At 41.7% G+C, this 141,935-nt stretch overlaps 9 protein-coding genes and 15 non-coding genes across 29 annotated transcripts in view; 2 read left to right on the forward strand and 22 right to left on the reverse strand.

Annotated features, from left to right (window-relative positions):
- LOC112221725 (interleukin-17 receptor D) overlaps window positions 1-6,237 on the reverse strand; it is a 55,295-nt gene extending 49,058 nt beyond the window's left edge. The window contains exon 1 of the mRNA XM_042330420.1: window positions 5,895-6,237. Within this exon, the coding sequence (XP_042186354.1) occupies window positions 5,895-6,014 (120 nt within the window). The 5' untranslated portion in view covers window positions 6,015-6,237. The remainder of the gene's footprint in view (window positions 1-5,894) is intronic.
- A 10,401-nt stretch (window positions 6,238-16,638) lies between these two features.
- On the reverse strand, window positions 16,639-18,286 carry LOC112221719 (major histocompatibility complex class I-related gene protein). Its single transcript, XM_024383980.1, has 2 exons — window positions 18,165-18,286; window positions 16,639-18,064 (listed from the first exon to the last, which is right to left on the reverse strand). The coding sequence occupies exons 1-2, from the start codon at window positions 18,238-18,240 to the stop codon at window positions 17,046-17,048; spliced, it is 1,095 nt and encodes a 364-aa protein (XP_024239748.1). The 5' UTR covers window positions 18,241-18,286; the 3' UTR covers window positions 16,639-17,045.
- Window positions 18,287-18,437: 151 nt separating this feature from the next.
- On the forward strand, window positions 18,438-35,482 carry si:dkey-261l7.2. Of its 2 annotated transcripts, none has more exons than XM_024383967.2 (7): window positions 18,438-18,651; window positions 20,638-20,775; window positions 21,177-21,266; window positions 22,166-22,257; window positions 22,436-22,596; window positions 34,079-34,192; window positions 34,916-35,482. In XM_024383967.2, exons 2-7 carry the CDS (start codon window positions 20,651-20,653, stop codon window positions 35,009-35,011), a joined length of 678 nt encoding a protein of 225 aa, XP_024239735.1. In that variant the 5' UTR covers window positions 18,438-18,651; window positions 20,638-20,650; the 3' UTR covers window positions 35,012-35,482. The 2 variants fall into 2 exon arrangements, with proteins under 2 accessions (XP_024239735.1, XP_024239727.1); XM_024383959.2 differs by having other exon boundaries at window positions 20,643-20,775.
- Window positions 35,400-43,559, reverse strand: irak1bp1 (interleukin-1 receptor-associated kinase 1 binding protein 1). The gene is made up of 4 exons (XM_024383947.2): window positions 43,153-43,559; window positions 41,819-41,884; window positions 35,899-36,029; window positions 35,400-35,834 (listed from the first exon to the last, which is right to left on the reverse strand). The coding sequence occupies exons 1-4, from the start codon at window positions 43,441-43,443 to the stop codon at window positions 35,585-35,587; spliced, it is 738 nt and encodes a 245-aa protein (XP_024239715.1). The 5' UTR covers window positions 43,444-43,559; the 3' UTR covers window positions 35,400-35,584.
- A 7,801-nt stretch (window positions 43,560-51,360) lies between these two features.
- On the reverse strand, window positions 51,361-53,896 carry LOC112221691 (homeobox expressed in ES cells 1). The gene is made up of 4 exons (XM_024383936.2): window positions 53,326-53,896; window positions 53,045-53,226; window positions 51,969-52,070; window positions 51,361-51,642 (listed from the first exon to the last, which is right to left on the reverse strand). The coding sequence occupies exons 1-4, from the start codon at window positions 53,462-53,464 to the stop codon at window positions 51,544-51,546; spliced, it is 522 nt and encodes a 173-aa protein (XP_024239704.1). The 5' UTR covers window positions 53,465-53,896; the 3' UTR covers window positions 51,361-51,543.
- Window positions 53,897-54,246: 350 nt separating this feature from the next.
- Window positions 54,247-69,668, reverse strand: LOC112221680 (DCC-interacting protein 13-alpha). Of its 4 annotated transcripts, none has more exons than XM_024383916.2 (22): window positions 69,481-69,667; window positions 68,118-68,216; window positions 64,666-64,725; window positions 64,211-64,282; window positions 63,567-63,654; window positions 63,251-63,292; window positions 63,077-63,135; window positions 62,801-62,947; window positions 62,582-62,664; window positions 62,253-62,411; window positions 61,744-61,932; window positions 58,763-58,805; window positions 58,589-58,645; window positions 58,285-58,376; window positions 57,810-57,995; window positions 57,444-57,496; window positions 57,152-57,326; window positions 56,992-57,028; window positions 56,659-56,805; window positions 56,301-56,351; window positions 56,110-56,199; window positions 54,247-55,891 (listed from the first exon to the last, which is right to left on the reverse strand). In XM_024383916.2, the coding sequence occupies exons 1-22, from the start codon at window positions 69,532-69,534 to the stop codon at window positions 55,736-55,738; spliced, it is 2,139 nt and encodes a 712-aa protein (XP_024239684.1). In that variant the 5' UTR covers window positions 69,535-69,667; the 3' UTR covers window positions 54,247-55,735. The 4 variants fall into 4 exon arrangements, with proteins under 4 accessions (XP_024239684.1, XP_024239693.1, XP_042186394.1 ...); XM_024383925.2 differs by having other exon boundaries at window positions 57,444-57,493; window positions 69,481-69,666; XM_042330460.1 differs by having other exon boundaries at window positions 57,152-57,493; window positions 69,481-69,668.
- An 892-nt stretch (window positions 69,669-70,560) lies between these two features.
- LOC112221664 (dynein axonemal heavy chain 12) lies at window positions 70,561-86,436 on the reverse strand. 2 transcript variants are annotated; one of them, XM_042330495.1, is made up of 13 exons: window positions 86,298-86,436; window positions 83,559-83,777; window positions 83,080-83,280; window positions 82,309-82,483; window positions 82,032-82,078; window positions 81,802-81,933; window positions 80,664-80,822; window positions 80,188-80,433; window positions 77,431-77,605; window positions 77,020-77,305; window positions 71,917-72,174; window positions 71,422-71,575; window positions 70,561-71,101 (listed from the first exon to the last, which is right to left on the reverse strand). In XM_042330495.1, exons 4-13 carry the CDS (start codon window positions 82,440-82,442, stop codon window positions 70,929-70,931), a joined length of 1,764 nt encoding a protein of 587 aa, XP_042186429.1. In that variant the 5' UTR covers window positions 82,443-82,483; window positions 83,080-83,280; window positions 83,559-83,777; window positions 86,298-86,436; the 3' UTR covers window positions 70,561-70,928. The 2 variants fall into 2 exon arrangements, with proteins under 2 accessions (XP_042186429.1, XP_024239657.1); XM_024383889.2 differs by having other exon boundaries at window positions 77,431-77,602; window positions 83,080-83,777.
- A 101-nt stretch (window positions 86,437-86,537) lies between these two features.
- On the reverse strand, window positions 86,538-88,451 carry LOC112221674 (40S ribosomal protein S23). The gene is made up of 4 exons (XM_024383904.2): window positions 88,345-88,451; window positions 87,688-87,847; window positions 87,297-87,417; window positions 86,538-86,727 (listed from the first exon to the last, which is right to left on the reverse strand). The coding sequence occupies exons 1-4, from the start codon at window positions 88,346-88,348 to the stop codon at window positions 86,581-86,583; spliced, it is 432 nt and encodes a 143-aa protein (XP_024239672.1). The 5' UTR covers window positions 88,349-88,451; the 3' UTR covers window positions 86,538-86,580.
- Window positions 88,452-91,556: 3,105 nt separating this feature from the next.
- Window positions 91,557-105,895, forward strand: LOC112221657 (V-type proton ATPase subunit S1-like protein). The gene is made up of 7 exons (XM_024383869.1): window positions 91,557-91,712; window positions 95,468-95,508; window positions 97,207-97,295; window positions 97,903-98,144; window positions 98,420-98,470; window positions 98,732-98,975; window positions 104,881-105,895. Exons 1-7 carry the CDS (start codon window positions 91,612-91,614, stop codon window positions 105,157-105,159), a joined length of 1,047 nt encoding a protein of 348 aa, XP_024239637.1. The 5' UTR covers window positions 91,557-91,611; the 3' UTR covers window positions 105,160-105,895.
- Window positions 105,896-129,047: 23,152 nt separating this feature from the next.
- On the reverse strand, window positions 129,048-129,119 carry trnae-uuc. Its single transcript has one exon. It is a non-coding gene; the product is annotated as a tRNA-Glu (tRNA).
- Window positions 129,120-130,650: 1,531 nt separating this feature from the next.
- Window positions 130,651-130,722, reverse strand: trnae-uuc. The gene has a single exon. It is a non-coding gene; the product is annotated as a tRNA-Glu (tRNA).
- A 601-nt stretch (window positions 130,723-131,323) lies between these two features.
- Window positions 131,324-131,395, reverse strand: trnae-uuc. The gene has a single exon. It is a non-coding gene; the product is annotated as a tRNA-Glu (tRNA).
- A 519-nt stretch (window positions 131,396-131,914) lies between these two features.
- On the reverse strand, window positions 131,915-131,986 carry trnae-uuc. The gene has a single exon. It is a non-coding gene; the product is annotated as a tRNA-Glu (tRNA).
- An 887-nt stretch (window positions 131,987-132,873) lies between these two features.
- On the reverse strand, window positions 132,874-132,945 carry trnae-uuc. Its single transcript has one exon. It is a non-coding gene; the product is annotated as a tRNA-Glu (tRNA).
- An 898-nt stretch (window positions 132,946-133,843) lies between these two features.
- On the reverse strand, window positions 133,844-133,915 carry trnae-uuc. The gene has a single exon. It is a non-coding gene; the product is annotated as a tRNA-Glu (tRNA).
- A 211-nt stretch (window positions 133,916-134,126) lies between these two features.
- Window positions 134,127-134,199, reverse strand: trnar-acg. Its single transcript has one exon. It is a non-coding gene; the product is annotated as a tRNA-Arg (tRNA).
- Window positions 134,200-135,533: 1,334 nt separating this feature from the next.
- Window positions 135,534-135,605, reverse strand: trnae-uuc. The gene has a single exon. It is a non-coding gene; the product is annotated as a tRNA-Glu (tRNA).
- A 1,560-nt stretch (window positions 135,606-137,165) lies between these two features.
- trnae-uuc lies at window positions 137,166-137,237 on the reverse strand. Its single transcript has one exon. It is a non-coding gene; the product is annotated as a tRNA-Glu (tRNA).
- A 212-nt stretch (window positions 137,238-137,449) lies between these two features.
- trnar-acg lies at window positions 137,450-137,522 on the reverse strand. Its single transcript has one exon. It is a non-coding gene; the product is annotated as a tRNA-Arg (tRNA).
- A 1,279-nt stretch (window positions 137,523-138,801) lies between these two features.
- Window positions 138,802-138,873, reverse strand: trnae-uuc. The gene has a single exon. It is a non-coding gene; the product is annotated as a tRNA-Glu (tRNA).
- Window positions 138,874-139,083: 210 nt separating this feature from the next.
- On the reverse strand, window positions 139,084-139,156 carry trnar-acg. The gene has a single exon. It is a non-coding gene; the product is annotated as a tRNA-Arg (tRNA).
- Window positions 139,157-139,476: 320 nt separating this feature from the next.
- trnae-uuc lies at window positions 139,477-139,548 on the reverse strand. The gene has a single exon. It is a non-coding gene; the product is annotated as a tRNA-Glu (tRNA).
- An 870-nt stretch (window positions 139,549-140,418) lies between these two features.
- Window positions 140,419-140,491, reverse strand: trnar-acg. The gene has a single exon. It is a non-coding gene; the product is annotated as a tRNA-Arg (tRNA).
- A 318-nt stretch (window positions 140,492-140,809) lies between these two features.
- On the reverse strand, window positions 140,810-140,881 carry trnae-uuc. Its single transcript has one exon. It is a non-coding gene; the product is annotated as a tRNA-Glu (tRNA).
- Window positions 140,882-141,935: the final 1,054 nt, after the last annotated feature.

Consider the following 141,935-nt stretch of genomic DNA (forward strand, 5'->3'; position numbering starts at 1 on the left):
TTGGAATTTCAGGACTATATCGAAGACTATTGGAAGACTCTTGGACTCAATGACTCTTGGAAGACATAGCCTTAAGGTGGGCTAAAATATATCCGATCCTAAGACAATGAACAACAGTAGTAAGAAATCAATCCAAAGGTCTTTTTCTAAAGCCAGGACAACTGAGTCATCCAAATGAGGATAACTCTGACACCTTCAGAGGTGATCCTGATCCACATAATTATGGATATGAATGGCATAGAGCTGAAGGCTTCCAGTCTGTTCTAGTCCTGACCAGCCAGGTTTAGCTGAGAAAGAGCTGATCACATTACAGACGCACCGACAGACAGACAGAGACAGAGCAAGCAAATGTCTGTATGGTGAGGGAGAGTGCTTGTTGGGATATGCAGTGTTGTGCTTCACGCTGTAAGAATGCTCTGTACTACCCTGGGACCTCTATCCAAACCAGGATCCGGCATCCAGGATAATGACTGAGACATCGGCTGCTCCTCTCTTCATGGAAGCCCTAGCATTGATGCCGTAATGACTAAGGCAGGGATGACATTGTAACTAATGTACATGTAAATCCACCCACATCTCTTCCCTACTTAGAATGAACTAACGATATGTAACCCTAAGTGTTTAACTCAACGAAATAAAAATATACATCGAGGCACCAACTCCGTCGAGGCACCAACTCCGTCGAGGCACCAACTCCGTCGAGGCACCAACTCCGTCGAGGCACCAACTCCGTCGAGCCACCAACTCCGTCGAGGCACCAACCCCGTCGAGGCACCAACTCCGTCGAGGCACCAACTCCGTCGAGCCACCAACTCCGTCGAGCCACCAACTCCGTCGAGCCACCAACTCCGTCGAGCCACCAACTCCGTCGAGCCACCAACTCCGTCGAGCCACCAACTCCGTCGAGGCACCAACTCCGTCGAGGCACCAACTCCGTCGAGGCACCAACTCCGTCGAGCCACCAACTCCGTCGAGCCACCAACTCCATCGAGCCACCAACTCCATCGAGCCACCAATTGCTTAGTGAACACAGTGACAATGAGCACAAGAAAGCAGACCACCGTGGTGTAATCTCACTCTGGGCTCTGAGCCTTCGTGTCATAGTAGTCATAATAAAATGACTGGTCAGTCGGGTCACATTGAAACACAGGAAGGGGACTGCCTTGTACCGTAACCATTTATCTGACTCTTGAGCCTTTGAAGAGAACACTGTGTAATCTCACGCTGGGGTCTGAGTCTTTGGCAGGAAGTAGGAACTTTCCCCTGGATATCAGATCACTGATGAGGTAAAGAGAAAAGAGCAGATAATTGATAGTAATCACTTCAGTCTGTCAGTCAGACACAGTCATTAAAATTGTGTGTGTGTGTGTGTGTGTGTGTGTGTGTGGGGAGGAGGGGGGTTCTGTGTGTATTTGTTTGTATATGTGTGCGACGGCGCATGTGTGTCCAAACAATTCCACACGGAAGCGAACTTACAGTATTTCTAAGTCTGACCGTTTAATCATTAATTTATTTATTGAATAAAAATTAATTTATAAATGTGTTGCTTAAGACCAGACCAGGCACAACAACAGCTAGACTCTGACCGGCCGATCAACACTGCAGTGCAGTACCCTGGGGAGGTGAACAGACATACTGGACTTCTAATTCACTTTTAACATACCTCCCGCTTATCAGGGCCAAACAGCCATTCTTCCCTAGCAGCAGGACTCCCTCCCTCCCTGACAATCAAAGGCAGGCAGTCGTGCATCTGAAAGACCCCGGCCTCATTGAGAAAAGCTCCAGGGCGACGGCTCTGTCCCGATTCAGAGCTAGCCAACCAGGGACTTTCCCACAGAACAGAGACAAAACTGCCTACAAGGTTACGAGCTGGTTGGATGGTTTTCAATGCTGCCTCAAAGAGGTGGAGAGGAATAACTCTAAACCTTGTTACCCCGACACACACACACACACACACACACACACGTGAATGGTGCACAGGCGCACACACACGTGAACGGTGCACACACACAGAGAGAGACAAACTCACAGAATGAACACACACTCTCTCTCTCTCTCTTCTTTCTCCCTCTCTTCACAGACTGTCAACACTACGAAACAAGCGCACCATCCCTGATATCATTCATCTGCAGCCAGATGTTACAGCCATAAGAAAAAGGGGGAACAAGAGGGTGCTTCTTTCCTTTGAGTAACCTTCAAGCGAAAGTGGATGAAAGGAAAAGGTGTCCCACACGTGCAGTCAAGCCAGGGCTGGTAAGGGATCCCAGGGCCACCACTATAAAAGACTTGGCCAGGCCACTGCTTGTGTATGTCTAGGGACATTTTAAAACACTGTCCTTTCTTTTTTTCTTTCCATCCATTTGTATATCAAGGCATGACTGGGAATCATTGGGACAATGACAGTTGGTGCAAAACACACTCCTGTAGCGTTCCACCACTGTGGGAGGCCGTTCCTATCTTGCTAGAACAAAAGCGGTACCTGCTGCGTGCCAACCCGGTAGTGACAAACCTACAGATTTTACTTGATTTTGAGCCAATCAGAGAGCACGAACCACCACGTGGGGGAGCCAACCCAAAAAAATAGGGCATTTTCTCCACACATCCAAGGATGAAGCAGTCACACTTCATATGCAATGTAAGCTATGTGATGGTAGCTAGCTAAGTTCACAGACGCAATGCACACAACACTAAATAATTCCCCCTGGCAAACTAACCACTAGTGTTAACATTATAATTAACTCACAATGGGTAAGCTCATTTCCATGAAACAGCTGCCTGTGTTAGCTGCAAAGTTAGGGCAGTATCCTTTGCTAGCTAGTTATGTTGCGCTAGCTAGCAAATATGCTAACGTTAGCTAGCTAGCAAAAAAAGTGGCTATGGGCTGGCACTGGCAGTATGGTATTATGGAGAGGGATTTAAATTGTTTCTTCGTCATCTTGCTAGGTGGCCACCTGGCTAGTATCAACCAGGGCTTTCTACAAAATCGCAACATTAGCGCAGATAGCTACCTAGCTTACATTGGAATCTAGACCATAAACTAATCAACACACACAAACATGCAGTGTCAAACAATGCTACTGCCACCTTCTGGTTTGGAGTATTTTAACAAGGTGGAGTGGCTGACAATTTCCAAGGTCTTTGCTGTGTGAACACAAAAGAGTTTCAGGTGCTAAGTACCGTCAGAAGGGAAACGTTTGACAATCCTACCAGTATGTCTGAGGTTTAAAACAGAGTAGTACTGTGATTAGTGGTGCTGCTATCAATGTTATTGTTTCCTCTGATCGCATGAGTATCCACATATTAGGAAATACGGCAGACCATTGAAACCAACAATAAAAGTCTACCAAATCACAAACAGAACACTATTATTTGTTATTCCAATGAATTAAACATATCAATCATGTGCAGACCGTTTACTCTTCAAATAGACTAACCTATTTTCCTTATTTCATTTAGTTCTGAGAAACGTTCATGTAGAGTGTGTGTTCTATGCTGGATTTTGAAGCGTTTTAACCAGCCCATAGAGGCAAGGCAAACAACTAGGTCATTGTCCCAGGTGGTGGAGTAAAATTTTATGTGGTTGTAAGCACCAGGGGAAACCAATACGGGTGATTTCACCCGAGTGCGTCCCAAATGGAACACTAATCCATTTATAGTGCACCACTTTATCTGGTCAAACGTAGTGCACTGTATAGGGAATAGGGTGCTATTTGGCACACAACACCAGTCTCAGAATTTGTCCAAGAGACCTGTTATAAACTTTATTGATTGCATTGGTCCTCCAGACTTCCTCTGAAACCTAGGATGCAATTCCCAGATAAATCTGTTAAGAAGAAGTTGCAATCTCCAACTGTCTCTTTCAAACTAATATGTTTCGTAGTTTGGCTGATATCACAGTGGCTCCAATTCCACGAACTATAATCATAACTTTACCAGATGTAGGCGAATGGCATTTGATTAAAAGGATTACACAGCTGGTAATATCCATCCAATAAGGAAACCTGGCTTGAGTCGATATTCTCTTTTTCCTCTCTCTTGTTATTACAGAAATATGGAATATGAATGAAGTCTAGTGTGTATTACAAAAACATCCAAGCAAATCTCCTCTAGAGAGAAATGGGATGGATGGAAATTTTGGCTCATTTTGAAAAGTATAAATGAGTAATCTTCATTCTTAGCGAGCCCCTTGGTGAGGCTGTGACAGAATACCGCTGAGAGGCAGGGAGTGAGGGATGGAGGGAGGTAAGGAAGGAGCAGAGTTCCGGAGGATAAGCGCTTTAATCCCGAGCCAACCTCTGTCCCACGGGACCTCCAGCAGCCTTCTGCTGCCCTCTCAATGGGAGAGAAGCTCTACTGAATTAAAACTGTACGCCAACCTCAACATCCACATAACAGTATCCTGCCTGATCCTCATTTAATTTTTTTATTTAACCTAGGCAAGTCAGTTAAGAACAAATTCTTATTTACAATGACGGTCTTCACCGGCCAAACCTGGACGAAGCTGGGCCAATTGTACACCATCCTATGGGACTCCCAATCACAGCCGGTTGTGATACAGCCTGGATCAGTGTTGAAAACTCATGTAGGCTATACACACTCCTATGTCCAATCACTTTGTTGCCAATATTATGTAAAATGTTTGAGCTTTTAAGTAGGCAATCATGTGGAGGTTTATGTTGTATCAATGGAAGAAAAGTTCAAATGCATATTATAATGAAAACTAAAGCCAGTGTGGGGTTCCTCAAAAATAGACTACAAGTGGAGGAGTGTTCTATCATGTTGGTATAAAATATGTAGACTTTTACAGTCCCTTTGAATAAAAAACTACCTGACACCTGTAGGTTTGTGTATTTAAAACTTCAAGTGTTTCTTTTAGCAACTGTTGATTGAGGACTTGCATCCTAAGAGTTGTTTGAAGCAGCTGTTGAGGGGAGATGGCCTGTGCTTGCAAAGAGGAAATGCCAAGAAGTTTTAATCGAGCAAACAGTGGCCTGACTTCCTATAGGAAATCACTTCAAAGGCCACCGGGCCCCTAACACAGACAATGCATTAGGGGTCAGTCTCTCACTCAATAGCACATCAGTCAATCACACAACAAAGAAGCAGCCGCTGCTGAGGAAAAGACAACAAACAAAAGCAAGAGATAATACTCAGTCTATTTGATAAATAATACAATTGGCCATTTTACTCATCCATTTTAAATTCTTATCAGCTTCCTCTACTGAGTCCATGTCTACTCTCACAACATTATAATGACAATTGGCGAGTGAAATGTGACTTGCTCAGGTCAAACACATTGCTAGGTATCTGATAGACCACGGTTTCCCAAACTCGGTTCTGACCCCGTGTACGTTTAGATTTTTGCCCTAGCACTACACAGCTGATTCAAATAATCAACACTTGATGATACTTTGATTATTGTTATTAGCTGTGCAGTGCTAGGGCAAAAACCAAAACGCGCGCCCAGGACCGGACCGAGTTTGGGCAACCCTGTCACACCACTTCTCACTTGCAACAAGTTTTACCTTCTACAGTTTCCGGTTGTGGTACAAACTGTCTAGTATTGGCTACATTTTGTTCTATTCGTTCCATATTAATGTAACATGGTTGTGTGGATCCGTCATGGGCTTTATTATAAAATATCACTAATCTACAATAATACTGCATATTTAAACCAAAAGTTTCTGACTTCTTGAAGTATCTTCTTGTTACGTTTTTTATTCGCCCAAATTATTTAGAAAAAAATATCAAAATAGCTATAATTTCCACAGCTAGGTTTCAAACAACGTCAAAATTGACGTCAGAATAACTCAAGTCTTTTGAACAAGACTTGACACGCACCTACATAACTTCTAAAACACGACGATAGGCTACGTTTGATGATTTTTTTTTACCTTATAGTTGCATTTATCCGAGTTTCCTTTCTTGGTGCCAGTCGCCGGTAATGCAGAGTAGTAGTTAAAAAACAGGAATAAAGTTGTGAGTAGGTAAAATAGTCTCGGTCGCGCAGCCATCCCCTCTAGTCCATGAAGACTATCTGTTCAGACTGGAGGTTGAGCCGTCTGACTCAGAATGTTGTTGTCTGTGAAGTCCAATACGGAGTAGTGTTCCCTGCAAGGTGGGGCTGTGGCCCGTAGCAGCCTACCTACAGCTATTGAGAGACCACTGCTGAAGTTGGTTGGCAAAAAGTTACTAGGCTATTTGGCAGGTCCGGTGTTGTGCCGAAAATGTTCCCCCTGCCAGAATTATCCCCCCTTCTAATTTCCTTAATTTTGTGGCCAGACTCAAATACTTTCTGTGAGACGTATGAGAGTCAAATACTTTCTATAGAACAAACTTCACGTCAAGATAGGCAACCGAAATTAATAATTAATGTATGTGTGTTATTAAACACAGAGGAGGGAGTAAAATGTTGGCAAGTAATAAACATTTCCGATCAACTATGGCTAAATTTTTATCCTTACAAAAATACAAGTCGAATAAGACACGGGAGAGATGACGAGATGATGAATAGATTTATTTATGGACTAATACAAAAATTCAGTAGCGGATTTACAGTTGAAGTTGGAAGTTTACATACACTTTAGCCAAATACATTTAATCTCAGTTTTTCACAATTCCTGACATGTAATCCTAGTAAACATTCTCAGTTTTAGGTCAGTTAGGATCACCACTTTATTCTAAGAATGTGAAATGTCAGAATAATAGTAGAGAGATTGATTTATTTCAGCTTTTATTTCTTTCATCACATTCCTAGTGGGTCAGAAGTTTACATACCAAATATTAATTGAGTGTAGCATTGCCTTTAAATTGTATAACTTGGGTCAAACGTTTCAGGTAGCCTTCCACAAGCTTCCCACAATAAGTTGGGTGAATACTGGCCCATTCCTCCTGACAGAGCAGGTGTAACTGAGTCAGGTTTGTAGGCCTCCTTACTCGCACAGGCTTTTTCAGTTCTGCCCACACATTTTCTATGGGATTGAGGTCAGGGCTTTGTGATGGCCACTCCAATACCTTGACTTTGTTGTCCTTAAATTATTTTGCCCCAACTTTGGAAGTATGCTTGGGGTCATTGTCCATTTAGAAGACCCATTTATGACCAAACTTTAACATCCTGACTGATGTCTTGAGATGTTGCTTCAATATATCCACAGAATTTTCCAGTCCCTCATGATGCCATCTATTTTGTGAAGTGCACCAGTCCCTCATGCAGCAAAGCACCCCCACAACATGATGCTGCAACCCCCGTGCTTCACCCCCGTGCTTCACAGTTGGGATGGTGTTCTTCGGCTTGCAAGCCTCCCCCTTTTTCCTCCAAACATACCGATGGTCATTATGGCCAAACAGTTCTATTTGTTTCATCAGACCAAAAATTATGATCTTTCTCCCCATGTGCAGTTGCAAACCATAGTCTGGCTTTTCTATGGCGGTTTTGGAGCAGTGGCTTCTTCCTTGCTGAGCGGCCTTTCAGGTTATGTCGATATAGGACTCGTTTTATTGTGGATATAGATACTTTCGTACCTGTTTCCTCCAGCATCTTCACAAGGTCCCTTGCTGTTGTTCTGGGATTGGTTTGCACTTTCCCCACCAAAGTATGTTCATCTCTAGGAGAGATGAGCGGTATGGCGGCTGCGTGGTCCCATGGTGTTTATACTTGCATACTATTGTTTGTATTGATGAACGTGGTACCTTCAGGCTTGAACCAGACTTGTGGAGGTCTACAATTTATTTTCTAAATCTTGGCTGATTTCTTCTGATTTTCCCATGATGCCAAGCAAAGAGGCACTGAGTTTAAAGGTAAGCCTTGAAATACATCCACAGGTACACCTCCAATTGACTCAAATTATGTCAATTAGTCTATCAGAATCTTCTAAAGCCATGACACAATTTTCTGGAATTTTCCAAGCTGTTTAAAGGCACAGTCAACTTAGTGTATGTAAACTCCTGACCCACTGGAATTGTGATACAGTGAATTATAAGTGAAATAATCTATCTGTAAACAATTGTTGGAAAAATTACTTTGTTCATGAACAATGTAGATGTCCTAACCGACTTGCCAAAACTATAGTTTGTTAACAAGAAATTTGTGGAGTAGTTGAAAAACGAGTTTTAGTGTCTCCAAACTTCAGACTTCAACTGTAGGTACAGGCGACATGGGCCAGGGGCGGAACCGGGCGCCCCCTGGTGCGGGCTGGGGCGTGCTCCAGCGCTGAAGCACTGAAGGGAGGGTTCGCCCAGGGCGCCATACAAGCTAGAACTGCCACATACACTTGAAATAATTAGCCAAACTGAAAACTGCAGACAAAAATGCTTTCTGCTACTAAGTTCAGTGAAATGTAGGCTAAACTGACAACAGAGTGAAGAGCAGAAATCTCAACTAGCAAGCAAGTCACAGCAATGAAGAACGCGAAGGGGGGGGGGATTCTGGCAGGGGGGACATTTTCGGCACAACACTGGCTCCTTGCATAAGCGACATAAGCAGTTGCTTAGGGCCCCCTGAATTAGTTTTTACGGGGACTCAATTTACTGCCGAGCTCAAATAGTAGAATAAACAAGTTGTACGTTCAAATTTGGTTATGCATCAGCAGTTTTTCTTTTGTTTTGTCAGTCACTTGCAAGGTTTCGATTGGTGACAGATTTTCATGGGGACGTTTAAAAAACGCAGAAAGAAAATATGCGCATTTTCCCACCAGTGGTGTGTTTCCACCTAACTGACTTCTGGATAAAAATCGTAGTGCACACGTTTATTTTTTCTCTTTTAAGTTTTCTTCTACATCGTAAAAATCATCAGAAGTTCAATGTGTTTCCATCCCATTTTCAAGTATACCGATAGTTTTGTCACAAAATCTGTTATGGCCTGCTATGATCTTGGCACGTGTGCTCTAGCCAATAGCTCACAGATACAGTGCAGGTAGGCTAGTCTGCATGATGACATTAATTATGGATAGCCTAAGAGCAAGAATATCTGTATTTGTCAAACGGCAGTCAAGCATTCCGTGGCCCTTGCAGAGCAAGGGGGACAACTACTTAAAGGTCTCAGAGCGAGTGACGTCACCAATTGAAACTCTATTAGCGCGCACCCCGCTAACTACCTAGCCATTTCACACCAGTTACACTTTCACCACCCTGTAAAGTTCATCATAACTCATTTCATCTTTAGCCTAATAAGCTGCATGGTTTCCTGAGTCGTAGTGGGAGGCATTCCAAAAAATCCCTGCTTGGTGGGGGGGGGGCCCTAACCAAATATCGCTTAGGGACACCAAAAGGCTGGAGCGGCCCTGCTATTTGGTCACTTTGTTGCCACCCACCTCAACATGTGATCTTGTTCTTTGACTCTGGAATTGTTTAAAATGAAGTGTGTCCATGTGAATAAGCCCTTTCACACAGGACTCTCAGAAATCTCCAAGAAAGTTTCTGTGAAGTTACCTGCTTATAAGCTCAGGTATGCGCCCCTTTCAATCTGTAATGATATGTATTGGAGGGCCCCTAGGCTCTTAAGCAAGGGCATCAAACACTGGCAAAATGTTGACTCCTATGGTTTAAAAGCTACAATGTTTAAGTATCCATAATTTTAAAGTAGGCTACCGGTGTGTGTATTTTCTTTTCATAATTGAGGTTACATAGAAAACATAGAAACAAGTGGCTCTCCTACTGACCAAATTTGGAGATCAAAGTGGGAATTGACTCAGAACCTTTTGAGAAAGTGATGCATTTGGGACAGTATCTGTGCAGTTACACCCATCTCCCATTTCAGGTGATCTGGTGTCTCCATTGAAGTCATCATGAAAAAAAAAACCTCTTTGTTGCATCATGAAAGCTGAGCATTGCACTCATTTTTTGCACACTTCACACACTAACCGCCCAGTAGCCTGCATGTGGGCTAAATCAATTCACAATCGTTGTGGCAAACAATTATCTAAATTTATCAATGTAGCATACAGATGGTGAGTTAAAGTTGGGTCGTCACTAGTTAATACAGCCACAAAGACATAAACCCCACCTATTTCTACAATTTAGCTTCTTAAAATCTGATTTAAACCTTACCCTAACCCCACTGCTAACCTTATGCCTAACTCTAACCTTAAATTCAAACCAAAAAGCTATTTTTTTGTTTTTTTTAATGATTTTTTTGATTTATGGAACCTTCAAGTTGGGAGGATAAGGACTAGACTGGACCGTGTGTGAAGGGTAGAAGTGAGAGAGAGAGTGTGAAGGGTAGAGGTGAGACAGACAGAGAGAGAGAGAGAGAGAGAGAGAGAGAGAGAGAGAGAGAGAGAGAGTGAAGGGTAGAAATGAGAGCCCCTTTGAATTGAGAGTGAGAGATCTCTCTCTCTCTCTATTTCGTTTTAGAGAGAGAAAGAGAGGGAGAAAGAGAGATGATCGATTTCACTTTATTTAGCATGGTAAACATATGTTGCCCCATGCCAATAAAGGCCTTAAATAGTAATTTAATTGACACAAATTCCAACTAGACACCGTTGCACTAGAGCACACAAAAAATGATACATACCTGGGCCCAAACATCAGCATCACAAGTTACTTTCACAAAGCTGTGAACGATCTGAGAGACAAGGCAAGAAGGGCCTTTATGCCATCAAAAGGAACATAAAATGCGACATACCCATTAGGATCTGGCTAAAAGTAATTGAATCAGTTATATAACCCATTGCCCTTTATGGTTGTGAGGTCTGGGGTCTGCTCATCAACCAAGAATTCACAAAATAGGACAAACACCAAACTGAGACTCTGCATGAAGAATTCTGCATAAATATCCTCAGTGTACAACATAAAACACCAAATAATGCATGCAGAGCAGAATTAGGCTGCTACCCGCTAATGAGCAAAATCCAGAAAAGATCCATTAAATTCTACAACCACCTAAAAGGAAGAGATTCCCAAACCTTCCATAACAAAGCCATCAACTACAGAGAGATGAACCTGGAGGAAAGTCCCCTGAGCAAGCTGGTCCTGGGGCTATGTTCACAAACACAAACAGACCACACAGAGCCCCAGGACAGCAACACAAGTAGACCCAACCAAATCAAGAGAAAAAAAAGATAAGTACTTGACACATTGGAAAGAATTAACAAAAAAACAAAGCAAACTAGACTGCTTTTTGGCCCTAAACAGGGAGTACCCAGTGGCAGAATACCTGACCACTGTGACTGACCCTAAACAGAGAGTACACAGTGGCAGAATACCTGACCACTGTGACTGACCCTAAACAGAGAGTACCCAGTGGCAGAATACCTGACCACTGTGACTGACCCTAAACAGAGAGTACCCAGTGGCAGAATACCTGACCACTGTGACTGACCCTAAACAGAGAGTACCCAGTGGCAGAATACCTGACCACTGTGACTGACCCTAAACAGAGAGTACCCAGTGGCAGAATACCTGACCACTGTGACTGACCCTAAACAGAGAGTACCCAGTGGCAGAATACCTGACCACTGTGACTGACCCTAAACAGAGAGTACCCAGTGGCAGAATACCTGACCACTGTGACTGACCCTAAACAGAGAGTACCCAGTGGCAGAATACCTGACCACTGTGACTGACCCTAAACAGAGAGTACCCAGTGGCAGAATACCTGACCACTGTGACTGACCCTAAACAGAGAGTACACAGTGGCAGAATATCTGACCACTGTGACTGACCCTAAACAGAGAGTACCCAGTGGCAGAATACCTGACCACTGTGACTGACCCTAAACAGAGAGTACCCAGTGGCAGAATACCTGACCACTGTGACTGACCCTAAACAGAGAGTACCCAGTGGCAGAATACCTGACCACTGTGACTGACCCTAAACAGAAAGTACCCAGTGGCAGAATACCTGACCACTGTGACTGACCCTAAACAGAGAGTACCCAGTGGCAGAATACCTGACCACTGTGACTGACCCTAAACAGAGAGTACCCAGTGGCAGAATACCTGACCACTGTGACTGACCCTAAACAGAGAGTACCCAGTGGCAGAATACCTGACCACTGTGACTGACCCTAAACAGAGAGTACCCAGTGGCAGAATACCTGACCACTGTGACTGACCCTAAACAGAAAGTACCCAGTGGCAGAATACCTGACCACTGTGACTGACCCTAAACAGAGAGTACCCAGTGGCAGAATACCTGACCACTGTGACTGACCCTAAACAGAGAGTACCCAGTGGCAGAATACCTGACCACTGTGACTGACCCTAAACAGAGAGTACCCAGTGGCAGAATACCTGACCACTGTGACTGACCCTAAACAGAGAGTACCCAGTGGCAGAATACCTGACCACTGTGACTGACCCTAAACAGAGAGTACCCAGTGGCAGAATACCTGACCACTGTGACTGACCCTAAACAGAGAGTACCCAGTGGCAGAATACCTGACCACTGTGACTGACCCTAAACAGAGAGTACCCAGTGGCAGAATACCTGACCACTGTGACTGACCCTAAACAGAGAGTACCCAGTGGCAGAATACCTGACCACTGTGACTGACCCTAAACAGAGAGTACCCAGTGGCAGAATACCTGACCACTGTGACTGACCCTAAACAGAGAGTACACAGTGGCAGAATACCTGACCACTGTGACTGACCCTAAACAGAGAGTACCCAGTGGCAGAATACCTGACCACTGTGACTGACCCTAAACAGAGAGTACCCAGTGGCAGAATACCTGACCACTGTGACTGACCCTAAACAGAAAGTACCCAGTGGCAGAATACCTGACCACTGTGACTGACCCTAAACAGAGAGTACCCAGTGGCAGAATACCTGACCACTGTGACTGACCCTAAACAGAGAGTACCCAGTGGCAGAATACCTGACCACTGTGACTGACCCTAAACAGAGAGTACCCAGTGGCAGAATACCTGACCACTGTGACTGACCCTAAACAGAGAGTACCCAGTGGCAGAATACCTGACCACTGTGACTGACCCTAAACAGAGAGTACCCAGTGGCAGAATACCTGACCACTGTGACTGACCCTAAACAGAGAGTACCCAGTGGCAGAATACCTGACCACTGTGACTGACCCTAAACAGAAAGTACCCAGTGGCAGAATACCTGACCACTGTGACTGACCCTAAACAGAGAGTACCCAGTGGCAGAATACCTGACTACTGTGACTGACCCTAAACAGAGTGTACCCAGTGGCAGAATACCTGACCACTGTGACTGACCCTAAACAGAGAGTACCCAGTGGCAGAATACCTGACCACTGTGACTGACCCTAAACAGAAAGTACCCAGTGGCAGAATACCTGACCACTGTGACTGACCCTAAACAGAGAGTACCCAGTGGCAGAATACCTGACCACTGTGACTGACCCTAAACAGAGAGTACCCAGTGGCAGAATACCTGACCACTGTGACTGACCCTAAACAGAGAGTACCCAGTGGCAGAATACCTGACCACTGTGACTGACCCTAAACAGAGAGTACCCAGTGGCAGAATACCTGACCACTGTGACTGACCCTAAACAGAGAGTACCCAGTGGCAGAATACCTGACCACTGTGACTGACCCTAAACAGAGAGTACAGTGGCAGAATATCTGACCACTGTGACTGACCCAAACTTAAGGAAAGCTTTGACTATGTACAGACTCAGTGATTATAGCCTTGCTATTGAGAAAGGCCGCCGTAGGCAGACCAGGCACTCAAGAGAGGACAGGCTATGAGCACACTGCCCACAAAATGAGATGGAAACTGAGCTGCACTTCCTAACCTCCTGCCAGATGAATGAACATATTAGACACATATATTTCCCGCAGATAACACAGACCCACAAGGAATTAGAAAACAAATCCAATTTTGATCAACTCCCATGTCTATTGGGTGAAACACCACAGTCTGCAACTACAGCAGCATGACTTGTGACCTGATGCCACAAGAAAAGGGCAACGGGTGAAGAACAAACACCAATGTAAATACAACCCATATTTATGTTTTATTTCTTTTTACTTTTGTACTTTGACTATTTGAAAATCGTTACAACACTGTATATAGACATAATATGACATTTGAAATGTCTTTATTCTTTCGGAACTTTTGTGAGTGTAATGTTTTCTGTTCATTCTTTATTTCACTTTGGTTTATTATCTTTCACTTGCAACATATGTTTCACATGCCAATAAAGCCCCTTGAATTGAATTGAACTGAATTGAGAGAGAGAGAGAGAGACTCTGATTGGCATGCTTTTGCTCCCTCCTGTGTATAGGCAGTGGAACTGCAGCCATACCATGTCAGTAGTGTAGTGAGTTAGCAAAAGGTTGCCTTTATTAAGTCATTAACAGAAATTCCTTAACACATATCAAACATCATCTTCAGAGCTGTCGCTCATACAATAAGCTATCCAATAATAATATTCAATGTTAGTTTTGCAATAAGTATCAAGGATTATAAATAATTGAGGACGGCGTACCCAGCGAGAATGAGAGCGGATGTATAGGGAAATTGGCAGGCACAAACTTGTTCCACTGAATTTGGACTAGGCCACACTGTCATCACTCTCATCCTCCCAGTGCACACCAACCATTACTCATAAAAATGAGATATGCTGGACACAGGGAAACACTGGATAAATAAACAGGAAAGCCCTGCCACTAACAGGTAGCACTTGGAGACAATAGCAATTAACTACACTTGACACAAAATGTTTGGGTGATTGTGCAGGTGGAACCAAAAGTGGACCGAAGTACATGCTGAATACTGAAGTGTGCTTGATTTAGCTCTGCCAGCATCCAGCAGGTCAGCAGGTGTTTGTTTCTTTTGTTTCTTTTGTGGGGGTGGAACAAAATCAAATCACATTTTAATTGTAATAAAAAACAGGTGTACACTAAAAGTGTAATGTTTACATACGGGCCCTTCCACACAGAATACAATAACAAATTAAATAATATTAATAGAAACAAAAATAGTAATACGAGGAATAAATACACAATAAGCAATGATAGCTTGGCTATATACATGAGGTACCAGTACCAAGTCAATGATAGCTTGGCTATATACATGAGGTACCAGTACCAAGTCAATGATAGCTTGGCTATATACATGAGGTACCAGTACCAAGTCAATGATAGCTTGGCTATATACAGTGGGGCAAAAAAGTATTTAGTCAGCCACCAATTGTGCAAGTTCTCCCACTTAAAAAGATGAGAGAGGCCTGTAATTTTCATCATAGGTACACTTCAACTATGACAGACAAAATTAGGAAAAAAAATCCAGAAAATTACATTGTAGGATTTTTAATGAATTTATTTGCAAATTATGGTGGAAAATAAGTATTTGGTCACCTACAAACAAGCAAGATTTCTGGCTCTCACAGACCTGTAACTTCTTCTTTAAGAGGCTCCTCTGTCCTCCACTCGTTACCTGTATTAATGGCACCTGTTTGAACTTGTTATCAGTATAAAAGACACCTGTCCACATGTCCACAACCTCAAACAGTCACACTCCAAACTCCACTATGGCCAACACCAAAGAACTGTCAAAGGACACCAGAAACAAAATTGTAGACCTGCACCAGGTTAGGAAGACTGAATCTACAATATGTAAGCAGCTTGGTTTGAAGAAATCAACTGTGGGAGCAACTATTAGGAAATGGAAGACATACCACTGACAATCCCTCGATCTGGGGCTCCACGCAAGATCTCACCCCGTGGGGTCGAAATGATCACAAGAACGGTGAGCAAAAATCCCAGAACCACATGGGGGGACCTAGTGAATGACCTGCAGAGAGCTGGGACCAAAGTAACAAAGCCTACCATCAGCAAGGGCATTGAAGATGAAACGTGGCCGGGTCTTTCGGCATGACAATGATCCCAAACACACCGCCCGGGCAACGAAGGAGTGGCTTCGTAAGAAGCATTTCAAGGTCCTGGAGTCTCCAGATCTCAACCCCATAGAAAATCTTTGGAGGGAGTTGAAAGTCCGTGTTGCCCAGCAACAGCCCCAAAACATCACTGCTCTAGAGGAGATCTGCATGGAGGAATGGGCCAAAATACCAGCAACAGTGTGTGAAAACCTTGTGAAGACTTACAGAAAACGTTTGACCTCTGTCATTACCAACAAAGGGTATATAACAAAGTGTTGAGATAAACTTTTGTTATTGACCAAATACTTATTTTCCACCATAATTTGCCAATAAATTCATAAAAAATCCTACAATGTGATTTAAATTACATTACAGGCCTCTCTCATCTTTTTAAGTGGGAGTACTTGCACAATTGGTGGCTGACTAAATACTTTTACACGTTTAAACTAAAGTCACCGTCCTGGGCAGATATCAGACAAAACTCTTCCTTGGCCCTGGTTAATTTTAGTCTTAAATCAACCGAATTTAAGAGTAAACGTTCTTGAAAGAAAATGTCACAGTGTATAGGCCCTTTGTTTGCACTGGTGGAAGGGTCTGTAGATTCCATAGAGACTCCTGCAGTATCCTTGCTAAACAACCCGGCGCTGAATTGTGTTCAATGTTATTGGTGGCAACAATATTATACTCTTTTGACCAGACAGCATCAGATAGATGGGGCTACACATACAGATATAGAGAGGGGCTGTTTTGCTCGCTCGGATGATTTCTCCGGTGAGATACATTCATCAAATTAAGAACTGAAAAAAAAAATGAAACACAGAGAGACTAAATATAAATGATTTAATGTTTTTTTCTTTGTAAATTCTTTGGGGAAGCCCGGCTTCCCTTGGCACCCATAAATACACACCACTGTCTCCTGGTTTAGATACTGGATATCAGGAAATACAACACAGATATAAAGTGTATTGTGTAATTAATGAAAAGTCATGATTTTAAATAAATTATTAAAAGATTAATTTTGTTAATGTAAAATATATACATGCAAATCTGGACCAATGCCCAGATATTTGTAATTGTCAACAGTCTCCACAACTTGATCCTTTAATAGTTGTTTGTTGTGGGGTTGGGGAATCAACCAATAATAAAATAATGATTGGCACATTTTGTGTCTGCTCTCACAGTCATAGGTGTCATTGTGAATTGACAAAGTTGCATCAGTGTCCCCCAAAAATATTAGATCTCAGAATCTGATGACAGGTTCCTTTCATCTGCCTCTAATGCATCAACGCTGGCTAGTTGCAAATTCTGCGATGCGGCGCGTATCCTCCTTGCGAGGCAAATTAAAATGCAGAACAGAATAACAATCAGTGCCATCACCAGTGGAGCTGAGAGGATGAATAGGTGAACTCTCGCTGCCCCAGACTCCCAACTGACATCCAGCTTGTTGTTCAGACTGAGGTGAGAGGCAGTGCAGGTGTAGTTGTGTTTCTCCCTTAGCTCCTCAGTACTGACATAAATACTCTTCCTCAGCTGGTAGGTCCCGTCTCCACTAGGCAGAACCTCCCCCCCTGTCAGCTCCTGTTCTGCCACTGGATGGCCATCTCTCAGCAGGGTCAAGTTGATGTGGCGGGGGTAGAAACCAAACGCCAGGCAGATCACCTGGAGGTCTCCAGAAACCTCTTTCTTTATCAACCGGAGTCTGGGAGGCACTCTCCGCATCACAAAGTTCTTCTCTCTGTTCAGGCATTTTTTCAGTGTGTTGATGCAAATAGGAAGCCAAACATTAGCATAAAGTGTTCTTTCAGTTGCTTGCCTCATCCAATTATATCCTAGTAGTAGTTGCCCAGAATCATATGTAAAATGTGTCATGTTGTAATATACCGCATAATCTGCAAAAATTCCATTAAAAGAGTTCTTTGTCATGATCAGGGCCGGTTCACCATTGTGCAGTATCTCACAGCCACCGATTCTTTGCTGAACGTGAACACCTTCCGTGAGATTTAAGTGGTGCTTTAGGCGAAATGATCTCTCTTTCATGTGGTGGTACATAGTTCCAAGTACATAAGTTCCATCCTGAGCTTCGTCATTCATTTTGTCTGTAATATGGTAACCCCTGTAGACAGACAGTTTCATGTTGGAGTCATAGTAACCTATTTGAACATCATCCAACATCAACACAACTGTAAACTCAGGGAAAGGTGTCTCTCCGATTATGTATGTTGCAAGTGCCCACAGAGAATGTGATCCTGAACCTGAGAAAAGAGTGACATTATACACCGTTGTGGACCGTTAACATTTTATGACATAAAAGTCATTAAATGAGTTTGAGAGAAAGTTAGTAGTCCATCTTACCTGCGTTGACAATGGTGTAAAATGAAAGAACAAACAAAAAGATTGACAGTTTGCCCATGATTTTGAAGTGTAGCATGTCTCAAGTTTCTGACAGACTTCCCGTTTCACTTCTAAAAATAATATATACTACGTTCCTGCACGTGGGCATTCCTGCGTCTGCAGGAACGCCCCTCCCTCCCTCCTCCCATTGGTTCCTGCATTCCTGACGTGGCGAGGCGCGCCGGTATTTCGTGGACTGCAGCGATTGGACACGCGATATTGACAATTTTGTAAATGTAAATATGCAGGTGCGCTTGCCGGAGACAGAGTGTATTTATGTAAATATAACTACCGAGGGACACCGAAACCACTGAGTTGTTTCTCCTCGCGCCATGGCTCGTCCCGCACAACTGCTGTCAACAGACTTTACTAGTTGACTTCCTCAGGAACGATGTCAGACAGATAGTTATTTAAAAGTTGATTTGACTTGGGATTTCTTGTAATCACGGTAAGATAAGGGTTCTAATATGTCTGCTAGGTTTAGAAAGCTGTCAGTTGGTTTGTGTCATTATAGCATAAGTGTGTGAGTTATTTTCTAAATGGAAAAAAAATGCGTTATGGGTTTACAAGCATCGGCTAACCCATGTGTATGTGACCCAATAAAATTTGATTTTGAGTGGATAACCGTAAAAGGTTCTTGCATATAGAATAGGACTATATTTTATGTTTCCATATGGCAGTTGAGCTGTAACAAAATGTAATCAATTAATAAACGGACCATGAGCACCGAAGTCAAATTAGTTTTATATTGGATATTCGGTGTTCTCTGGCCAATCGCTATTGAACCAAGCTTGCCATGACTATGAAAATGGTGTCTCCTGAATCAGGGGTGGACAGAGAACATGGTAGGGGCACTTAAAGATTTTGTCTTGTAATTCACCCTCTGAATGGCACACATACAAAATTCTTCTTTTACCGGTCTCCTCCCCTCATCTACTCTAATTTGAAGTGTATTTAAGTAACACCAATAAGGGGTTGTAGCTGGATTCACCTGGATAGTCTGTCATGGAAGGAGCAAGTGTTAATGTTTTGTGTATTCTGAAGCAGGTGGATGATGAATAAAGCCTCTGTATTCCTTCCCTGATTCACTATCATTTGTTTGTTTAAATGCCCACACCAGTAGGAATCAACCTTTTCGTGTTAAACTATTGCCAGTGCTTACCCTGATGTTGCACAATGACGACTTATGGTTCAAAGTATGATAAATCTGAACTGCCCACTTCATGCAAATCCATGTGACTGCTTTCTTTTCCTATTATATGACATACAAATTGTTTTCAACCTACATTTTAGTTTCAGGGCTGGGTTTTATTTTAATGTAACCACTAAGCTAGGGCGGTATACTGTATATTTGGACATTTCCACGGGTTCTTTCAATATCATTTAAACTAATTTGTTGCAGTTTTTTAAATAAATGTGAATATTTGTAGCTACATCTTAAGTAAATCCCTGCAGTCAACATGCAATACGTTAGGCGATAAAGATCTCGTTCTTCATTTCTCATCACAATTTTTCATTTTGAAGTGGTGTTTGTTTACAAACACACAATGACGAGAGAATGGTGCCTTGTGAGTCACTCAGTTGTGCAGCGCACACACGCCTGGTGATCTAGTTACAGTATGGAATTCGCAAGTAAATGTTTGCCAGCTAGATAACTTACTAAAATGTGCTAAATTCTCTGCAGTGTGCATTTTGGTTTGCTAATTTAGTAGCATTTAGCTAAGTGGTAAGCTTCTTTCAAACTCGAGCTTAGTTTGATAACAGCAGAGAATCCCCTCCTGGATCAAGAGCCTTGCTGGCTAATATTTGTGAGTAGCATGTTTGAGTTACTTGTATAACTTTTTGAGCTGCTTTGTCTGTCCTGAAAATAGTTAGACTGTAGAAAATGTTCGCAATGCGCTCATTAGTATTTAGTTAGCATTCTCTATGGGATATTACATGCACTTTATAGCATTGCTAACCTTTGCATTAGAGGCTGGGGGGTTAGAAAATAACGTCCCTTGTCTTCAGTGCTGGTATTACCGACTATGCCGGTATGGCACAAGGTTGGTATGATAATCTGGATACCGCCCAAGCCTAGTTACCACCCACCAGCATAGCATTGTTTATTAATCAGATCGTCTTTGTCACTAAAATGAGCCAAACAGCCTGTCAAATTGGCTATTGAAGATCCGAAATCTTGTATTTACATTTTTTTTTCCATTTAAAAAAACAAACATTTTACATCCACACCTGATTCAGAATACACACTTCTCAAAGTCATGGCCTGCTTTGTTCAGTTGCAATTTATGAAAGAAAACCGACTATAAAACTCAATTTAACTTGTGCTCAAATGATTTATTTATTTATTTATATAGCCTACGGCAGGCATACCTACCTGCTGGCACCAACCGTTTTAGCCTACTGATAATTCTGTCCTGTTCTGTCTGGTAAGGCCAGGTGTCGTGATGCCCCAGTTAACAGTGGCAACCATCCTGCAGCTCACCCTACTGCTCTCTGCACTACCAGCCCAGTACCTCATCTCCCGGTGGACTGGAGCGTCCGTAGCGCAGCGCTACCACGCCACCAAACGGTAACGGTCCGCTCAGACCCCCTAATGGCATGGCATTCATTCATCTGCAAGCACACCCCTTCACCATTCTGAGAGCCACCACCTCTCTAAATCTAGGAACAAAACATGGCACAGCATATGAGAGCTTTTCTCTTACCATTATTCTCCTAATATTATAAGTGAAATATCTGACTGCAGGGTGTGGGGTTAGGGTTAATAATGTTTCTGTTTTTACTGCAGTTTTCTGGGTATCTGTGATCAGGGGTTAGAGGTCAGGGTTATGGTTATTATAATGTATGTCTGTCTCTACCAGACTCCAGGGTATCTAGGTTGAGTTGAAGAAGTCCTACCTGAACACTGCCATCTGGACTGAGTTAGGCCGGGTAAGAGGTTCGGGATATTAATGTGTCTGTCTTGACCAGGTTGTTGGGTATGTGGGGTGAGTGGAAGAAGTCCTACCTGAACACCACTGTCTGGACAGAGTGGATCGCAGACCTTATGGATAGAATCACGTACGTCACATTTACCTCTAGTAATTCTACAGCATTACTCCTTATAGCAGAGATGTCAAACTCATTGCTGGAGGGCTGTGTGTCTATGGGTTTTCACTGCTCCCTTGTACTTATTTGATCAATTAAAGTAATTGATTAGTTAGGACCTCCCCTCACCTTGTCTGGGTCTTAATTGGACACAAAGGGAAAAACAAACCAGCAGGCACTCGGTCATCCAGAAATGTAGTTTGATCCCCCTGCTGTAGGGGTGAGTGGGGTAAGTTGAGCCACCCATGATTCTAGGGAACCATACAAACAATTCAGAATTTCACCAAATATTTAGGAAGAGGTAATCATTTCATGAAGTCTGAAGGAAAAAAAAACATGTGGGAAAGTGCTAAGTTAGGTAAGAAAGTCAAATGAATGAATATGTTGGTTTCATGATGCTTGTATATAATTTTATACATTAGTTGGTCTCTAAGCTTCAATATGAGTTCCAAAAACTAGCATTGAAGTGCATCATTGTAGCTGTGTGGGCTAATATAGTCAGTGTTTGCCTTGGTAAGTTGAGTCAATAGCTAGTTGAGCAAATAAAAGTGTATTCTTCCCAGGCGTAAAGCAAGGCATTATCGCTGGGATATGAGCTAACAACAGGGCATGTTTTCAAAATGGTAGTGTTTACATTCATTCTGATTATTACCAGGGATACACAACATCCTCAAATGGATGTAGATTATCTTTGTTAGAAAGAACACTATTCCCTTGACGGAGTGATGCATAAAAATAAAAAATGTCAATTTACCCCACTCTCGTGTTACATTATACACCAGCTTATAGTATCCGCTACCTGCAGACGGACCCAGGCCCCACAGGACATTTTGGAAGCAGCCATGGTAACACTGTCTGTCTCTAACTCCCAGGGTGCTGGTGGGAGGGGGAGAGGGAGAGGTTCCTGGAGAGTCTCCTGCTCTGGAGGTCATGCTGCAAGACAACGACCTGGGCTTCTTTGGAGGTGTGTGTTTGTTCTTGGTGTGTCTGCCTGTCAGGAATGAAGGGGAGAAACCCTGCAGAACCAGTCTGGATTTACTTCCTGTTACTGTACTGGTCTGATTGGTGTGAACCTCTCCTTTCTCCTCTCCTTTTTCTTCTCTCATCCTACTTTCCCACATATCCTCTCTTTATACCCCCAGCCTCCCGGTCGGTCCGTAGGCCGCGCCCCCCCTTCGTCTTCCTGCGTGTGGGCGATGTCGTCATGGAGCGGAATGGTCACATGATCGGGGTGATCGTCAGCTGGGACCCAGAGCTCCGAGCCCCCCCAGAGTGGATGAGCAGGTTGCACCCAAATGAGGAGGTAGCTTTGCTATGGAAAGAAGTTTTGAAATTGAGAACTTTTCCCATTCTGACTGACTCGTCATCTCGATGGTCAGCTAATTGAGTTCTATGTAGGCTAAAGCCTGCGCTGACCTTGTGTTTTGCCATGCTGACAGCAGTTAGCTAGCATAGGTTGGGGATAGATAGGCTAGCCAGCTGCAGATATTTCTCTGTCAAATCAAAGTTATGCCAAGATAGCAAGAACGAGGATCTAGAATGTGTTTCATAAGACACACTTTCTTAGCAAGGTGTTGTAGAACGAATCTTTGCATGTACGAATTGCATGTAAAGGCATGTTACCATGGTAACGATATCAACTGCAAGTTGAATGCCTGTGGTCTTCAGTCAGCTCAGCTGTCATACAACACAATATTCTATAACTGGTGAGTTTTGTCTCTTATGTCGACTGATATTTTTCCTGGGGGAGAAATCCCAAACCGACTAATATCCCTACAGGGGTAGGCTATATGATAGCATTGCACAAACATTGCCCAGCTTGAGCGTAGATGCATTTATCAACAAAAATCTATGGGTGTGTTCGTGTTACAAAGACAAAACATTTGTAAATATATTGATGTGCTTATAAACAGTATGGACAGTATTATAGACAGCTTATAGACAGTATGTCTACACTCTACACAATACCTATTTGTATTTGCTAGTTGAGTCTAACCAGAACGGCATTCTAATTTATTCAACCTTTATTTAACTAGGCAAGTTGGTTAAGAACAAGTTCTTATTTCCAATGACGGCTAGTGGTTAGACCGAAAGGTTGCAAGTTCAAATCCTCGAGCTGACAAGGTACAAATCTGTCGTTTTTTTGCTCCTGAACAAGGCAATTAACCCACTGTTCCTAGGCCATCATTGAAAATAAGAACTGATTTGCCTAGTTAAATAAAGATTAAATAATAATACCTGTTTTATCGGTTGTCACCTGATGGTTCCAAAAAACGTTCTCCCCCAAATGTTGTTTTCATTTACATATCGTTCCTTGTTGCCGAGCCAATCAAGGCCCTGATTGGTGAAGCATTAATCCATTCATGGCTCTATTTTTTTTCTGTTGGCAAGGTTAAGGATACTCCCACACATTGCTTTTAGCATAGTATTTTCAATGTACATATTTAAGACACTTTGACGTAGAGTCGTAGATGATTACATTGTGCATGTTCATTTATAAAGGGAAATATTATTGAACATTGTTGTGGAAATTCTACCTTTAGCTAATAACGAGTAGAGGCAAAATGAAAAAGTATTACTTTTATAATGAGGAGGCTGGTCGCCCCACCCACGCAGGTGAGATGGAGTGAGAGCCTCCTATACAAAGAGTACAGGAGCATTTATACAGTCAAGCTACCCCATGCAAGCATCTGCAAAACACGTGACCTTGTGTATGTGTGTGATTGGACTGGGTGAAAAGGTTGCCTCAGTCTGTCACAACTCGGTGAGGACAATAGGGGCCAGAATGACAGGAAGTCACTCCAGGCATACCTCTTACAGTAGCTCAAGTGCCTTTGACTGTCGCCCAGATCATGTATGGTCGTACTGGTCACACACAAAACATGCTTCTTTTGGCCCAGAAACAGGCTCCAGACAGAACAATAGCTCTATCATTGGTGTGCAGGATAAAACCTTTAATGCGTGCACACACTTTTCTGTTTCCAGTTAACTTAAGAGGAACCAGTTAGTTTCTGTCAAGTATTGGCTGAGTGCCCAGACATCATGGGGTCATTCTACATACACAGAACTGTTATATCAGGCCTCTTATTAATGCGTGCACACCCTTTTCTGAGTTTGGTTCAAAATGGTCAAAGAAACTAATGCCTAGGCTTTAAGACTGTTTTAGTACACAAGCATTACTAAGGTTGAGCAGAATGTCCTCACCTGGAATTTGTACTCACAACTTCTTGGTTCATGGTACCCTCTTGGTTCATGGTACCCTCTTGGTTCATGATCTTCCCGCCACGCTAACATGTCCGTGTTAGGTATCAGTTTATCTGACTATACTTATCCTTCTATAGCCAGCAGCATATCACCCTGCACCCCACTGCTGGCTTGTCTCTGAAGCTAAGCAGGGTTGGTCCTGGTTGGTCTCTGAATGGGATACCAGATGGTGTTGGAGGGCTAGTAGGAGGCACTCTATCCTCTGGTCTCCCCCAAAATATCCTAGGGCTGTAATTGGGGACATTGCCCTGTGCAGACCATGTGAGCTGAGCGTGATCCCCAAAGGCTGGCGCATCGGCCTTCTCACCCGCTCCAGTAGCGCTCACTTCACGAGATCAGGGAATGCCAGGCCCTGCATGCATTCGTAGGCTGTGTGCTGCTAATAGCCCCTTGCTTTAGTTACTGTCATGGAGTTTGCTAAATATTTTCATAAAGAAACTGATAAAATAATTTATTTTTTATTTTTTTAATGACTGGACTGGCAGTTTTTAGTTTTTTTCCTGTGAGCGCGTAGTGGTTGGAAAGGACGTAGAGCCCCGGCGCAATGATTTCCAACCACTCAACTCACAGGGTGCCGTCTAACAGATGGGACGTTAAATGGGTGTCCTGACTGTGGTCACTAAAGATCCCATGGCATTTATCGTAAAAGTAGGGGTGTTGACCCCGGTGTCCTGGCTAAATTCCTAATCGGGCCCTCATACCATCATGGCCACCTAATTATCCCCAGCTTCCAACTGGCTCATTCATCCCCCTTCCTCTCCCCTGTAAGTATTCCCTCGCTGCTATAAATGAGAATGTGTACTCAGTTAACTTACCTGGTAAAGTAAGGTTAAAATAAAAAGACTCCTGATATCTCCAGGAGTGGTAAGTATAATTTCTTGTCTATCTGTTTGGTAATGTATCTTTGCTAGCTAGGGCCATCTACATTAAGTGCTGCCTACTTGGTGTGCAGACTGCTGTTAACTTGCAGATGATTGACATATCAACCTAGGCAATCAGCAATTAGTTCCGGGAGGTGTGCTCTTCACCTTTTGCAAGGCCATTAGTACTTCAGTCTCTCCTGTTTTCTCAGCAGCTGTAATCGGCGGATTCTGCTGTGATTCTGCTGTGTTAAATCAAGTCTAATTTTATTGGTCACATATACATATTTAGCAGATGTTATTGCGGGTGTAGCGAAATGCTTGTGTTCCTAGCTCTGACAGTGCACTAGTATCAAAATTCTCAAGAATTACACAAATCTAAAAGTAAAATAAAGAAATATATTCGAGGAAGGAAAGAGGGCAAGGCTCCACACCACTCTCTCATTTGAGTATTTTTACCTAGTTATTTTCAGATTCTCTCATTTTACTCTTTTGTAGCTTTGGAAACTGTGTTTTCCTATCCCAGTTCGCTCTTCTCGCTGTAGGCTTTAGATGCTCTCCACCCTTTTGACTGCAACCATTCTAATTTAGTGTACCCTGTGCGCACAAACCACGTGAAATTTCTGGTCTCTGGTGTTGTTTGGAACTGCTGATCTGTGATCAGGAACACTGGGTTCGTCTCAGCCTATGCTGCCCTTCAGTCCCTTTACTTTTTGACCCTGACGGAGACATGGATCGCCCCAAAGAGCAGCTCTCTTAATCTGACTACGTTTTCTCAGTCATATGGTCGTCGCGGTGGTGGCACAGAGGGTACACATTTTTCCTAAATGGAGATTCTCTCTTCTGAGGCTCTCCTTACTTGAATTCCATGCGGTCACTTGTCCACTCAAGCTTAACATTGTTGTCCTCTATCACCCACTAGGTGTATGTTGTCAAATCCAATTAAAAAGTTGAACGTGTACGAGATGGCGCACGCGAAGATGAAGCGCCATTGCGCAAGCAACCACTGATCCTGGGAGAGCAGAACAACACAAAGGGCAGAATCTGCTACAGTTCATCCAGTACAATAAACAGAATATAGATGCAGAATTTCCACGGATCCACACGTGCAATGTAGCTTATATGAACATTTATAAGCTACATAATAAATGATGCATGTAAGAGATGTGCAGTTCAGGGATGATAGTGTAGGGTGCGTAGTCTGTGGATGAATAGTGCGAAGTCCATGGATGAGAGGATCGTCGTGGCCGAGCCACCGAGGGAAGAAACTGTTCAAGGTGACAGGGTTTTGGTCGTGATTAACCTGAACCGTTTGCCAGAGAGGAGTCTTTGGAAGAGAGTGTAGAAGGGGTCGGCGGCGATCTCTTCCTTGCCCTGGAATCGTGCAGGACCTCTATGGAGGGCAGGTGGCAGCCAATGACCCTCAGCAGACTGGACAATCCGTTGGAGTTGAGGATGGACTTGATGGTTGTTTTAGAACTGAATCAGTACACGCAGCATTCAAAGGAGGACTGAGGACAAAACGACACCATGCATTCACCAAACATTGCACTGAGGAAAACCGATTTTAATTGTCTGTCTATAAATTACAATGGTAGTTCCCAATCTCATTTAAATTTGGCATTGGAAGTTTTATTGAATAAAGTTAGTAATGCAGGAGTCAAATTGCAGGAAGAGTCGGATCAGATGTCATCAGCAAACCAGGGCCATCTGTGGAAACGGCACAAGTAGAACAAGGATATCAGCGCAAGCAGAATAAGTGAGCTCTGTCCCAATTCATCTCTCCTTAACCCCTCGCATCCTTCTCAAAATCCTTTGGAGGAGGTCCAAGGCGAGGAACCTTGGGTCGTCTCCTCCAACAAAAATAAATAAATATTGAAGGATGCGTGATGGTCGGTTCTTGCATCCATAGCTCTGTCTATGAATTAGAGGGTGGTTAAATTTCTCCAGCCCCATCCCGCAGCTTTTTACTGAAACATGGCTGGGAGATCCACTTTGTTGTTCTTTAAACTACTGATTGACTCTTTAAGAAACGCATAAATGAGCACACGGATATGTTTTAGCATAAATGACTGTTGGCAATGCTGTGCCATACCTTCAGCTCCCAGGTGCAGCAGAGCTGACACACTAAAGATGAAGTTGCAGCAGATGTCTTGACCACCCTCTGGCTGTTCTCCAGACAGCAGTAGCGTTGGAAGGTGTCCCAGGCACTGTTTGTGGTCACCTTGCTCAGAAACATTGAAGATCTCAAGGTTCTTACAATATAGTATAGGGAATGGAATTAGATTTAGTATGGAGTCAATGTCCCAAATTCAAATCCTTGTACAATCCATAGACATTGGTAAAATGGTAAACAAAAGTAGGGCACTGGAGTTTGAGGAAGGTGGAGCGATATGTGTCGGAACTGTGTAAGGCATAAAATAATCTGGTGACTCATTGGTCCAAACTTGGCGTCCTCTGCCTTGTTGGTATAGTGTTCCAGGGCGATGAAGTAGAAGTCTGACTCCACCTGGTCAAACCGTGTTCCCTCTACACACACTGACCTGTCTCCTGAGAATAACTAGAGTGAGAGAGAAGAAAATAAGATGTCAGGAAATGTTCAATTGGAGTTCAAATGTTTTTTTAACATCTTAAAGTTGCATTTCAAGGTAACAGTCCATTTTAAGACTGCCGTGGCTGTATCAAGAGGCAACTATGGATAGTCATTTAGTCAAATAAATGAAATTGCCCTGTACCAATCAACACCACTTGTCGGTCAGCATGGCTCAGTATTGATCAACCTGCTGTCATGTCATGCCCAACCCACTTCAAGGAGAGCTATCCTTCTATAGGTTCTCACTTCATCCCTTACCTACACTAATCATATTGTTTAGCAATGACTGTCACATACATTCAGTATAGAACCATCTTTCTAACTAATAGACAGCAGCAAGGTCATCATCCTCTCTACTTGTCAAATATCCTATGGCACAATGCCTTCATACAGCATCAAAGAAATTAGAGGAACTCTCAGTACCACTAATGTTTAAGTTACAGGGGTGATTGGTGGAAGTCATGGTTACCTGCAGGAAGTCCCCAGAGTGATGTGCATAGAGGAGAGCAAAGGTTACCTAGTTGGAACAGAATGGACTGTATCTCCTGTCTCTGTCAGCTGAGCAGAGAACTTCACCACCACATATTAGTGACAGAGGGAAGGAGAGAAGTCATTCATTTATTGTACCCGCACCAAAACTGACAGAATAAAAGGTCTTTATTTCAATCAAACTGTATCTCAAAGTATGCGGTTAGTGGTTCACAATATTGGATATTATTTGGTTCGGAGAATGACCTCATGGCTCCCCCTCAATCACTGACCTCTTCCCCAGTGAGGGTCTTCCCTGTCTGCCTATTCTCACGCTGCCTCTCCCCCCTCTTCTGCCACCCAGTCATGCTGATCTTCCAAGTACTCTACTAAAAAAAAATTACTCCTCGACATAGGTACAATGCTCTTAGTTAAACCAGAGACGATATAGAAAACAAAACCAACTTGGCTTTGGTTAACCTCTCTGGGATATTTGGGACGCTAGTGTCCCACCTCAACAACAGCCAGTGAAATTACAGGGTGCCAAATTCAATACAACAGAAATCCCACAATTTAAATTCCTCAAACATACAAATGTGTAAGATCCAAAAATCTGTAAAATCCATTTTAAAGATAAACTTGTTGTAAATCCAGCCACAGTGTCCGATTTCAAAAAGGCTTTACGACGTAAGCACACCAAACGATTGTTAGGTCAGTACCTAGTCACAGAAAAACCCAGACATTTTTCCAGCCAAAGAGAGTCACAAAAAGCAGAAATAGAGAGAATATTAATCACTAACCTTTGATCTTCATCAGATGACACTCATAGGACTTCATGTTACACAATACATACATGTTTTGTTCAATAAATGTTATATTTATATCCAAAAATCTCAGTTTACATTGGTGCGTTATGTTCAATAGTTCCAAAACATCCGGTGATTTTGCAAATCAAAGTTTATTCGTCACGTGCGCCGAATACAACAGGTGTAACCTTACAGTGAAATGCTTACTTACAGGCTCTAACCAATGGTGCCCAAAAAAAGGTTTGTGTGTGTGTGTGTGTAGGTAAGTAGAGAAATAAAGCGACAAAGAGTAGCAAGGCTATATACAGACAGACACCTGTTAATCAGGCTTATTGAGGTAGTATGTACTTGTAGGTATCGTTAAAGTGACTGTGCAATAATGATGAACAGAGAGTAGCAGAAGTGTAAAAAGAGGGGTTGGCGGGTAGTGGGACACAAAGTTAGCCAATGTGTGGGAGCACTGGTTGGTCTGGCCAATTGAGGTAGTATGTACTTGAATGTATAGTTAAAGTGACTATGCATATAAGCTAAACAGAGAATAGCAGCAAAGCGAGATTGGGGGGAGGCACACAATGCAAATAGTCCGGGTAGCCATTGGTTACCTGTTCAGGTGTCTTATGGCTTGGGGGTAAAAACTGTTGAGAAGCCTTTTTGTCCTAGACTTGGCACTCCGGTACCGCTTGCCATCTGGTAGTAGAGAGAACAGTCTATGACTGGGATGGCTGCGGTCTTTGACCATTTTCAGCGTCTTCCTCTGACACCGCCTGGAATAGAGGTCCTGGATGGCAGGCAGCTTTGCCCCAGTGATGTACTGGGCCGTACGCACTACCCTCTGAAGTGCCTTGCGGTTGGAGGCCGAGCAATTGCCATACCAGGCAGTGATGCAACCGGTCAGGATGCTCTCGATGTTGCAGCTGTTGAACCTTTTGAGGACCTCAGGACCCATGCCAAATCTTTTTAGTTTCCTGAGGGGGAATAGGCAGAGAGCCACATCAATTTACAGAAATACTCATAATAAACATTGCTGAAAGATACAAGTGTTATGCATGGAATTTTAGATCCACTTCTCCTCTAATGCAACCGCTGTGTCAGATTTCAAAAAAGCTTTACCGAAAAAGCACACCATGCAATAATATGAGTACAGCGCTCAGACAACAAAACAAGCCATACAGATATCCGCCATGTTGTGGAGTCAACAGAGTCAGAAATAGCATTATAAATATGCACTTACCTTTGTTCTTCATCAGAATGCATTCCCGGGAATCCCAGTTCCACAATAAATGTTTGATTTGTTCGATAACCTGTCTAGGACTGGGGTTCCACTAGCGTTTGGTAAACAAATCCAAATGTGCGTTCAGGCTGCGCCGAACGTCGGACGAAAAGTTCAAAAAGTTCCGTTACAGCCCGTAGAAACATGCCAAGGCTGTGGCACTCTGCCAGACCACTCACTCATAGAGCCCTTATGAGCCCCTCCTTTGGAGTAGAATCCTCAAAACAGGTTCTAAATACTGTTGACATCTAGTGGAAGCCTTGGGAAGTGAAACATAACTAATATCCCACTGTATCTTCAATGGGGGCTGAGTTGAAAAACTTCAAACCTCAGATTTCCCACTTCCTGGTTGGATTTTTTAATCAGGTTTTTGCCAACCTTATGAATTCTGTTATACTCACAGACATCATTCAAACAGTTTTAGAAACTTCAGATTGTCCAAATCTACTAACTATATGCATATTCTAGCTTTTAGGACTGAGTAGCAGGCAGTTTACTCTGGGCACCTTTTTATCCAAGCTACTCAATACTGCCCCCCTGTCCCAAAGAAGTTAATGGTTAAACGTTAGCTTGCTAACGTTAGCCTGCTTTAAAAACAAAAGACTAAATAAACTACTGTTGATGTTGAGTCTGGTATTTTGCGGGTACTATTTAGAATCAACGTCAACAGTGAAGAGGTGACTCCGGGATGCTGGCCTTCTAGGCAGAGTTGCAAAGAAAAAGTCATATCTCCGTCTGGCCAATAAAAATGTTATATTAAGATGGACAAAAGAACACAGACACTGGACAGAGGAACTTTATGGTAGAGTGGCCAGACAGAAGCTACTCCTCCATAAAAGGCTCATAACAGCCCGCTTGGAGTTTGCCAAAAGGCGCCGAAACCCTTAATTGATGGGAAAACAACGAATCAATTTTAGACTAAGGCTGTAACGTAACAAAATGTGGAAAAAGTAAAGGGGTCTGAATACTTTCCAAATGCACTGTAGGTAGGGTTAAAATTACTAGGATCGATGGAAGAAGCAGCATGTGTGTGTGCGTGCATAGTCAGTCCAGGAGAGTTGGTGCAAAAAAAGGGTCAATGCAGGTGGCTTGGGGCAGAATCTGTTCAGGGTCCTGTTGGTTCCAGAATTGGTGCATCGATACCGCTTGCCGTGCAGTAGCAGAGAGAACAGTGTATGACTTGGGTGGCTGGAGAATGAGAATTTTTAGGGCCTGCCTCTGACTTCGCCTGGTATAGAGGTCCTGGATAGCAGGGAGCTCTGCCCCGGTGTTGTACTGGGCCATACGCACCTCCATCTGTACCTTGTAGTCAGATGCTAAGCAGTTGCCATACCAAGCCGTGACACAGCCAGTCAAGCTATAGAATTGCAGCTATAGAATTGTTTGAGGATCTGAGGGCCCATGCCAAATCTTTTCAGCCTCTTGAGGGGGAAGAAGCACTGTAGTGTCCTCTTCACGTGTGTGTTTGTGTGGACCATGTTAATTCCTTAGTGATGTGGACACAGAAGAACTTGAAGCTCTCGACCCACTCCACTACAGCCCCATCGATGTGGATGGGGGTGTGCCCGCCCCTCCGTTTCCTGTAGTCTACAAACAACCACTGTCCCAAAAAGGGATATCTCTAGGACATGTGCTTATTGTGTCAGTATAGTTGGGTGCTGTCCTGTCCAGAAGAAACCCTACCCCCTGCTCCTCAGGCACTTGTGTAGATCGGAAATAACGTGATTGGTGTAAGGCTGTAAGCAATAAGGTCAACACACTTTTAAGTAAATCTCAGCTTTGTTAAAAGTACACTCAAAAATGTACCATAGTGATTCAGGAGTATCATTTAAAACGGGTCAACATGCCCCACAAACATTAGACAACTATACTGAAAGGTGTTAAATTGCTGAAATAAGTACATCGATTCAATGATGAGAATAGTAAGATTAACCGGTACATGGTGGTATAGCAGGGAGATTGGCAAACTGTGAACCAAGTGGTTGTGAGTTCAAATCCCAGGTGAGGACTATTGAATATTAATTGCTGTTCATTTACACACTATAATCATGTGTGTCAAATACATATATTAAATTAATTAAACACTGGAGTGATTGATGTGCAGAAGATGAATGTGCAAGTAGAGATACTGGGGTGCAAAGGAGCAAGATAAATAAATAAATAAATACAGTATGGGGATAGGCTACTTACAGATGGGCTATGTGCAGTGATCTGTGAGCTGCTCTGACAGCTGGTGCTTTAAGTTAGTAAGTGAGATATGAGTCCAGCTTCAGTGATTTTTGCAGTTCGTTACAGCCATTGGCAGCAGAGAACTGGAAGGAAAGGCAGCCAAAGGAGGAATTGGCTTTAGGGGTGACCAGTGAGATATACCTGCTGGAGCGCATGCTATGGGGACCAGTGAGCTGAGATAAGGCGGGGCTTAGCAGAGACTTGTAAACGACCTGGAGCCAGTGGGTTTGGCGACGTATGAAGTGAGGGCCAGCCAACGAGAGCGTATATGTCGCAATGGTGGGTAGTATATGGGGCTTTGGTGACAAAACGGATGGCACTCTGATAGACTGCATCCAATTTGTTGAGTAGAGTGTTGGAGGCTATTTTGTAAATGACATCGCCGAAGTCGAAGATCGGTAGGGTTGTCAGTTTTATGAGGGTATGTTTGGCAGCATGAGTGAAGGATGCTTTGTTGCGAAGTAGGACGCCGATTTTAATTTTGGGATTGGAGATGCTTAATGTGAGTCTGGAAGAGTTTAGTCTAACCAGACACCTAGGTATTTGTAGTTATCCACATATTCTAAGTCCGAACTGTCCACTTAGCTAACGTACTCGCCAACACCAATCACAGATGTGAACCTGTCTGATGTAATCTATTCCTGGTCATCTGGCAATATTGTTGAAATGCACTAAGTTTGTGCCAACTTTATGGAAGCCCATTTTACCACCTATTTGCCGGGTGACGTGTGTGTGTTGCAGACTTCACAACATGGCAACTGGGGGCGGACTACAAACGTGTTGTCACTGGGCAATTGTATAATTCGCAAAAGTGGGCATGTAAGTCATGCATTACCAAATCCTCAAGTAAGTCGTGCTGAATTTACGTACAAAAATCAAGTTTTGGACGAGACTGACTTTTATGACAAATTATCCAATTTACACTTTGTAGTGAATTTTGACACTAGAATACATTTTTGACTCCTATATCGATGCCACATGGGCTGTTTTCAAAAGGAGAATTTGGTTTTTAGGGGCAGTTGCTCTTTAAAGATGGAATCCGCAGTAGGGAAAAACAATGGCACTGTCCGCCCCACCGTCGTTTTTGTTTTGTTGACGAAAGAGCTGGGGAGCGTCAAGGTAATAACAATTGCAATAGGTCACTACATGCTGCTGTTCTATCGTGTGTGCAATGATGTCCGAGGGACTTCGTTGTTGTACTGTAATATCCCTAAGGGGAGTGGCAGTTAAACCATTTTAAGAATTCTAGCTTGAATTTGACCTTCACCTCTCACTGTGTGTGTGTGTGTGTGTAGGTTAACGCAGAGAACACCCCCCACTATAAGGTGTTATTCAGTGGTCCTGGCCCCTCCTCTCTCCTAGTGGGATACCTGCCTCAGACCAGGCTGGAACGGGTCACTGGAACCAGGGTAGGAACACACACTCACTGTGCATTCAACCCCCTTGACTTTTTCCACATTTTGTTGCATTTTAAAGTGGAATTCAAATGGATTTAATTGTCATATTTTGTCAACGGCCTACACAAAATACTCTTGTCAAAGTAGAAAAAATGCAAACATTTTCTTTTTTTAATTAATGAAAAAAGAAACACTCATCTTGATTAGATAAGTATTCAACCCCGAGTCAATACACGTTAAACACCTTTGGCGGCAATTGCAGCTGTCTTTTGGGTAAATATCTTAATTTCTTTGCACAGCTGGATTAAACAATATTTGGCAATCATTCTTTTAAAAATTCTTCAAGCCCTGTCAAATTGGTCTTGCCATAGATTTTCAAACCAATTTAAGTCATCTGTAACTAGGCTACTCGGGAACATTCAATGTCATCTTGGTAAGCAACTCCAGTATAGATTTGGGCTAGGTTATTGTCCTGCTGAAAGGTGAATTTGTCTTCCAGTGTCTGTTGGAAAGCAGACAACATGGTTTTCCTCTAAGATTTGGCCTGTGCTACCAGGTTTTCCTCTAGATTAGTGACACAATCTCAAAATAATCAATTTTTAAATTCAGTCTAACACAAAATGTGGAAAAAGTCAAGGGGGTTTAATATTTTCTGAAGGCAAACTGACACACTCAAACATACGTATACTCACCTAACCCTAGCTGAACCTCCGAGTGTGTGTGTGTGTGTTCCAGCCGGAGATCCCCACCCTAGAACAGTACTTCACACACTTTGATGGAGAGCGGTTCATCATGCAGCCCTGGCTCCAAGAGATCTTCCCTGAAGACTGACAGACAGGGACCACAAGAGTGTGTGTGTGTGTGTGTGTGTGTGTGTGTGTGTGTGTCAGTGGGACACCTAACTGGACGGTAGATGTAAAGAAAAGGACAGCTCCTCTCTCTGTTCCCCCACAACAAGATCAATTTAATTTCACACAGTGATTTAGTGGAGGGGAAAAGGCTTTTACGCCTTTAGCCACCTACTGCGGAAAAATGCATTGAAAATATAGGAAGCATTATTTTATTAGCTGCAAACGGTGATCAGTGTTTGCCCACCTACTGTTTTAACCACTACATCATTGAAGATGTCATACAGTATTTCATATCAGAACAAAATTAAAGACAGAAAATATAATACAGTTCATTATCATAAAGACCTCAAACCTGAATCAAGAACAGCCACATTTACAAAATTTATTGACATTCATGTTTATGGACAGAAGCTTTGAGGAAAAGCTTAAATAAATATTATTCTAAACAAAACAATTGACTGTCCATCCTCGTCTTTGTCTTCATATCTACAGTGTGATGGTGTGGGAGTGTGTGTTTGCACTGTGCTGATGGGGTAGATGGGTAATGTAGTCTTCAAATCTTCTTCCTGGTTCTGTCTTTGTGTCGGAGGTTAAAAGTGACAAACACACGAGAGGTCGCACTGATGCTAGGCCTGTGTACCCCCTCCCCCATCCTCCCCTCTCCTCCTTCTCTCCCTCCATATCTCTCCGTGGCCTCTTCCTCTCTGACCAGTAGGGGGTGCCCCAGAGTCTGTCCCAGCATGCTGCTCATCTCCGACGCCTTCAGACGAGCATTCTCTACTGCTGCTACACACACGCTCCGCCTGGACACACACACACATTATTATGATAGTATAGTGTGTGTACATGTGCGTGTGCGTGTGTTACCTCAATAGGCCGAGACACTCTTCACTGTGGTAGAAGTGAGGTGTGCTGACACACACACTCTTATCCAGCTTCTCCAACAGAACAATACACACTCTCTCCATCTGACCAAAGTCTGAGAACACCACCATCACCTGTAAAAACACACACCCACAGCGGTAAGATTGTTGGGCTAGTAACCGAAAGGTCGCTAGTTTGAATCCCCGAGCTGACAAGGTACAAATCTGTCGTTCTGCCCCTGAACAGGCAGTTAACCCACTGTTCCTCGGCCGTCATTGAAAATAAGAATTTGTTCTTAACTGACTTGCCTAGTTAAATAAAGGTGAAAAAAATTACATTAAAAAAATCTGAGCCAATAAGGTAAATGTCGTTGTGCCCTTGAGCAAGGCACTTAACACAAACTGTGCCAAGGTCACCGCTGATAATGGCTGACCTTGGCCCCATTCTCAGGGGGAGTTGGGATATGCAAAAAACATTTAAGTACAGTACCAGTCAAAAGTTTGGACACACCTACTCATTCAAGGGTTTTAGTTTATTTTTACTATTTTCTGCATTGTAGAATTAATAGTGAAGACTTCAAAACTATGAAATAACATACATGGAATCATGTAGTAACCAAAAAAGTGTTAAACAAATCTACATATATTTGAGATTCTTCAAAGTAGCCCCCCTTGATGACCACTTTGCACACTCTTGGCATAGTAGCTGGTGTATAGTGTTAAGTCATTCACATACATAGACACACTGGCTTTAAGTGGCATGTCATTAGTAAAGATTGAAAAAAGTTATGGGCCTAGACAGCTGCCCTGGGGTTTTCATTAAAGAACACCCTCTGTATTCGGTTAGATAGTTAACTCTTTATCCACAATATAGCAGGGGATGTAAAGCCATAACACAAACGTTTTTTTCCTGCAGCAGACTATGATCGATAATGTCAAAAGCCACACTGAAGTATTTTTATCATATTCTCTCAAGCCAATCAGTCATTTGTGTAAGTGCTGTGCTTGTTGAATGTCCTCCCCTATAAGCATGCTGAAAGTTTGTCAATTTGTTTACTGTAAAATACCATTGTATCTGGTCAAACACAATTTTTTTCCAAAAGTTTACTAACAGGCTGATTGGTCGGCTATTTGAGTCAGTAAAGTGGGCTTTACTATTCTTATTCTTACTATTCCTTCCAAGCCTGAGGGCACACACACGTAGGCTTAAATTGAAGATGAGGCAAATAGAAGTGACAATATCGTCCGCTATTATCCTCAGTAATTTTACATCCAAGTTGTCAGACCCCGGTGGCTTGTCATTGTTGATAGACTATTTTTTTTCACCTCTTCCACACTAACGGAATGTAAAATTACAATGCTTGTCTTTCATAATTGTCATTCATCTTTATTTCATAGTGTAGTTTCTTCTTTTTATTCAGTTTAGTCACATGACTCTCAATACCTTTGCCAATCTGTTGTGCAGCCAGACTTATTTGCCATTCATTTTGCCTCATCTCTCTCAACCATACAATTTTCTCAAGCATACAACTGCCTCGTTCAGTGTCAGCTCGGGGATTTGATCTAGCAACCTTTTGGTTACTGACCCAACGCTCTAACTAGGTTACCTGCCAACCCTATCTTGTCTGTAAATGTATTGCTACCACTGTATCATCTAAGTGAGTTTCAGAGAGGGTCAGAATATGATTGTCATCTGTTACGAGCAAATTATTGATTTCTTGCAGTGGTGTAAAGTATTTAAGTAGATTTCTTTTTTTTTTTACCTTCATTTTACTAGGCAAGTTAAGAACAAATTCTTATTTTCAATGACGGCCTATGAACAGTGGGTTAACTGCCTGTTCAGGGGCAGAACGACAGATTTGTACCTTGTCAGCTCAGGGATTTGAACTTGCAAACTTCCGGTTACTAGTCCAACGCTCTAACCACTAGGCTACCCTACTCTTACTTTTGATAAAGTATATTTTAGCGTTTACATGTACTTTTGATACTTAAGTATATTTAAAACCAAATACTTTTAGACTTACTTAATTAAAAAATCAAATCAAATTTTATTTGTCACATACACATGGTTAGCAGATGTTAATGCGAGTGTAGCGAAATGCTTGTGCTTCTAGTTTCGACAATGCAGTAATAAAAAGCAAGTAATCTAACTAACAATTCCCAAAAAAACTACTGTCTTATACACAGTGTAAGGGGATAAAGAATATGTACATAAGGATATATGAATGAGTGATGGTACAGAGCAGCATAGGCAAGATACAGTAGATGATATCGAGTACAGTATATACATATGAGATAAGTATGTAAACCAAGTGGCATAGTTAAAGTGGCTAGTGATACATGTATTACATAAGGATGCAGTCGATGATATAGAGTACAGTATCAACGTATGCATATGAGATGAACAATGTAGGGTAAGTAACATTATATAAGGTAGCATTGTTTAAAAGTGGCTAGTGATATATTTACATTTCCCATCAATTCCCATGATTAAAGTGGCTGGAGTAGAGTCAGTGTCATTGACAGTGTGTTGGCAGTAGCCACTCAATGTTAGTGGTGGCTGTTTAACAGTCTGATGGCCTTGAGATAGAAGCTGTTTTTCAGTCTCTCGGTCCCAGCTTTGATGCACCTGTACTGACCTCGCCTTCTGGATGACAGCGGGGTGAACAGGCAGTGGCTCGGGTGGTTGATGTCCTTGATGATCTTTATGGCCTTCCTGTAGCATCGGGTGGTGTAGGTGTCCTGGAGGGCAGGTAGTTTGCCCCCGGTGATGCGTTGTGCAGACCTCACTACCCTCTGGAGAGCCTTACGGTTGAGGGCGGTGCAGTTGCCATACCAGGCGGTGATACAGCCCGCCAGGATGCTCTCGATTGTGCATCTGTAGAAGTTTGTGAGTGCTTTTGGTGACAAGCCGAATTTCTTCAGCCTCCTGAGGTTGAAGAGGCGCTGCTGCGCCTTCCTCACGATGCTGTCTGTGTGAGTGGACCAATTCAGTTTGTCTGTGATGTGTATGCCGAGGAACTTAAAACTTGCTACCCTCTCCACTACTGTTCCATCGATGTGGATAGGGGGTGTTCCCTCTGCTGTTTCCTGAAGTCCACAATCATCTCCTTAGTTTTGTTGACGTTGAGTGTGAGGTTATTTTCCTGACACCACACTCCGAGGGCCCTCACCTCCTCCCTGTAGGCCGTCTCGTCGTTGTTGGTAATCAAGCCTACCACTGTTGTGTCGTCCGCAAACTTGATGATTGAGTTGGAGGCGTGCATGGCCACGCAGTCGTGGGTGAACAGGGAGTACAGGAGAGGGCTCAGAACGCACCCTTGTGGGGCCCCAGTGTTGAGGATCAGCGGGGAGGAGATGTTGTTGTTGTTGTTCCCTCACCACCTGGGGGCGGCCCGTCAGGAAGTCCAGTACCCAGTTGCACAGGGCGGGGTCGAGACCCAGGGTCTCGAGCTTGATGACGAGCTTGGAGGGTACTATGGTGTTGAATGCCGAGCTGTAGTCGATGAACAGCATTCTCACATAGGTATTCCTCTTGTCCAGATGGGTTAGGGCAGTGTGCAGTGTGGTTGAGATTGCATCGTCTGTGGACCTATTTGGGCTGTAAGCAAATTGGAGTGGGTCAAGGGTGTCAGGTAGGGTGGAGGTGATATGGTCCTTGACTAGTCTCTCAAAGCACTTCATGATGACGGATGTGAATGCTACGGGGCGGTAGTCGTTTAGCTCAGTTACCTTAACTTTCTTGGGAACAGGAACAATGGTGGCCCTCTTGAAGCATGTGGGAACAGCAGACTGGTATAGGGATTGATTGAATATGTCCGTAAACACACCGGCCAGCTGGTCTGCGCATGCTCTGAGGGCGCGGCTGGGGATGCCGTCTGGGCCTGCAGCCTTGCGAGGGTTAACACGTTTAAATGTCTTACTCACTTCGGCTGCAGTGAAGGAGAGACCGCATGTTTCCGTTGCAGGCCGTGTCAGTGGCACTGTATTGTCCTCAAAGCGGGCAAAAAGTTATTTAGTCTGCCTGGGAGCAAGACATCCTGGTCCGTGACTGGGCTGGGTTTCTTCCTGTAGTCCGTGATTGACTGTAGACCCTGCCACATACCTCTTGTGTCTGAGCCGTTGAATTGAGATTCTACTTTGTCTCTGTACTGGCGCTTAGCTTGTTTGATAGCCTTGCGGAGGGAATAGCTGCACTGTTTGTATTCAGTCATGTTACCAGACACCTTGCCCTGATTAAAAGCAGTGGTTCGTGCCTTCAGTTTCACACGAATGCTGCCATCAATCCACGGTTTCTGGTTAGGGAATGTTTTAATCGTTGCTATGGGAACGACATCTTCAACGCACGTTCTAATGAACTCGCACACCGTATCAGCGTATTCGTCAATGTTGTTGTCTGACGCAATACGAAACATCTCCCAGTCCACGTGATGGAAGCAGTCTTGGAGTGTGGAGTCAGCTTGGTCGGACCAGCGTTGGACAGACCTCAGCGTGGGAGCTTCTTGTTTTAGTTTCTGTCTGTAGGCAGGGATCAACAAAATGGAGTCGTGGTCAGCTTTTCCGAAAGGGGGCGGGGCAGGGCCTTATATCCGTTGCGGAAGTTAGAGTAACAATGATCCAGGGTCTTTCCACCCCTGGTTGCGCAATCGATATGCTGATAAAATTTAGGGAGTCTTGTTTTCAGATTAGCCTTGTTAAAATCCCCAGCTACAATGAATGCAGCCTCCGGATAAATCGTTTCCAGTTTGCAGAGAGTTAGATAAAGTTCGTTCAGAGCCATCGATGTGTCTGCTTGGGGGGGGATATATACGGCTGTGATTATAATCGAAGAGAATTCTCTTGGTAGATAATGCGGTCTACATTTGATTGTGAGGAATTCTAAATCAGGTGAACAGAAGGATTTGAGTTCCTGTATGTTTCTTTCATCACACCATGTCACGTTAGTCATAAGGCATACGCCCCCGCCCCTCTTCTTACCAGAAATATGTTTGTTTCTGTCGGCGCGATGCGTGGAGAAACCCGCTGGCTGCACCGCTTCGGATAGCGTCTCTCCAGTTAGCCATGTTTCCGTGAAGCAGAGAACGTTACAGTCTCTGATGTCCCTCTGGAATGCTACCCTTGCTCGGATTTCATCAACCTTGTTGTCAAGAGACTGGACATTGGCAAGAAGAATGCTAGGGAGTGGTGCACGGTGTGCCCGTCTCCGGAGTCTGACCAGAAGACCGCTTCGTTTCCCTCTTTTTCTGAGTCGTTTTTTTTTTTTTTTTTTGGTCGCTGCATGTGATCCACTCGGTTACACTGGTTGTAAGGCAGAACACAGGATCCGCATCGCGAAAAACATATTCTTGGTCGTACTGATGGTGAGTTGACGCTGATCTTATATTCAGTAGTTCTTCTCGGCTGTATGTAAAGAAACCTAAGATGACCTGGGGTACTAGTGTAAGAAATAACACGTAAAAAAAACAAAAAACTGCATAGTTTCCTAGGAACACGAAGGGAGGCGGCCATCTCTGTCGGCGCCGGAAGTAATTAGTATTTTACTGGGTGACTCACTTTTACTTGAGTCATTTTCTATTAAGATATCTTTACTTTTACTCAAGTATGACAATTGGTTACTTTTTCCACCACGGATTTCATGATGTTAACTTGGGCTATTTTTTTGAGCACTTTTCTTCCGGGATGCTTACTTGTTTTTATTGCTTTACTGGGACGCTTAGCAGAAGTAGATATGCTCATGTTATTTATGTTAGTGCAGGGTGAGCTGCACATGATTGATATTATCTGCTGGACTTCTCACAGTAGGCATGGACTAGAATATAATTCTCAACACTTCATAGACCCGTCTCCATTCCTTTCCCATGTTAATGCACGGTCTACTTCAGTCTGTACATACAAGTTTAGGGATTTCAGCACAGGGAACCTACCAGAGCCTCCATGTGGTACAGGTCATCAGCTCTGTAGATGTGTCTCGTCACTGTCAACTCTTCCCCCTGCAGGGTGAGAGGAGAAGAAGAAGAGTGGAGAGAAATCTTCATACATCCTACTTAATAGTACATTAGACAGTTGTGTCAGTCAGTCAGTGTGCTGACTGTATGTTTGCCCTGTGTCTGTCTGTCAATGTCCCTGACATTGTATTACACCAGTTGCCCACCTCCTGTCCTCCAGTACCCCCAACAATCCAGCACACATTTTAGTTGTATCCGCAGACGATTCAACTCATTGAGGGCTTGATGATTAGTTGACAAGTTGAATCAGGTGTGCTTGTCCGGGGCTACAAAAAAAATTGTGCTTTTGGGGGTACTGGAGGCCTGGAGTTGAAATACTGAATTACACAGCTGGGATATGAAATTACCTATCCAACCAATAGCAATAGATATCCTATTAAATTGTTTTAGGCCTATATGCCAATATATCCATATTAAAAGTTATTTGAACTAATATAATTAGGAATTATAATACTAGAATAGACATGATCCTTCATATGGTGGGATAAAGGTCAGACATTTTGGTCGTTTTATATTTATTAGGATCCCCAATTAGCTGCCGCCAGGGTCCAAACAAACAAAAAAACATTGAGTCAGTCAACCCTGGTTTGCCAGTGCTGTGATAAGATATGTGTAAAATAATGAATTTGAAGAATGTATCTGCACTGTATGTTTGTTAGCTAGCTAGGCAGACAGTTTTAGAGGAATGATTCCATAGATTTATTTTTATAATTAACTGCCAATATTCCATTCAAACAATGCAGTCAATCCACACCCATTCATACACAGGGGGAAATCAGTTGATTATAGAACTTAGACAAGTTGTAAATGCAACAAGTACTTGTATCAAATATTTGTAACAAGCACCTGTATCAAGTACTCGTAAGAAATACTTGTATCATACAATAGCACTCACAGCTTTCCAAGAACTAAAATGTATACATTTATGGTCTGCTTACATATTTTAGAGGATATTTATACAGAACATTTGTATAAAACACTTATAAACTGTATTTATAATTGTATGACTATTCTAGGTAGACAATTCTATTACACCAGTTCTGATATATCACATACCTTTTATTTTTCTGCATAAATATAATCAGGATTACGTCTCTACTGCCATTCATTCCAATTACTGTTTTGGATTTGTCCCTGAACAATATGGCTGCCATTTTCAAAGCCATTCTGGAACTTTAAAGGCTTTATGACATATATGCCCATCTAATAATTTAATAGGATGTCTATGGTTGTATGAACTCTTAATACGTTACCTTGACATGGTGTTGTCTCAGGGTCTGTAGAATGTACTCTACTCTCCTCGAGATGCTGTTGGTGACGTCGTTCACCGACTCCTTGCTGTTTTTGAAACTAACGGAAACAGTAGCGCGGTCGGCTGGGCACGAGACCTCTGCGCTCCCAGTCACCTGGACCTCTCGCGCGCTGTTCTGGGTTCGCTGAACGGTAACCGTGTGTTCCCCCATCCCTGGTTCGTTTTCGTCCCGGTAAATATCTCCCGCGGTGGGTAATAAAGCAGCGAAAACTCTAGACGGACTGATAGCCATGGCGGAACACAAATTAAACTCTCGCTGCTATGGTAACTAACACGGGTGTAGGGATGTGTAGTTCATATGTAGATCCATCTGCGAAGAACTACATGTTCCAAGACATGGAGCGGGAGGTTTACACATTTAGCTGACACAATTTCTTTGTCAATTTTGTACACATTTTAAGATTTGCTGAGATTTTGTTTAAAGCTTGTTACAAATGTTAGACTATTAGAGTGACTGATAAGACAATAGGCTTTACATTGTAGTATGATGTATTATGCTTTTGAGTTATTTAGCCCATATTTCAGATGTTTAGCACTATATACCCAGTCCCCCAGAACGTTTCTAATAAAGACAGACAGGCTTTTACCTTTTTAAAATAGCCCGCCCAAAAATGTACCAGTGTATTGATGTGGTCTATAGAAGGCACCAGAAGCCTTTTAATGTAGGCCGACCCAGTAACCAAAAGTAAGGTAGGGTACCTTTTCCCATCGGCTTCGGAATGAATCAGTAATGCTGAGGGGATTTCCATTCCTAGCTATTAATTAATAATAACATATGACAAGTCTATTTCTACAATAGCAATTTAAAAGAAGAATATATATATTTTTATGGACCCATGTCACTTGAAATAAGCTTTAATAATAGATCTATCGTAGGCTATGCTACAGCTTTTTCCCCCCCTTTTTTGTTGAAATGTTATCAAACAATAAATAAAATAACCAATTGATAATGGAAATTAACTATAAAATCATTAGGATTATTTTTACCTACATAATGTTGTTTGTATATCAGTAGGAGGGTACTGGAGGTGCTGCTGCATATGTGATGCAGTCATATGATAATAGTATTTGGTCTAATGATTATGGCAGGGGTCAAAGACGGGCAGTAGAGAGAGTGAGAGAGAGAGCACCGCCCATGTTGAGGCAGGTTAAGGACGAACAGGTCATCAGGTAAGAATTTGAGTTATAAGGCACTATCAGTTCAACTCCTCATCTTTGCTGACTGTAGCCCAAGTGCTATAACACAGAGGTTAAAGTTCTTGTCATATGTTCCATCATATTTTGAATGTAACTGAATTATTTTATGAATTAATACTGCAATTAAATTGTGTAACCAAGTAAGAAGTGTCAGGACTCAGACTGCCTTGACTCCTTTTTTAAAGTTAATTAGGTATATTTGTTGTATGGGTTTTGACATTTCAATTTAGTTAAAGAAGGGGTGTAGCTGTGACTTTCTAAACGGTTAAGAGTAAGTACACCGTTTAAATTAATATAGAAAATATTGGTATTTCAGTTGTAATTGGGGAATATTGACCATTTTTGATCAGGACATTTTTTTAAATGTATTTTTGCGAGACTTGGTGAAGGGCCCTGTGAGGCCCTGTATAAAACTCAACTACTCTTCTCCTTCGCCCCTTTTGACACCCAGGTGGATCGGCACGCAACTCTGCATGCCTGACAGACATCTCAGCTCGGATGTTGGCCCACCACCTCAAGCTCAACAAAACAGAGCTGCTCTTCATCCCGGGGAAGGCCTGGCGTCTCCAAGACTTCTCCATCACGGTTGACAACTCCACGGTGTCCCCCTCCCAGCGTACCAAGACACTTAGTGTGACCCTGGACAACACCCTGTCATTCTCTTCAAATATCAAAGCAGTGACTCGCCCCTGCAATTCCATGCTCTAGAACATCCTTACAGTATGACCTTACCTCACACAGGAAGCAACACAGTTCCTAATCCAGGCACTTGTCAACGCCCATCTAGACAACTGCAACTCTCTGTTGGCTAGGCTCCCCGCTTGTGCCATCAAACCACAGCAAGTTATCCAGAATGCCGCCGCCAACCTGGTGTTCAACATTTATAAGTTCTCCCATGTCACCCCCCGAGCACTCCGTTCAGCCACCTCTGGTCTCTTGGCCCTCCCGAGTCCCACCCCTATAGGGGCAGCTCGGTAAAGTCTGGACAGCCGTGTCCCTGCCCATGTTCCAAGTACATCTGAAACCCCTACTTCTTTGAAGAGTATCTTAAGTAACTCTCACAGCACTTGTCTTTTCCCACTAGCACTGACTTTGCTGATAAATACTTTGTTGAAGGAAAATGTACTTGATATGATTGTGATGTGTTATTGTCTCACCTAGCAATCTTAAAATGAATGCACTAATTGTTAGTTGCTCTGGATTAGAGCGTCTGCTAAATGACTCAAATTAAAAATATATATATAAATAAAAAGAGGTCCCAGGATGAAAACAGGACCCGTAGCACACTCAGGGAAAGTTCTGGAGGAAACTATTAACAAAAATAATCATAAAACATTTTTCTCATGTACTAAAAGTGATACCAAGGATAATTTAGCTATTTGATAGAGAATTTTCAGATCCCTTGAATTATAAAAAAAATATATATATAAAAAATGATTTAATGAACATTTTTTAGGCCTTACTTGCTATTAGCACGTACAAACGCATTGAATAACATATTTACTACATGGAACAACAGATAGTCCCAAAAACAAATCTAAAGGATGTTTGTTCTGAAGTGTCTGTCCTATATCTGAGAGGTTTTTTAGAAAGATCAGGAAACATTTCTTATTTTTGTACATGTAATTAACCCCTTATTTTTGGCACTAAACAGTCTCCATATTTCCATTCATGGGGTTCTGGGGGACCTATAGACGAGTCTTGTGAGGCATGTGGTTGTCCTAGAGCAAAAGAAACTGACATGTACGTGTTCATGAGAGTTTTACTTTCCCACAGAGTCCAAACTGTTCGGACACTACAGACAGAAGTTGGCAGATCAGCTGTATCAACTTCAGACAATTCCCAATTCCCAAGATGCTTGTGGGGGTTGTGTCCATAGAGGGGTCATAATAGTTTGTAGGTCAAACCGTTTGGACGCTACGGACAATTTTGTGAGAAGACAGATTTTTCGGGATATCTCATGGTCTGACAGACACCATGAGTTTGTTTCCCCACCAGCATTTTCTTTCTTTTTTACAAAAACAATAAATATGTAAAGTACCAGTCAAACGTTTGGACACACCTACTCATTCAAGGGTTTTTCTTTATTTTGACTATTTTCTACACTGTAGAATAATAGTGAAGACATCAAAACTATTACATTACACATATGGAATCATGTAGTAACCAAAAAGTGTTATACAAATCAAAATATATTTTATAATTTAGATTATTCAAAGTAGCCAACGTTTGCCTTGAAAGAGCATGAGGTGTCTGTGTGTGTCCCTTTCCTCTTCCTCTCCTTCTCCTCCTCTTCCTCTCCTTCGGTTGCAACACTTACTACAATGTTCCAAACTGCCTCTGGAAGCAACGTCAGCACAAGAACTGTTCGTCTGGAGCTTCATAAAATGGGTTTCCATGGCCAAGCAGCCACACACAAGGCTAGATCACCATCCGCAATTTCAAGTGTCGGCTGGAGTGGTGTAAAGCTTGCCAGCATTGGACTCTGGAGCAGTGGAAACGCGTTCTCTGGAGTGATGAATCATGCTTCTCCATCTGGAGGAGGAGGAGAGGTTATCAGCCTGGGGCAGGAGGAGACTGTGGGCAGAAAGACAGGTGTGGTTACTTAGACCTCAGTGGCTGGGTGGGTGGGTGTGGAATAATTAGGTTTTGTGTGTAGTAATGGAGGTATTGCCTTCTGTCTCTCTAGCCTGACTCTGTAAACAGAAATAAATAAAGAGCCAACCCAGGCAACTTCCCTCTCCCTCCCTCACCTCATCCCCCTCCACTCCCCCTCTCCTCCTCTCTACCTCCTCCTCTCCCTCTCCTCCTTCCAGACTGGGTGTGTAATATAGGCAACCCATTGCGTATGACTACCTCAAAACTAAAACAACTGTTACATCTAATCCTAATCAGATACTGCTGACATGGCACTGACACACACATGCATACACACAACACACCTCTGAACCTGCAGGACTAGCAGGTGCGTGTTTGTCAGAGCTATGATTGGCTGAGAGCGGTCTGTCAAAGAGGTCAGCAGGTCAATGTTTATGAAGCCACGCTTCATTACCTTAGATAGGTTTGTGTTCAATCTCCTCTATTCTTCCCCCCTCCCTCTATACGTCCCTCTCCTCTCCACCTCGCTCTAGCCCTCTCCATCTCTCCCTGTGTTTTAAGGCCTGGTTGGGTTTCAGGGTTCTATTAACAGTTCAAAGGCAGTGTTTAACTACAGGAATTGGAACTAGCCTGCACCAACACAGCTCTAATGAGTACACACACGTTCCCCTCATGGCTCTGTCGCTGTCGGCAACAACACAAAATATTCCCAGTGGGTAATAGGCTGCCATTACCATGGTAATCCTGTCTCACTTCATGTCAAAATCTGTCACCTTTCTGTCTCTTTTTCCCCCTCTCCTTTGCCCTCCCTTTCTCTCCCCCCACCATTTTCTCAGTTTTTAATTGTTGTTGGAAGAGATCAGATCAGGCAGTGTATCATGTTATATTTGTCCACCAGTTTTATTTAATGGAGGTTTTGGGTACATGGTTTCTGCAAGCAACCAGTGTCAGGCAATAATAGCATATTCATTGTGACTTGTGTGGACCCCAACCTACTATGGATGGGTGTATGTGTTACGTAGGCCTCTTGGAGGAGGGAACACAACACGCTGCTACATCTCAACTCCCCGTGGAGCGAAAAAGTATGTGATCGTAGTTGGGGGAAGGACGACAGAAGCAGAGAAAATGACCGTTTACAGGGAATTTATTTCCTTAACACGGTAATGAGGGGAGAAGGGACTGGACGGAACCAAAGCAATGAAAGTTAAAGAGTCCCCTCTCCTACCTACCCACCTAATCTTAGCACCACCTGGCGCACTAACCAAAACACAGGGGGTGGTCCAGCCAGGTCTTACCTAGTGTGCATAGACAGATTCAATACTATGTCCACAGGCCTCTTGCCTAAACACTCCCAATGTGCATTCCCCCCACCCACCCACCCAATGAGAATAAATTAAACAGAATAATTCACCAATATTTAATGAACAATTTCAATAAACCAAAAACACTAAGTCCTATGGCATACACATATACAGCGGCTACAAAATAACTTAAACAGACCGACAACCAACACAGGACATACAAAGAAGGATACAAAGGAACACTGGCTTTTCAAGCTGCAGAAGGAGTTGGTAATTGAAGATCCAGCTGTTTCCCCTGACGAGAGGGTGGAGTCAGAGCTCCAATCAGCGATGGGACCGACCAATCAGCTGCTCCAGGATTCCATTTCCTGAAATACACACAGACATACAAACCCACAACACAGAAACTGGGGAACGTAACAGCATGGATGGGTGTATGGATGGATGGATGGAAGGAAGGATAGACAGAAGGATGGATGGGTATATGGATGGGCGGATGGATGGTTAGATGGATAGATTGATCATTGGATGTGACAGTCATCAGACAGGATGTAAACTGCTCTTTAGGACAAGTCAATAATCAGAGAGGCTGTTGATAGTTTAACAGTGTATCATGTTATTACAGTGCCTTTGGAATGTATTCAGACCCCTTGACTTTTTCAAATCAATTCAAATCAAACTTTATTTGTCACATGTGCCGAATACAATAAGTGTAGACTTTATCATGAAATGCTGACTTACCAACAGTGCAGTTCAAGAAGAAGAAAATATTTACCAAGTAGACTACAATAAAAAAGTATGAATAAAAAGTAACACAGTAAGAATAACGAGGCTATATACAGGGGGCACCCGTATCGAGTCAGTGTGCTGGGGTACAGGCTAGTTGAAGTAATCTGTACATGTAGGTGGGGGTGAAGTGACTATGCATAGGTAACAAACAAACAGCGAGTAGCAGCAGTGTAAGGGGGGGTCAATGTAATGCACTTCACATTAGATGGCTGTAACTATAAGAGGCCTCTGCACTTCACATGAGATGGATGTAACTATAAGAAGCATCTCTGCACTTCACATTAGATGGCTGTAACTATAAGAGGCCTCTGCACTTCACATGAGATGGCTGTAACTATAAGAGGCCTCTCTGCACTTCACATGAGATGGCTGTAACTATAAGAGGCCTCTCTGCACTTCACATGAGATGGCTGTAACTATAAGAGGCCTCTCTGCACTTCACATGAGATGGCTGTAACTATAAGAAGCATCTCTGCACTGCAATTTTATGAATTGCTCAGAAGTCTTATGGCTTGGAGGTAGAAGCTGTTGAGGAGCCTTTTGGTCCTAGACTTGGCCCTCCAGTACCACTTGCCGTGCGGTAGCAGAGAAAACGGTCTATAACTTGGGAGTCTCTGACAATCTTATGGGCTTTCCTCTGACACCCCCTGTTATATAGGGGACTAAGTACACACCCCTGAGGGGCCCAGTGTTAAGGATCAGCATGGCAGACGTGTTGTTGCCTATTCTTACCACATGGGGGCGGCCTGTCAGGAAGTCCAGGATCCAGTTGCAGAGGGAGGTGAGTTGTTTTTTGGGTATCTGTACTTTACTATTTATATTTTTGACTACTTTTACTTCACTACATTCCTAAAGAAAATAATATACTTTTTACTCCATACATTTCCCCTAACACCCAAAAGTACTCGTTACATTTTGAATGCTTAGCAGGACAGGGAAAATGTCTAATTCACACACTTAAAGAGAAAATCCCTGGTCATCCCTACTGGATCTGATCTGGTGGACTCACTAAACAGAGAAAATCCCTGGTCATCCCTACTGGATCTGATCTGGTGGACTCACTAAACAGAGAAAATCCCTGGTCATCCCTACTGGATCTGATCTGGTGGACTCACTAAACAGAGAAAATCCCTGGTCATCCCTACTGGATCTGATCTGGTGGACTCACTAAACACAAATACTTTGTTTGTAAATTATGTCGGAGTGTTGGGTATGCCCCTGGTTATCCGTAAATTAAAAAAAACAAGAAAATAATGCTGTCTGTTTTGCTTAATATAAGGAATTTGAAATTATTTATACTTTTACTTTTGATACTTAAGTATATTTAAAACCAATTTGTTTTAACAACTAATTTAAGTAGGATTTTACTGGGTGACGTTCACTTTACTTGAGTCATTTTCTAAGATCGCTTTACTTTTACTCAAGTATGACAATTTGGTACTTCTTCATGGCACTGTATATATGGGCCTACTTCTTTAGTTAATTTGAGAGATACTGGTATCTGCCACGCATAAATGCAATTATCTGAAATTTGGTCAAACATCATATAGGCCAGTGATGAAGCAATCAAATCAAACAGCATGCACCAGAGATTTAAATGGAAGTTTCTTTCTTTCTTTTAGAACTCTTACCCTACACCTTTATACCGTCTGCTTCCTGATGCCTGCAGGGCAGGCTGCCTCCCTGCTGCTCCTTTGTCTCTACTTCCCTCAACTTAATGGCCTTGCTGAGGCTCAACTAATTCAGTCTGAAGGAGACAAATTAGTTCCTGCAGGGGCGTTTCTCAAACAATAAAATTGTCGCTAAACAGAGATTATCTCTGTTTGCGTCCCAAATGACAGCCTATTCCATAGTGTGCTGCTTTTGACCAGAGCCCTATGGGCCATGCCCTGAACAAAAGTAGTGCACTATATAGGGAAGGGGTATTCAACTCTGACCCTACGAGGTCTGGAGCCTGCTGGTTTTCTGTTCTACCTGATACTTAATTGCACCCACCTGGTGCTAAATCAGTCCATGATTAGAAGGGGAAAAACATGGAAAAGCAATGGAACTGGCTTCGAGGTCCAGAGTTGTGTTTGAGGGATATAGGAAACAGGGTGCCATTTGGGATGAACACTTAGGGTGTTCATAGGCAACACAACACCCACTGCAAACTAAATTAATGACCTAACAATTCTTACCATGATAATTGTATTTTGGGGAAAAAGAATGTCACCAATATTGCTGCCAGATGGTGAAAAGAACGCAAATTATGAACCACTTGCAAAGGTAGGCCTTTTTGTTTGTCAATGATCTGATCTGTTTATTAAAATGTGTAGATACCCTAGACAAATTGACATTTACACAATATAATATATTAGACATATACCAGAGAGAGAGTGAGAGAGATCCCTAGAATAAAAGTACTGTAAATCTTTTTTTGTATCCTTGTTTTAGCATTAATCCTCTTATTTGTCCTTAAGATCTGCAAAGGCTTTTTTCACCATGAGGAACTGTGACTCTCTGTGAGAACGTTTCAGCTTGGCCCTGCGGTTCTGGAACCAAATCTGTGGAAAACAGTGCATATAGAGCTCTTTAGAACAACCTTTGTGGTGTAAATAGTTTACCTTAAATTTATCAACTAAAACAATGTTTTTGTATAAGACTATCCAGTAATTACTCTGCTCACAACATTTTATTAGCATGTTGTTACTTTATAATTCCGTAATTGCATAGTTGAGTTCAGATGAATAAATAACAGTCCCTATTTCACTTCTGTATTCTATTACAACGCAATAAGTAATGTGCTACTTAATAACTATTCAACATCAATGAGAGTGCAACTACACATGTATAAGAACAACCTTAAGTGTTACTAGTTTATAATGCCTACCTGTATTCTGTCCTCCTCCAGTTGCAGTCTCTGTGCCAATTCTTCTCTGATGCCAATACCCGGGTAGGAGTTGATGAGGAACACACTCTCCAGGACCTCAATCTGCATGGAGCCCAAGAAGATATATCAATCATACAATCAAATTGTATTTTTGTTATTTTGACAAAAACATCTGTCACAAAGTGAATAACAGTAACTATCACAGCCCCCCCAAAATGTGAAAACATAGGCCTACAGGATATGTCAATGAGATGTAAATCAGCTTTTTAAAAGTTGTTTCATAATATCTCTATCAATCAATATTTTGTTCGTGGAATGTTATGTCACTCACTACACATGGAACCTATATGCCATTGGGCACAGTTGTGTGTAAACATTTAGAGAAACACTCTTTTCACACCACTTCCACACAGAAGTGAGATTTTTATAGAAGGTATTAGCTGAATTTACGCAGCAGGTTAGGAGAATTAACTTCGGATGTTAGGAGACTGATGTTAACGTTAGGGAAACGAGTTAGGGTTAAAGCGTCTGTCTGCATGCTTGCCATTCGAAAATGTTCAGAATAGATCGTGCATATTTTAGGAAGGGATTTTGGTCTTCGTAGAGGTTTTTTTCTCTCGGGGCAAAGCCGATGTTCGGAACCGAAGTCTATGCTCTTTCGTCGGTCATTGGTCAACAGTAGGGATTTTTCAATTAAGTGTTTGTTGTCATTCAATGATAGACGACTTGTTTTCATGCACATTTTTTTTCACTTGAGAAATACTGCACCAAACATCGTAGTTTGATGTAAAATTGTGCGACTAAGATCTCTTCGGCAAAAACCGTCAAAAATGTATGACATAGTTCTCGAATGACTAGACTAAACTAGATTCATTTTTAGTATTTTGAGGAAGTTTATACTGGCTACAGCGTCTCAAGATGGACAAACAGCACTATTGCCGCTTTTTTATCGTTTTTCAGTGGTATTTTAAGGGAGTATGCTAGGAGCCAGCCAAACCGAAGCATGCGGAAGCCTTTAGCGAAAATCGCTTTGTATCAAAGTGTCATGAAAAATGTGCCTAAAAGTGTATTTTTACCTGTGCACTACTGAATGCCGTCCGCGGCCTGCGCCCGATGTACCAATTCAATGTTCTCCTGTGGGACTCTGTAAAGTGTTTACATTTGAGTTTATGTTCCTCTTCTTTTCTCTTAATCTCCGACGAAGACTTCGATGATCCTTTTACTGTAATGTGACTTCTCTGTTGGGTTGTTTCCAACTCTGAAATCCAGACAGAACCCAATATAACTCAACAGACAATGACAGCAGGTTTAGTCTACAAGGAAATCATGGCTACAATGTAAATAAATAATATTTGACCTGTCCATGGTCGATACAGCTTCAGGGACACATTGCGTAGTTCTTGCCTGTCCAAGTCCAACCCAAGGATTCTGTCTATGGTGAAAACTGGCCGTGCGTCAACCTGCCTGATCTGGCAACTAACTGTAGATATAGCCATAGTTTCAACCAACTATCTTCTGGAAGCTGTCCGCTCAGGTTACGATTTTTAACGATTCTGGGATTTATATACGTCACTAAATAAAACCGGAGGTTCTTAAAATTTAGCATATGAATTGGAGACCCCTATTCGGATTTTGGGGGTTGCAAACAGACCAAGGAATAAAGGTATTATCTCTTTAGGCATGTGATTCCGTTTCTAATTGTCACACTTTAACGAAACACCAGTGCCACTCTTTTCATTAAAACTACCAAGGTTGAAAATCAAACCCAATCCCACTTTTAGCCTATATTGTCATTATGCGGGGCCAGTCAAGTAACCATTTTGTAAATTTTTGCCATGGAAATATAAACGAATAACAATCCTCCAATACTATCAGGTTTAATCCTGATGAATGTTCCCTCTTCCTGCGGTTGTGATGCATATAGGACAGTGAATTATGTTGGGGCCAAACAAAAGCCGTCACAGCACCAGGTTGACATGTTGCTGGAAATCCGCGTGTAATCATTGTTCTTCCTCGATTCGACCGATTAAGAGCAGATTAGTGCTCGCTTTAGCGAACAGAACAACGGGAGCTTTAAACGAATAGCACACTCCCTGAATGGAATGGAGAGGATTCCGATACACGGGACGTCCTCAATGCGCACGGGCGCGCCCAATACTTTTGTTCAGACTATAAAAGTAGTCTGCTATTGTACGAAATAATATGCTTGTTTTTACAGTCACGCTTTAGTCTCGAGACACACACACACACAACCTAGGAGTTCTAAAATAAGACAGCCTTCAATTAGTGTAGCTTTATTGTTGAAAAGCTATTTAAGACTGCAACAGTAATCACTGAAGTATATAGAGTAAACATGATCCTATTTCCCCCTGCATCAATAATTAAAGTGCAGTCCCCCCTATTAACATCTAACAGTTCCTAACTACTCCTTTAAACACCTTTCCCCAAAATGATAATAAAGTAGACTCAACTTTCATTATCAGTAATATGTCAAATCAATTCCACTTTGTTGATATGATAGTTTTCCCTGCATCATGTCACTGCAACATGTGTTCACTATGAGTTGATAAGTGATAAACTTAGTCAGAGCTCAGCACAAACTTACATAGCAATGGGTTAAGAGTGAGGAACATTTCAGACAAACTGTTCAATAGTATACATACTGTATGTAGTGCATTTCTTTGTACAGAAATCTGAGAAAAACACAAACCATTTCAAAACAATCGATTTTAACAGACATAATGGGGAAAAACAAACAGTTCATAGATCCCATTTTTCCTTTTAAGAGTCAATGCCCTGATTTAGCACTTTGTTTTATAGTGTTGTTCTTTGTTCCAACCAATGAGATGAATACATTACACCTCAGGCACAAGGCCTGTTGGGCTATGGCAAGTAGTCTGATCCATTGAAACGGTAAATATTCATTATAGACGGGGAAAAAAGCGTGGCAATTAGGTATCTTGAATGATGGGATCCAAAGCACATGCAAGCGTGTTAGCTGAATGGATAAACAAGTATTTTATGTCATTACAGTATTAACATGTGCAATGTCTTCCTTCCCCAACAAATTAATATACTCTATAAACTCTATGTTTTCTAGTATGCCAATGGTTTTCAGTCACCCTGATTATTAAAAAAAAGCTTAAAAGCATTAATCATCTCCTTCTACATTTCCTCTGAATACCAGTACACATGATTTACATATGGAGGATGAGAAAGATCCGGAAGGATTCTTTGAGTGTTCAGTGATTCACACACACACATTTATTTCTCCTCTTCTTTTGTTAGTTTAGTGGGGTCTTAATCCATCTTTGTGTAATGTTATAAAGTCTATTTGCAGAACAACTCCTCTGTAAAACAATGTAGGAGCCAGAGAAAAGCCCATAGAGGCTAAGTCGAGGCCCAGGGTTGAGGAGCCAAGGAACCAACTCCCGCTCTAACTACATTTTCACCGGATAGTACTTTGTAGTAAGACCTCGCCAAGCTTGTTCAGTTGTCTGTTCAGAAAAGAACATTGGCTCAACATAGGTGACTTTTTAACATTTATTTAACTAGGCAAGTCAATTAAGAACAAATTCTTATTTACAGTAACGGCCTACCCCGACCAAACCCTAATCCGGAAGACGCTGGGCCAATTGTGCCTGCCCTATGGACCAAAAATCACACAAACAATTGCTCAGTCTTCTCTTTCCATTGAAGATGATCGATTTCCGGTAGTTTGATGGTCCAAAGTAGTATCTGATGAAAGCTCTTTCCCTTCCATTCACTTAGGCCTCCGACTCTCCCTTCTCCCGCCCCTCCTGTCCTGCATCACTGTCCTCTGATTGGCTTTTGCTCAGCACCAGGAACTGCCCATCAGCACTAGGAGCAGGGGGGGTGGGGCGACTGGAGGCTGCGATTAAACGGCTCTGTTCCTCCAGGTCCTGTGGGTTCATTCAAATTAATTGACTCATCAATTAATCAATGAATCATTCAGTTTACTGTAACATGAGTGAACACAGAGGGTAATACAGTTATGATTATAGACCAAACACTGATCAAGATAGACATTGATCTACAAGTCAACAAGAATAGGATAAGTACTATACTGTCAATTCTTTTGGTACGGCAATGTATTGATTTGCTGGGACACTGACGCTACCTTTTCAATCTGTTTCTGTTTACTCAGCTCCTCCTGCTGTTTCTCCTTGGCCTTGTCCTGCTCCTCCTTCTTCTCTGTAGCTTTGCGATCCTGAATCAGCAATTTTTTTTGTCAAGGTCCCACATGAGTAGCTAAGATTCATCTTAAAATCTTAAATGAATTCCACTAAAACAGAGTCTCACATGTCTTACCATCTCTGAGTGGAAAGCGATCTGTTTGGCCAGCCCAACACTGTCACATATCTGAAAGGAGAACACAACATGCAATCAGAGATAAAAAAAAGAAATTAACACAGGGAACAAACAGTAGACACATGCAAATGTCTTCCTTTTGTCACAACATGAAAACTATAAACTGTTTTAACTGATAGTGCCATCACTATACAGACACAATATGCGTATTCCTAGAGTCAGGACTTGTTCCAAACCATGAAAACACATTTGCATGTGTGGCTGACCAGGAAAAACACCAGGCCCTAGTTATATCGTGTAACTACTGGCCCTACCAACACATGTGAGAACAAAGGCTACACAGCAGAGCAGAACTTACCTTCTCCCCATCATTGTTGGACTCAAAGATATAGCAGACGATGACAGGTCGTCCGTCCACCCTGCCTTCTGCAGTCTGCAGGACGAATCCAAACAGACGCTTGTTCTCCTGGTGGGACGAACACACCACCACACTGGAAAGAGGGAACTTGGGGAGGGGAGAATTAAAACAAGAAGTCATGTCTAATGTTGAGTGTAGACAGGTGTTGTGTCAGTGATGATAGATTTCACCTACCAGTAATGCTACTGAGGAAATTATATAATTGACTATCAATGAATAGAATGACAAACAGAAACATGTTCTAGTGGAGGTAGTGTGAGTTGGAGGACCTACCCTCAGCCGTGTGACTTGTGTCTGAGGATCGATGAGCCTGAAAACCACAAAACATCACACACAGGCAAATCTATTGACTGTAAGAGCATGCTGTTAATTATGTCACACATAAAAATAAAAAAACAACGCATGCACATTACTCAAAGAGAACATGTCTCACTTGAGGCAGTCGCAGGTGACCAGCAGGTGAGACTCAGTCATCCTGAAGATGTTATGTATGGCCCTGGCTGCTAGGATCTGTCTCATGGTCTCATAGATGACGTCAGAGCTGTCTGCATTCTTCACCTCCATAGAACCCAGGAAACGCACAATGAACAGCTGGTGCAGGATGGAGTCTGGATGGACACAGAGACAGATAGATAGAGAGAGGGGGGGGGGTGACACACACAGACAATGGCATGCGCACAGACACACAGCAAGACAGACCTGACACAGACAGACAGAGACACTACCTTCACTCTCCTCAGGTGGAGTGTCTCCTGATTCACCAAACGGGTTGGTCCTTCTTTCAGAAACGGGGAGAAAAGAAACAAAAATATGAATTAATATGACTTGAACGAGGGGCGCAACCTTCTGCAATTGCATTTTTATTATTGAAATGTGATATGAAACGAGGCAACGGGGTGCTTTAGGACCATGTGGATGCCTCCGAGCGGTTGGGTATGCTGTTTGGAGTGTTTATCCAACTGTATAATTAAAATAAATAACTAATCTCCCCCCACTTCTAAAACCAAAGTTTCGCCCCCTAACTTCAACATATACCAGGGTCTCGTCCCGCCTATACACCGTTTGGGAAACCCTGGTTAGTTAGTACCGACCTGCCCTGTCCCGCAGCCTTGGCCTGGCCTGCGTACTCCTCGCTGACTGGAGAGATGATGTCAAACTGGATGGGCGTGTCAGGAGCCACCAGGGCGTCCAATGAGAGGACAGAGAGGGCCGGTGAGGCCGTCTCAGAGCCCACTGAGCTCACACTGCTGGTCCGCGCTGCCCGGGACCGCCCTTGTCTATACAGGAGAGACGGACGTCAGAGAGAGATGGAGGTCAGAGAGGTTAGAGAGAGATGGAGGTTAGAGAGTTGGACAGAATGCAATATCATGACACCTCTAACTAGAGCAGGGTTTGTCTTAATTTAACTTACTACAGTAGGGTTTACCTTGGTTAGTCTTGATTATGTAACCACTTTATAGGCTAGAGTAGTTATCGACTATACACTACCAAGGCCCAGAGTGTTCCATGGTCAGGAAAAACTCCTGGCTCTAATAATAATGAAGTCTCTATGATTCAGAAACGCACGTGGTCGGCCGCATACTCTCATGCCTCTGCTGGAAGGAGGGAGACGGTGTCACAGCCTCAAGAGCTGATTGGTTCACTCTGGCTGCAATTTCCTGCCAAAAGAAAGAGGGCATTTCAGCAATGAGGAAATGTGCTTGACAACAGCTCGGTAACAAAGGGAGGTGGGAGATGAGACTCACATCACAGACATCCAGCATTGTCTGGGGGAATGTCACACCATAGGGCTCACAGCTCTAATTATAGATGACAGATTGAATGATGATGATGTAAGAGTAGGGTTTTCCAGTGATTGCCGGCTACTCACCTCTGGGTTCTCACTCAGATATATCCTCTTTGAAATGTTGTTTATAGTTGCAATCCACTGAAGGAGGAGAGAAGCACAGGACAGCGTTATTAAGAGATGCGCGAATTCCATGTCTTTGCTGTATTTATACAATACAAAAATAAGATGTACACTACATTATGACTGTCATCTCACCTCTTCACAGTCCTTTCTGCTATCTGCCTGCAATATGACCACCCTGAAACAAAGACAAAGCACCTCAGTAACTTCAGTGAAAATAGTTACTAAGTTCTAAAGGTTCATAATCAAATCAAAATGTATGTCACATACGCCGAATACAAACAGGTGTAGACCAAAACATTAAATGCTTTACTTACAAGCCCTTAACCAACAATGCAGTTAAGAAAATATTTACTAAATAAAACTAAGGGAATACAAAAAACAAAATAACAATAATGAGGCTATATACAGGGGATACCGGGTCAATGTGCGGGGGTACACATTAGTTGAGATAATATGTACATGTAGACAGGGGTAAAGTGACTATGCATAGATAAAGCAGTGAACACAACAAATGGGGGGGTCAACGTATATAGTTTGGTGGCCATTTGATTAATTGTTCAGCAGTCTTAAGGCTTGGAGGTAGAGGCTGTTAAGGGGCCTTCTGGACCTAGACTTGGTGCTCTGGTACCGCTTGCCGTGCGGTAGCAGAGAGAACGGTCTAGGACTTGGGTGACTGGAGTCTTTGACCATATTTTGAGTCTTCCTCTGACACCGCCAAGTATATAGGTCCTGGATGGCAGGAAGCTTGGCCCCAGCGATGTACTGCGCCGTAAGCACTACCCTCTGTAGCGCCTTACGGTCGGATGCCGAGCAGTTGCCATACCAGGCAGTGATGCAACCGGTCAGGATGCTCTCGATGGTGCAGCTGTAGAACTTGTAGGATCTGGGGAACCATGCCAAAAATTCGGTCTCAGGAAAAGGTGTTGTCGTGCCCTCTTCACAACATTCTTGGTGTGTTTGGACCATGATAGTTTGTTGGTGATGTGGACACCAAGGCACTTGAAACTTTTGATGTGAATGGGGGCGTGTTTGGCCCTCCTTTTCCTGTGGTCCACGATCATCTCCTTTGTCTTGATCACATTGAGTGAGAGGTTGATGTCCTGGAAACCACACTGCCAGGTCTCTGACCTCCTCACTATAGGCTCTATTGTTGTCAGTGTCCAGGCCTCCCACGGTTGTGTCGTCAACAAACTTAATGATGGTGTTGGAGTCGTTTATACAATTTTAAAACATTACAATACATTCACAACACACTGTGCTCCCTCAGGCCCCTACTCCACCACTACCATATATCTACAGTACTAAATCCATATGTATGTATAGTGAGTATGTTATTGTGTGTGTGTGCATATGACTGTGCCAATGTTTGTGCTGCTTCACAGTCCCCGCTGTTCCATAAGGTTTTTTTAAATCTAATTTTACTGCTTGCGTCAGTTACTTGATGTGGAATAGAGTTCCATGTAGTCATGGCTCCATGTAGTACTGTGTGCCTCCCATAATCTGTTCTGGATTTAGGGACTGTGAAGAGATCTCGTGGCATATGCAGGGGTGTCAGCTGTGTGCCAGTAGTTTAGACAGACAGCTCGGTGCATTCAACATGTCAATACCTTTTATAAATAAAAGTAGTGATGAAGTCAATCTCTCCTCCACTTTCAGCCAGGAGAGATTGACATGCATATTATTAATATTAGTTCTCTGTGTACATCCAAGGGCCAGCCGTGCTGCCCTGTTCTGATCCAATTGCAATTTTCCTATGTCCTTTTTTGTGGCACCTGACCACACGGCTGAACACTAGTCAAGGTGCAACAAAACTAAGGCCTGTAAGACCTGCCTTGTTGATAGTGTTTTTAAGAAGGCAGAGCAGCGCTTTATTTATTATAGACAGACTTCTCCCAATCTTAGTTACTACTGCAGCAATAAGTTTAATAATATACTCCTCAAAGCCATTGGATGAATCCCGGAACATATTCCAGTCTGTGTTTGGTTTGCAAAACAGTCCTGTAGTGTAGCATCATCATCAGGATATAAATTATGGTCAGATTTGCCAAATGGAGGGTGAGGGAGAGCTTTGTACATGTCTCTGTGTGTGGAGTAAAGGTGGTCTATAGTTTTTTTCCCCTCTGGTTGCACATGTGACATGCTGGTAGAAATGAGGTAAAAATGGATTTAAGTTTGCCTGCATTAAAGTCCTCGGCCACTGGGAACGCCGCTTCTGGACGAGCATTTTCTTGTTTGCTTATGGCCTTATACAGCTTGTTGAGTGCGGTCTTATTACCAGCATCGGTTTGTGGTGGTATATAGACGGCTGTGAAAAATATAGATGAAGTCTCTTGGTAGACAGTGTAGTCTATAGCTTATCATGAGGTACTGTACCTTAGGCGAGCAATACTTTGAAACTACCTCAATATTACACATCGCGCACCAGCTGTTATTGACAAATAGACAGACACCCCCACTCCTCGTCTTACCAGACGTAGCTGTTCTGTCCTGCCGATGCACGGAAAACCCAGCCAACTGTATATTATCTGTGTCATCATTCAGCCACGACTCGTGAAACATAAGATTATTACAGTTAATGTCCCGTTGGTAGGATAGTCTCGAACGGAGGTCATCCAGTTCATTCTCCCGTGATTGCACTTTGGCCAAAAGAACGGATGGTAGAGGCGTGTTACCCACTCACCGACGTATTCTTACAAGGCACCCTGATCTGTACGAACGGAGGTCATCCAGTTTATTCTCCCCTGATCTGTACGAACGGAGGTCATCCAGTTTATTCTCCCCTGATCTGTACCCGCTGTATTTCCTTCTTTTCCTCATGCGAATGACGGGGATTTGGCCTGTCCGGGAGCAACATTATATCCTATGCGTCAGATTTATTCAAGAAAAAAAATCTTTAACCAGGTTGAGGTGAGTAAATCGCTGTTCTGATATCCAGAAGCTATTTTCGGTCATAAGAGGCAGAAACATTACGTACAAAATAAGTTACAAATTCGAAACAAAACACAAAATAGCACAATTGGTTAGGAGCAAAACGGCAGCCATCCTCACCAGCGCCATTCTTCTTCATAAACTGGTATTACTGGTTTATAAAGCTTTAATATGTAGTCATTTACTTCTTGCCGTCAAAGGATGTGATCTGGAAGCAGAAGCGTCGGTCTTCACAGTCCACGGCCATGACAGAGCAATTATCGATGTCCATGACCAGACCCCCAGCTACATGCCCTCGTGCCTGGCCCATCAGGTTCCCTCCCTGGGTGAAGAAGTACTGCCGCTCCCAGGAGGAAGACACTAGGCCCGTTTTACTAGGCGGACACATTCAGAAGAGAAAAAGGAAAAGCGTGGTTAAAACGTGTTGTTGTTCTGGTGCAGGTGACTGCCTTTTGGGCCCAAACTAACATCAACGTTTTACACTACAAATTAATAGGACCAATATATATATATATATATATATTTTAACTCAAGCAAGCGTTATGAACATCTTCAATAAGCTGTGGCCAGAGACAAAACTGCTGTCCTACCGTAGCTTGATATGGACTAACTTGATGTGGATTGAATGTATACATTTGTTGAGGTAGCCATTGCCAGGCTTGTGTGTGTCTGGTGTGTGACAGTGCCGTCTTACTTTCGTCTGTAGAGGTAGCCGGCCTTGCGTGTGAGGTTGCGGTTGACAGGAACCTGGCTAGGGTCGGGGTCTGGCATGTAGAGGAGGTCACTGGCCTGCTCCAAGTCCTGGATGGTCTGTTGCATTACATCTACCTCACCATCCATCTCCCTGCGGACACTGGACACAACCACACACGCCCAGCCTTAAACACACTGCATGCAATGTGGCAATAATTCCATTTGGCCTAACAGAAGGCAATATGGAGCTACCACCATTGCTTACAACTATCCAATCTTCTCAGATCTCTACAAATTCCTAGGGTCTAGGAGATTCAGGTTGAAGCTTACTTCTGAACGCTGGTTCCTATGTTGGTGAGGAAATCTTCCCACTGCTGGGTGAGGTTCTCTGATCCCAGCTTGAAAAAGCTGATCTGAGAGATACAGAAATATAGACATGCTGATCAGAACATATACTGGAGACAGAGAGACAGAGAAAGAGAGAGGAGAGAAAGAAGGTGTAAGAGAGAGAGACGGAAGGGAGGAGGAAGTAAGGTTGTTGTACAGTACCTGTGCCTGCATATACCCCAGCAGCGGCTCCAGAATGGCAATCTTCTTCTTGTACTGCAGAGTGTTGAGGGCTGTGAAGTAGTGCATCATGGTCTGGTGCTGCTTCTTCCTGGAGGTATACACATCCTCCATCACCTCGCCCTTCACCTGGAGAGAAGACACGCACACAAAATGTCAGGTTTAATTTGGTGAGACAGTTATTGTTACAACAAGGTAATCTTATAATAATGAACTTCTCCAAAAATAATATTATGTTCTCAAAAACAAACCCTGTACCTTCTCATTGTCCCTCCTTTTAGAGAGACGGCTGTATCGGTTGATGGCCATGTCATGATCTGTAGACAGAAACATGTCATGAGTGGTTATTACAATTACAACATGGGCTCATGAAATCATACCATGTCACAACAATAATTTGTTTTCATGTTTTACTGAGTAGTTCGCACTCACCATCACTGGCAATCTGGAACACTTCCTTCAGAGTCAGTATCTCTGTAGGGGAGAGAAAGATGGTTAACATCCATTTCAACTATCTGTTCACATTCTGCCACTAGTCAACTTTACAAAGTGGCAGACGTTGGTCTAGGCTAGCGATAGTGCAGCACAGCCACCTTCAGACTCCTATTAACATATTTATTTAATAGGATTTTATATGTAATTCTATGCCCTTGTCATCCCTGGGATTGGTCTCCAGCGCTCATAAATGTATTTGTCTCTATATAAAGAGTAAAAAAAAAAAAAAGGGGTATGGAATTTAGAGTCTTACCTCTTAAGTCCCTCTCCTTAAACTGGCTGATAGGGAACATCATGGCGTCAGCCAGCTGAGTGGAGAGGACTGCATGACAGGAACTCAACTGTGGGAGAGAAGAAAGGCCAGTTACATTATGGAATCTCCTCAGGGAAATATCTCTCTCATCACAGAGGAGAGGTGGGGGAGCCTAGCAAGAAGGAAGAGAGGTAAATACAGAATGAAGGAAGGGAGGGGTTTAAATTAAGATTGAAATACTATGTAAGAGTGAAGGATCAGAGAGTTAAAAAAAAAAAAATGTTAACCTTTATTTAACTAGGCAAGTCAGTTTAGAACAAATTCTTATTTTAGGAACAGTGGGTTCTTGTTCTGCTTGTTCAGGGGAAGAACGACAGATTTGTACCTTGTCAGCTCGGGGATTTGAACTTGCAACCTTCCGGTTACTAGTCCAACGCTCTAACCACTAGGCTACCCTGCCGCCCCAAGGTTAAGAGGAAGAGATGGAAGAGGTTAAGATGGACAGAAAGGAAGAAGTTAAAGTGCAGTGTGAGAGAGTGTTTATAGTGTGATTAAAGAAGGTAAAGGTTAAGACAATGTAATCCTATGTGAGCAGCAGCGTGCCACAGTGAGGAGGAGGATGACGGCAGAGCAGCAGTTCTCACCTCGTCTATGACTTTGGCAAAATGCTGCAGGGTGGAGCTCATGACCTCGTCGTCGCTGCAAAGAGGGAAGCGCTGCAAAGACAGGCCAAAGTCCTAATGCATTTTCCATTTATATTTTAGTCGTTTGACAGACGCTCTTATCCAGAGGGACCTACAATCAGAGCATTCAACTAATGTTTTAAACAAACGGGTTTCTTAGAAGATGCATGAGAAAAAGAAATGCAAGCATTTCCTGACTGGAAGAAAATTGACTAGGCCCTAGTTTCTTGCCTGGTCAGGTCACGTTATAAAACAAAACTCTGGGCCTTAATGATAATACCATAATTGACAAGGTGTTTTTGTGTTTCACCTGGTCCTAGTAGTGCATTAACGTGCCATAGAAAACATAACGGACAGTTCAAAGGGAAATCCATCACCTCCAATACCTCTATCATGTTGACATGGTGAGAACATACCTGTTTCTCATACTCCTTCAGAAGTTTGGAGGTGAGATGGGTGGCAGCACTCAACTCATTCTAAAAAAGGAGAAAAGCAAATGTAGTTTTACCTAACCAACTGTAGGAGCAACTACTTATTATTGTGTGTTTGTCTGCTTGGCCTTAACTGCATATGAGGAGGTCTGGAAAATGTCTCATTTGTAAAAAAAAATGTTTAATAGTACAAATACAGTCCATTCGGAAAGTATTTCAGACCCCTTGACTTTTTCCACATTTTGTTACATTACAGTCTTGTTCTAAAATTTAATTATTTATCCTCAATCTACGCACAATACCCCATAACAACAAAGCAAAAAGTTTTTTTCCCCCAAATGTATTAAAAATAACTGAAATACCAGATTTACATAAGTATTCAGACCATTTTTGTTGAAGCACCTTTGGCAGCGATTACAGCCTCGAGTCTTCTTGGGTATGACGCTACCAGCTTGGTGCAACTGTATTTGGGGAGTTTCTCCCATTCTTCTCTGCAGATCCTCTCCAGCTCTGGCAGGTTGGATGGAGAGCATCGCTGCACAGCTATTTTCATGTCTCGCCAGATAAATTAGATCGGGTTCAAGTCTGGTCTCTGGCAGGGCCACTCAAAGACATTCAGAGACTTGTCCCGAAGCCACTCCTGCATTGTCTTAGCTGTGTGCTTAGGGTCGTTGACCTGTTGGAAGGTGAACCTTTGCACCAGTCTGAGGTCCTGAGCAGGATTTCATCAAGGATCTCTCTGTACTTTGCTCTGTTCATCTTTGCCTCGATCCTAACTAGTCTCCCAGCCACTGAAAACAATGCACGCATGATGCTGCCACCACCATACTTCACCGTACGGATGGTGCCAGGTTTCCTCCAGACATGACACTAGGTACGCAGGCCAAAGAGTTCAATCTTGGTTATATCAGACCAGATAATCTTGTCTCTCATGGACTGAGTCCTTTAAGGCAAACTGTCATGGGCCTTTTACTTAGGAGTGGCTTCCGTCTGGCCACCCTACCATAAAGGCCTGATTGGTGGAATGCTGCAGAGATGGGAGAACGCTCCAGAAGGACAACCATCTCCACAGAGGAACTCTGGAGCTCTGTCAGAGTGACCATCGGGTTCTTGGTCACCTCCCTGACGAAGGCCCTTCTCCCACGATTGTTCAGTTTTGTTGAGCGGCCAGCTCTAGGAAAAGTCTTGGTGGTTCCAAACTTCTTTCATTTAAGAATGATGAAGACCCCTGCGTTCTTGGGGATGTTCAATGCTGCAGAATTTTTTTTGTACCCTTCCCCAGATCTGTGCCTCGACACAATCCTGTCTCGGAACTCCACGGACTATCATATATATGATAACAGATAACAGATAACAGATAATATAACAGATAACAATTCATATTAAGACCCAGAAGAACATGGTAGCATTTGGGGCTATGCTGCAGTCTGCTCTTTGGGAGCCTCTTTCAACTGCAGTGTGTAATATATATATATATATATTACACAGTGCCTTCAGAAAGTATTCACACCACTTGTCTTTCTCCACATTTTGTTGAGTTATAGCCTTTCAAACACAGAATCAACCACAAAGACCAGGTTGAATGGTGAAGTTACTAATTACACTTTGGATGGCGTATCAATACACACAGTCACTACAAAGATTTCACCATGAGGCCAATGGTGACATTAAACAGTTAGAGTTCATTAGCTGTGAAAACTGAGGATGGATCAACAACACTGTAGTTACTCCACAATGCAAACCTAAATGACAGAGTGAAAAGAAGGAAGCCTGTCAGAATACAAATATTACAAAACATGCATCCTGTTTGCAATAAGGCACTAAAGTAACACCGCAAAAAATGTTGCAAAGAAATGAACTATGTCCTAAATACAAAGTGCTATGTTTGGGGCAAATCCAACACATCCCCGAGTATCACTCTTTATGTCATGGGTATGCTCGTCTTTGCCAAGGACTAGGGAGATTTTTTTTAATGAAAAGAAACAGAATAGAGCAAAGAACAGGCAAAATCCTTCAGGAAAACCTGGTTCAGTCTGCTTTCCAACAGACACAGGGAGACAAATTCCTCTTTCAGCAGGACAATAACCTAAAACACAAGGCCAAATATACACCGGAGTTACTTACCAAAACGACATTGAATGATCCTGATTGGCCTAGTTACAGTTTTGACTTAAATCTACTTGAAAACCTAAGGCAAGACTTGAAAATGGCTGTCAAACACTGATCAACAACCAACATGACAGAGCTGAAAGACTCAGACAGACTCGAAGTTGTAATTGCTGCCAAAGGTGATTCTAACATGTACACTCAGGGTGTGAAAACGTATGTAAATTAGATATCTGGATTTAATTTTCAATACATTTGCAAACATTTCTAAAAACATGTTTTCACTTTGTCATTATGGGATCTTTTATGTAGACGGGTAAGATAAAAAATAGTTTAAAAAAAACATCCATTTTGAATTCAGGCTGTAACACAATAAAATGTGGAATAAGTCAAAGGATATGAATACTTTCTGAATGCATGGTATTTTGTACAGACAATAAAGAAAATCAATTATGGGTCTACATCTTAATATTGCTCCCAGCATTGATCAAAGGCTAAGAATGTTTATATTATTGATCTGACTGTGTTCCAATTGTGCCTGCCTCTTTGCCAACGAGTAGAATCATGAACAGGGGTTTATTCATTATGTTCGCCAACGACTTCTGGATTTGCCTTTTTGGCAGCACATTCACTACCCTTTCGCAGCACAGGCCAGGGGCCTGAGACGTGATATGAACTCCCCGCCTCACAGTCGGCTCAATTAGGCAACTTGAGACGCTGCTGATAGTATGCTTGCGAGATACTGGACAAAAGGCAGTTTTAAAACCATCCTGCGATTAATACTGTTTACAGACATCCCCAAAACAACCAAAAACCAACTCTCAGAGAATGAGTGCACAACTGGTATATAGTCACTTATAAATATGTCAGTGAGTCAGGTGGCCAGCTGCCAGCAGAGACATATTGCAATAATGTTGAAGGGCTCTGGCTAGTATTCCTTAGCCAGCTAGAAGAATGAAGAAGCCAAAGTGAACGTTAAACAGAGCCTCTCTCAGCAGGAGCAAAAAAATACACTACTAAGATCTCATAATAACATTGCTCTCCAGAGAATAGGCTACCGAGACAGACAGTGATGCAGGGCCCAGTAGTGAAGCAGACTGCAATGCATGCAGAAGGGAGGGAGCAGAGGAACAGAGCCCCATGTGGGGTCCCATGAGAAAATCTGTACTAATCTTATCAAACAAATTAGGGGGGGGAAAAAAAAAAACATACGTTTCAATATACGAACATCTCTACGTGGCTTATGTTCCCTAAAGGCCGACATCAAAATACAACATGCAATCAACATGCACACTAACTGGCATGAACTTATCCCAGGGCTCATTGCTCACTTGTGCATCGTAGATTCTGTTCATGGCCTGGAAGAGCTTCTGGGAGTAGTTGGATATTGCAGCCGCATCCTCCTCGAACACACCGAGCAGGGAGCGCGTCTGGCAACAGGGAGAGAAAGACAGTAGATGAAGGAACCATTCATCTAAGGAAAAATTCAGGTTAGGCCTACCTGAAAGAGGATACTTAGATGGCACACTTATGTCACCGTTGTGCAATGCTAATCTGGTCCCAGATCTGTGGCTTTAGCCAATCCATCTGACTATTGTGTTCATCCCACACATCAGAGGTGGCCTCCTGGAGAGCGACCCTTCATCAAGATTATGTTTAGCTGAATCAGGAGTGTACTGTGTAGGTTGCATAGGGCAGGATAATGAAGAATGCATGCCCAGTAGCTATCCAGGAGGCAGGGTAGCTGGGCGCCACCACTGCCATACTGTACAGCTACATGTCATGCCCCAGACGCCTCAGACTAGGTCAGGGACATGTCATGTCTGTGGGTGCAAGCTAGTGATCAACACTCTGGAACTGGTCTCACCGGTATATGTTGCATTCTGTCAGGGGAGAGAGCCATAGAAATAGAATGACTAGAATGGATTGGAATATAATTAAATGGTATTTTCTATTGCCTCAGTCCCCTGACACTGCTGGACAAGCCTGTTCTGCAACAGACAGTAATGATTCTTATGACTACTGGACATGCAAGCAGTTTTGTTGGTTACTGTATCTAGGCTATATACCGTAGCTGAAAGAGGGTTTCATTAATGCCAACAAATACTAGGTGTAAAGAACATTTAACATTCACTGTACAAGTGCAGCTCTCATAGACAAGCCAAATACCAATTATAAAAGGCCTAGCTATGGTCAGACAGCCAACCCATCAAAATCCAGTGGTTTGCAGCTAGGGAAGTAGCTAGCCAATAACCTCTTCTCTAGATTCTGGGGAAGTAGCGGTGTTTACTCAACTCTACGATAGGGAGGAAGTGGTGCACCCAGCTAGAGCCAGGACGGTCACCTAGCTTGACCGACTAATTTGTGTGTTCAATATCATCAACAACAAGGGTGTGATGTGTGCCATGGCATTGTCTCAATAGAAACCCATTATCTAGTTACTTTTATCAGGTGGTGCAAAGGCCGATAATGCAAAACTAGCTACTACCATTGACAGTTGGCCAAATATCATGAAGCAGTTTCGCTCGTTTGCCTGGGGACCAGACATATTCGCTTTGAAGAGGCCACCTATCACCTTCTGACAGCTCTTTATTTGACGCTTGCTCAAGCGAGCTAACATGGCTGGCTAGCATTCGCTGCGCTCTTGCACACCACAAAGACAACAGGGAGCTACAGAGCATAGTTTGAGATTACCTGCGGACTGTCCTCGAATGTCTCCTCGATCGGTAATTTATCTATTCCAGGCATGGCTATAGCTAGCTATTTCAATTCGTACGACTAGGAACTGTAATCGGTCAATAAGAAATAGCTAGGCTATCACTCCCACTGAATGTTTTCCCTTCAGATCAACCTCCACACACATATCATCCTTACATGCGGATATCCCGCCTTTAGAACGATTATGATTGGATAAAGTTTTTCTCGACAGATTTCATTGGTTCCTTTGTGCTATGCAATGAAATACATTTTGGCTCAATTTAACCGTTGTCCATAAACGATTACCAGTCTGTTTTCAGAGCCAAAAATGGCACCACCCCCTGGGCGGTTACGAAGGTGGGTGGCTATGTCGGAACAGTTTTGGATGACTTTCTTCCATCTATCTTGTTTCCATGGTTAGGATGATGTTTTTTGTTGCAATTTGCAACCAAACAACAGCACAGGTTTAGGCAAAACTTTTAAAAACATTAAGAACACTTCCACTTCCTAAATATTGAGTTACACCACCACCATCAATTAGTCTGGGCATGGACTCGACAAGGTGTCGAAAGCATTCTGCAGGGATGCTGGCCCATGTTGACTCCAATGCTTCCCACAGTTATGTCAAGATGGCTGGATGTCCTTTGGGTGGTGGACCATTCTTGATACACACAGGAAAGTGCTGAGCGTGAAAAACCCAGCAGCATTGCAGTTCCTGACACAAATGGGTGCACCTGGCACCTACTGTCATACCCCCATTTCAAAGGCACTTAAATATTTTGTCTTGCCCTTTCACCCTCTGAACGGCACACAATCCATGTCTCAATTGTCTCAAAGCGTAAAAATCATTATTTAACCTGTCTCCTCACCTTCATCTACCCTGATTGAAGTGGATTTAACAAGTGACATCAATAAGGGATCATATCTTTCACCTGGTCAGTCTATGTCATAGAAAGAGCAGATGTTCTTAATGTTTTGTACACTCAGTGTAGACACACATGTACATGTAGCTCTGATAAATAACAGACAATGAAACTTGACAAAAAAAAGAGAAAGGTTTTATTTTATGCTGAAACAGACCAAAATTCTTCAATCCCCCCCTGCCCCACCCTAATTTTTTAGGTGAAAAGTAACAAATTCCACTTGCTGATAACAGTAAACTCTTTTAACCTGATGTGAGTGAGCTCAGCTCGTCTGCCTGACAGACTAATAGCAAGGTTTGAATTACAGTAGAGCTAGGGGGCTATAGCCACAATGAACAAATCAGCCTCGATGTGCCCCCCCTTCCTCCAAAAAATACTCACAAGATTTCGACGTCGGGCACCCTGGCCCTAAGAGACGGCACCCCTGAGAGTAAAAAAACTGACTAATAGCATTGCTGAGTCACTGACTAATTATTAATGTAGGCCTATCTTCTTCGCTCATCCTCCATGTACTTCTTCCAGTCAGCCCACTAGGATCTTCTGGCTGAAGAGATCATACTCCCGGTACAGGATGTAATCTTTGAGCCGGTTGGGTAGAGGCAGGAAATGCCTGAACACTGGGGCCCTGAGACGCAGTCGGCCCAGACAGCTACGGATCTTCAGGCGACAGAGATGCTGAAGACAGCGAGCGTTCTCTGTGGAGAGGGATGATGATTATGATGATGATAGACACAGTCAGATATGAGCTAGTCAATTACATAGACTGTCAAGTAGGCTTAGTTCATCAACTGTCTGAGGGACATATTTCAGGTCCAGTAATTATAGCCAATAATTAGGGGCAAGATTTTTACCATGGTCAGGTCGCATGCTCAGGAACAACTCCAGGCCCTCAACATAATCATAGTCATGAACAATCTATGCCTTCTATGAAAACATAACTGTTTTCCCAATGAATGGTTAACAACACACATAGATGTGTTTTGTCCACCTAGTTTTGTTTTGTTTATCCACCAACCTTGAATTTTACAGATATCAGGCCACTGCTTTTGTTCCATCAGAACAGCCTTTAGTTTCGAGCAGAAGGTCACGTGATCGACGTAATCCATCATGATACGCACCACGTGTCCCGAGTGTTCTTTCAACCAGTACACTGAGATAACCTCGCAAAACTGCAAGGAAGCACATAATAGTTTTAGGTAACACTTTACTAAAAGCCTGCAGTTATTACTTAATGCGTTCTAACTTGTTATAAGCATACTAGGAGCCTAACGTTTTAAAGCTAGAATCCTGAATTCAAACGATAAAGTGTATTTTGGGTTCGGATGAATTTATGAAATTTATACGTTTATTCTTCAAGAATCAATGGGTACATATCATTCATTTACATGTCCAAAAATGGATGTTGCAACTTTGTATTCTAGCTTTAAGGAACTAAAGTATAATACTTAGCCACATAACCTGACCAGAGAGAAACCCCTGGACCTATTCACCCTACCAATATCCCCCTTACCATGGAGTCGTTGATGACAGAATTTGTCCAGCCCTCATAGTCATCAGGAACATGGGACGCTTCACCGTAGTTGCACTCGAAGCAGCGCTGGACATCGTAGCCATAGTTACAAAGCATGCGCAGGACAACCTCGTCCTTCAAGGCGTACTGCAGCGCGGAGGGGAAGTGGGTGGTATTGATGCGGGAGAAGTAGTTGACGTTGGCTCCGAACCTCAGCAGGACGTAGATCATCTCCAGGTTACCCGACCTCAGAGCCACCTGCAGGAGGGAAAAAAGTGTGTTGATAAGTGCACCTTTCTTTCAAACCTTGGTGAATCCACTACTTTATTACAGTTTTTTGTGTGTTCAACTTTCACAAGTATGTGTTACATTTTCACAATTATATGCACAACAATACAAAACAGATCATCATAATGGCTCATGTTTGAAAACACTTAGCGCATTTTCAATTGACTGAGTACAACAAACACATTCACAAAGCCACGTGTTCACTGCACCAAATCACTCTTTCAATTTGAATACATATTCAATCGAAGTATCTGCTTTTCAAAATGCAATATTCATTTTACTTTTGATATGATTTTCTTGTCATTTGTTCACACATTCATAACATTACCCTGAAGAAGGCACAGTGAGGTCGAAACATTGGTGTTTTTAAGCCAATAAATGACTGGGAGGTTATATTTATGGATTGTGGGACTCTCTTTGTTTTCATAGCTTACAATTTATTCACCGTTAGTCAGCACCTCTACACTAAATCATTTTCTCTGAGTGCTCATGCTTTTTATTAGACTTGTCATTTGTTAACAATACAATTAATTATCACTTAATCAAACTGCTCAAAACTGATAACTACTGAACCAAAATTATGTAGTGCCTAGTAAACGTACACTACCGATCAAAAGTTTGTGGTCACTTAGAAATGTCCTTGTTTTTGAATGAAAAGCAAAAAATGTTGTCCATTAAAATAACATCAAATTTATCATAAATACAGTGTACACATTGTTAATGTTGTAAATGACTATTGTAGCTGGAAACGGCAGATTTTTTTATGGAATATCTACATAGGCGTACAGAGGCCCATTATCAGCAACCATCACTCCTGTGTTCCCATGGCACATTGTGTTAGCTAATCCAAGTTTATAATTTTAAAAGGCTAATTGATCATTAGAAAACCATTTTGCAATTATGTTAGCACTGCTGAAAACTGTTGTTCTGATTAAAGAAGCAATAAAACTGTCCTTCTTTAGACTAGTTGAGTATCTGGAGCATCAGCATTTGTGGGTTTGATTACAGGCTCAAAATGGCCAGAAACAAAGAACTTTCTTCTGAAACTCATCAGTCTATTCTTGTTCTGAGAAATGAAGGCTTCGGAAAATATTCAGACCCCTTGACTTTTTCCACATTTTGTTAGGTAACAGCCTTATTCTAAAATTGATTAAATAGTTTTCCCCCTCATCAATCTACACACAATACACCATAATGACATCACAATACACCATAATGACAAAGTACAATTTTTGTTGTTGAAATTTTAACAAATGCATATACATATAAAAAACGGAAATATCATATTTACATACACTAAGTATTCAGACCCTTTACTTAGTACTACAAGCTTGGTACATCTGTATTTGGGGAGTTTCTCCCATTCTTCTCTGCAGATCCTCTCAAGCTCTGTCAGGTTGGATGGAGAGCGTTGCTGCACAGATCTTTTCAGGTCTGTCCAGAGATGTTCGATTGGGTTCAAGTCGGGGCTCTGTCTGGGCCACTCAAGGACATTCAGAGACTTGTCCCGAAGTCACTCCTGAGTTGTCTTGGCTGTGTGCTTAGGGTCGTTGTCCTGTTGAAAGGTGAACCTTCACCCCAGTCTGAGGTCCTGAGCGCTCTGGAGCAGGTTTTCATCAATGATCTCTCTGTACTTTGCTCTGTTCATCTTTGCCTCGATCCTGACTATTCCCCAGTCCCTGTCGATGAAAAACATCCCATAGCATTATGCTGCCACCACCATGCTTTCCCATAGGGATGGTGCCAGGTTTCCTCCAGACGTGACGCTTGGCATTCAGGTCAAAGAGTTCAATCTTGTTTCATCAGACCAGATAATCTTGTCTCTCATGGTCTGAGAAACTTTAGGTACCTTTTGGCAAATTTATAGCGGGCTGTCATGTGCCTTTTACTGAGGAGTGGCTTCCATCTGGCCACTCTACTATAAAGGCCTAATTGGTGAAGTGCTGCAGAGATGTGTGTCCTTCTGGAACGTTCTCCCATCTCCACAGAGGAACTTTAGAGCTCTGTCAGAGTGCCCATTGGGTTCTTGGTCACCTATCTGACCATGGCCCTTTCCACCCGATTTCTCAGTTTGGCTAGGCGGCCAGCTCTAGCAAGGGTCTTGATGGTTCCAAACATCTTCCATTTAAGAATGATGGAGGCCACTGTGTTCTTAGGGACCTTCAAAGCTGCAGAAATGTTTTGGTACCCTTCCTCAGATCTGTGCCTCGACACAATCCTGTCTCAGAGCTTTCTTGACAATTCCTTCGACCTCATGGCTTGGTGTTTGCTCTGACATGCACTGTCAACTGTGGGACCTTATATAGACAGTTGTGTGCCTTTTTAAATCATGTCCAATCAATTGAATTTACCACAGATGGACTCCACCTCCATCAAGTTGTAGGAACATCACAAGGATGATCAATGGAAACAGGATGCACCTGAGCTCAATTTCGAATCTCATAGCAAAGGGTCTAAATATTTACAGTCCCAGTCAAAAATTTGGACACACCTACTCATTCCAGGGTTCTTCTTTATTTTTACTATTTTCTACATTGTAGAATAATAGGGAAGACATCAAAACTATGAAATACCATATATGGTATCATGTTGTAACCAGGTTCGATCCCGGGCTGTATCACAACCGGCTGTGATCGGGAGTCCCATAGAGAGGCTGACCTTGGTCATCAGTTGAACAGTGTCCCCTCCGACACATTGGTGCGGGTGGGTGTTATTAAGCATGGTTAGGCGGGTCATGTTTCGGAGGACGCATGACTCGACCTTAGCATCCCGAGCCTGTTGGGAAGTTGCAGTGATGAGACAGGATCAAATTTAGGGAGATTTTTTTTTTTAAATATATGATTCACCGTTATTTAACTAGGCAAGTCAGTTAAGAACAAATTCTTACTTACAATGACGGCCTACCAAATGGCAAAAGGCCTTTTGCGGGGACGGGGGGCTGGGATAAAAAAAAAAAGAATAAAAAAAAAATATAGGACAAAACACACATCATGACAAGAGAGACAACACTACATAAAGAGAGACCTAAGACAACATAGCATGGCAGCAACACATGACAACACAGCATGGTAACAACATGGTAGCAACACAACATGGCAGCAGTATAAGATGGTAGCAGCATAAAACATGGTACAAACATTATTGGGCACAGACAACAGCACAAAGGGCAAGAAGGTAGAGACAACAATACATCACGCAAAGCAGACACAACTGTCAGTAAGAGTGTCCATAATTGAGTCTTTGAATGAAGAGATTGAGATAAAACTGTCTAGTTTGAGTGTTTGTTGCAGCTTGTTCCTGTCGCTAGCTGCAGCGAACTGAAAAGACGAGCGACTCAGGGATGTGTGTACTTTGGGGACCTTTAACAGAATGTGACTGGCAGAGCGGGTGTTGTGGAGGATGAGGGCTGCAGTAGATATCTCAGATAGGGGGGAGTGAGGCCTAAGAGGGTTTTATATATAAGCATCAACCAGTGGGTCTTGCGACGGGTATACAGAGATGACCAGTTTACAGAGGAGTATAGAGTGCAGTGATGTGTCCTATAAGGAGCATTGGTAGCAAATCTGATGGCCGAATGGTAAAGAACATCTAGCCGCACGAGAGCACCCTTACCTGCCGATCTATAAATTACGTCTCCGTAATCTAGCATGGGTAGGATGGTCATCTGAATCAGGGTTAGTTTGGCAGCTGGGGTGAAAGAGGAGTGATTATGATAGAGGAAACCAAGTCTAGATTTAACTTTAGCCTGCAGCGTTGATATGTGCTGAGAGAAGGACAGTGTACCGTAAGAATAAGTCTAACGTAACAAAATGGGGAAAAGGTGAAGGGGTCTGAATACTTTCCTTCAAGCCCTGTATATGGATGTGGCTGTAAATACTACATCATCATTCTCCATTAGACAGTGTGCTTTAATAGGACAAAGTGGAGAGTCACTATGTACTACCATTTGTAATTATAGTGTAGTGTACAATGCACTGATGAAATACCTGGGTTGTATATATAACAATATATTCCACTCATTATGTGAATTACATTGACAGGTGATAGTGTATCAGTCGACAAAGTCATGTAGAAAAGGTGATCTTGTATAATGTCCCCTGGGGCAGAAATGACATACAACACGTGCTACATTTTTACAGGAGCCAACTGCTTCACAATAACCCTATTTCTGATGATTTGTCCTGAGTATGTACTGTGTAAGGATAATGAAACTGTAAGACTGACATATTTCTCAACTTGCTCACAACCTGTCATTTGACAGAAATTATATATATGTTTTTTTGATTGCATGTCAAGTTTTTGTTAAATAATGTATGGAAAATGATATTTTCTATTCAGCACGTCAAAAAGAACAGTTTTGACATTTGTATCTTGTATTTTTTGCTATTGGATTAAATGGTAGTTAAAATGACTAAATGGTGAGCTTATCATTATCTGATGTATTGGGGACTAAACTAAAAATTCTCGTGGTATTTCACAGAAAACTTAGATTTTGCATGAATGACTCAGGGGTGAAAGATGTGTGAAATCCCAATCAATGCACAATCAAAGGTTCTGAATATAAGATAGGGGGAAATACAAGTGTTATCAGTTTAGTACTTAAGAGTTTTTGATTGAGAAAAACGAGTTTCTGCGTGTTGATGTCATCAGGGTATTTGACAAAAAGCCACGAGGGCCTGTTTTCAAAAAGTGTCTCAGAGTAGGAGTGCTGATCTAAGATCAGGTTTCCCCTATCCATATAAATGTATCCATTATGATCTAAAATCCTAGATCAGCATTCCTACTCTGAGACTGTTTGTGAATATGAGGCCTGACCTGTAGGCATTTGACAGGGTCCTGGTTGGGCATGGCCCCAGCCTCCAGCAGCAGCTTGACCGAGGGGACATCATCGTTGGACACCGCAAAGTACAGGGCAGACTTCCGCTGGTCGTCGTAGTTACGTCGGACCCAGGGGTGCAACATGTAGTTGGGGTCATAGCCTGCCTTCAGCAGGGCCTTTAGACACTGTGTGTGACCACCAGCAGCTGCAGAGTGTAAGGGGCTCATTCCACTCTCATACACTGCGTCACAGGTCGTCACAGGGATCAGGATCTTCAGAGCTCTAAGTGATTGAGTGAGTGAGGGAGAGAGAGAAAGGCCAACTGAGCTCTGAAATGTGATTGTGATTTCTAAGCACTAAACTCAGATCTGTGACGAGGTTAAGGGTGCAGTACCGGTGCCACCTACTGTAAATGGCCCCTGTGGGAGACTCTGTGGATGGGGAGGTGTCCGGTGTGTTTGGGGACATTGGCATCAGCTCCATACTCCAACAGCAGAGAGATAATCTCAGGGTTGCCAGAAGCAGATGCCTCAAATAGGATTGTGGCATAATCCTGGGCCATAGACTCCACGTTGGCCCCTGCTGATACAAACAGCAAACAACAACACATCTGTATTCCTTGTACAGAGCAACAAAAACAAAAACAAAGTCCATGACATACAAGAACTAGTTGATGCCAATTATACACCCTTATATGGGCCCAAGTCATAAGATACAGCAAGTGCTTGTGTAACAGGTATGACCTATCTGCATGCCAACTAAACAAAGCATTTTTATTGGTTAATTGACAGATCATGTGATTTCAACCTCCTGTTTTGTGTTTCCTGGCTGCTTCCCACAGGGGGTGATGCAGTGCAGAGGCGTGATGGATCCTATGCAGACTATGATGATTTAGTTGATGAAATGGTCAATGGGGTTTGAGCTGAACGTTGAATATGAGAAGAAGTAGTATGGATGCCGGCCTGCTGGGCTGCGCCCTTTCCTGTGCCACTTCCTGTGCCACTTCATGTGGCCCTTTTGATTTCTTTGGTTTGTTGGTATGTTTTGAGTGATTTTAACTAGACTGGTTTTAAGAGTAAAACGTAAGTGAAAATTATATTTATGGGGGAAAAGTAATTGAACAGAAATGAGAAACTGGAATGTGTTGGATACAGGATAATGGAAAAACATGCCATAAAGGGGACATCTGCAGTTGCTACATCTGATATGTACCCATTGATTCTTGAAGAACACAATTTATAAATTCCTCCTGAGCTTAGTTCAACAATTGTACCACATCAGAACCAAAATATAAGCTTGCTTTACTCCAATATTTGTAAACAAAGTAAATGTAAACAAACACTGTATAGCCTCATCTCAAAACATGGTTAAAATGATATCCCTTTGATATCATTTCACCAGTCCCTCCCTCAGCTTTTTACTAAAACAGGGGTGGGGATAGGCTTTGTTATTATATCCACTGCAGATTGCCACAATAAGAAAATAAACATCCCTTTTGTTGTCTGCCTCTTCTTCACTCTGCCTGCTCAACTCAGACATAGAACCTGTCACTTTTCCACCTTGTGACACAGGGACATTAGTACAGTACAAGTAAAATAATCTAATTGAGCCAAGGGTTCCCAAACTTTTTCACTTGGGGAACATTGTCTATTTCTATGGGAAGAAGCACGGTTCAGGACACAAACTGTTCACACCCCTCTTGTTGGTGGAGAGAATTTAGCTGATATACAGCTTATTCCTTGCAATTCTACACATGTTGTCATGGGGTGCAAAGAAAATGTTAACGTTTCAGAGCAAATTTTCTTGCAATTCTATACATTTTGCCATGTCAAATGTGTATTCATGTGATATTTGAGTGACAAAAAAATTACAACAATATCTATGGGCTAAAAAAACGAGAAAAAAAAACGTTAGCTGACATGGGCTAGTTGATCTGGATATTTCTGACAAGTTATAAATATCTCTCTAAGTTATGCAATGACTAACATGACAAGAGGAATTGATGATGATCTACATAATTTCGAAATTATATACGTATACAGTACCAGTCAAAAGGTACTTACTTTACCTTGAATTCTAAATAAATCCCAGACAGTGTCATCAGCAAAGCACTATCACACCTCCTCCTCCATGCTTCACGGTGGGAACCACACATGCGGAGATCATCCGTTCACCTACTCTGCGTCTCACAAAGTTATGGCGGTTGGAACAAAAATCTCAAATTTGGACTCATCAGACCAAAGGACAGATTTCCACCGGTCTTATGTCCATTGCTCGTATTTCTTGGCCCAAGCAAGTCTCTTCTTATTATTGGTGTCCGTTAGTAGTGGTTTCTTTGTAGCAGTTCGACCCTGAAGGCCTGATTCAAGCAGTCTCCTCTGAACAGTTGTTAATGAGATGTGTCTGTTACTTGAACTCTGTGAAGCAGAGGCTGCAATTTCTGAGGCTGGTAACTCTAATGAACTTATCCTCTGCAGCAGAGGTAACTCTGGGTCTTCCTTTCCTGTAGCGGTCCTCATGAGAGCCTGTTTCATCATAGCGCTTGACGGTTTTTGCGACTACACTTGAAGAAACTTTCAAAGTTCTTGACATTTTCCGGATTGACTGACCTTCACATCTTAAAGTAATGATGGACTGTCGTTTCTCTTTGCTTATTTGAGCTGTTCTTGCCATAATATGGACTTGGTCTTTTACCAAATAGGGCTATCTTCTGTATATCCCTTACCTTGTCACAACACAACTGATTGGCTCAAACGCATTAAGAAGGAAAGACATTTCACAAATGAACTTTTAACAAAGCATCCCTTATTATTGAAAATGCAATCCAGGTGACTACCTCATGAGGCTGGTTGAGAGAATGCAAAGAGGGTGCAAAGCTATCATCAAGGCAAAGGGTGGCTACTTTGAAGAATCTGAAATATATTTGGATTTGTTTAACACTTTTTTGGTTACTACATGTTTCCATGTGTGTTATTTCATAGTTTTGATGTCTTCAATATTATTCTACAATGTAGAAAATAGTAAAAATAAAGAAAAACCCTTGAATGAGTAGGTGTGTCCAAACTTTTGACTGGTACTGTATATACATATAATTATATTATTTTGCGGGGTGGGGATCCAGGCCCACCCCACAGTTTGAGAACCACTGACATAGGCTACTGTACCTTTCTGGACGAGGGCTTGGACTACCTTCACATGCCCACACTGAGCGGCAAGGGCCAGGGGTGTGAGCCCATAGTCGGACCTGGCGTCTGGGTTGGCCCCAGACCTGAGAAGCAGCTCCACAAATTCCTCCCGTCCCAGCTTGGCAGCCTCGTGGAGGGGGGTCCTGCTGTGACATCCCTCCAGGTTCACATTGCTACCGAACCCCAGTAGGAGCTTGGCCAGGTCCAGACGATCGTTTCTGATAGCTGTTGGATGGACGGAAGAAGTGGGATAAGTCTGTAATTATCCTACATGTCCTAGAGTTCTTCTCATTGTCAGGACTACATAGGCTTACATTTGGACTGTCTATTGATCTGTCAGCTCTACATTCAGTTATTCCCAGAACCAAATATCATGTGAGCTGGAGTCTGTCACGAGAGACTAACCTTCAGTATGATTTGAGTGTATTAATAACAGAGGATGCAGACCGGTTTACCTATAACTAGCGGTGAGTCCTCTTCGTCATCCTGGCAGTCAGAACTGGAATGATTCTGTAGCAGAAAGGTGGCGTTCTCTATCAGACCTCGCTCCACCGCCAGGAACAGAGGTGTCTTTCCCCGGTCGGTCCGACATTGCACTGCATTTTGACTCGACGCTGAGGAAGGCGTACATCAAGTCAGTCTTATGATCTATCATTATACTTTTAATATTATTTTGTCATTGAAAGGAAACGTGAACTCATGTTCACATTTGACTATCGTGAACAAAAATATAAATGCAACATGTAAAGTGCTGGTCCCATATTTAATGAGTTGAAATAAAAATCCCAGAAATGTTCCATATGCAAAAAATGCTTTTCTCTCAAATATTCTGCACAAATGTGTTTACATCCCTGTTTGTGAGCATTTCTCCATCCACCTGACAGGTGTGGCATATCAAGAAACTCCTTAAACAGCATGATCATTACACAGGTGCACCTTGTGCTGGGGACAATAAAATGCCACTCTAAAATGTGCAGTTTTGTCACACAACACAATGCCACAGATGTCTCAAGTTTTGAGGGAGGGTGCAATTGGCATGCTGACTGTAGGAATGTCCATCAGAGCTGTTGCCAGAGAATTGAATGTTAATTCCTCTACCATAATCCGCCTCCAACATTGTTTTAGAGAATTTGGCAGTACGTCCAACCTGCCTCAGAACTGCTGACCAAGTGTAACCACGTCAACCCAGGACCTCTACATCCGGCTTCTCCACCTGCAGGATCGTATGAGGAGGGGGTGGTTTGGAGTATTTCTGTCTCAATAAAGCCCCAGTGGCTCACAAGTGGGTGGGCCTATTCCCTCCCAGGCCCACCCATGGCTGTGCCCTTGCCCAGTCATGTGAAATCAATAGATTAGGCCTAATGAATTGATTTAAATGGACTGATTTCTTTATATTAACTGTAACTCAGTAACAGCTGTTGAATGTTGCATTTATATTTTGGTTCAGTGTACTTTCGAGCTTTGAAAACATCAGACAAACTTTTATTTTGGTGTTTAATGTCCCTTTGATTGTTTGTATCTTCTCAAAACAATGCATGATTTAATTGACCCTTGTGTGTAGGGATGTACTAGACGAGACAAAGATATACAAACCTGCAAAGGTGACCTCTAGAATATTTTGGTTCTTCTGACTAACGGCCTCATGTAGGGGGATCCAGCCTCTGTTGTCCACTTCAGAGAAAGCACTCTGGCTGACAGACAGCTGGCGGAGAGCTGCTTCGTCACCTGGCAACAAACCAGGAAGCAGAGAGGATTATCAAGGAGACACTGTTATGGAGACACAGTAAATAACCAATAGTGCAGAACCGGCACTCACTACTCACCTTTTCTGATGGCGGAGAAGATTTTTACATTATCTGTTATATCTTGACTGTGGAAAGAAAAAAGTCACACCATAAAAGCTGTGCCACCAACCTCATGATGAAGGTGTGAGTTCCAGATACAGACTTTATCATTTATAACCTCTTTATGTCTGGAGAAGTGTTTACAATCTCAGGACCAACATAAAATGTACAACTATCCTACTATCTGGGCAGACCTGTGTATCTGTGTCTGGTGTGCTGCTAAAGGTTCACAAGGGTGAAGCAAGAAGCTGTGTACCTGCACTCATCCCCTAGGCTGGAATCCTGCGATTCAATCTGCTTGTTACATTCCAGAAGACTCTGTTCAATCATGTATTGAGTGTCCACATCCTCATAGTCGTCCCCTTCATATCCTAGTTCGTCAAAGTGCATGTCCAGGCCTCTTGCAGTCTCGCTAGTGGGGATCTCTCCAGCTAAACTCAACAAGACAAACTATCACCTGGCATGACCTATGGCCTATAGCATGGCATGCATGTGACAGGCACATCCCTTCACAATCAATCGACCAAGTTTACATTGTTTACTATGCCTAACAATAGTCTTAGTTGGTTTGGTGGATATGCCCAATAATTTACACAGACTCATTTAATTTGGCATGTTGCATCATGTGTAACAAAATAACAGGTATCCAGGTCAAAATATTCATAAACACATCCACGCAAACACATAGAAGTTTGTGAGTCATAACCCCTTGTTGTGAAATGTCAAGCATGCATGTGTTCAACGGCCCATGGCGTAGTCAATGGCAGGTTTCAAATGTTCCATTTTAAGGATGCATTTGTAATGAAATGTGATACAGTGTTTCAATCTTAATCTAATTAAGGGCTGTAGGTCTATAGCTAACAATCTCATGGATTTTAGAATTCTTCACTTTTTTTTTACATATTGAAGAGATAAAACCCTTACAGTAGACATTTAGTGTAGGCCCACGACTCTTTATATGAACTTTTCATATGATCTAACACACCAAGACTAGGTTTATACTATGATGCAGTTTGTTTTCTTTTACCTTTCGTAATCAGGCTGTAATGTGGCTATGGCGTCCTTCGTGGTTTAAAGGGGATCCGTTTTTCTCCATTCTGGGGCTATTTATACCTCCCCTGCTATAAATACCTGATCATGAGACAGACCAGCACCCAGGGTTTCTCTGTACCTCTGGCACACTGAACGACACCCACTGACACACTTTTCCTGCTCCTGCATGTTGCTACTGATAGACACAAACAGATTCACTTTTATGACGGAATTACTGCTTTTATAAAGATTATAGACTAGAGCAAGTAAATAAGAAAGAGATGCATGAAAGACTATTTGCATGAACATTCTTCCTTTAAGATACACAATTGAACAGTTTACAGTTTTGAAAGCGGAAAGAATGCATGCAATACCTTCTAAGTGAATTCTCAGTGCATTATTTTAAATAAGACAATTGAATCACCACCCATACTTATGTCCAGTGTAATGAAGTGTCTGTCCATCATTACTCACCGACAGCATCCTCCAGGAAGAGTGTTATCATGAACTGTTTCTCTGTGCTACTCCAGTTGTTTGAAGGTCATCAGACTTCTGCCTGTGGAGAGGATGGATGCTGCCCTGCACAGGCTCTGGCTGCTGGATTCCTGTCACTCACTATCACCCATGTCTCATCACTCACCAGACACCTCCACTGAAGTGATCAATGTAATCCTCTCTGCCTCTGAAGGAATGCTGTGTGAAAAGAGAACCGTGAGATCACTTCTTGTCAACAACCACAATCTCTCTTATTGAACCTGATAACCTTACAGGAAGTTAGGCTAAGTGGATGTACTGGTACTGGTACTTTCTGTATATAGCTCCATTCTTGTGTCTTTTATTTTATTCCTTGTGTGTTACTATTTTCTTTTTAAACTCTGCATTGTTGGGAAGGGTTCGTAACCAAGCATTTCACAATAAAGTCGACACCAGTTGTATTTGCGACAAATAACATTGATTTGATTTAAAGCTCTGGAATGATTTACACAAAATATGACAATTTAGTATTTAAAATAGAGACTTTGGAGTATTGAAATGTGTTAGTGTATTCAGTTTTAGTACTTTTCCGTAATTCAATGTTACTTTAGTTGAGGGTTTCCATGTATCTGACCCCCACCTCCACTAGGTGGAAATAATGTTTACATGCACATTAATAATTCAATATTAAAGTGATTATGTCAGCAGGCCATGGCAATAGTCATGTAAACACTTTACTCTGCTTATCTTAATCTGCGTACGGTCAAAAATCGCAGTAAGCATACTCTTATTAGATCACCTGTTTTTCTGATCAATCTTTTAAAGTTATTAGGACATGTAGATAGCTTAATCTGCGCTCCAGCTGTGTATTTGATCTGCGCACGGGCACGAGTGACATTAAAAAAAAAAAAACGGAAAACTGAAAATATGCATTTTATGAATAGTTTTAACATACGAACTTAATGTCGCAAAAATAACATGTTCGCTTTGGTAGAACGTTTATTTTGATTGCCATTCTTCTGCATGTGTCCATGTACACTGAACAAAAACATAAACGCAACAGTGTTGGTTCCATGTTTCATGAGCTGAAATAAAAAAATCACAGAAATGTTCCAAATGCAGAAAAACCTCTCAAAATACCTTCTTCAAACCTTCTCAAAATATGAAGACACTGATTAAACAGCATTATCATTACACAGGTGGATCTTGTGTTGGGGACAATAAAAGGTCACTCCTGTGCAGAGTACTTCTGTCTGTAATAAAGGACTTTGTGAGGGGGAAAATCATTCTGATTGACTGGGCCTCCCCAGTGGGTGGGCCTATGCCCTCCAAGGACCACCCTTGTCTGCACCCCTGCCCAGTCTTGTGAAACCAATTGACTAGGGCCTAATTCATTCATTTCATTGGACTGATTTCCTTATATGAACTGTAACTCTGTAAAATCATTGAAAATGTCACATTGCATTTATGTTTTTGTTCAGTATAAAAAGTTTTAGGGAAAGTACAGATTAATCTCACAACATAAGAATGTTCTGACAGCATGTTTTCTGTCTGTGAAAAAGTATTAAACGAACTGAAAGAATTTCACCACTGAATTACAATTTCAGCAGCAGCTGGCGACGAGTCCACGAGATCTTTTCTATTCAAACTGTCCATTTCATATCCTTTATATTATTCCCAAACACGTCACTTTCATAATCTGCAGCAAATCCTCTTCCACCCCAACACCAAATAATTTGTCATTCAGGTTTAACACTGCATGTCTCAATATATGTCTAGACTATTGCACATTGCATCACAAACATCAAAATGTAATCCTATTAATAATTGGGATGAAAGGATATTACATTCTGGAAGAGGGGATTAGTATCATTGTGTAAAATGTCCTAAGATCCTTCTTGCCATATTCAAAAGTCTGGTCCTTCGAGCTCAAAACTAAAATTGTTTTAGTAACTAAAACTCCGGCCAATGCAATCTATGCTCCCAGCTTCGAAATCAATCACTACGCCACAACAAAAAAGGATCACACAATCTATTGGACAGCTTTTATACCGGATAAAAAGGACTGTAAATTATACGTCAACAGGTGTGGCTAAATTTGGGAAAGTGTATGAGGAAATGAGATACACCAATCATGGTTGAGAAAAAGACATTGCCTCTTATTGGCAGCTGTCTGACATTCATGCACGTTAGTTCCAGATGATGCCACGAAATAAGTCCTCTTCATTACTGGAGGGGTATAAGTGACATGTCAGAGGCGCAAAACTTGACTGAAGATGAAATGCATCTACTCTACGACCAATTAAGACACCCAATGTCAAACCATTACAATCCCTCGAACAAGTTATAAATAAAACACCAAATGGAACAGGTGAAGATGTAATTGCCAGAACAGACAGCTTGGGTAGAGCCAAACACATCAGCACCACTGATGCTCTGCTGGCAGGATCACGTGCTAACACACACTCACATTTATTTTCCTTTTACCTTTATTTAACTAGGCCGGTCAGTTAAGAACAAATTCTTATTTTCAATGACGGCCTAGGAACAGTGGGTTAACTGCCTGTTCAGGGGCAGAACAACTGATTTGTACCTTGTCAGCTCGGGGATTTGAACTTGAAACCTTTCAGTTACTAGTCCAATGCTCTAACCACTAGGCTACCCTGCCGCCCAAACATTTTATCTTGAGGACAATAACTTTATAAAAAAGAAATCGCTCGAGTTATTCTAATAATTAACCTGGACACGTAGAAGTGAATCAGAGAAGACCCTCAGATCAGGAACCAGGATGGGCAACTCAGTCCCCTGGGGCCAGAATGTCAGCTGATTCTTTCAATGGCACACACACACCCACCCACACTACACCTGGTGGATTTGGAACAGGAACAAAAAAACAACATACACTTCAGAGGACCACCAAAGTTGCCCATCTCTGCAACATACTATCAAAATGCACAACAAAATTCACAACAAACCAACTGGAATTGTGAAAACATTTTATTGATTTCCCCATCAGAACAGTCTAAGATCTGGGTCTCTCCTTCTTGCCTTTGTAGAGGGCCAGCAGGGAGACGTTAGCCACTTTGACCACCTTGAAACGTACACCAGGGATATCACCGACGGCGTGTCCCTTACGCCCGAATCCTGCCACAAGAACCTCGTCATTTTCCTGAAAGACCAAGGGAAACAAGCTGGATACACGACAAAATGCATAATTGAATATTATAAATATCATCCTACATCACATCATATATACACACACACATATATATTATTTTCTTTCTTAGATTATTCAGGGCTCTATGCTGATGTTATTTTTTTACAAGGAGCACGTGCGCTTAAATTGAAAAAAAAATATTAGCATGTACAAGGTAATTTACGATAGGCTCATTAATCCCCCTCCTCTCCAATGTAACTATTCCCCAGGTCGTTGCTGTAAATGGGAATGTGTTCTCAGTCAACTTACCGGGTGAAATAACAGAAATTAAAAATGATTCAAAATATACAGGCTTCACATCAAATATTTAGGCTCATTTGATCTCACTGTAGACAGCCCTGTTATTTATGGGGAGTCTTGCATTTGTTAGTGGATATCAGGCACAGTTTATAGACACTAAACTGCATCCATCAGACCCTTTACACAGTGGGTGTAAATAAAAATGTTAGTCATTGAATAATACATTTAAAACACTACTTTGGAAAAATGCTTGGGTGCCAGGCTGACTAGTTAACTCTTACCTCGATGAAGTTCAAGCAACCATCATTGGGGACAAAGGCGGTTATCTTCTTGCCGTTCTTGATGAGCTGGACCCTGACACACTTCCTAATAGCGGAGTTGGGTTGCTTAGCTTCAACACCACTGTAAGACAGGGATAGAAACATTTGGAACTGGCATATTGGTTGACATGTCATTACACATTATTGATACTCAGAGAAGACATTAGGGCCTATATTAACGTGTCCCAGAGTAGCGGTGCTGCTGAACTAGAATCTGTTTTGGCTTTCAGATTATGCTATAAATAAGATTAAATGGGGGGGCTGAAACCAGATGTGCACTCCAAACAAGACAGTCTCTCAATACGGTCCCTGATTATTAGTGAGGATATTAGGGGTGTTGTGATGTACTTACACTTTCTCAAGTACAATTCCCTTGGCGTGGGAAGCGCCTCCGAAGGGGTTAGCCTTCAGGGCAGTGCCGAGATGGGCCTTTTTGTACTGTTTATCGTGCCATCTCTGCTCACGACGGTGGTTACGCAGCTTTCTGGCTGTACGCAGACCACGACACTTTCCTAAAGAGATACAAAGTAAATAGTTAAACATGCTAGCTTTTGACTTAATAATAATGTCCAACAAAACATTGTTTGACCAGTCAGCCAACTACCGGTTGCTACACAAGATATCCGGACATGAACACCGCATCAAATGCGGTTAACACCTGGAGCAACTGGCTAACAATTAAGTTCATTGGAAAATAATTTAGTTACATTTAACCAAATTGCTTATGTGCACATCCATTTCAACAACTTTGTAAACAAAACTCTGGTAACTGGCTACATAAATGTTTGGTGACTGAAAAGGAAGCGCTGGCCAGCACTGACGGCACGTTATGGCCGTCTCCACGTTGCGGAGATCGCTGGTGGCAAATTTCAGAATATGTCTAGAAATACATCCTGTTCTGCCACGATAATAACGAAATGGGTAAGAATACATTCAAATTCCATGTCAATATAGAAAAGACACTGATATATTTTGTAACCATTCCGTTAAAAATAGAAAATTATCGTACCCATGTCTGCAGATTACGAACCCAGGCTAGAAAGAAAGAAGACCAGAATCCTCCGCGGCAATGTCTCCTCGCAGGACCCCAGAGGTGGATACTAACATGCCTGTTTGGCAGAGTTTTCTCTCGGTAAATTTAGCGTATTTTAAATTTAGCTACATTTAAATAAACATTATTAAAAATACACGATTTAGGGAAAAGGCACATGTGCACTATTTGGATAGCTTTGTTATATCAAGTCTATATAATATTGAGATATTTACATGCCTGATTCAAAATGCGACAAATCATCAGTCAAAACGAGTCTGAATAGACATTCTTCTTCTTCGTTTTGATTTAACGGCATTTGGCATCAAATGTTAATGGTGAATTACAGCCACCAGCTGGACCAGGTATTGAATAAGAAACAAACAAACACATTTCGGAAAAGGGGGAAAACAACATAATACAAAATAAAACATGTAAACAAAAAATAAATAAATATCACACTTCTTCAATCACATTCCACTCCAAAATACATCCCTACACAGGCTCAGGGGCACTCAGGCTCAAGGGCACCTCATTCTCCTTCACCAGGGCACTTCAAGAATTCAGGCGCATGTTCACCTCCACAGTTGCAATATTTCCCTTCTTCTGGCATTCAATATTCTTCCCTTCTGCACACAATTTACACATTACCAAATATTTTACATGTATGACACTGAAGGGGCTTATGCACAAAAGCTTTTACAGGGTATCCCATGAATCCTAACTTTATATGAGAAGGGAGAGACTCTTCATCAAAGAACAGTAGCATGGATGAAGTGAACTTATTTTCTCCGTCCACCATACAGGTCAGTCGACGTATAACGATAACGAGTGGAGGACAGAGGAGCCTCTTAAAGAAGAAGTTACAGGTCTGTGAGAGCCAGATATCTTGCTTGTTTGTAGGTGACCAAATACTTATTTTCCACCATAATTTGCAAATAAATTCATAAAAAATCCTGCAATGTGATTTTCAGGATTTTTTTTCTCATTTTGTCTGTCTATGATGAAAATTACAGGCCTCTCTCATCTTTTTAAGTGGGAGAACTTGCACAATTGGTGGCTGACTAAATACTTTTTTGCCCCACTGTATGTTATTTCACAGTTTTGATGTCTTCACTATTATTCTACAATGTAGAAAAAGTAAAGATAAAGATACACCCTTGAATGAGTAGGTGTGTCCAAACCTTTGACTGGTACTGTACATTTGTATTAAAGTAATCAAAAGTAGTACTGGCAGCCTATTTGGTACCATATTTTTAGCATGCAATGACTACATCAAGTTTGTGAATGCATTTGCAGTTTGTTTAGGTTGTGTTTCAGATTATTTTGTGCCCAATGGAAATGAATGGTAAATAATGTCATTCTGAGTCACTTTTATTGTAAATAAAAATATGATGTCTCTAAACAATTATACATTAATTTGGATGCTACCATGATCATGGGTCATCATTAATGAATCTTGACAAATGATCAGTGAGTTACAGAGGCACAAATAATTTGTCCAAATACATTTGATTCCCTAAAATGGTGGAATACTAGATACAAAAAGTGCTGTAATTTCTAAACGATACCCGATATGGATGGAAATACCCTCAAATGTAAGGTGACAGTCTGCACTTTAACCTTTATAGTCATTGTATAATTTGAAAGTGCTGGAGTACAGAGTCAAAACAACAACAAAATGTGTCACTGCTCAAATAATGTTGGACTGCACTGTATGTCAGGAATCCAATGGGATGATTTGAGGTAGGCAGCGGTCAGCGGTCTAACAGTACTGCGCTTTCGTCCCTTTCCTCGCCCCAACTTGGGCGTGAATCAGAGACTCTACACACATCGACAACAGTCGCCCTCTAAACGTCGTTACCCATCGCCACCACAAAAACCGCGGCCCTCGCAGAGCAGCCTAATTCCCCGCTTTATTGACTACGTTTCGATCGAAACGGATCTTCTTCGTCAGGTCAAACAGACTGTGCTCACACCCCAAAATATACACATTTCACCTTACATGACCGTTAAGCACATGATGCATGGTTGGTGTGGAAACAATTCAATTTACGTTTGCGCATAGTCAATCATAATTAATCACAGAGCTACATATGGTCACAAAGGATTACGTACATACAAATGGGTCCAAGTTCAAACCGAGGAAAACCTAGGTACAATATGCTACAATAAAAAAGTTTTAAAAAAACAAACATAGGCTATCAATGGACTGATTCATATTGTAATCATCTAAATAGTAATAAAATAGAGCCAAAACATCATAATATAATAGCAAATGCTCATGATATAATAGTTTTTATTTTAAATTAAGGGGTGGTAACACCAGTCTGTTGCCATAATAAAATTAGCTATAGGGGGTTGAAATACAGTGCCTGCTGCTGCAACTGGTGTGAAATGGTTGGCTAGTTAGCGGTGCGCGCCAGTGGCTTGTGCATCTGTGACGTCACACTCCGAAACCTCGAAGTAACTGTTTCATTTGCTCTGGTTGCTGAGGAGCATCAACAGTGTGCGGGCCTGCCTGTTCTTTACAAGCATATTGTACAATCTCATCGTTCATGGGTTACTGATGTACAGACAGAAGGGTGGACGAGTCTAGGAGACAGAACGGATTCCTCTATAGTCAGACAGCTATATTCCATTGATGAAAATGAGGATGTAATTCCAGTGGTTTAACATGCCTTTTGTCATACTGCTTCATCAACCCATGATCGAATCGGACGCAGAGCTATTTTTCTTCTGAATTAGTTATTTGATTTATTTGACCCTTATTCTACCAGGTAAATTGACTGAGAACACGTTCTCATTTACATCAACGACCTGGGGAGTTACAGAGTGTAGGAAGGGGGGATGAATGAGCCAATTGGAAGCTGGGGATGATTAGGTGGCCATGATGATATGAGGGCTAGATAACTGGTTTATCCTTCAAATTAATTCCTATAGAGATAGCATCGTATCTAGGTCATTTAATTAGGGGGGTGCCTTCCCTATCGAACAAAAATCCCGGCAAGCATACTGACCTTGAACATATAAGTATCGGTGTATTTATGAATCAGTTTTGTTGAGGACACCTCATGGGTTTTGTGCGCGTGTGTTCTGAGTGGGTGTGACCGTGACACATGATACCCCTCCCTCTAGATGCCTATTGGCTGCTGCCCGTGTCCATCATTAGGTTCAGGCTTCGGCTCTTATCGAAGAACGTTATGAAGCAGTCATCATCTGTGGCAGTCTCACCTGGCCGGCTCCATGGCAAAACAAGACTTATTTATGTATTTTAATTTATTTTCTGTCGTTTTTCTGCAGCTCTCTTTGTCCTTTGATCAAGTGTCTGCGGTTGTGGAAAAAAGGTAGGTGTGAAAGGAGCTATTTCAACTCTAGGCTGGAGTCAGGCAGGGCGATGGATGGATGTTGTGCAGACGGAGGGGGAGAACGAAGGTCTTTTATAGTGTGATGGAGACCGTGAGAATGAGGAGAAAGATACAGTTTTAGAATGCGTTTGTGAATCTGTAAAAAGCATGATCTCGTATCATCTGTAACCATTGTGATAGTGATTTCCTTCTTGTACATTTACTGCACTGTTACTGTAGGGTACGATACTGTAGTGTGCACATCTGCGATGCAAATGTAGCTACTAGGGCTCTGTCAGTGAAATACAAGAGACAATCCATGGGTGTTGCACTGAAGGCATCAGTTTACAGGGCAAATCCATATATGCACTACAAATAAATAGGCAGGGATGAATGCTGCTACATCAGAGATGAGATGGAGTCAAATTATGTTCGCTGTATACTGCAGAGACAGCTTTCCTCTGAGAATTACACTATTTGAGTACAGCTCCGTATGATGCTAGATGGAGGAATTCTCTTCTATTTTATTCTACGCTATTCACCTCAATATGTCTGGCACGGCTGGCACCCAAATAATAAAAATGTAATAACGATAATCACATAAAAAACTTTAGTTATTTCTGTAACGCAGAAACGTTATTTTCTTTAGCTTTACAGTTGAATATATTGAATAGAATATGTTAACTATGACGAAAAGGGTACAGATTGGTATAGTAAATTAATGTATTTGGTTGTAGTATTCCATTGAACAGCAATTCATTGATTTTGGTTCTAGTGATTGACAATGGAATTATTGCAGTTCATTTTAAGAACATGGATATAATATCCCATGAATTGTATTTTGTATAGCTTTAATGAATGCATTATTCTGGGGGAGCCGGATCCACCATATTTTGACTGAAATATGACATAGCAGATTGCCCGGTAAATCCTGGTGCCTTGAATACCCCCACCTTCTGAACCCTGCTGACTTCTTAATCATCCTGTTTTGGCATGTGGCATTTTGTCATAACCCTGATACTTGCCCCAGCTGCTGCTGCCTACACGCCAGCAGCCTCCAGTCAACCTTTCTTGAATAGACAGCACAGTGGCTTTATATCTAAATATAAGATCAGATATTAAGCTAAAATGTTAGGCAGTATTGTACATGTACTGTTTATACATTTCTTCATATCATATTTGATTGATATTTCAATTCAGATGCCTGTAAACATGCACTGAATACAAAGCAGCAGCTTTATAATGCTCCCTGTAGGGTAGTTATGTGATATTGTGATATTTAAGTAAGAAACGTGAAGGGGTGTTGTATATGGCCAATATACCACGGGTAAGGTGTGTTCTTGTGCACGCCGAAACGCGGAGTGCCTGGATACAGCCTTTAGCCGTGGTATATTGGCCACATACCACAAACCCTGCGATGCCTTATTGCTATTATAAACTGGTTACCAATGTAATTAGAGCAGTAAAAATACGTGTTTTGTCATACCCATAGTATGCGGTCTGCTATACCATAGCTGTCAGCCAATCAGCATTCAGCGCTCGAACCACCCAGTTTATAATGTGATGAAAACATAGAATACAGTAAACAAAGTCACCTGATGATCCAAGGGGTAAGGATCATTCCAAATGCAATAATCTTGAAACATGATCAATAAAAACAAATTTTCAGGCTCATTTCACTTGTCAATGTGTCTTTTGTGCATTTAGGAACAAACTATACATGGACAATACTGCTAAACATGTTTGATCTTTAACTGAAAAGATCAACTCCCCCACACCCGACCTGTTTACCAAAGTAATTATTCTCCTCCCTGTCTCCCAACACCTTGGGCTCATCTATTAGGGAACATTTAACTTCATAAAAAACCCTAATGTAATTGGCAACATATTGCCTCAAGAGCATTGGTCGCAACATGTAGGGCAGTGCAGGCTTTAGTCTGAACACAGGAGGAAGTCTAAAAGCAGCCCCTCTTATCTTCAAACTTACCCTCACAGAATATATGACATGCCTGGCATTGTGAGGTGAGTGAGAGAGATGATCAGTGGATCATATTTATTATGTAATGGCTGGACCACAACATGCTATGTTGCAGCCAGTCAATGACAGCAGCAGGGTAGACTACAGAGTGGATTTGTAAGCTGATATGTAGGGTGGGGTGGGGACAGAGGTAGGAGAGGATTTTTCTATCCCCTGTAGATCATCACAATCGGTTCAGTCGTTTGAATGAAAGCTACATTTTTGCTTAGGTTAGTGGTTTTGATGAGGCCGTGTAGGTCTGTGTAGCAAATTCAGGTTGACGTTTGTGTTCAGATAAATGATTACTCAGTGTTTTGTCACTTTTTATTATGTAACAATGGCATCTGCTGGTGATCAAGAAGACAGAGCACTCACTCCTCATCAACTCCCAAATGTATTGTTATATCACTGAACCAGGCCAACAGAGATACAGCCACAGATGGGCTTTCAATAACAAATGTCAGATAATTACACTTTTACACTGAGGTACACTGAATATGATCTATTCCTGTTATAGATAACATAGTATTACAGTAGTATATGCCTCTCTGCAATAGTGTTAAACAAATCGCCACACACAATGCAGTGCCTTACTGCAGGGTCAAGCCTTATGCCCTCATGCTTTATGAAGTGATGAACTAATCAGATAAGGAAATCTGATTCATGCAGAATATTTGTGTTCAATGTAATATAAATACTATTAAGCAGACGCTTTTATCTAAAGCGACTTACAGTCACTCTTGCATACATTTTACTTACTGGTGGTCCTGGGAATCAAACACACTATCCTGCGGTAGCAAGCGCCAGGCTCTGCATTGGATTATGACTGGGTAAACTATAGATGTGAACTACCCACTGGTCTAATAGACTAGTAATGGTCCAATGGAGAATTCTACTCGACACCCGAAGACGAAAGCTGTAGAAAATGTGCTTTGTACAATTACATTGCTGAAATTTGCATTGATATAAAAGTACAGAGACTCTTTTTTACAGACTACAGGCTAGTGCTAAAATTACACTGCTAATGTTTGTCAGTCGGGGTTAGAGTCAACTCCATTTCAATTCAGGAAGTTAACTGAAATCCCATTCAAATGAAGAACATTGGAATTTCAGTTTACTTCCTGAGGACTCCAACACTGCTGTCTGCCAGTCCAGGTTGCTTCCTCAGATCTGATGGGCAGACAGTCTACACAAACCCCCCTTAGCCATAATAAGGATACCATGGTCTGGCTGCTAGCTCCCCTGATTCCCAGTAAGGGCACCACGGTCTGGGAAGACTTGTTGGTAAATTACCTTATATTTTTTAAAGAAATTCTGAAAGAGATTGGTGTGGTTTTGTCCACTATCTGATCATGGCATGGGGTTGTTCAAACACAGACATTTATTTGTTTAAAATCTATCAGTTGATGGTTTAATTTCAGAGAGACAAAAATAATAATGTTTATTTGCAAAATGCTATATATCCACCTCACTCACAGAGACATAAGTAGTACTGCTAGGTTTTAAATGTAACAACATAACTACATTCTAAATAAAGAACTGTACAAATTATACATTTGTGACGTTAATATTAAAATATATATATATTTTAATGATGTTATGTTCAATCTACCATTGTCTCTACATCTACAGTCCTAATAATACTATAAGGGATATTTACATTGATGTTCACTGTCCAGCACCTTATAGGCTACTTCTATATCATCTGAAATAATCATTTATTTTTGTATGTTTACAGTTTAGCGGGGCCCACATCCCAAGATATCAGGGTTCAAAACAGTGAGTTATTTTCCCTTATTGTCAATTGATTATGTAAATGTTTTGAATCATGTTTTTTTATGGTATGTGTAAAAAAATACACTATAATTCACTGGTAACACTTCACCTTATGTTGTTAATTTACCTGTGTAATTGTGACACTGGTGTAGTAGTGACACATTGTTAATATTCATTTGATAATTGCTTTATACGTTCTAAATACACTGCTCAAAAAAATAAAGGGAACACTTAAACAACACAATGTAACTCCAAGTCAATCACACTTCTGTGAAATCAAACTGTCCACTTAGGAAGCAACACTGATTGACAATAAATTTCACATGCTTTTGTGCAAATAGAATAGACAACAGGTGGAAATTATAGGCAATTAGCAAGACACCCCCAATAAAGGAGTGGTTCTGCAGATGGTAACCACAGACCACTTCTCAGTTCCTATGCTTACTGGCTGATGTTTTGGTCACTTTTGAATGCAGGCGGTGCTTTCACTCTAGTGGTAGCATGAGACGGAGTCTACAACCCACACAAGTGGCTCAGGTAGTGCAGCTCATCCAGGATGACACATCAATGCGAGCTGTGGCAAGAAGGTTTGCTGTATCTGTCAGCGTAGTGTCCAGAGCATGGAGGCGCTACTAGGAGACAGGCCAGTACATCAGGAGATGTGGAGGAGGCCGTAGGAGGGCAACAACCCAGCAGCAGGACCGCTACCTCCGCATTTGTGCAAGGAGGAGCAGGAGGAGCACTGCCAGAGCCCTGCAAAATGACCTCCAGCAGGCCACAAATGTGCATGTGTCTGCTCAAACGGTCAGAAACAGACTCCATGAGGGTGGTATGAGGGCCCGACGTCCACAGGTGGGGGTTGTGCTTACAGCCCAACACTGTGCAGGAAGTTTGGCATTTGCCAGAGAACACCAAGATTTGCAAATTCGCCACTGGCGCCCTGTGCTCTTCACAGATGAAAGCAGGTTCACACTGAGCACATGTGACAGACGTGACAGAGTCTGGAGACGCCGTGTAGAACGTTCTTCTGCCTGCAACATCCTCCAGCATGACCGGTTTGGCGGTAGGTCAGTCATGGTGTGGGGTGGCATGTCTTTGGGGGGCCGCACAGCCCTCCATGTGCTCGCCAGAGGTAGCCTGACTGCCATTAGGTACCGAGATGAGATCCTCAGACCCCTTGGGAGACCATATGCTGGTGCTGTTGGCCCTGGGTTCCTCCTAATTTAAGACCATGCTAGACCTCATGTGGCTGGAGTGTGTCAGCAGTTCCTGCAAGAGGAAGGCATTGATGCTATGGACTGGCCCACCCGTTCCCCAGACCTGAATCCAATTGAGCACATCTGAGACATCATGTCTCGCTCCATCCACCAACGACACGTTGCACCACAGATTGTCCAGGAGTTGGCGGATGCTTTAGTCCAGGTCTGGGAGGAGATCCCTCAGGAGACCATCCGCCACCTCATCAGGAGCATGCCCAGGCGTTGTAGGGAGGTCATACAGGCCATGGGTTGATAAATTTGATTTCCATTGATCATTTTTGTGTGATTTTGTTGTCAGCACATTCAACTATGTAAAGAAAAAAGTATTTAATAAGAATATTTCATTCATTCAGATCTAGGATGTGTTATTTTAGTGTTCCCTTTATTTTTTTGAGCAGTGTATTTTATTTTAAAACATTTCTCTCTTACTCCTTGTATACAGATGGGTTGGCTGCCCAGAGCCACAGTGCTGCTTCCGATGGGGAGAGTTCTTCGCTTATAGCGGAGGACCCTCTCAGGAGAGTCCTGCAGGTCCCAATTATTATCTTTCCTTCCTCCCGAAGTGTGTACTTGTTCACTTCATTTCACTGACTTGAAAGGAAATGACTAGTACAAAAAATATGGTGGAAACTCCCACTAGCCAATGCCTCCACCAGATTTGCAGAACATAGTGAACGAGTGCACACTTCAGAGAAGGGAGATATAGACTACTGTGTGTGTGATTAGACACTAGAGACTGACGTTTCTAGGAATCCAATATGGCATTGTTCATGAAAAAAGCTTTTATTCCGAGTCGTCTGAAACTAATCCCAGACAGAAGGCTTAGTCTCAGTGAGATAAACCATTGGATTCAATTTCAACAAAAAATTATAACTAGATTGGATTATTCCTAACAACAATACCTTTACACAAAGTCTTATTGGTCAATGAACACCCACTGTAGCCCCCACAATGAGATGAAAAACCAATCTGTAATAGTTTTTCAGATTACTGTTGTTCGTCAATCAGTGAGCCACCATCTTATCTCTTTCTACCTCTCTTTCTCCCTTTATTCTTTTCTCTGTCTTCCCCTCTGTCTCTTCTGCTCTCACTCCTTCTTTCACCCATTCCTGTTTCATCCTCTCATTCCCACCATCAGCCTTATGAGTGGCAGCTGGACTCCCCACACAGAACCAAACGGAGGCTACTGCAGACATCCAGCATTCTTCCTTCCTCTCCTCTGAGCGTGGTTTACAACAGCAAAACATGTATCCTGTTTAGGGCCAGGAAGCTTGCCATCAGGTTCAGGAACAGCACCTTAGTGGATCTCACAGAGAAGGCCTTCGGCCCCGATGCACCAGTGGACACCAAAGGCTCTATGTGCAGCAAAGACAAAGCTACGTATGTCTGCTTTGCGGCTGTAGATATTCCTCCTGCATTTCCCGATACATTACTCTTCCTCGCTATCCTCCATTTTTGAAGGATTAAGTAATGACAGAGAACTCTGGAAGAAGAATCATCACTAAATTATCAGAGGGAATTATTGTAATGTTTGTTTACGTGTCAATTAATCCCTTAAGGGATGGGTTGCCAACTGGCAATTTGACACAAAAAATACAATTTCATTAATTGATTAATTAATTCGACAGTACTATTGAACCTTATTTTTCCACCAGGCTTGTACTACGTTTCGGAGATGTGGAGGACTTGAGAGGACTTGCAATTAGGTTTGTCTCTTCATTCATTTTTATAGCCAGTGCTAGGCTATAAGGACCATTTTACAAATAATAGATAGGCCCATGGTTTTCCTGGTCAGGTCACATGTAGGTAAATAAAAACACTTGGTCTGAAGTATATTGTGCGGGGTCCATTTTGGTTGTGATATTTATTTATTGTACTGTACACTGACTGTAAGTCTCTCTTGATAAGAGCATCTGCTAAATTACTCAAATGTAATTGTGTAACCAATGTATGCACTGTTCCAACAGACTACAAATGTCCAACACATTCTATGAGTCGGCAGGGCAGAACTGGTTCACTCTGGACAGCGTACACATCCACTACAACTGGACCCATGAGGCAACGTTCAACGCCACCGACGTTTACGCTCCTAGTACCCACTCCTACCACTGTCAGCACGTGAGCAGTCTGCAGAAGTACGACACGCTGCTCGTACCCAGCTCCATCACAGACAACTCTGCAAACTGGCACATCACCTTCACAGACTTCCAGGTTGGCATGCATTGTTTTTACGGGGAGGCATCGTTTTATGGCAGGAGGGCAAGGTACGTTTTAATAGGGGAGCATGTTCTGAGGGTTCTGTTGGAACCCGGCAGCTACTCCTGATTAATTATAATGGATAACTGGATAACTTGTATTGTTTCTTAAAACCTTTTGGTAAAATAATAATGAAAGATCTGTAAACAGAACTGCAACTTGAGTGTGGCTTTATTCAACTGGTCATAACACAGGGCAGTTCCTAGTTATACCTCTAGATGGCACTATTTTTTTTATACCATAACAATACCTTGTTATTTATTGTATTGTTTTTTTATTGTGTTTGTGTATGAACCCAGAAAGATTCATGTTTTTTTTAAAAGAGTTACATGATATAGAAAAATCCACAAGATTAAAAAAGTATATCATATCCTTTATATGCTGCGCTGAGACAACCATAAATTATCAGCATTGTCATCATACTGCAGGCCCGCCACAGACAACCCTCATTGACTCTTATTTTTAACCCATGTCCTCACTCGAGGCATAGACCCAATGGTTCTAGACAATCTTGTACCTATACCAATTCAAACCAATCCCATGGTATTTTCAAACAAGGGGTTACCTACTGATCATAGCTGCTGCCAACACACTGACTCAACTCCAGCCACTTTAATAATGGGAATTGATGGGAAATGATGTAAACTATAGCACTAGCCACTTTAAACAATGCTACCTAATATAATGTTTACATACCCTACATTATTCATCTCATATGTATATGTATATACTGTACTCTGTATCATCTACTGCATCTTTATGTAATACATGTATCACTAGCCACTTTAACTATGCCACTTTGTTTACATCCTCATCTCATATGTATATACTGCACTCAATACCATCTACTGTATCTTGCCTATGCCGCTCTGTACCATCACTCACTCATATATCTTTATGTACATATTCTTTATCCCCTTACACTTGTGTCTATAAGGTAGTAGTTTTGGAATTGTTAGCTAGATTACTTGTTGGTTACGACTGCATTGTCGGAACTAGAAGCACAAGCATTTCGCTACACTCGCATTAACATCTGCTAACCATGTGTATGTGACAAATAAAATTTGATTTGATTTGTTGCTTGTATTAGACTCCATCTGACCTGAAATCCGGCAGCTGCGGTCTAGGATTAGCTCATGTAAATTCCAGAACTTTGATTTCAAAGATGTATTTTATTTTAATTCTGGCTTCTCAATCCAATGTGGACATTCTGGTAATTTCTGAAATAATTCTGTGCAGGACTCTGATGTGTCTCTATCTGGTTATAATGATTACAGATGGGACAGAACAGGAAGAGGTGAGGGTGTTGCCATATTGACCATTCAAATGTTTTTGTAACTCTTGCTACATCTGTCCCTAAGCATTTTGATTGTGTTGTTCTTAATGTGGGCCTTGGTCCTAATAACCAGCTGTGCTTCCTCTGTCCCTAAGCATTTAGGTTGTCTTGTTCTTAATGTGGGCCTTAGTCATAATAACCAGCTGAAACTAGTAGGAGTGTATCGCCCCTCTCGGCTTCTTCATGTTCTCTTAACAATTTATCTCAATTGCTATCTAAGTATGGTAAATATGAATTATTCATTTTGGGAGATTCTAATATGGTCAGATACGCTAAAAGATATTTGCTCTGAGCAAAACCTGTCTCAGCAGATAACTGAGCCTACACAGCCCAATCCTAAAGCTGTCTCAGCTGATAACTGAGCCTACACTGCCCAATCCTAAACATCCATCGAAATCTACCCTGATTTATCTTATTTTGACAAATACTCCAGATAAATATGTTGATAGTGGGGTTTTCTCACTGGATTTTAGTGACCGTTGGCCAGTTGTCTGTGTCAGAGATATGAGAATGCATAAATCTAAGCCTCGTGTCATCACTAAGTGGACCTTTAAAAAAGCCTTTTTAATTTTTTTTTTACATAATCTTTATTTTAGTGACTTTGATTGTATCTCAGCTATCCCTTAACCTGATTTAGCTTTAAGCTTTTTTGCAAATGTCTTCAATACTATTGTAGATAATCATGCCCCTTCAAAACTATGACAGTAAAGGTAGATCGAATGCCTGGTTCACTCCTGAATTATCCAAAGTCATTCACAAAACAAATGTTGCCTGGGTCAAGGCCAGGAACACAGGCTTAGGCCGAGATTGGCAATCTTTAAGTCAACTGAGGAATCAATGTGGAAGACTAATCAGAAAGGCTAAATCGGATTATTATGTAACCACTCTACGATTGTAAAGGGAATCTGGCTAAATTCTCGAACACTGTCATATCTCTAAAGGGTTGCACTTCCTACTCTCTGCCCCAACAAATTCATTCTGGTCCCATTACGGACAAAAATGCCATCATTGATGCATTTAATTGCCATTTTATTTCAGCGGGCTATCTTTTTCAAAGAGCGTCTAACCCTACTATATCTAAGAGTGGGCTTAATGTTGATTCTGACATTTTGCAGATTAACTCAGAAAATGGTTGTCAAGTTATTGCATTTCGGCAATTCACAGAAAAATACATCCTTGATTCCATACTTCAAATCAAATCAAATTTTATTGGTCACAAACACATGGTTAGCAGATGTTATTGCGAGTGTAGCAAATTAATTATGCTTCTAGATCCGACAGTGCAGCAGTATCTAACTGGTAATATCTACAATTCCACAACAAAACCTAATATCTAACAAATTCCACCACAAAACCAATACACACAATCAAGTAAAGGAATGTGATAAGAATATATAAGTATAAAATATATGGATGAGCAGTGACAGAGTGGCTAAGATGCAATAGATAGTAAAGAATAGATAGTGATGGATACAGTATACATTATACACATATGAGATGAGTAATGCGAGATATATAAACATTCTTAAAATGGCATTATTAAAGTGGCCAATGATATCAAGTCTGTAGGTAGGCAGCCGCCTCTCTGTGCTAGTGGTGGCTGTTTAACAATCTGATGGCCTTGAGATAGAAGCTGTTTTTCAATCTCTCTGTCCCAGCTTTGATGCACATGTACTGACCTCGCCTTCTGGATGGAAGTGCGGTGAACAGGCAGTGGCTCGGGTGGTTATTGTCCTTGATGATCTTTTTTGCCTTCCTGTGACATCGGGTGTTGTAGGTGTCCTGGAGGGCTGGTAGTTTGTCCCCGGTGATGCGTTGTGATACAGCCCGACAGGATGCTCTCAATTGTGCACATGTAAAAGTTGGTGAGGGTTTTCGGGGACAAGCCACATTTTTCCAGCCTCCTGAGGTTGAAGAGGCACTGTTTCGCCTTCTTCACCACACTGTCTGTGTGTGTGGACCATTTCAGTTTGTCGGTGATATGTACACAGAGGAACTTAAAACTTTCCACCTTCTCCACTGCTGCCCCGTCGATAGGGGGGTGTTCCCTTTACTGTTTCCTGAAGTCCACGATCATCTCTTTTGTTTTGCTGACAATGAGTGAGAGGTTATTTTCCTGATACCACACTCCGAGGGCCCTCACCTCCTCCCTGTAGGCTGTCTCGTCGTTGTTGGTAGTCAAGCCTACCACTGTTGTGTCGTCTGCAAACTTGATGATTGAGTTGGAGGCATGCATGGCCATGCAGTCGTGGGTGAACAGGGATTACAGGAGGGGGCTGAGAACACACCCTTGTGGGGCCCCAGTGTTGAGTTTAGTGGAGTGGAGAAGTTGTTTCCTACCTTCACCACCTGGGGTGACCCGTCAGGAAGTCCAGGACCCAGTTGCACGGGGCGGGGTCGAGACCCAGGGTCTCAAGCTTAATGATGAGTTTGGAGGGTGTTGAATGTGTAGTCAATGAACAGCATTCATACATATGTATTCCTCTTGTCCAGATGGGATAGGGCAGTGTGCAGTGTGATGGCGACTGCATCATCTGTGGACCTATTGGGGCGGTAAGCAAATTGAAGTGGGTCTAGAGTGACAGGTAGGGTGGAGGTGATATGATCCTTGACTAGTCTCTCAAAGCACTTCATGATGACAGAAGTGAGTGCTACGGGGCAATAGTCATTTAGTTCAGTTACCTTCGTTTTATGGGAACAGGAACAATGGTGGCCATCTTGAAGCATGTGGGGACAGCATACTGGGATTGGGATTGATTGAACATGTCCGTAAACACACCAGCCAGCTGGTCTGCGCATGCTCTGAGGACGCGGCTAGGGATGCCGTCTGGGCCGGCAGCCTTGTGAGGGTTAACACGTTTAAATGTTTTACTCACGTCGGCCATGAGGAGAGCCCGCAGTCTTTGGTAGTGGACCTTGTCAGTGTCCTCAAAGCGGGCAAAATAAATTGTTTAATTTGTCTGGAAGCAAGACGTCGATGTCCGCGACTTGACTGGTTTTCTTTTTGTTGTCCGTGATTGTCTGTAGACTCTGCCACAGACGTCTCATGTTTGAGCCATTGAATTGCGACTCCACATGGTCTCTATACTGACACTTTGATTGCGTTACAGAGGGAATAACTACACTGTAGTTCGGTAATATGTTCAGTCACCTTGTCATGATTAAATCCGGTGGTACGTGCTTTCAGTTTTGCACGAATGCTGCCATTAATCCACAGTTTCTGGTTAGGGAAGGCTTTATAAACTCGCTCACCGAGTCAGTGTATACGTCAATGTTATTATCTGAGGTTACCTGAAACATATCCCAGTCCACGTGATTGAAGCAATCTTGAAGCGTGGAATCCGATTGGTCAGACCAGGGTTGGATTTCTTGCTACAAAGAAATCCACAGGGGCTGACCAAATGGAACTGGATCTGCTCAAGTGAGATGCCCCCCTCATTGCTGGCTCAGTAACCTATATCTTAAATCTAACATCGTTATCAGGAAAAATTCCAAAAGTATGGAAAACAGTGCCGCCACTCCATAAGGGCAGAGATGATAGTGATCTTGATAATTATCATCCAATCTCCAGGCCTCCATGTCTGTCTAAGATTCTCAAATCTTTGGTAAAAAAGCAACTTCACTATTTTTTATCTGAGCATGGTATTATGAATAAAAATCAATCTGGGTTTAGGCCAGGGCATAGCACTGTCACCACATTAGTAGTTAATGATATTGTCAGTACTTTAGACGCTAAAATTAATTGTGCTGCCCTGTTTGATACTGCGTTTGATACTGTTGATCATGCTATTTTATTGAACAAGTTGTCCTCGATTGGCCTGGGCTCTGACTCCTGCTCGTGGTTTCATGATTATCTTAGTGACAGAACTCAGGCCATTGTGATTGATGAGGTTAAGTCTGAATTTCTTAAGGTGTTCCACATGGGTCGATACTAGGCCCGGCTCTTTTCGCTATTTATATAAATGCTATTGATCAATCTGTTAAAATGTTTAAATTTAATCAATATGCAGGGGATAATATTATGTATGCAATTTCCCCTACTGCTGACCTGGCTGTGACAAGGCTATAGTCCGATTTTGCAGCTGTACAGGAAGCCCTTACTGATATAAAACTCGTGCTTAATTACATGTTTTCAAATTCACGTAAGATTGGCTCATTGGATGGTTCTATAATTGAATGAGTCCCCTTGATCACAGGAGACTGCATTCTTTACCAAAAGGTTGGCTGAACCTTTTTGAAGTCACGTAGATCACATCATTACACTCGTTTCCAAAGCCCTGCTGCACAAGCTTCCAACTTACCTAACTTCACTGTTTATATTCACACTTCCTTGCACCCGGTTTAAAAAAATCTCAAATATATTTTGGTTGGATGCTTTGATGATATGTTACATATAGCTTGTTTTTTAAGGACCAAAAAGTTGTCTGCTTCTGATTTGCAATACTGATTTCGTTACAGCCCTACTTTGTTGCATCGTTTACTTTACTCAAACATCTCACCTTTATATTTCTCTTTGCTCGACAGATACAATCGTTCAATGTGCTGTCCAACAAGTTTGGCTCAGCCAGTGATTGCGCTACGTTCTTCACCCCAGCTATCCTCATGGGTCTGATCACCTCTCTAATCCTTCTCCTGGTCCTGGCCTACGCGCTGCACATGGTGGTGCACCTCAAACACATCGACACCTACGAAGAACACAAGACCACCGTCTACTTCCCCCGCAGCACAGAAACTGCAGAATGCACCGGCGCCACCAGCTCCGGCACTACCAGCTCCACTGCCACTGAGAAAAACAGCTTGTAGGACTCCGTTTCCCAGGATGCACCTCAGTCTCCACCACTAGGAGTATACTGTAAACTGTTTCTGTAGGTGTCAGATAGTGACTATGCAGGGCCTCTGACTGAATCCTCTGATGGCTGGCAGACCGACCGACTGACTAAACTCAATAGATAAAGCAACCTCCCATACTGAAGGGCCTGAAAGACATGGTGATAGTCTGAACCTGATATGGTTGTCCACTTTAGCATCACTGGGCTCAGGCAGTGGTTGTTCAAGCCAGATAGATCTAATCATTTGTGGCTCAGCATCATCTGGTGGATTTGGATACAGCTTTGGAGGTGATCCGGAGACATTGACCAGTTATCGGGCATTGCAAAGCAAAAACAAACTAATTATGTACTCTTGAATGAAATTCAAAGGGATATAAGAACAAGTATTTAGTTCCTTGTCAGTACTATAAATGCTGGTATATATATATATATATATATATACACACACTGGATAAAGAAGTTTAATTTTAATAACAAAACCATACCCTAAAGGGTACATACCGTAAAGGCAATGAAGTATATACTTAATTAATCAATGTGTTACATTCTGGTGTTTCAGACCTGTGTTTAAGAACATGTGTTATTGCGAGCTTGTGAAAATAACTATGTACATTTCGGGCCATTATCCACAAAGCATCTCAGAGTAGAAAATTCTAAGAATAGAGACATTACTCCTACTCTTATTGGTAAAAATAAAAGATATGCATGAATCCTCTTTAGTCATTAGTCCCACCTAGTTGACAAATTTAGGAGACCTCATGAGCTGTCCTACCAGATAAGAGTTAGCAGCGGGTGTCTTAATAATAGAAAAAGGTAGCGAGTCAGTGGTTCCTGTGCCACATGGAATTGCTTTTGAGTTGTTAAAATCACAATTGGTTATTCCCCTTCATTTGCAGCAAAGTCAATGAGCGCCACGGTCTTTCCTTCACACGCTCTCAAAATGTTGTGATTACCAGCTGAGATAAACGTTTAGGAGTTGATTTTACTCCTGGCTATATGATCAATCCATAAAAGAATGTTTTGATATTTCTATATGATCAACCCATAAATCATCTAGACCTACATGCAACAGTATCTCTTGCTTACTTGACAATGACTTCACAAGGCCAATGTCACGTTCGTCATAACGAGGAGATCAAGGCGCAGCGCGATAAGAATACATTCTTCTTTAATGAAAGAGAAACACTGAACAAAGTATACAAAATGTGTTACGGTTTTCTGGTGAAAGAGAGGAACAAAATGCAGCGTGGTGATCTTGATACATCTTTAATGACGAAGAAACAATACACAAGAAGAAACAATACACAAGAAAAACCAGAACAGCCCTATCTGGTGCAACAAACAGAGACCGGAACAGTCACCCACGAAACACTCAAAGAATATGGCTGCCTAAATATGGTTTCCAATCAGAGACAACGATAAACACCTGCCTCTGATTGAGAACCACTCTAGGCAACCATAGACTTACCTAGACTACTTCACTAAACCACAATCCCATAACCTACAAAAACCCCTAGACAAAACACCACATAAATACCCATGTCACACCCTGGCCTGACCAAAATAATAAAGAAAACACAAAATACTAAGGGCGTGACAAAATGAATGTGAAGCTATGAGACATGAGTGCTGACAGGCAACTACACAGACAATAACCCACAAAATACCCAAGGAATATGGCTACCTAAATATGGTCCCCAATCAGAGACAATGATCAACAGCTGCCTCTGATTGGGAACCAATCTAGGCAACCATAGACAAACACCTAGATATACAAAAACCCCTAGACATACAAAAACTACACATACCACCCTCGTCACACCCTGACCTAACCAAAATAATAAAGAAAACAAAGATAACTAAGGTCAGGGCGTGACAGCCTATTTCACATGATATGCCTAAATTCCACAAAGCACTAGGCTAAAAAATGTACTTTCATCTTTAATTATCTACATCATGTTATTTCAAGTTATACCTTTGGAGCACATTGTTAAAAAAGTATGCCTAAATTGGGCATGCCTGTAAATTGGCAATTGAAGGCATCTTTATTTTATTTATTTATTTATTTTATTTAACCTTTATTTAACCAGGAAGGGCTCATTGAGATTTAAAATCTCTTTTTCAAGAGTGTCCTGGCCAAGATAGGCAGCACCAAGTCATTACAAAAATTACAGACAAACAACATGAAAAACTACAAGTAATCTAGTAAAAACCATAGAATTCACAAGAGTACAACAAAATCATAAAACAGCAAATTAAAAACATTGACAGGTCAGGGAATCAGTCTCAAGATCATTCATCAGTGATTTAAAAATACCAATCGGGACAAGTTCTTCCAGTTTAATAAAAGTATTGTGTAAGGCGTTCCAAGACGATGGCGCAGAGTACATAAAAGCCCTTTTACTAAATTCAGTTCAGACATTTGGAACAGTTAGCAGGATAATGTCCAGCAAACGAAGAGAGTGTCCAGCAAACGAAGAGAGTACCCACCACATTTCTGAACAATAAAAAATCCCAAATAAAAAGGTACTAAACCCAAAATGGCTTTGTAAATAAAAGTATACCAGTGCCTGAGCCTACGAGTGACTAGAGAAGGCCAGCCAACCCTGGTATACAAAGTGCAGTGGTGCATAAGGGTTTTGTAGTTTAAAATAAATCTCAAAGTGCCATGGTAAAGGGTGTCAATTGATCTCAAACACTGAGCGGAAGCATTCATATATAAAATATCCCCATAGTCTAGTAAAGGGATAAATGTAGCTGATACTAGCCTCCATCTGGCTTCAAAAGAAAAACAGGCCTTGTTCCTGAAATAAAATCCCATTTTCAGCTTCAATTTTTTTGTAAGTTGTGGAATATGCAATTTAAAAGAGAGGACGTCATCAATTAAAATTCCAATATATTTATATGAGGTTACAACCTCAATCTCCTTGCCCTGACAGGTAGTAATAGGTGAAAGGTTCAGAGGTCTATTTCTTGCTTTAGAAAACACCATTAGTTTAGTTGTCAGTATTGAGGATAAGCTTCAATTTACACAAGGTATGTTGAACAGTATAAAAAGCAGTTACAAGTTCTGGAAAGCTTTTGTAAGAGACGAGGCACAACAGTAAATAACAGTATCATCAGCATAAAATGAAGTTGTGCATTTTGGCCATTTTTGTCTAAATCATTTATATAAATAGTGAATAAGAGAGGACCAAGTACAGAGCCTTGGGGCACACCATTAAAGACAGACAATTTAACATGTGAATAATACAAGACAGTTCAGAAGAAAACCATGGATTATCCCGCCCTTTAACCCTGAACCTGCGGAATGGGGCATGTTTGTTTACTATCTGGAAAAAAACATCATGAAATCATTTCCACATCAGGGATAAGCTCAATCTTACTCCAGTCAAAATAAAACAAATCATTAAAGAAAGCCTGCTCATTAAAACAAATTTAAAACAAATTTCTATTACGAATAAAACATGGGTTTGTCTTAGGAACCTTAGTATTTCTAACAGCAACAACAGCACAATGGTCACTTAAATCATTACAAAAAACACCAACTGCGGCTTCTCTTTTTTAAGAGACCTACTGCAAGTGAATTCTACAAGTGAGTTTCCAAACAATACAAAACAGTCATTTAAAACCATTAGACTATGGTTGTGACAATACAGAGGCGGATGCAAGATGCAAGCAACGATGGTTTAATGAATACAGTTTACAGCAGCAACAGGACAGACAGACTGTACTCAAACGGAATCCGACCCAGGGACTAGGGCGCATCTTCCAATGAGAGCGTGCTGAGAAATCCAGGGGAGTGTGTCCGGATGGGTAGGAGGAAGCACAGCAGATAATCCACACAAGGGCGGTGAGAGATGAGCACAGACACACGACACAACCTCAGAGAAGTAACAACGATCTGACAACAAGAAACACTGGTTACAGAACATATAAAGGGAAGATAAGTGATTCCAGCTGGCACAGACAATCAGGCCGAGATTGGGAACCACGCCCACACAAACACGGAGAGAGAGAGAAAGAGAAAGAGAGAGGGAGGCAGTGGATTCATGAACCGTGACAATACCCCCCCCCCCCTAGGAACGCCTCTTGGCGTTCCCAGGCGAATTTACCTGTTGATTGAAATCATCGATAAGGGAGTGATCCAGAATGTCCCTAGCAGGTACCCAACTTCTCTCCTCCGGGCCGTAACCCTCCCAGTCCACCAGGTACTGGAATCCGCGTCCCCTCCTTCTAGAGTCCAAAATATGATTGACAGAAAAGGTGGGTTCCCCATCAACAAGTTGTGGCGGCGGGGGAACCGGGACCGGCGGGTTAATACGTGCCTGAAACACCGGTTTTATTTTAGACACATGAAAGGTAGGATGAATTCTCCTATACGCCGGAGGAAGCTTGAGCCGGACCGCCACCGGACTAATGATCCTGGTGACTTTGAACGGGCCGATAAATTTGGGGGCAAGCTTGTTCGAAATGGATCGGAGTGGAATGTTCTTAGTAGAAAGCCACACTCTTTGGCCAACGACGTATACCGGAGGCTTCGACCGGTGGCGATCGGCCTTAGCCTTGGTGCGCGCCCCCACCCGGAGAAGAGTCTCACGGGCTCTGCTCCATGCGTGACGGCACCTCTGGATGAAAGCGTGAGCGGAGGGAACAGTGACCTCGGACTCCGTACTGGGAAAGATAGGTGGCTGGTAACCTAAACTACACTCAAACGGAGAGAGACCCGTGGCTGCCACTGGCAACGAGAATTGCATGGAACATCTCGTAAGAAAAGCTCTGCAATAGTCAGGATCACCTGAATAACCCTCTGGTGTCGGTAGCCGTGGCTCTAGCTGGGAATCCGGTTCTGGCGGAGCGGGTTGAACTGCCGGTGTAGGTGGCGCATCGAGACCCCTCAGATGTTGTAATTGTTGGGTCAGCTGGGATACCTGCGTCGCAAGGGCTTGTACTGCCCGACCTGTGCTGGAGATGTTCTCCTCTTGTTGATCCATTCTCGTGATACTGCGGGAAATGAATTCGGTCAGACTCGTTGAACTCGCTGCATCCATGGTCTGGTCAGATCGTTCTGTGACAATACAGAGGCGGATGCAAGATGCAAGCAACGATGGTTTAATGAATACAGTTTACAGCAGCAACAGGACAGACAGACTGTACTCAGACGGAATCCGACCCAGGGACTAGGGCGCATCTTCCAATGATAGCGTGCTGAGAAATCCAGGGGAGTGTGTCCGGATGGGTAGGAGGAAGCACAGCAGATAATCCACACAAGGGCGGTGAGAGATGAGCACAGACACACGACACAACCTCAGAGAAGTAACAACGATCTGACAACAAGAAACACTGGTTACAGAACATATAAAGGGAAGATAAGTGATTCCAGCTGGCACAGACAATCAGGCCGAGATTGGGAACCACGCCCACACAAACACGGGAGAGAGAGAGAGAGAGAGAGAGAGAGAGAGAGAGAGAGAGAGAGAAAGAGAAAGAGAAAGAGAGAGGGAGGCAGTGGATTCATGAACCGTGACAATGGTAGTGACACAAATTCGTACTGTTCACATCATGCCACAAATACATCGGCACTTGGACGAGTGGACAGAGTGAAAAATAGGTTTTATGTAGCTACCAGTTTGTACACCAGATATGTGATGACTTCGTTTCCATACTGGGCAGTACAGGAAAGCCCTACACAAAAAGGCCACTATAGATTTTTCAACCAAGATGTTCTTGGCAATACTTTCTTCATTCTCGATTCGGTGAGAAAAAAACAGTGTTAGAAAATGTCAGTGTCCAGTTGCAGGTGGTTCAACAAAAACCAGGTTGCACTGTGTGGCGCACTGTCATCAACCAAGAACAGCTTACTTGAAAAATCTATGGCAGCATTTTGTACAAAATGTACAGGGCTTTACAATAACATCCAGTATGGAAACATGGTTATCACTTATCTGTCATACAAACAGATGGATAGGGCTTTATGTCTTTGATTATGTTCGATCAAAAGACCTTTCGAACATTGTCTGCATCATTATCGGCAAGTTACTTGATGCGTTAGCTACAGTGCCAAAACGATTTAGAGTTGTTAAACGGGAGTGAAGCATGTTGATATAACAATAATTTAGTCAAAATTCAGCTTTTAAAAACCATCAGAATTGGTCAAAATAAATAAATATGAATATTAACATATTAGGCAATAATTAAGAGTAGGCTAAGTGATCATGTCGGGCGAAAATTATGATTAGTTTTTCACTGTGGTTGTCTGAAGTGTGCTATAGAGTTCACAGCTGGTGTGATTACCAGCTGAGATAAACTTTTATGAGTTGATTTTACTCCTGGCTCAGAGTTTTGTCTGAGCAGTCTTAACATCATCCTAAACCTAATCTGAGTTGGGAGTTTTTCTTATCTAAAAACAGGTTTTAACAGGATTCCTAGGACCTTTTCTGAGATGCTTTGTGCATATGGCCCCTGGTTTTGTACATTTTCAAATGTGTTTTCTTCTTACAGGTGGGCCTTCAGTAGTTTTCCAGTTACAACACTATAAAGGCAACCAGACCTGGGTTCAAATACTATTTAAAATATCAAACATTACTTTCACATACATTTGAAGTAAGTATTCAGAAATATTTTATTTGAAAAGTAGTAGTTGAATATATTGAATGTATTTGGAAATACACTTGGAAAGTATTTGAAAATACTCAAATACACTGACTCATACACTCCCATGCATTTAACCCAGGTATTTGAAAATAGTGTTCAAAATAAGTTTTTGAAAATACTCTCAAACATAATTTGGTAGACCATTTCGTTTTGACAAATAACCATTAAAATACTCAAAAGTATTTGTTTTGGGCTGTGTATTTGAAAATACCAGATACTCAAATGCACATGTATTTGAACCCAAGTCTGTAGTCAACATTGAACTATTTTAAAAATCAATAAATTGAATAATTTGGCAGAACCACATCAACAATTTATTGTTGTTTAGTGATATGCAGCATGCCCGTGGCTAGAAAATAAATTAGCATACAACAGTAGCTTACTCTGATGGATAGAATTGTGCAATTTGTCTTGGAACCTGTCATTATGTACCTTTCATTGATCTGTAGGCTATATGTTTGGAAAATTAAATCCAAGTTGGCTCAACTGTGTTTATTGCGCTCTATGAAACTTAAAGATTAATGTGGAAGTTTAAGATAATTCAGATATTAATAAATGTTGTTTAATTCATGTAAAACAGGGATGGGTTGTAGAGATTTGAAGGACAATGAATGTAAGAAACTTTACTCAGCTAGCACATTTGGTTCCTTGGAAGTTGTGGGAGTGTATGATTTTGGTTTTCCATTGGTTCTGGGAACGTAGCCATAAGTTTCCTGACCGTTAAAATTGAATGTTATTTAAACAAATGTAGCCTGTTCTGGAAACAGAATGCAGGGAGGTTCTGAGAAATATTTTGTTTGGTTCCCTAAAATTTTTCCTGGGAAGTTTTATTTACAATCTGAGAACAAAAATGATAGGTTTTTCGAAGGTACGAAGGCTGTCCATAAATCACTCAGGACGCCCCCGACAGAGAGAGGGCCGTAGTAGGGTACTCCTATAACAGGGCATTAATATGAGAATGACCCTTAAATGCATTTTGGAGCATATTTTAATTTTTGGGTTACCAGTTGCACATGTTCAATCACCTCAACAGGTGCACAACAATGAGTATCCATCAGTATCCATCATTTCTCTATAGAACTTTTAATAACACTGCTAGCTTAGTTTGTGTTAACTGTTTTGAATTCAAAGCACAGATAGGACACATGGAAAATAGGCAAAAACGATAAAATGTTTTTATTGTGGCATTCGAAGGACAATCTTATACTTCCAGATTACTTCCACATTACTCTTCAAGTTTCGTAGATTGCAATTGACACATTTGAGCCAACTGCCATCCACCTCCTTCAAAGAGTGGGCTTGCCAAACTGCATTGCAGATGTGTTGGTAACTGTGAGTTAGCTGGTGAAAGCACCTGTCTTGTATACAGGAGACCCTGGGTATGAATCCCAGCAGTACCTGAGCTTATAACTGTTATCCCAATGACCTATATGTTACTTAGGGAACATCCTCCTGAATGCACAGGACGTACTTCGAACACCCGACAAGGTCAACATCCCCGTCATTGGCAAAAGAAAGAGACGCAGGTACAGAGGACACAGAGCGGGGTGCCTCATAAGGATCCGCAGAAGGCGAGTGGGAAAGCTGCCGTTACCGTCAATATCCCTCGCCAACGTACAATCACTGGACAATAAATTAGACGAGGTACGATCACAAATATCCTACCAACGGGACATCAAAAACTGTAACATCTTATGTTTCACAGAATCGTGGCTGAACGATGACATGGATATTCAGCTAGCGGGATATACGCTGCTAGATAGAACAGCACACTCCGGTAAGGCAAGGGGGGGCGGTCTGTACATATTTGTAAACAACATCTGGTACACGAAATCTAAGGAAGTCTCTAGATTTTGCTCGCCTGAAGTTTAGTATCTTATGATAAACTGTAGACCACCCTATTTGCCAAGAGAGTTTTCAGCTATACTTTTCGTGGCTGTTTATTTACCACCACAGACTAATGCTGGCACTAAGACCGCACTCAGTAAGCTGTATAAGGAAATAAGCAAACAGGAAACCGCTCACACAGAGGCGGTGCTCCTAGTGGCCGGGGACTTTAATGCAGGGAAACTTAAATCAGTTTCAACATGTTAAATGCGCAACCAGAGATTTATTTTTTTGATCACCTGTACTCTACACACAGAGATGCGTACAAAGCTCTCTCTCGCCCTCCATTTGGTAAATCTGACCACAATTCTATCCTCCTGATTCCTGCTTACAAGCAAAAATGAAAGCAGGAAGCACCAGTGACTCGGCCTATAAAAAAGTGGTCAGATGAAGCAGATGCTAAACTACAGGACTGTTTTGCGATCACAGACTGGAACATGTTCTGGGATTCTTCCGATGGCATCGAGGAGTACACCACATCAGTCACTGGCTTTATCAATAAGTGCATCGAGGGGGCCTCCCGGGTGGCTAAGGTGGTTAAGGGCGCTGTACTGCAGCGCCAGCTGTGCCACCAGAGACTCTGGGATCACGCTCAGTCTCTGTCGTAACCGGCTGTGACCGGGAGGTCCGTGGGGCGACGCACAATTGGTCTAGCGTCATCCGGGTTAGAGAGGGTTTGTCCGGTAGGGAAATCCTTGTCTCATCGTGCACCAGCGACTCCTGTGGCGGGCCGGGCGCAGTGCGTGCTAACCAAGGTTGCCAGGTGCACGGTGTTTCCTCCGACACATTGGTGCGGCTGGCTTCAGGGTTGGATGGCGCAATGTTAAGAAGGTTGTGTGTCGGAGGACGCATGACTTTCAACCTTCGTTTCTCCCGAGCCCGTACGGGAGTTGTAGCGATGATACAAGATAGTAGCTACTAAAACAATTGGATACCACGAAATTGGGGAGAAAAAGGGGCAAAATTTAAAAAAATAAAAATAAGTACATCGAGGACGTCGTCCCCACAGTACATACCCCAACCTGAAGCCATGGATTACAGGCAACATTCGCACTGAGCTAAAGGGTAGAGCTGCCGCTTTCAAGGTGTGGGTCTCTAACCCGGAAGCTTATAAGAAATCCTGCTATGCCTTCCGACGAACCATCAAACAGGCAAAGCACCAATACAGGGCTAAGATTGAATCGTACTACACCGGCTTCGACGCACGTCTTATGTGGCAGGGCTTGCAAACTATTACAGACTACAAAGGGGAGCACAACCGTGAGCTTCCCAGTGACACGAGCCTACCAGACGAGCTAAATTTGCTTGCTTCAAGGCATGCATGAGAGCATCAGCTGTTCCGGACGACTGTGTGATCACGCTCTCCGTAGCCAACTTGAGTAAGACCTTTAAACAGGTCAACATTCACAAGGCCGCGGGGCCAGACAGATTACCAGGACGTTTGCTCCGGGCATGTGCTGACCAACTGGCAGATGTCTTCACTGATTTTTTAAACATGTACCTGTTTGAGTCTGTAATACCAACATGTTTCAACGAGTTCAAAGCAAGAAATCAGATCCTAGCAGGATTAGAGTCAAGTATTTTCTGGTGGTCCACTCTCAATAAGAATGTGGACTGGATCAATTATATTTATTATAATCAACAGCTCTTTATCAATTATACCAGAGATGCAATAAAAGGATTGGCAGAGCAGACTGAAGCGACCAGCCTGATGGCTTGGCAGAATAGAATAGCCTTGGATATGTTACTGGCTGAAAAGGGTGGGGGGTGAATGAGGTTCGGAGCAGAATGTTGTACTTTCATCCCCGATATCACAGCTCCAGACGGATCAGTGACCAAGGCCCTGGCAGAGAACTCTGGAGTAGATAATGCTCTAACAAATTGGTTTCATTTTAAAAATATTTTTTATCCTTTATTTAACTAGACATGTCAGTTAATAAGAACACATTCTTATTTTCAATGACGGCCTAGGAACAGTGGGTTAACTGCCTGTTCAGGGGCAGAACGACAGATTTGTACCTTGTCAGCTCGGGGATTTGAACTTGCAACCTTCTGGTTACTATGCTACCCTGCCGCCCCAGGGCTGATAGTGTGTCTGGGAAATGAAAAAAATCTCATGATCACTGTGTTTTGCACAACATTCACCTGTGTGACTATGTTAGTTTTGTGCGGATGTTGTGAGAGAAGTTCTCATTTCTAGGACTGGAGAAATCGATGACGGAATAGATGGTGAGATATGGTGAGATATGGACCGATTCCGATGAAGAATACAGACTTCCAGGCCTAGGAGAAGGCTCTGTGTCTTTTAATTATGAGGAGCCAATGTTGGATGAGACTGTTTTCAATGTTTTATTAAAGGCTGTTCATTTCATGAAGATTATGATGAAGATCCTAAACCGGAAGAGTTCTAATTGGATATAGGCGTAGAACAGTCATTGACGAGGAATTGAATGTAAATACATGTATTGTTTTGCTATATTCTTGTATAAAAATGAATGTTTCCAGATAGTGTTTGATATGTCAGTATGAATTATTTAGTCATTAAGGGTGGATTGTTAAGATATTTTATCAAGGTTTAAGATAAATGATTAAATAATTCTACCCAGAAACTTAACCATTAGGATTAGACGTTATGTAGCATGAACAAGGAGTAATTCAAAATAATAAACACAGCTTCAACTAGGTTGGAGTGGGGAAGAGAGGAATGCATGTGTGTGCCTAAAGTAAGCAAAGAGAATCCTTAAACCTATGTTTGAACTGACCCAGCTATAACTTTGTGGATATAAAATAAGACAGCGAAAGCCCCTCCAGGTTTTCCATATCTGGGGGGAACTGGAACTGTCAACTAAGTGGTAATAAACTGTGGTGAGACTTCAGGAGATAATCCAGATATAGTGTGTGTGTTAGTGGGTTGGAATGGACTTTTGAATCTGCTTTGTCCTTGTCGGAGAGGAGGAGGGACATTTAAAATGATTATGACGTCACATGCGATATATAAACTGATGTACACGGTATTTTGAGCAGGGCTCTCGAGAATAAATGCTATTGGCTAATTTTGGTAGACTGGTCTCTGTCTATTTTATTCAAATAAGGATCAGACAGAGTGATTTAAATTGAATTGGTTAATGAACACATATAGGAATTGTTATATTCCTTTAACAGTAGCAAGCTCGGTGAATCTTGTTAAGATAAATCTTTATATTGTCCACATTGTAACAAAACGTATGGTTGCATAACAGCACATTGTGTAACATTACCACGGTTTTATATTGAACAATTGCGGAGCCAAGGACAACATACCTTGCTAGCCGAAGGTCAGCAAAAGAGGGGGGTACGGAAATACAGATAACCCGCGATGGACCAAACCAAAATATACAAAACTTTTACAATCACGTGTATTTACAATATAGATATGAAAAAGTGTTTGTACACCAAAAAATAACATTAGCTATGCAGCTGTAATTAAATAAAAAAAACACAGAATTATTATTATCAAATTATTAACTTGACCTGGTCTATTTGAATTGGTCCTTGTGTGCAACTTGGTGCATAATCTAGGGAAACAACATCACACTGCTACAAGTGCAGGTTTTAGGAACTGGAGAAAAGCCATTGAAAAATTCACAGCACATCAATCAACTCCCAAAACCCACCACTAAATCACACTCAAGATGATTTGCTGGCAAAGCAGTGGATCACTAGGGCAGAATTATTTTAAAGTATTGGATGGTGTGGAGGTTCAGTTTGGCGACCGTTTTGACCAGGACAGTCTAAATGTCCTGCAAAAGTTGAAAGAGCGCTTCTCACCGGGGAGTTGGATGAGTCTCTAGAACAGTACCCTGAGCTGAACATAGATTCTCTTTCAGTGCAGTTGCCGCTCTTTTGCAACAAATACCCCTGTAGCAGCAGAGGTCCTCAGGAGGCTTCCAGTGGAGGTGCAGGGGTTGGTTGACCAAGTTGAGGTGCTGATCAGAATTTTGTTTGGGGTGCCTGTGTCTTCATGTGAGGCTGAGAAGAGTTTCAGTGCACTCTTCAGGTTAAAGACTTGGCTTCGGTTTAGCATGGGCCAAGAGAGACTGAACGGCGTAGTTGTCTCTAATGTACTTAAAGACAGGCTGGACAGTCTCGAGGGAAAATATCTGCTAACAATTTGTTGGATCCATTGAAACCCACAAACATATGTTTGTTTATTTTGTTCAGTAGTGTGTATAGCAGTGGTTCTCAAACTTTTTTGGGTACTGGAACCCCTGCATATTTTTAGGCAAGGCGGGCAAGGTTTAGAGTTGTCCTCAGGGACCCCTACCCCCTCTATATTATATGTAAAGTTACTGGAATCCTTGTGGCGCTGAATACGTTCATTACACTTTTTTTTATTTCACGGACCCCTTGCAATTACACCAGGGACCCCTGTTTGAGAACCCCTGCTGTATAGTATGATATTTGTTATTTTGATTAGTAGTTTTCAGTTTTTAGTACATGACAGTACACTTACTAATTCTTTATTTTGTTATTTTATTTAAAATTGCATACTTGTCCATAGCTGCTGTTTGAAGAGTTGAGACACTGACTGTACAATAAATACATTTTTTTTTACAGATATTTTGGTTAGTCATTGAAGTAGTCCTTTCACTTTTAGAACTGTACTTATTTTGAGCATTTTGTTCTTGTAAAGATATTGGCCTTTTTAAAATGTACTAGGCAAGTCAGTTAAGAACAAATTCATATTTTCAATGATGGCTTAGGAACAGTGGGTTAACTGCCTTGATCAGGGGCAGAATAACAGATTTGTACCTTGTCAGCTCAAGGATTTGAACTTGCAACCTTTCAGTTACTAGGCCAATGCTCTAATCACTAGGCTACACTGCCACCCAAATTGCTGGTTGTAAATACAAATACCTGCATGCATACTGGACTGATAAGGAATTCTGCTATACTAATTATTATTCTTAGAAGTATTATGATGATTTAAACATTTGAAAAAGTTGGGACAACCCTTCAGTTAACTACTGTACCTATCAATTATCCAGTAGTAGTAATTCATGAAAATACATTTAACATATAACAACGTAGGCTATGTGTTACAGCACTACTTTTGGTGTCCCCCTCAGGAACTGCTCTTGAGAAATGTTCATGTAATTGTCCCCCCCCAAAGTTGATGTCAGATTTTCGCCCCTGCCCGCAAAGAGCCCCCGCATGTGACAAATAAACCTTGATTTGATTTGATATTGAGATGTGTCTGTTACTTGAACTCTGTGAAGCATTTATTTGGGCTGCAATTTCTGAGGCTGGTAACTCTAATGAACTTATCCTCTGCAGCAGGTAACTCTGGGTCTTCCTTTCCTGTGGTGGTCCTCATGAGAGCCAGTTTCATCATAGCGCTTGATGGTTTCTGCGACTGCACTTGAAGAAACTTTCAAAGTTCTTGACATTTTCTGCATTGACTGACCTTCATGTCTTAAAGTAATGATGGACTGTCATTTCTCTTTGCTTATTTGAGCTGTTCTTGCCATAATATGGCAAGGGTCTTTTCCAAAATAGGGCTATCTTCTGTATACCACCCCTACCTTGTCACAACACACCTGATTGGCTCAAACACATTAAGAAGGAAATAGAGAGAATTCCAAGAGTGTGCAAAACTGTCATCAAGGCAAAGGGTGGCTACTTTGAATAATCAAAATCAATAATATATTTGGATTTGTTTAACACTTTTTTGGTTACTACATGATTCCATATGTGTTATTTCATAGTTCTGATGTCTTCACTATTATTCTAAATTGTAGAAAATAATACAAATAAAGAAAATCCTTGGAATGAGAACATCTGTCCAAACTTTTGACTGGTACTGTATATAATATGATAACTGCTGTGCACTGTACAATTCTATATTTTTATCTCATAAAAGTATCAATTTGACATCAATTTATGTTGGAAGGTAAAACCAAATCATATATGGATGTGGCTGTAAATACTACATCATCATTCTCCATTAGCCAGTGTGCTTTAATAGGACAAAGTGGAGAGTCACTATGTACTACCATTTGTAATTATAGTGTAGTGTACAATGCACTGCTGAAATACCTGGGTGTTGTGCATAAGAACAGCCCTTGGTTTATTGGACATATAACACAACCCCCCGAGGTGCCTTATTGCAATTATGAACTGCTTAATGTAATTAATGTTTTGTCTTACCCATGATACAGTTGAAGTTGGAAGTTTACATACACCTTAACGAAATACATTTAAACTCAATTTTCACAATTCCTGACATTTAAACCAAGTAAAAATTCCCTGTATTAGGTCAGTTAGGATCACCACTTCATTTTAAGAATGTGAAATGTCAGAATAATAGTAGAGAGAGTTATTTATTTCAGCTTTTATTTCTTTCCTCACATTCCCAGTTGGTCAGAAGTTTACATACACTCAATTAGTATTTGGTAGCATTGCCTTTAAATGATTTAACTTGGGTCAAACGTTTGGGGTAGCCTTCTACAAGCTTCCCACAATAAGTTGGGTGAATTCTGGCCCGTTCCTACTGACAGAGCTGGGGTAACTGAGTCAGGTTTCTAGGCCTCCTTGCTCACACACACTTTTTCAGTTCTTCAAAAACATTTTCTAAAGGATTGAGGTCAGGGCATTGTGATGGCCACTCCAATACCTTGACTTTGTTGTCCTTAAGCCATTTTGACACAGCTTTGGAAGTATGCTTGGGGTCATTGTGCATTTGGAAGACCCATTTGCGACCAAGCTTTAACTTTCTGACTGATGTCTTGAGATGTTGCTCAATATATCCACATAATTTTCATTCCTCATGAGGCCATCTATTTTGGGAAGTGCGCCAGACCCTCCTGTAGCAAAGCACACCCACAACATGATGCTGCCACCCCCGTGCTTCACGGTTGGGATGGTGTTCTTTGGCTTGCAAGCCTCCCCCTTTGTCCTCCAAACATAACAATGGTCATTATGGCCAAACAGTTTTATTTTTGTTTCATCAGACCAGAGGACATTTCTCCAAAAAGTACAATATTTCTCCCCATGTGCAGTTGGAAACCGTAGTCTGGCTTTTTTATGGTGGTTTTGGAGCAGTAGCTTCTTCCTTGCTGAGTGGCCTTTCAGGTTATGTCGATATAGGGCTCGTTTTACTGTGGATTTAGAAACTTTCATACCTGTTTCCTCCAGCATCTTCACAAGGTCCTTTGCTGTTGTTCTGGGATTGATTTGCACTTTTCGCACCAAAGTACGTTCATCTCTAGTAGACAGAACAAGTCTCCTTCCTGAGTGGTATGAAGTGAGACACAGAGTAGGTGAAAGGATGAAAGGAAAGGATGATCTCTCCATGTGAGGTTCACTCCTTGAAGCATGGAGGAGGAGGTGTGATGGTGTGGGGGTGCTTTGCTGGTGACACTCTGTGATTTATTTAGAATTCAAGGCACACTTAACCAGCATGGTTACCACAGCATTCTGCAGCGATACCCCATCCCATCTGGTTTGGGCTTAGTGGGACTATTCTTTTTTTTCAACAGGACAATGAGGCGGCAGTGTAGCCTAGTGGTTAGAGTGTTGGACTAGTAACCGGAAGTTGCAAGTTCCAAGTTGAAATCCCCGAGCTGACAAGGTACAAATCTGTCGTTCTGCCCCTGAACAGGCAGTTAACCCACTGTTCCTAGGCCGTCAATGTAAATAAGAATTTGTTCTTAATTAACTGACTTGCCTAGTTAAATAAAGGTAAAAAAAAAAAAAAAATCAATAAAAATGATTCAACACACCTCCAGGCTTTGTAAGGGCTATTTGACCAAGAAGGAGAGTGATGGGGTGCTGCATCAGATGATCTGACCTCAACTCAATTGAGATGGTTTTGGACCGCAGAGCGAAGGAAAAGCATCCAACAAGTGCTCAGCATATATGGGAAGTCCTTCGAAACTGTTGGAAAAGCATTCCAGGTGAAGCTGGTTTAGAAAAAGCATAGAGTGTGCAAAGCTGTCATCAAGGCAAAGGGTGGCTACTTTGAAGAATCAAAAACATATTTGAATTTGTTAAACACTATTTTGGTTACTACATGATTCCACATGTGTTATTTTATAGTTTTGATGTCTACACTAGTATTCTACAATGTAGAAAATAGTAAAAGTAAAGAAAAACCCTTGGATGAGTAGATGTGTCCAAAATTTTGACTGGTACTGTACGTACATGCAAATAAATACACACACACACACACACACACACACACACACACACACACACACACACACACACACACACACACACACACACACACACACACACACACACACACACACACACACATACATATATATATATATAAACATTTGGGGTCACTTAGAAATGTCCTTGTTGAAATGCACATGTTTTGTCCATTAAAATAACATCAAATTGATCAGAAATACAGTGTAGACATTGTTAATGTTGTAAATTACTATTGTAGCTGGAAACAGCTCACAAGTCCTCAACTGGCAGCTTCATTAACTTCTTGGATATAGGGGGCGCTATTTTAATTTTTGGATGAAAAACGTTCCCGTTTTAAACAAGATATTTTGTCACGAAAAGATGCTCGACTATGCATATAATTGACAGCTTTGGAAAGAAAACACTCTGATGTTTCCAAAACTGCAGAGATATTGTCTGTGAGTGCCACAGAACTGATGTTATAGAAAAAACCCAGATAAAAATACAATCAGGAAGTGCCGCATTTTTTGAAACCGCCTCATGGCAATGACTCCTTATATGGCTGTGGAGGAGCTAGGAGTCAGCTTACCTTTTCCACGTTTTCCCCAAGGTGTCTGCAGCATTGTGACGTATTTGTAGGCATATCATTGGAAGATTGACCATAAGACACTACATCTACCAGGTGGTTGCTTGGTGTCCTCCGTCGCAATTATTGCGTAATCTCCAGCTGCAGTATTTTTCCGTTTGCCTCGGATGAGAAATCGACTGCCAGGAATGACTTTTCATCTAATAGAATTGTGAAAAACACCTTGAGGATTGATTCTAAACAACGTTTGCCATGTTTCTGTCGATATTATGGAGCTAATTTGGAAAAAAGTTTGGCGTTGTGTTGACTGCATTTCGTTTTTTGTTTCTTAGCCAAACGTGATGAACAAAACGGTTTGTATATAATTGACAGCTTTGGAAAGAAAACACTGACGTTTCCAAAACTGCAAAGATATTGTCTGTGAGTGACACATAACTAATGCTACAGGCGAAACCAAGATGAAATTTCATACAGGAAGTGCGCCAGATTTTGAATGCGCTGTGTTCCAATGTCTCCTTATATGGCTGTGAATGCGCCAGGAATGAGCCTACACTTTCTGTCGTTTCCCCAAGGTGTCTGCAGCATTGTGACGTATTTGTAGGCAAATCATTGGAAGATTGACCTTAAGAGACAACATCTACCAGGTGGCCGCTTGGGGTCCTCCGTTGCAATTATTGCGGAATCTCCAGCTGCGTGTATTTTTCGTTTGCTTTTGAGGAGAAACACAGCTGCCACGAATGATTTATCATCGAATAGATATGTGAAAAACACCTTGAGGATTGATTCTAAACAACGTTTGCCATGTTTCTGTTTGACATTATGGAGTTAATTTGGTAAAACGTTCGGCGTTGTAGAGACTGCATTTTGGATTTTTTTCTTAGCCAAACGTGATGAACAATACGGAGCGATTTCTCCTACACAAGTAATCTTTTTGGAAAAACTGAACATTTGCTATCTAACTGAGAGTCTCCTCATTGAAAACATACGAAGTTCTTCAAAGGTAAATTATTTTATTTGAATGCTTTTCTTGTTTTTGTGAAAATGTTGCCTGCTGAATGCTAGGCTTAATGCTATACTAGCTATCAATACTCTTACACAAATGCTTGTGTAGCTATGGTTGAAAATCTGAGATGACAGTGTTGTTAACAAAAGGCTAAGCTTGTGAGCCAATATATTTATTTCATTTCATTTGCGATTTTCATGAATAGAAAAAGTTGCGTTATGCTAAAAAGAAAAAAAAAAAGGAACATTTGCTATCTAACTGGGAGTCTCCTCATTGAAAGCATCTGAAGTTCTTCAAAGGTAAATGATTTAATTGGGTTGCTTTTCTTATTTTTGTGAAAATGTTGCCTGCTGCCAGCACAGCCTAGCATAGCATTATGCTATGCTAAACTTACACAAATGCTTGTCTAGTGTTGGCTGTAACGCATATTTTGAAAATCTGAGATGACAGTGTTGTTAACAAAAGGCTAAGCTTGTATTTTGAATATATTTATTTCATTTCATTTGCGATTTTCATGAATAGGAAACGTTGCGTTATGGTAATGTGCTTGAGGCTATGATTACGCTCCCGGATACGGGATTGCTCGTCGCTAGAGGTTAAAAAACATATTATTAAAGAGTGGAGGGAGGACAGTGGCCTCCCTGTGAACAGAAGTTATCATGTTTTGTTTTGCCTGTAATTTATAACTTTTTGTTCACCTGACTAAGTAATGTTAGATGTAAGGAAACACCCCACTGAAATGGACAAAAATGAATGGGAACATATTGGCACTGTACGAAACATATACACGATGTACAATACCACTCAATTGGACGTCGTTTCATTCAAAGTTCATTGCAAATGCCATATGGCAAATCCAATAGATGGCGAGTGCGCTCCATCATCATTTGTCATATTGCAAATGTAACACAAGTCAAGACCCAAGGGTAAAATTTTGAAAATTTCACCCCCTTAAAACAGTGCTTTCTGGACCGTTTTTTGAGAATCTTTCGATTTTTTTGTCAATTACACATGTATAAGAACTGTGTGAACATACTTTTGTCAAATTTAATTATAATAATATATATAGATTTTTTTACTTGTCCATAAGGCATATGTTTTGTCCATTTGCAATATGATTTCATAGGAAGTCAAAAGTCACTTTTTTTGTTTGTTTTGCCAAATGCCATAAGAAATGTCGAAATGCAATATGAAAGATTTGAAAGTGCCAAATCAGGATGTTATGTACATTTGCCACGTACGATCATAGGAAGTCGGTTTACAAACCCAAAAGTCAGTGAACCATGTCCAAAAGGCATTTATACTGCCCAAATGATATATAGCACTATGTTAAGCCTTGAATCAACCTAGATGGTCTATTTGTCATGTATGATCAGGGAGAAGTGGGACTCTGTTGTTTTTTAACGATTTTTTTGAAAAACGTCCAAAATGACAAGGATGGGCACGGGTGGGGGGTGCTCCCTAACCAACCGTGGACCCCTTGCTACCCCGTAATGGCATAACAAAACATTTTAATAATGTGCTCCTGGTAACCCGTCCCAATCACCAGGTGCACGGCTGTCCATTTGCAATATGTTTCAATGGACATTTACCATCATGATTTTGACATGCTCAACAATTCTGCAGAAATGCGAAATTGACTGGCCTGATGAACTCGGGATGGCCGGGAAGTGATAGTGGTTCCTCTCTATCGCTCGTTGTGTTGATTTCATCATGTCCATTTGGTGATGTTTTTTCGCTGTTGTATCATATTGCAAATGTACTGTGCATTTGCAATATGTTTCAATGGGCATTTGCCATCACGAATTTGACACGCTCAAAACTCCTGCAGAAATGCAAAATTGACTGGGCCGATGAACTCGGGATGGCCGGGAAGTGCTAATGGTTCCTCTCCATCGCTTGATGGTGACATGAGAGAAGAGGGACTCTGATGTTTTTTAATGTTTTTTGAAAAATGTCCAAAATGACCAGGGGCATTGGATGGGCACATATGGTGGGGGGGTAATCCCTACCGAACCGTGGACCACCTGCACACCCTTAAAGGCTTTTAAAACCATTATAAAAATGTTATCCTGGTAACCCGTTCCAATCACCAGGCGCACAGCTGTCCATTTGCAATATGTTTCAATGGGCATTTACCATCACAAATTTGACATGCTCAAAAAAAATTCAGGATTGCGAAATGGACTGGCCCGATGAACTCGGGCTGACCGGGCAGTGATTATGGTTCCTCTCCATCGCTCGTTGGTGTTGATTTCAGAATGTCATTTTGGTGATGGTACCTCACTGTTTAAACATATTGCAAATGGACAAAAGTCAGCCAGCAAGTCACCGTCCATCAGTCAATTAGATGTCATTCTGACACCAAACTGATACAAACTGACACCACGCCCACTTTTTCCATCTCGTTTAGAAGCCAACTATCGCATATTTCAGAACAGGCCCAAAATTCACAGCACCTTCTGTTCAAACCATAATAAAAATATAAAACACGTAGTTACATTCTAGCTGTGGGTCCAGTTCTGACATTATGTGTAGGCCGAGCTGAGGCGACCCTGAATCCCAAGTTTCAGCTCGATAGGTGGTTTGGAGCCTTAATTGGTGTTGAAAATCCACATTTTTCAGGCGTTGCTACGGGGTCCTTGAATGAGCTATCGGACAGAAACGTTAGGGTCCGTCATTTTTGTGATGTCAAAATGAATTGAAGTTATTGCAAATGTACGAGGCTGTTTCTCGGTCTGAGAACCTTCTAGAGCCACATAACTCACCGTGCACTATTGACTTGATCTATTGAACAGGTTTCTAAAGTTTCAGAGCTCTAGGTCTGACAGTTCTTTGATAGTTCGAACAAAGGCAACTATTGCATGCTCTGTCTGTCTCTAAGCCCCAATGTGTCCCTCCATCCTTGCTGTGTGGGTGTGTGAGAGGTTTTATTGGACATTTGATGGGATGAATGACTGATTTACAGTCCATGAGGGTTGCCTAATAACACATATGAAGTTTTGGAAAAATCTGACTTTTTTAGCCCTTTGAAACAGCCCCTATGACACCAATTATGGCACTTCCGGTTAGCACAGGAAGCTAAAAGTAAACACATATCCTGATTGGGGTATGCTTTTACAGAATCCTAAGTTTTAAATGTTTACGTTAAGAACTGACCGATTTACACAGCGTTGAATGCAATATTTATCACAAACTGCTGGTTGGGGAATGGAAAAACACTTTTAGGGTGATTTTAACCACCTCCGGTTGCTCCAGAAAGCTTAGAATCAACACAGGTAGACCTCATAGTGGCCTGATGAATTGTCATCAAAGACAGGTTCATAAGACATTCATAACTCACATAGGCTTCCGTTTGAATTTAGGAGTGCAGGCAATGTATTCCTATGGGGAGAGAAGTCATTGAAAACTGTTTGATGTAAACACCTTCTTTTAATTGTTAACCTCTTGAAATTAGGGGGCACTATTTTCATTTTTGGAAAAATAACATTCCCAAAGTAAACGGGCTATTTTTCAGGACCAGATAATAGAATATGCATAAAATTGACAGCTTAGGATAGAAAACACTCTAATGTTTCCAAAACTGTAAAAAATATTGTCTGTGAGTATAACAGAACTGATATTGCAGGCGAAACCCAGAGACAAATGTAACCAGGAAGTGGCTTCTATTTAGAAAACTCCATGTTCCATACCTCCCATTGCTCCATTTAAAAGGATATTTCCTATCGTTTTATTTCCTATATTTCCTATCGTTTCCGATCGATTTCCTATCGTTTCCTCAAGGTGTCAACAGTCTTCAGACATAGTTTCAGGCCTTTATTTTGAAAAAAATGAGCCAGAACAATAACATCGCGTCAAGTGGTCACATGAGTTTTGCTCGCGCAACAGAATTTGGACAGCTATTGTTTTTCCCTCTCCTACTGTGAAAGACATTTGCAGTTGACATATTATCGATTATATATTTTAAAAACAACCTGAGGATTTCAGATGCATATCTTAATTTGATCCTCCTGTTGTTGCATGAATTTTACTGCAGAGCAAGAAATGCAAACTTGAAGTGTATTCAATGTTTAAAAAGTCTTGTAAATTATGAATCTACAAAACATGTCACATTTCCTGTTGCTGAGGGAATATTGTTGTGTTGTGTGATTCTGCTGCCATTTAAAATGTGGTATCTGTTCTTACACAAGTGCATCACAAATGACAAGATGTTCTTTCCCATACTGGGAGTTCAACCCGGGCGAAAACCAGGAATCCTAAACGCCAGACCATATGGGAAGACAGTTACTTAAAAAAACATCACAGACAAATCCATAAACATTGAAATGATGCTTGTTGTAATTACAAGCTCCATCTTTTTTCTCAGAGATGTTGGGGAAAAGTCCCATATAAAATCAGTCTAAAATGTGTTTGAATCGAGAACTGCCAGACACAATGAAAAGTATACAGTATTTTTCCCAGCTTGATTTTGGTCAAATAAATCTAGTTTTGAACCAAACAGGAGTCAAATATTCAATCTTCTGACCTGTTTTCAGACACGTTATCCATTGCGCCACTGGCCCCACATCTAAGCTGAAGTCAGGTCACAGCTAGACCAGTGTACACAGTCATAGCGTCTGTCAACAACAAGGTTCCTTGGTTTTCTGTTTCAGATGCATATCTTAATTTGATCCTCCTGTTGTTGCATGAATTTTACTGCAGAGCAAGAAATGCAAACTTGAAGTGTATCAATGTTTAAAAAGTCTTGTAAATTATGAATCTACAAAACATGTCACATTTCCTGTTGCATGGGGAATATTGTTGTGTTGTGTGAAACTGCTGCCAGTTAAAATGCAGCATCTGTTGTTACACAAGTGCGTAACTAACGACAAAATATTCTTTCCCATACCGGGAGTTTAACCCACACCACCTGAGTGAAAACCAGGAATCCTAACCGCTAGACCATATGGGAAGACAAATACTTAAAATACACATCACAGACAAATCTATAAATGTTGACATTTTGCCTGTCTGATTTAAAAGCTACATCTTTTTTCTCAGAGATGTTGGGGAATGTCCAGGTGAAATAAGTCTAAAATGTGTTTGAAGTGAGAACTGCCAGAAGCACTGAAAAGTATACAGTATCAATCCCAGCTTGATTTTAATCAATTAAATTAAGTGTTGAGCCAGCCAGGAGTCAAACCTAGAATCTTCTGATCTGTAGTAAGACACATTATCCATTGAGCCACTGGCCCGACATCTAAGCTGAAGTCAGGTCACAGCCAGACCAATGTACACGGTCATTGCGTCTGTCAACAACAAGGTTCCTTGGTTTTCTGTTTCAGATGCATATCTTAATTTGATCCTCCTGTTGTTGCATCAATTTTACTGCAGAGCAAGAAATGCAAACTTGAAGTGTATTCAATGTTTAAAAGTCTTGTAAATTATGAATCTACAAAACATGTCACATTTCCTGTTGCTGAGGGAATATTGTTGTGCTGTGTGAAACTGCTGCCAGTTAAAATACAGCATCTGTTGTTACTCAAGTGCGTACCTAACGACAAGATATTCTTTCCCATAACGGGAGTAGAACCCGGGCCACCTGGGTGAAAACCAGGAATCCTAACCACTAGACCATATGGGAAGAGACATACTTAAAATACACATCACAGACAAATCATAAAATTGACATTATGCCTGTTGTAATTTAAAAGCTCCATCTTTTTTCTCAGAGATGTTGGGGAAATGTCCCAGATAAAATCAGTCTAAAATCAGTCAGTATCATTAAAATGTGTTTGTATTGAGCCAGCCAGGAGTCGAACATAGAATCTTCTGATCTGTAGTCAGACACGTTATCCATTGCGCCACTGGCACCACATCTAAACTGAAGTCAGGTCACAGCTAGACCAGTGTACACAGTCATAGCATCTGTCAACAACAAGGTTCCTTGGGATTTCTGTTACAGATGCATATCTTAATTTGATCCTCCTGTTGTTGCATGAATTTTACTGCAGAGCAAGAAATGCAGCCATGAAGTGTATTCAACGTTTAAAAAGCCTTGTATAATTTGAATCTACATAACATGTCACATTTCCTGTTGCTGAGGGAATATTGTTGTGTTGTGTGAAACTGCTGCCAGTTAAAATGCAGCATCTGTTGTTACACAAGTACGTACCTAACAACAAGACATTCTTTCACATACATGGAGTAGAACCCGGGCCACCTGGGTGAAAACCAGGAATCCTAACCGCTAGACCATATGGGAAGAGACATATTTAAAATACACATCACAGACAAATCCATAAACATTGAAATGATGCTTGTTGTAATTACAAGCTCCATCTTTTTTTTGATTTACAAGCTCCATCTTTTTTCATCAGAGATGTTGGGGAAAAGTCCCATATAAAATCAGTCTAAAATGTGTTTGAATGAGAACTGCCAGACACAATGAAAAGTATACAGTATTTTTCCCAGCTTGATTTTGGTCAAATAAATCTAGTTTTGAACCAAACAGGAGTCAAATATTCAATCTTCTGACCTGTTTTCAGACACGTTATCCATTGCGCCACTGGCCGCACAGCCAAGCTGAAGTCAGATCACACCTAGGCCAGTATACACAGTCATAGCGTCTGTCAGCGACAAGGTTCCTTGGGATTTCTGTTACAGATGCATATCTTAATTTGATCCTCCTGTTGTTGCATGAATTTTACTGCAGAGCAAGAAATGCAGCCATGAAGTGTATTCAACGTTTAAAAAGCCTTGTATAATTTGAATCTACATAACATGTCACATTTCCTGTTGCTGAGGGAATATTGTTGTGTTGTGTGAAACTGCTGCCAGTTAAGAAAATTCTCAGAGATGATGGGGAATGTCCAGATGAAATCCGTCTAAAATGTGTTTGAAGTGAGAACAGCCAGAAGCACTGAAAGGTACACAGTATCATTCCCAGCTTGATTTCAGTCAATTTTATCTAAAGTATTGAGCCAGCCAGGAGTCGAACCTAGAATCTTCTGATCCGTAGTCAGACACGTTAAAAAGTCTTGTAAATTATGAATCTACAAAACATATCACATTTCCTGTTGCTGAGGGAATATTGTTGTGTTGTGTGATTCTGCTGCCATTTAAAATGCAGCATCTGTGGTTACACAAGTGCGTCCCAAATGACAAGATATTCTTTCCCATACCGGGAGTTGAACCCGGGCCACCTGGGTGAAAACCAGGAATCCTAACCGCTAGACCATATGGGAAGACACATACTTAAAATACACATCACAGACAAATCTATAAATGTTGACATTTTGCCTGTTGATTTAAAAGCTCCATCTTTTTTTCTCAGAGATGTTGGGGAATGTCCAGATGAAATCCGTCTAAAATGTGTTTGAAGTGAGAACAGCCAGAAGCACTGAAAGGTATACAGTATCATTCCCAGCTTGATTTCAGTCAATTAAATAAAGTATTGAGCCAGCCAGGAGTCGAACCTAGAATCTTCTGATCCGTAGTCAGACACGTTATCCATTGCCCCACTGGCCACACGTCTAAGCTGAAGTCAGGTCACAGCTAGACCAGTGTACACAGTCATAGCATCTGTCAACAACAAGGTTCCTTGGTTTTCTGTTTCAGATGCATATCTTAATTTGATCCTCCTGTTGTTGCATGAATTTTACTGCAGAGCAAGAAATGCAGCCATGAAGTGTATTCAACGTTTAAAAAGCCTTGTATAATTTGAATCTACATAACATGTCACATTTCCTGTTAATGAGGGAATATTGTTGTGTTGTGTGAAACTGCTGCCAGTTAAAATGCAGCATCTGTTGTTACTCAAGTGCATAGCTAACGACAAGATATTCTTTCCCATAATGGGAGTTGAACCCAGGCCACCTGGGTGAAAACCAGGAATCCTAACCGCTAGACCATATGGGAAGACACATACTTAAAATACACATCACAGACAAATCTTTAAATGTTGACATGATGCCTGTTGAATTTAAAAGCTCCATCTTTTTCTCAGAGATTGGGGAATGTCCAGAGTCTAAAATGTGTTTGAAGTGAGGCCAGAAGCATGTCCAGTATGAAATTTCAGTCCAAATGCCAGCCAGGAGTCAAACCTAGAATCTTCTGAGTCAACAGCCAGAAGCTGAAGTCAGGTCACAGCTAGACCAGTGTACACAGTCATAGCATCTGTCAACAACAAGGTTCCTTGGTTTTCTGTTTCAGATGCATATCTTAATTTGATCCTCCTGTTGTTGCATGAATTTTACTGCAGAGCAAGAGCAAACTTGAAGTGTATTCAATGTTTAAAAAGTATTTTAAATTATGAATCTACAAAACATATCACATTTCCTGTTGCTGAGGGAAAATTGTTTTGTTGTGTGATTCTGCTTCCAGTTAAAATGCAGCATCTGTTGTTACACAAGTGCGTACCTAACAACAAGATATTCTTTCCCATACCGGGAGTTGAACCCGGGCCACCTGGGTGAAAACCAGGAATCCTAACCGCTAGACCATATGGGAAGAAACATACTTAAAATACACATCACAGACAAATCTATAAATGTTGACATTATGCCTGTTGGATTTAAAAGCTCCATCTTTTTTCTCAGAGATGATGGGGAATGTCCAGATGAAATCCGTCTAAAATGTGTTTGAATCGAGAACTGCCAGACACAATGAAAAGTATGCAGTATTATTCCCAGCTTGATTTTGGTCAAATAAATCTAGTTTTGAACCAAACAGGAGTCAAATATTCAATCTTCTGACCTGTTTTCAGACACGTTATCCATTGCGCCACTGGACGCACAGCCAAGCTGAAGTCAGATCACACCTAGGCCAGTATACACAGTCATAGCGTCTGTCAGCGACAAGGTTCCTTGGGATTTCTGTTACAGATGCATATCTTAATTTGATCCTCCTGTTGTTGCATGAATTTTACTGCAGAGCAAGAAATGCAGCCATGAAGTGTATTCAACGTTTAAAAAGCCTTGTATAATTTGAATCTACATAACATGTCACATTTCCTGTTGCTGATTGTTGTGGGAATATTGTTGTGTTGTGTGAAACTGCTGCCAGTTAAGAAAATTCTCAGAGATGATGGGGAATGTCCAGATGAAATCTGTCTAAAATGTGTTTGAAGTGAGAACAGCCAGAAGCACTGAAAGGTATACAGTATCATTCCCAGCTTGATTTCAGTCAATTTTATCTAAAGTATTGAGCCAGCCAGGAGTCGAACCTAGAATCTTCTGATCCGTAGTCAGACACGTTAAAAAGCCTTGTATATGAATCTACAAAACATATCACATTTCCTGTTGCTGAGGGAATATTGTTGTGTTGTGTGATTCTGCTGCCATTTAAAATGCAGTGTCTGTGGTTACACAAGTGCATCCCAAATGACAAGATATTCTTTCCCATACCGGGAGTTGAACCCGGGCCACCTGGGTGAAAACCAGGAATCCTAACCGCTAGACCATATGGGAAGACACATACTTAAAATACACATCACAGACAAATCTTTAAATGTTGACATTATGCCTGTTGGATTTAAAAGCTCCATCTTTTTTCTCAGAGATGTTGGGGAATGTCCAGATGAAATCCGTCTAAAATGTGTTTGAAGTGAGAACAGCCAGAAGCACTGAAAGGTACACAGTATCATTCCCAGCTTGATTTCAGTCAATTTTATCTAAAGTATTGAGCCAGCCAGGAGCCGAACCTAGAATCTTCTGATCCGTAGTCAGACATGTTATCCATTGCGCCACTGGCCCCAAATCTAAGCTAAAGTCAGGTCACAGCTAGACCAGTGTACACAGTCATAGCATCTGTCAAAAACAAGCTTCCTTGGTTTTCTGTTTCAGATGCATATCTTAATTTGATCCTCCTGTTGTTGCATGAATTTTACTGCAGAGCAAGAAATGCAGCCATGAAGTTACGTTTAAAAAACTTGTATAATTTACAAAAAGCCTTGTATAATTTGAATCTACATAACATGTCACATTTCCTGTTGCTGAGGGAATATTGTTGTGTTGTGTGAAACTGCTGCCAGTTAAGAAAATTCTCAGAGATGATGGGGAATGTCCAGATGAAATCCGTCTAAAATGTGTTTGAAGTGAGAACAGCCAGAAGCACTGAAAGGTACACAGTATCATTCCCTGCTTGATTTCAGTCAATTTTATCTAAAGTATTGAGCCAGCCAGGAGTCGAACCTAGAATCTTCTGATCCGTAGTCAGACACGTTAAAAAGTCTTGTAAATTATGAATCTACAAAACATATCACATTTCCTGTTGCTGAGGGAATATTGTTGTGTTGTGTGATTCTGCTGCCATTTAAAATGTAGTGTCTGTGGTTACACAAGTGCATCCTAAATGACAAGATATTCTTTCCCATACCGGGAGTCGAACCCGGGCCACCTGGGTGAAAACCAGGAATCCTAACCGCTAGACCATATGGGAAGACACATACTTAAAATACACATCACAGACAAATCTATAAATGTTGACATTTTGCCTGTCTGATTTAAAAGCTCCTATCTTTTTTCTCAGAGATGTTGGGGAATGTCCAGATGAAATCCGTCTAAAATGTGTTTGAAGTGAGAACAGCCAGAAGCACTGAAAGGTATACAGTATCATTCCCAGCTTGATTTCAATCATTTAAATTAAGTATTGAGCCAGCCAGGAGTCGAACCTAGAATCTTCTGATCCGTAGTCAGACACGTTATCCATTGCGCCACTGGCCCCACATCTAAGCTGAAGTCAGGTCACAGCTAGACCAGTGTACACAGTCATAGCATCTGTCAACAACAAGGTTCCTTGGTTTTCTGTTTCAGATGCATATCTTAATTTGATCCTCCTGTTGTTGCATGAATTTTACTGCAGAGCAAGAAATGCAAACTTGAAGTGTATCAATGTTTAAAAAGTCTTGTAAATTATGAATCTACAAAACATGTCACATTTCCTGTTGCTGAGGGAATATTGTTGTGTTGTGTGAAACTGCTGCCAGTTAAAATGCAGCATCTGTTGTTACACAAGTACGTACCTAACAACAAGACATTCTTTCACATACATGGAGTAGAACCCGGGCCACCTGGGTGAAAACCAGGAATCCTAACCGCTAGACCATATGGGAAGAGACATATTTAAAATACACATCACAGACAAATCCATAAACATTGAAATTTTGCCTGTTGGATTTAAAAGCTCCATCTTTTTTCTCAGAGATGTTGGGGAAAAGTCCCATATAAAATCAGTCTAAAATGTGTTTGAATCGAGAACTGCCCGACACAATGAAAAGTATACAGTATTTTTCCCAGCTTGATTTTGGTCAAATAAATCTAGTTTTGAACCAAACAGGAGTCAAATATTCAATCTTCTGACCTGTTTTCAGACACGTTATCCATTGCGCCACTGGCCGCACAGCCAAGCTGAAGTCAGATCACACCTAGGCCAGTATACACAGTCATAGCGTCTGTCAGCGACAAGGTTCCTTGGGATTTCTGTTACAGATGCATATCTTAATTTGATCCTCCTGTTGTTGCATGAATTTTACTGCAGAGCAAGAAATGCAGCCATGAAGTGTATTCAACGTTTAAAAAGCCTTGTATAATTTGAATCTACACAACAGAGCAAGAAATGCAGCCATGAAGTGTATTCAACGTTTAAAAAGCCTTGTATAACATAACATGTATTTCCTGTTGCTGAGGGAATATTGTTGTGAAACTTGTTGAAACTGCTGCCAGTTAAGAAAATTCTCAGAGATGATGGGGAATGTCCAGATGAAATCTGTCTAAAATGTGTTTGAAGTGAGAACAGCCAGAAGCACTGAAAGGTATACAGTATCATTCCCAGCTTGATTTCAGTCAATTTTATCTAAAGTATTGAGCCAGCCAGGAGTCGAACCTAGAATCTTCTGATCCGTAGTCAGACACGTTAAAAAGTCTTGTAAATTATGAATCTACAAAACATATCACATTTCCTGTTGCTGAGGGAATATTGTTGTGTTGTGTGATTCTGCTGCCATTTAAAATGCAGTATCTGTGGTTACACAAGTGCATCCCAAATGACAAGATATTCTTTCCCATACCGGGAGTTGAACCCGGGCCACCTGGGTGAAAACCAGGAATCCTAACCGCTAGACCATATGGGAAGACACATACTTAAAATACACATCACAGACAAATCTATAAATGTTGACATTTTGCCTGTCTGATTTAAAAGCTCCCATCTTTTTTCTCAGAGATGTTGGGGAATGTCCAGATGAAATCCGTCTAAAATGTGTTTGAAGTGAGAACAGCCAGAAGCACTGAAAGGTACACAGTATCATTCCCAGCTTGATTTCAGTCAATTTTATCTAAAGTATTGAGCCAGCCAGGAGCCGAACCTAGAATCTTCTGATCCGTAGTCAGACATGTTATCCATTGCGCCACTGGCCCCAAATCTAAGCTGAAGTCAGGTCACAGCTAGACCAGTGTACACAGTCATAGCATCTGTCAACAACAAGGTTCCTTGGTTTTCTGTTTCAGATGCATATCTTAATTTGATCCTCCTGTTGTTGCATGAATTTTACTGCAGAGCAAGAAATGCAAACTTGAAGTGTATCAATGTTTAAAAAGTCTTGTAAATTATGAATCTACAAAACATATCACATTTCCTGTTGCTGAGGGAATATTGTTGTGTTGTGTGATTCTGCTGCCATTTAAAATGCAGTATCTGTTCTTACACAAGTGCATCACAAATGACAAGATGTTCTTTCCCATACTGGGAGTTCAACCCGGGCCACCCGGGCGAAAACCAGGAATCCTAAACGCCAGACCATATGGGAAGACAGTTACTTAAAAAAAACATCACAGACAAATCCATAAACATTGAAATGATGCTTGTTGTAATTACAAGCTCCATCTTTTTTCTCAGAGATGTTGGGGAAAAGTCCCATATAAAATCAGTCTAAAATGTGTTTGAATTGAGAACTGCCAGACACAATGAAAAGTATACAGTATTTTTCCCAGCTTGATTTTGGTCAAATAAATCTAGTTTTGAACCAAACAGGAGTCAAATATTCAATCTTCTGACCTGTTTTCAGACACGTTATCCATTGCGCCACTGGCCGCACAGCCAAGCTGAAGTCAGATCACACCTAGGCCAGTATACACAGTCATAGTGTCTGTCAGCGACAAGGTTCCTTGGGATTTCTGTTACAGATGCATATCTTAATTTGATCCTCCTGTTGTTGCATGAATTTTACTGCAGAGCAAGAAATGCAGCCATGAAGTGTATTCAACGTTTAAAAAGCCTTGTATAATTTGAATCTACATAACATGTCACATTTCCTGTTGCTGAGGGAATATTGTTGTGTTGTGTGAAACTGCTGCCAGTTAAGAAAATTCTCAGAGATGATGGGGAATGTCCAGATGAAATCTGTCTAAAATGTGTTTGAAGTGAGAACAGCCAGAAGCACTGAAAGGTATACAGTATCATTCCCAGCTTGATTTCAGTCAATTTTATCTAAAGTATTGAGCCAGCCAGGAGTCGAACCTAGAATCTTCTGATCCGTAGTCAGACACGTTAAAAAGTCTTGTAAATTATGAATCTACAAAACATATCACATTTCCTGTTGCTGAGGGAATATTGTTGTGTTGTGTGATTCTGCTGCCATTTAAAATGCAGCATCTGTGGTTACACAAGTGCATCCCAAATGACAAGATATTCTTTCCCATACCGGGAGTTGAACCCGGGCCACCTGGGTGAAAACCAGGAATCCTAACCGCTAGACCATATGGGAAGACACATACTTAAAATACACATCACAGACAAATCTATAAATGTTGACATTTTGCCTGTGATTTAAAAGCTCCCATCTTTTTTTCTCAGAGATGTTGGGGAATGTCCAGATGAAATCTGTCTTAAATGTGTTTGAAGTGAGAACAGCCAGAAGCACTGAAAGGTATACAGTATCATTCCCAGCTTGATTTCAGTCAATTTTATCTAAAGTATTGAGCCAGCCAGGAGTCGAACCTAGAATCTTCTGATCCGTAGTCAGACACGTTATCCATTGCGCCACTGGCCCCACATCTAAGCTGAAGTCAGGTCACAGCTAGACCAGTGTACACAGTCATAGCATCTGTCAACAACAAGGTTCCTTGGTTTTCTGTTTCAGATGCATATCTTAATTTGATCCTCCTGTTGTTGCATGAATTTTACTGCAGAGCAAGAAATGCAAACTTGAAGTGTATCAATGTTTAAAAAGTCTTGTAAATTATGAATCTACAAAACATGTCACATTTCCTGTTGCTTGGGGAATATTGTTGTGTTGTGTGATTCTGCTGCCATTTAAAATGTGGTATCTGTTCTTACACAAGTGCATCACAAATGACAAGATGTTCTTTCCCATGCTGGGAGTTCAACCCGGGCAAAAACCAGGAATCCTAAACGCCAGACCATTTGGGAAGACAGTTACTTAAAAAAAACATCACAGACAAATCCATAAACATTGAAATGATGCTTGTTGTAATTACAAGCTCCATCTTTTTTCTCAGAGATGTTGGGGAAAAGTCCCATATAAAATCAGTCTAAAATGTGTTTGAATCGAGAACTGCCCGACACAATGAAAAGTATACAGTATTTTTCCCAGCTTGATTTTGGTCAAATAAATCTAGTTTTGAACCAAACAGGAGTCAAATATTCAATCTTCTGACCTGTTTTCAGACACGTTATCCATTGCGCCACTGGCCGCACAGCCAAGCTGAAGTCAGATCACACCTAGGCCAGTATACACAGTCATAGTGTCTGTCAGCGACAAGGTTCCTTGGGATTTCTGTTACAGATGCATATCTTAATTTGATCCTCCTGTTGTTGCATGAATTTTACTGCAGAGCAAGAAATGCAGCCATGAAGTGTATTCAACGTTTCCTGTTGCTGAGGGAAAAGCCTTGTATAATTTGAATCTACATAACATGTCACATTTCCTGTTGCTGAGGGAATATTGTTGTGTTGTGTGAAACTGCTGCCAGTTAAAAAAATTCTCAGAGATGATGGGGAATGTCCAGATGAAATCTGTCTAAAATGTGTTTGAAGTGAGAACAGCCAGAAGCACTGAAAGGTATACAGTATGATTCCCAGCTTGATTTCAGTCAATTTTATCTAAAGTATTGAGCCAGCCAGGAGTCGAACCTAGAATCTTCTGATCCGTAGTCAGACACGTTAAAAAGTCTTGGAAAATTATGAATCTACAAAACATATCACATTTCCTGTTGCTGAGGGAATATTGTTGTGTTGTGTGATTCTGCTGCCATTTAAAATGCAGTATCTGTGGTTACACAAGTGCATCCTAAATGACAAGATATTCTTTCCCATACCGGGAGTTGAACCCGGGCCACCTGGGTGAAAACCAGGAATCCTAACCGCTAGACCATATGGGAAGACACATACTTAAAATACACATCACAGACAAATCTTTAAATGTTGACATTATGCCTGTTGGATTTAAAAGCTCCATTTTTTTTCTCAGAAATGATGGGGAATGTCCAGATGAAATCCGTCTAAAATGTGTTTGAAGTGAGAACAGCCAGAAGCACTGAAAGGTACACAGTATCATTCCCAGCTTGATTTCAGTCATTTAAATAAAGTATTGAGCCAGCCAGGAGTCGAACCTAGAATCTTCTGATCCGTAGTCAGACATGTTATCCATTGCGCCACTGGCCCCAAATCTAAGCTGCTGAAGTCAGGTCACAGCTAGACCAGTGTACACAGTCATAGCATCTGTCAACAACAAGGTTCCTTGGTTTTCTGTTTCAGATGCATATCTTAATTTGATCCTCCTGTTGTTGCATGAATTTTACTGCAGAGCAAGAAATGCAGCCACAAAGTGTATTCAATGTTTAAAAATCCTTGTATAATTTGAATCTACATAACATGTCACATTTCCTGTTGCTGAGGGAATATTGTTGTGTTGTGTGAAACTGCTGCCAGTTAAAATGGAGCATCTGTTTTACACAAGTGCGTAACTAACGACAAAATATTCTTTCCCATACCGGGAGTCGAACCAGGGCCACCTGAGTGAAAACCAGGAATCTTAACCGCTAGACCATATGGGAAGACACATACTTAAAATACACATCACAGACAAATCTATAAATGTTGACATTTTGCCTGTTGATTTAAAAGCTACATCTTTTTTCTCAGAGATGTTGGGGAATGTCCAGATGAAATCCGTCTAAAATGTGTTTGAAGTGAGAACAGCCAGAAGCACTGAAAGGTATACAGTATCAATTCCCAGCTTGATTTCAAATTTAAATCTAAAGTATTGAGCCAGCCAGGAGTCAAACCTAGAATCTTCTGATCTGTAGTAAGACACATTATCCATTGAGCCACTGGCCCGACATCTAAGCTGAAGTCAGGTCACAGCTAGACCAGTGTACACAGTCATAGCGTCTGTCAACAACAAGGTTCCTTGGTTTTCTGTTTCAGATGCATATCTTAATTTGATCCTCCTGTTGTTGCATGAATTTTACTGCAGAGCAAGAAATGCAAACTTGAAGTGTATTCAATGTTTAAAAAGTCTTGTAAATTATGAATCTACAAAACATGTCACATTTCCTGTTGCTGAGGGAATACTGTTGTGTTGTGTGAAACTGCAGCTAGTTAAAATGGAGCATCTGTTTTACACAAGTGCGTACCTAATGACAAGATATTCTTTCCATACCGGGAGTTGAACCCGGGCCACCTGTGAAAACCAGGAATCCTTGCCTGCTAGACCATATGGGAAGAATCCTACATCACAGACAAATCTATAAATGTTGACATTCTGCCTGTCTGATTTAAAAGCTCCATCTTTTTTTCTCAGAGATGTTGGGGAATGTCCAGATGAAATCCGTCTAAAATGTGTTTGAAGTGAGAACAGCCAGAAGCACTGAAAGGTATCCAGTATCATTCCCAGCTTGATTTCAGTCAATTAAATAAAGTATTGAGCCAGCCAGGAGTCGAACCTAGAATCTTCTGATCCGTAGTCAGACACGTTATCCATTGCGCCACTGGCCCCACATCTAAGCTGAAGTCAGGTCACAGCTAGACCAGTGTACACAGTCATAGCATCTGTCAACAACAAGGTTCCTTGGTTTTCTGTTTCAGATGCATATCTTAATTTGATCCTCCTGTTGTTACATGAATTTTACTGCAGAGCAAGAAATGCAGCCATGAAGTGTATTCAACGTTGAAAAATCCTTGAATAATTTGAATCTACATAACATGTCACATTTCCTGTTGCTGAGGGAATATTGTTGTGTTGTGTGAAACTGCTGCCAGTTAAAATGCAGCATCTGTGGTTACACAAGTGCATCGCAAATGACAAGATATTCTTTCCCATACCGGGAGTTGAACCCGTGCCACCTGGGTGAAAACCAGGAATCCTAATCGCTAGACCATATGGGAAGACACATACTTAAAATACACATCACAGACAAATCTTTAAATGTTGACATTATGCCTGTTGGATATAAAAGCTACATCTTTTTCTCAGAGATGTTGGGGAATGTCCAGATGAAATCAATCTAAAATGTGTTTGAAGTGAGAACAGCCAGAAGCACTGAAAGGAATACAGTATAATTCCCAGCTTGATTTCAGTAAATTAAAGAAAGTATTGAGCCAGCCAGGAGTCCAACCTAGAATCTTCTGATCCGTACTCAGACACTTTATCCATTGCGCCACTAGCCCCACGTCTAAGCTGAAGTCAGGTCACACCTAGGCCAGTATACACAGACATAGCGTCTGTCAACAACAAGGTTCCTTGGTTTTCTGTTTCAGATGCATATCTTAATTTGATCCTCCTGTTGTTGCATCAATTTTACTGCAGAGCAAGAAATGCAAACTTGAAGTGTATTCAATGTTTAAAAAGTCTTGTAAATTATGAATCTACAAAACATGTCACATTTCCTGTTGCTGAGGGAATATTGTTGTGCTGTGTGATTCTGCTGCCAGTTAAAATGTGGTATCTGTTCTTACACAAGTGCATCCCAAATGACAAGATGTTCAATGATGCTTGTTGTAATTACAAGCTCCATCTTTTTTCTCAGAGATGTTGGGGAAAAGTCCCATATAAAATCAGTCTAAAATGTGTTTGAATCGAGAACTGCCAGAAGCACTGAAAGTATACAGTATTTTTCCCAGCTTGATTTCCCAGTTTTAAATTTGGTCAAATAAACCAGTTTTGAACCAAGGAGTCAAATATTCAATCTTCAGACCTGTTATCAGAAACATTATCCATTGCGCCACTGGCCACACAGCCAAGCTGAAGTCAGATCACACCTAGGCCAGTATTCACAGTCATAGTGTCTGTCAGCGACAAGGTTCCTTGGGATTTCTGTTACAGATGCATATCTTAATTTGATCCTCCTGTTGTTGCATGAATTTTACTGCAGAGCAAGAAATGCAGCCATGAAGTGTATTCAACGTTTAAAAAGCCTTGTATAATTTGAATCTACATAAC

This window comes from Oncorhynchus tshawytscha, linkage group LG02, assembly GCF_018296145.1.
Source record: "Oncorhynchus tshawytscha isolate Ot180627B linkage group LG02, Otsh_v2.0, whole genome shotgun sequence".
NCBI classification, from domain to species: Eukaryota; Metazoa; Chordata; class Actinopteri; order Salmoniformes; family Salmonidae; genus Oncorhynchus; species Oncorhynchus tshawytscha.

Excerpts from the sequence above, each read along its gene's own strand:
- LOC112221691 (XM_024383936.2), bottom strand. The coding sequence starts at position 53,464 with ATGGCTATATCTACAGTTAGTTGCCAGATCAGGCAGGTTGACGCACGG. Across the intron at positions 53,227-53,325 it reads GCTGTATCGACCATGGACAG|AGTTGGAAACAACCCAACAG; the intron begins GTCAAATATTAT and ends TCTGGATTTCAG. Across the intron at positions 51,643-51,968 it reads TGGAGGAGGACAGAATACAG|ATTTGGTTCCAGAACCGCAG; the intron begins GTAGGCATTATA and ends TGTTTTCCACAG.
- LOC112221657 (XM_024383869.1), top strand. The coding sequence starts at position 91,612 with ATGGCAAAACAAGACTTATTTATGTATTTTAATTTATTTTCTGTCGTT. Across the intron at positions 95,509-97,206 it reads AGATATCAGGGTTCAAAACA|ATGGGTTGGCTGCCCAGAGC; the intron begins GTGAGTTATTTT and ends CCTTGTATACAG. Across the intron at positions 98,976-104,880 it reads TCACCTTCACAGACTTCCAG|ATACAATCGTTCAATGTGCT; the intron begins GTTGGCATGCAT and ends TTTGCTCGACAG.
- LOC112221680 (XM_042330450.1), bottom strand. The coding sequence starts at position 69,534 with ATGCCTGGAATAGATAAATTACCGATCGAGGAGACATTCGAGGACAGT. Across the intron at positions 68,217-69,480 it reads CATTCGAGGACAGTCCGCAG|ACGCGCTCCCTGCTCGGTGT; the intron begins GTAATCTCAAAC and ends CCCTGTTGCCAG. Across the intron at positions 55,892-56,109 it reads AACAGAAACAGATTGAAAAG|GACCTGGAGGAACAGAGCCG; the intron begins GTAGCGTCAGTG and ends ATGAACCCACAG.
- irak1bp1 (XM_024383947.2), bottom strand. The coding sequence starts at position 43,443 with ATGGCTATCAGTCCGTCTAGAGTTTTCGCTGCTTTATTACCCACCGCG. Across the intron at positions 41,885-43,152 it reads TGAGACAACACCATGTCAAG|GGGGAAGAGTTGACAGTGAC; the intron begins GTAACGTATTAA and ends CTCACCCTGCAG. Across the intron at positions 35,835-35,898 it reads GAGTGTCTCGGCCTATTGAG|GCGGAGCGTGTGTGTAGCAG; the intron begins GTAACACACGCA and ends GTGTGTGTCCAG.
- LOC112221719 (XM_024383980.1), bottom strand. The coding sequence starts at position 18,240 with ATGCTACACTTCAAAATCATGGGCAAACTGTCAATCTTTTTGTTTGTT. Across the intron at positions 18,065-18,164 it reads TTACACCATTGTCAACGCAG|GTTCAGGATCACATTCTCTG; the intron begins GTAAGATGGACT and ends CTCTTTTCTCAG.
- si:dkey-261l7.2 (XM_024383967.2), top strand. The coding sequence starts at position 20,651 with ATGCCCCAGTTAACAGTGGCAACCATCCTGCAGCTCACCCTACTGCTC. Across the intron at positions 22,597-34,078 it reads GGTTGCACCCAAATGAGGAG|GTTAACGCAGAGAACACCCC; the intron begins GTAGCTTTGCTA and ends GTGTGTGTGTAG. Across the intron at positions 34,193-34,915 it reads AACGGGTCACTGGAACCAGG|CCGGAGATCCCCACCCTAGA; the intron begins GTAGGAACACAC and ends TGTGTGTTCCAG.
- LOC112221664 (XM_042330495.1), bottom strand. The coding sequence starts at position 82,442 with ATGCACTTTGACGAACTAGGATATGAAGGGGACGACTATGAGGATGTG. Across the intron at positions 77,306-77,430 it reads TCCCACAGGGGCCATTTACA|AGCTCTGAAGATCCTGATCC; the intron begins GTAGGTGGCACC and ends TCAATCACTTAG. Across the intron at positions 71,576-71,916 it reads CTGTCATCAACGACTCCATG|TTTTGCGAGGTTATCTCAGT; the intron begins GTAAGGGGGATA and ends GCTTCCTTGCAG.
- LOC112221674 (XM_024383904.2), bottom strand. Across the intron at positions 87,418-87,687 it reads GGAATTGTACTTGAGAAAGT|TGGTGTTGAAGCTAAGCAAC; the intron begins GTAAGTACATCA and ends CCTGTCTTACAG. Across the intron at positions 86,728-87,296 it reads GTTGCTTGAACTTCATCGAG|GAAAATGACGAGGTTCTTGT; the intron begins GTAAGAGTTAAC and ends TTGGTCTTTCAG.